The 144179-nt window shown below is 41.9% G+C and overlaps 3 protein-coding genes and 1 long non-coding RNA gene across 10 annotated transcripts in view; 2 read left to right on the top strand and 2 right to left on the bottom strand.

The window, feature by feature from the left end:
• Positions 1-22147, bottom strand: part of LOC149312398 (ataxin-7-like protein 1) — a 107468-nt gene extending 85321 nt beyond the window's left edge. For all 3 annotated transcript variants that reach the window (XM_089524540.1, XM_089524542.1, XM_089524541.1), the window contains exons 1-2: positions 21988-22147; positions 20623-20691 (exon numbers count right to left, since the gene is read on the bottom strand). In XM_089524540.1, the coding sequence (XP_089380666.1) occupies positions 20623-20691; positions 21988-22078 (160 nt within the window). In that variant the 5' untranslated portion in view covers positions 22079-22147. The remainder of the gene's footprint in view (positions 1-20622; positions 20692-21987) is intronic.
• Positions 22148-22305: 158 nt separating this feature from the next.
• Positions 22306-27169, top strand: LOC149312397 (uncharacterized). The gene is made up of 3 exons (XR_016281252.1): positions 22306-22646; positions 26125-26206; positions 26617-27169. It is a non-coding gene; the product is annotated as an uncharacterized LOC149312397 (long non-coding RNA).
• A 20488-nt stretch (positions 27170-47657) lies between these two features.
• LOC149312396 (cadherin-related family member 3-like) lies at positions 47658-110332 on the top strand. The gene is made up of 19 exons (XM_089527202.1): positions 47658-47745; positions 79161-79372; positions 81636-81804; positions 84479-84573; positions 86150-86244; positions 86813-86917; positions 88130-88431; positions 89688-89940; positions 91224-91392; positions 92650-92830; positions 93958-94056; positions 94918-95129; positions 97172-97343; positions 99601-99845; positions 102683-102864; positions 104186-104199; positions 105819-105859; positions 108423-108471; positions 108856-110332. Exons 1-19 carry the CDS (start codon positions 47703-47705, stop codon positions 109215-109217), a joined length of 3000 nt encoding a protein of 999 aa, XP_089383328.1. The 5' UTR covers positions 47658-47702; the 3' UTR covers positions 109218-110332.
• Positions 110333-117463: 7131 nt separating this feature from the next.
• LOC149312395 (synaptophysin-like protein 1) lies at positions 117464-126390 on the bottom strand. 5 transcript variants are annotated; one of them, XM_089524537.1, is made up of 6 exons: positions 126336-126390; positions 123592-123663; positions 122269-122387; positions 121702-121906; positions 119488-119676; positions 117464-118278 (listed from the first exon to the last, which is right to left on the bottom strand). In XM_089524537.1, exons 2-6 carry the CDS (start codon positions 123658-123660, stop codon positions 118150-118152), a joined length of 711 nt encoding a protein of 236 aa, XP_089380663.1. In that variant the 5' UTR covers positions 123661-123663; positions 126336-126390; the 3' UTR covers positions 117464-118149. The 5 variants fall into 5 exon arrangements, with proteins under 5 accessions (XP_089380663.1, XP_089380660.1, XP_089380664.1 ...); XM_089524534.1 differs by lacking the exon at positions 126336-126390 and adding an exon at positions 125660-125771; XM_089524538.1 differs by lacking the exon at positions 126336-126390 and adding an exon at positions 125064-125168.
• Positions 126391-144179: the final 17789 nt, after the last annotated feature.

Genomic DNA, 144179 nt, shown 5'->3' with positions numbered 1-144179 from the left:
ACAAGTGGTTGCCACATTCACTGGTTTATGCTGAAGTGTGTACCTGAAATGTGTGAAGTGGTCCTAGCACTTACAAAAATTCTCCCTGCACTTCAAAAAGCTCTCTAAGCCTTCATTTGCAGCGCAGAGGAGCCCCAGCGTCCAAACCGCGAGGTTCCTCCACACTGCAAATAAGAAGCGCCAAAATGGCGCTTCTCTTTGCGGCACGGATATGACGCCGCGAGGCGCCAATGGCACACTTGCGCTGTGCGACGTGCGGACGCAGCGCATCCGCTGCGTAAAGATGGCGGCCCCCATGTAGAACGGGCGCCGCCATTTTGTATGGACTCGGTCCGTATTAGGGTTAGGGGCGTCTGGAAGTGATGCCCCTTTCCAATCCTAATACGGACCCAGTCCATACTTTATGCCCATTTGTAACAGGCCTAACTTTCACAAACTGAGTGTTTTATCTATAGGACAAATGTATCTGATGAAGCAAAGTTGTGGGGATGTGGAAGGACAGATAAGGAGTGCAGCTAGCTTGCTGACTTGCTATTAAATGTCACAATCATGGTACATACGAGATGGTGCTGAGCGTTTCTGCTTCTTGACAGTCTAACAAAAGCTTTGATTTCTGAGGTTAAAAGAGCTACAAAAGATCAAACCTGGCTACTTCTGACAAAGCCCTTAGCTGTAAGCATAGATAGTCAGAAATACATCCCACTGAAATCAACAGGACTTCAGAGTTTACACACTTAGGATAGCACTATAAGTAAGCTGTGTTGTCTTTTTTTTTTACTTAAATTCACGTGCTGATAGTGTATAGGAACCCACAATGTGTTTTTGTTGTTGTTGTGCCTTCAAGTCATTTCTGACTTATGGCAACCCCAAAGGCCACATCACAGGGTATATTGTTGGTAGAATTTGTTCAGAGGTGGTTTGCTCTTGTCTTTCTCTGAGATTAAGAGAGTATAACCTTCTGAAGGTCACCCAGTGGGTTTCCATGGCTGAGCATGGATTTGAATTGTAGTCCAATGCTCAAACCACCATGAAATGCTGGTTCTCCATTATGTGTTTATCCCAAGTAAATTCCGAACACAAACATACTGCCTCCTGCACAAGATTTTAAGTCTTTCCTTTTCACAATTAAAATCAATCCCAAGGGGAAAAAAATATCATAAACTGAAGGATAATCTATCTAGCAGCAGCATAATGAAAAGTGACAGAAGCCACATCTTTCCTATCCAAGTCTACCACAAAAAACAAAACCCACAGCTCACAACAGATGAAAACCACAGGTCCCACACCAGAAATGAAAAAGTTTGTTTCTCACTGCAGAAAAGGCTAAGACATTGCGAAAGCATGCTAAAGTTTGTGGCACTGTACATCACCAGAGAGATCAGCTTTTCAAACTACAATCGACTTAGCCAGACTGTGTTCAGACTGGAGAAGGGTGGTCTTAATGATAGATGCCAACTAAGTCTTTCTGTTTGTGTGAGAAACACATTGACAGATAAGGTGAAAAGGCTGATCAGAGATGCTACATATGGGAGAGTGTTCCTGGATCCCACACTACTCCTGGACATAGCCATGTACAGTATGTCTTTGCTCACTTTCAGCTATGAGCCAGCTCTATTTCCTGCATGGAGCTGCCCTTGAAAAAGTATTTGAAAACTGCAGTTGTGCAGAATGTGGGTTTTGAAGTTATAATGCATCAATTGCAATGGCTTCTAATTCAATTCCAGGGACAGTTTGAGGAGTTGGTATTTACCCTTAAAGCCACAGTTTAGGAATATATTTGCCTAAGTAACTTCCTAATATGCATACTCATGGGCTGAGATTTAAGGGCTCTGATCTGTGCCCTACTACCTAAAGGATGTTTGGGAGGTGAGTTGATACTGGAGCTTGGAAGAGCTATCTGTGGACTACAGCTACCAGAATCCCCTAGCTAGCATTGCCTGTGGCCATGGAGGCTCAATTCTCAGAGATGTATTCCAAAAAGTAAGTGATCAAGTAACTATTCAAAGATCCAAAACACACTGCAGAAATAATCCAGTTTGAGACTGCTTTAATTGCGTTGGCTCACTGTGAGGGAATCCTGGGAACTGTACTTTATTGTGGCACCAAAGCTCTCAGACAGAGAAGGCTAAATGTCTTACAAAACTACAGTTCCCAGAATTCCCTAGCATTGAGCCAGGACAATTAAAGTGGTCTCAAACTGGATTATTTCTGCAGTGTGTTTTGGATCAAAGACAACTATTCAAACTATTCAAAGACATGGCCTTTTTTGGTATGTGTTCCAATTATGAAATGCCTCCCCAGAGGAGGCGACTCCAACCTCATCTTGGATGGTATTTAGATGGGCAGTGAAAACTCTCATATTCCAATTGGCCTTTAATATATATAGGAAGGATTTAGCTCCGCTTTTTTTTTTTACTTCAAGGTAAGATCTTTAATTTTGTGATTTGATGATGTTTTCTTATTTTACTAACTTTGTAAGTATCAGCTTTGTAGGGAAATAAATAAGCAAACAACCAATTTTTCACAAGCAATTAAAGACACATGGTGAGCTGTGATGTTTGTTTGTTGTATTTCCATCTTACTAATGCCTTGCAGCTTTTTAGGCCATGGCTTCACAGTGATTCTCTCTCCCCACCACCCCAGCCTGGCCAATGCTGTCTCTTAAACTATGCCAGCATAAGGAATCTGTAAATTACTACATGTGGCCCTTTTCGAATGTCACTTGTGACAAAATCTTTGGTTCTTTGTAAAAGATAAATTTTCTCAGCAAGTTCCTGGCCAAATGTGAACACAACACACATCCAAGAATATAGCCATGGGGTGAAGAAAAAAACTGTATCATCTTCCACCACCCCCAGAGTCTCAGAAGTTTTTGCGTATTATGATTTATATGATCATTTGCTCTATATACATATAATGTGATTTAACATTTGGAATAAATGTTGTGGAATTTCCTTTTTAAATCAAACTTTAACTAGAATTGTATGGGTATTTTTTTTCTTCTAGCAGCTGCATTTTGTCCAGGTCATGCAGTGGCGGCAAAGCTTTGCGAATTTCTCCAACACTATGTCATTTTGTATTCACTGTGCCTGTGGCCTTTTCCTTTCTGTTGCCACCCTTTATGCTAGCATAGAGGTCAAGAGGACAGGACAAAATGAGCAGCCAGAGGCCACTCCCGCCCTGATCACTGTGGGACTGCAGCAACTACATGTGGCCAGTTGCAATCTGGGCCGCGGATTTTTCCCCCAATCCTTTTTGGCCTGGTTAGTCCGGGTTAGGGTAAACTCAGCATGGCTGCTGGCTATGTTCAAGGCTTGCATCATGTAAATGCCACACCCCCAGTGCAGCCTGATGGTGGCCCTTTTGGCCCTCTGTTTCAGGACACAGTTACACCAACATAGTGCATTAACAGCATTCTGGCCTTAGAAAGGTAACTCACAAACAAGGACCCTCTAATTCTTTGTGAGAGACAATCCAATGTCCACAGCAAAACGCACAGAAGAAAAACTCGTTTAGCTTCCACTACCCTCATCAGCCCCCCCCCCCCCATTCACACACACCGGGTGACACAAAGGGTGGGATACTACTGACTACAAAATGTGCCTCAATATGTGTTTCACAGATCATGCAATAAAATAAGTTTTATTGTGTGTACCACTGCTTCTTCACTTCTATCCAGCCCTAGGCACTCCTGAATTGTATGGAAAGCACTGACTGTTTTCTGCTGAATCTTCTACATGTCCACACCAGGTCCTTTCATTCCTGCCTCTTGTGACATCAGTCTTAGATCCCTAACAGTATTAGGTGATGCTGTATTTTCTGCCTTCCCACCTTTGAGGGTGCAGGGATTGCTTCTCATTCAGACTCTTTCTCTAGCTTCTCTGCAATTACATTTCAACCACAAAATGGCACTTTTTTGTCACAACATGTAACATTGTGTTAGGGAAAAAATAATTCCATTGGGAAAATGCCATAACTTGGTTGAGAAAAGCTGCTTGGTTTTTCTTTCTGTTAAAAGAAAATCACACATAGCAGGTGACCGAAACTCTTGGATGTTGTTTAAAAACTTCAAACCTTCAGCCATCAAAGGTCAGAAACAATACTTACGGTAGGTTGCACATCTCTATCCACTATCTCCTCAGGACTCCCAGAGCGACAGCAAAGACACCAGCTTCTTTTGGTGGGGCAGAGGAGAGGACAACTGGCAAATTCATCTGAATTGGGGATTAGCACAGGTCTACTGTACTACTGTGCCTTGAATAGCTGTTGTAGTTATAATTTAATAGAAAAGCAGGACACAAATGTTATAGAATAAATTTCTAAATGGGATTAAAATCTCATTCCTTCCACCAAAATAAAACAAAAAAGATTAAATCTTTCTTAACCAAAACTAACCAAGAGACAACTCAGTTGCCTAGTTTATCGCTATGATGTGTTTTATGTGGACCAATCTTTGAAGATGGTTTGATAGACACAGTTAACATAGAATTTGGCAATTTAGCTGGCTGCAGGGAATACAGCAGATGCAAACTCGCCAATCAGATCCGGATATTACAGGTCTATATTCAAGCTGCTTGTTAGTAATGTTAAAGCCCTAAACCAAAGGTACACACATTTTTCAGACTTTAGGCCTGCATGTAATACTGAATAGCCGGATGCATACTTGGTGCATGTGGACACACAACAACAACAAAGACCTGTTAAACTCAGTTACTTCTGAGTGGACATACATAGGACTGCACTGTAAACTCAAAACAAGCATAGTTGCCATTCTTAACTCAGTGGTTGGCTTATGGTATATCTACAAACTTTGTTATTTTGTAACTTAGAGGGGATAAGGGAAGAGAGATAGTAAAGTCAGAGTCTCACCTTAACAACAACATACATCATATTTGTTGACAAATAAAGTGACTACTAACTTCCCCTACAGTAGAGCTTTGGAGCAATAGAAAAAGTAGGCCTGTTCATCAGGGTACAGTATTAGTAATATCTAAAACTGAAATTGTTTAGTCTGTGCTTGCCTAAGCACTAGCGCATAATGATCTTTAGTGTCTTCTCCTTAATTTGTGGCTTGCCATCTGAGAGAACTGGTGATACTATCCAGTGTTGCTGAAACCTCTTAATCACTCAATGCTGAAGCTCTTACTGAAATATGCCCAAGTGCTTCACAATACATAACCTCCATAATATGAACTGATACGGTGTCCACCAGCATATTTCTTGCTTGCTTATTAGAATTTCAGTAAGCATACAAATAAAACTTGAAAGAGCAATGCAGTCTTTATGACACTGCCTTTTCACTTTGGCTGAGGATTGTGTTGCCTTATATCTTCACAGAAACTAAAAAGATGTCAGACATCAGATGGTGTAGTGATCTGTTTCCTATTGTCATGGATTTGTAGTCCAAAGAACTGCAATATTTGTTTCTCCGGGGGGGGGGGGGGTATGTGCACGTGCGTGCATGTGTGCATTTAAATTTTTGCTACAGAATTAATTAACATCAAATAAATCAAGGGTACATTATATGAGAGTCAATGTGGTGTGGTGGTTTGAATGCTCAAACCCACTGGGTGACCTTAGACAAGTCATACACTCTCAGCCTCAGAGGAAAGCAGAAGCTCTGAACAAATTCTGCCAAGAAAATCCTGTGATAGGTTCGTCTTCAGGTTGCCATAATTCAGAAAATTATTTGAAAGCACACCATAACAAGAACTACAACAACTCACTTGCCCCATTTATTCTTTATGAACCTAGGAGATGAATTATCTGTGAACGTTACCTTTCCTCTACTATCCCCCATTCTCATGTGGATTGTGTGGACTGAAATTTATGGATTGTAACAGTTGTGTGGATTGAAATTTGGAGTGAATAACATACAATGGGCTCTTGCTATCCGTGGGTTTACAATCTCCAGATTTGAGGTTCTGCAGACAGCAAGCCCCGTTCTTAATGGAGGTGTGTGCACTGCCATAGGGGACAATGAGACTTGAGGTCAGGGGGCGGGGGGGTCTGGACTCTGGCAGTACAAAAGATGAGTACCACAGGGAAAGTATTGTTTCTTGCCACTGCTGTGAAGGAATAATTGACCGTGTGTAGAAAGAAAATTTTGTTTTCCTCAATTTTTGTCTTTTGCATCTCTTTAAGGGCCTGTTCTAAGGGACAGACTTCTTCTCTACTCCTAATTTCTGAACTTGGGAGGGAGGAAGGGTTACTGAGGGACAGTAGCCACTGATTTATAATGCACAAGCTTACAGATAAGACTGAATTGTTTAAAGTAGCAGTTCTTAACCTGTGGTCCACAGACCCAAGAGGGCTTGGCCATCCTCCCAGCCTCTTTATCCAACTGACCGCCCTCCCTGCCTCTTTCTTCTGCAGCTGGAACACATGTGGAGATGCTGGGTGCAGCAGAAGGAAGGAGCCTGGTAGGGTGGCCTAGGTGAGCAGCAGGGAGTAGAGCCTCCTCCTTCCCTCCTCTCCTGGGCACCACTAGCACCGTGTTCCCCAAGGTTCTCTCACGCCCTTCCCTGCCTCTTCCTCCACCTGTCCATCTTCCTTGCCTCTTTTCTCCACCTGCCTGTCCTCCCTGCTTCTTTTTCCTGTAGTTGGGCTGCATGTGGAGGCACCAGGCACACAGAGGGAAAGAGGGTGGCCTAGGAGAGCTGTGAGGAGCTGAATTCTTTCCCTCCCTTCTTCTGCTAGGCAACACCGTCATGCTCCCTAGGAGGGCTCACTCATTGTCCCTGCTTTCTCCTGCACTTGGAGCACATGTAGCTCAAGAGGCAACCTCAGCCATTGTTGTTGTTGTGTGTCTTCAAGTAATTTCTAACTTATGGTGATCCTATCATGGGGTTTTCTTGACAATATTTGTACAGAGGAGTTTTTCCCTTGCCTTCCTTTGAGACTGAGAAAATATGACTTGTTCAAGGCCACCCAGGGGGTTTCCATGGCTGAGTAGGGATTTGAAACCCTGGTCTCCCAGTTTCCTAGTCCAACATTGAAACCAATACATCATGCTGGCTCTTGTTAATGGGATTCATTCTTGTGGTGTAATGGTCTGAACATTGGACTATGTCTCTGGAGAGCAGATTTCGAATCCTGCTAGGTGATCTTGGGCAAGTCACAGTCTCTCAGCCCTAGAAGATGGCAATAGCAAACTCTCTCTGAAGAAACTTTCCAAGAAAACCCTGTAACAGGATCGCCTTAGGGTCGTCATAAGTTGGAAACGAAGGCACACAACAACAAATATGAAATAGCCTTTCTGCCTTAATTGTGTTTTGCTGCTGTTGTATTGGCATATATTGTTCCCAACTTATTGGCAAGATATGTTCAGGGGAGGTTTGCCATTGCTTTTTTCCTGAGGCTGAGAGCATATGACTTGTCCAGAGTCACCCAGTGGGGAACTGAACCCTGATCTCCAGAGTCATAGTCTATCTCTCAAACCACTACGCCACATGGCTGTGGACCAAATTAAATGTTTACCTATTAATTAAGCAGATGCTTCCTAGTTTGGCAGGAAGACAGGAACAGGAAGCAATGACCTCTTTTAGGAGTCTGCAGAGGATGGAATGAAACCTTTCCCTCAGCCCTGTTAGTAACATATCCCCCCGCCCCAACACATTTTATCTCCACATAACAACTATCTGGAGATGTGTCTTCCCAGTCCAGCTCCAGTACTGAAAAAAACATCTTGAAGTAGTGGAAAATGAGGAGATAAGCCAGGGGGACTTCACTCCCATCACCCACATGCACCTTTTAGTATTAGAAGTACACCATAACCAGACAACCAAACTTGTGAACATGCATGTATTTAATAAATACACACAGGCATCCAGCTTGGCCTTATTTCTACTTCTTAGAAATACAGTCCGTCCTCACCTTACGCGGGGGATCCGTTCTGGATCCCTCCGTGTAAGGCGAATTCCGCCTATGCTCGAGCCCCATTGGAAACAATAGGGCTTGTGCGTGGCGGCGCGCGCGCGTGTGTGCGGGGCACAACAGGCGTGCGCGCCCATTCAATTGAATGGGACGTGCCACCCCTTCCGCCCCCTGCGCACCCCGCGGCTTGAGTGCATATGCTCAAGGTTGCGTATGGCGCGGGCGCGCTGTACAGAAACAACTAAAGCCTCCAAACTCTAAGCCTACCAATCTAATCGCTATTTAATGAAACACTCTCTCATATCAGCATTATGCAATTAGCATACCTTGCTATTTAACAAATATATTGCTGAATCTTCTGCCTTAAACAAGGACAACATGAACATGTAATTAAAACTTAGCACTGTCTCTCCCATTTAGCGATGAGTGTAATAACCGGAGATAACTGTGCTTAAATGTAAGACTCATTATAGCCACTTTTCAAGATAGAGCTGCCACGTGAGGACTACATGAAGACAACTCTGTGTCATTGGTTCAAGGCAGCACACTTGCCACCCGGGCAGTCTTCTATAGTATGTTGTGCTTCCATCCTGCTGCCAGGAATGTTCAGTGATAACATTTTTAAAAAAGCATGCTGGTAGGAGTTTGTTTACATGACAACCTTACTGTGGACTGCAAGCCTTCAGCTGGTATTTCCTCCATGGGAAAAGTCATTTTTGCTGGCATAGAGAAAGCTCACCAAAATACCTCTTGCCTTCTTGGTAAGGTATCATCTACCACCACACTGAAGAGGTGGAAACAACCCAATCCATTTGAACTCCTACCACTACAGGAATCCACAGCCAAAGCTACTCCAGGGGACTGGTATGTAACTTCTGCATAAAAGCCTCCAGCAAAGCAGAGCCTAGCCTGGGGATTTGATGGGAGTCATATATTAACGTATTGGAATTTTCTGAGAGATCCATATGACATACGCCCTGTTCTGGTCTATTTCTGGTGAATTTCCAAAGCGAGCCATGACTTTTGAAACCCAGGGCAGGAGCTGGGTTTTTCTGGAGATTCAGATACAGGTAGGGGTTAATTCACATGTCTGGGTTCATCATCCCAGTTCCTCCTGGTCAGTCCTACTGAGAGTTCTAGTGACTCACCAAACTACAATGCCAGGATTCCACAAGATGCAATATGTGGCACTTATAGTGGAATCAGAGCTGTAACTATGTAGTGCAAAGGGCCATGTGTGTTGTGTGTGTTCAGTATCAGCTGATTCATCACCTCAAATCTGTCTGCTACTCCAGAGAAAGAACTGATGGCCAAAATTCCCACCAGACACCAAACACTTTTGCAGGTGCAACCCCTAGGTTTAACTCTTCTCGCTTCTCTCATGAAAGCAGGAGAAGTAACACTAGGCAACCAAATGTTAACAGTACAGGAAACCTTTGGTGTTCTAGATGCAGTTGTCATTGCTGCTGACCACTGGTCATGTTGGTTGGGGTTGATGGGATCTGGAGGGCCAGAAGTTCTCCACCTCTGCATTACAATGTCATGATGTGATTTCACGAGAAGGGGACAAGAGAACTTTACTGGCATTCTCTGCTTTTGCTGTCTCTCCAATTGTTATTTTGTTCTCTTCTGCTATTTTACAAGGTTTCCATTTTCACTTCCCTATCATTACTGATACAATTTTTTAAAATATCTAAAGACCCTTCTTGTTTACACGCTGGGGCTATCATTCAAGTTTTTTGGCTACTCCTTTCATGCATATATTAATTAGGGAGCCTCTCTTCCTAGATCTAGTGGTTCCCAGTTAAGAACTAAATATTTTAAATGTTCAAGAACTATTTGTTTATGCAGTTGCTTGTTTCTATTTTGCCTTTTTCCCAGTTTGGGACTCAAGGGCTTACAATAGGTAAAACAAACATAGTTAAACATTAATGACATACAAAAGTTAAAAAGCAATTGGGCTATCATAAAATTACAACCAGTTAAAATAAACTAAAAATGACTACAACAAGTGAAAGTCCAGCACATTATATAAGGCCCGTTTCCCGTGAAAAATCAATTCTCAAAGGCTTGCCTGAATAAAAAGCTACTTATCTGCTTGTGGAAAAGTAGTAAGGGGGATGCCAATCTCAACTCCCTGGGAGACCCAGAGTCAGGGTGCAGCCACCAAAAAGGCTGTCTTGTGTGTTTCCAGCAAATGTACACTGGGCCCTTGGTATCTCCTGGGGTTTGATTGCAGGACCCCACATGGATATCAAAACCCACAGATGCTCAGGTCCCATTATGCAAAATGGCAGAGTAGAACAGTGTCACTTATATAAAATGGCAAAACCAAAGTTTAATTTTTTGATTATTTTTTTTTCTAAAATCCCATCCACGGGTGGTTGAATCTGTGGGTGCAGAATCTGTGGATGTGGTTGGCCAACTATACCTCTGAGGGTAGTGGGATAGAGAGCAGGGCCTTCCCAGAAGATCTCAAAACACGAGAAGGTTTCTATGGGAGTGTTATTGTGGCTGAGTGCCTTCAAGTTACTTCCAATTTATGACGGAGAGTATGGTCCTTGGGCTTGAACCATGCAGGGTCCTACGGAACATTATCAGAACTTTGAATTCATCCCAGAAATGGACAAGCAGCAGCTACTAAAGCTGCTGCAACAAAAGAGTTGTGTGCTCCCTGCAGCCAGCCTCAGCAAACAAATAAACAAAGTTGCTCAGAGCTTGTGTTTTTTATCATCACTTACTAAGTTGTAGTTCATCTGTTTTTTACAATTATAAGTAATCTGTACAACATAAATAGTAAACTCTATTGACTTTGGGTGACACAAAAGCAACTAATCCAACCAAATAATTCTTTAATTCATATGGGATACAATAGAGGTTTTTCCTCACATCAAATAAATAAATAAATAAATAAATAAATAAATAAATAAATAAAGCTTTTGCAGACATAAGTATATACAGTACTATTAAAACTATTAAAACAACTGTGGTGATCCTTTTGACTTTCCAAACATATAAATATATGTAAGTATTGATGTACTGCTTTTGAAACTAGAGGTATAGCAGCTTACATGCCAAATGGCAGATGCTCCAGTGAGTTCAAGAACTGAGATAAAAGTTGATAGTCAATTAAGGTTGTGGAACTAATGTGCCACTTGTACCACACAAATTTATATTGAGATTCATTTGTGAATCAACAGAGTAGTCCCCAGCCTTTTTCTACAATACACAGAAGTAGGTAATTAAAAAAAAAAGCTGCTGACTATCTCAGTGCAATCCAAAGGTATAGATGCTGCAGTCTGGTAAACTAAAAGCAATCAGAAATAACAGATCCTACTAATACCCCCAGTTCAGTCCAAAATAGAACATACATATAAATGGTAACATTTTCTAATAAAGAAGAGAATAAAAATCTTTCTTATGACTTATTGTTTTGCTGTTGCAGTTATTTTCGACGTATGGCGACCCTAAGGCAAATCTATCACAGGGGTTTTTCTTGGCAAGGTTTGTTCAGAGGAACTTTGCCTTTGGCTTCCTCTCAGGCGGAGTGCACGCACTCGCCCAACGCCACCTGTGGGTTTCCATGGCCAGAGTCCTAATCCACATTGATCTACCCTATGAAGGTTTAGGGAGAGTTGAATACAACTCATAAAAATCATCACACAGAATCTCACTACTAGCTTATTTAAAAATACTTTAGGGCTACTATCTCTAGACATACAGAAAAGTACACTGGGAAGTGATAATTGCTTCAGGAATGAGCTGAGTGTCATGTAAAAATTGCCAAAACATTTAAAACCTAACCCACACTACCAGTTCTCAGAAATAGGAAATAACTCCACATCCAGGCAGTGGAATTTCAACATATAGGCTGGGCTGGGTCATGCTTCTTACTGGCTTATACACTGCCCACCTGATATATTTTTTTAATCCCGCTATCAAACAGAGTACGACCTCTGGCTCAAATTGTTTAATCAGAAGCTCCCAAAGATTCCTTATAAAATCTGGTCTCTTACACTATATTTTGAAAATTCAGTAACTTCCTAGTTTATTTAAAATGATCCAAAAAGCTTTCTCTTTTTTCTTTTACTTAAAAAAAGAATCTTATAAATTTGTGTTGAATACAATACTAGCCTCAAAGCAGCACTCTTAGAAGTCCTTAAGGTACTTAACTGTCATAAGATCATCAGGTAAATTTTCCTGCTTTCTTATCAGATAAGTAAACAGGCTTTTCTAGCATATAAATGTTCACACTTCCTTTTTTTTCCATTATAAAGGTACAATCCCAAAGCTAGTGAAGATAAATGGAAAAACTGACTGATTTTAAATGTGGGGCCATAAGCATACATACAAAATCTATCAAAGCTGAACAAACAGCGACAAATAAGCTGTTTTCAATATTTAATTACTGAAGTGGCAGATGCCAGCTCCTCTTTTAACCTTACATACCAAAGTTGTTGGGTTTTTTAATTAGAGTAATCAAAGGAAACCCTTAATTCCAAGAAGGGTTACTGCTATACCATTAATACATACAGGAACAAGCCATGCTTCAAATTTAAGAAATATCATGAACTTAACAACAATTCACAAGAACCCTAGTTAGATTCTCCCATTCCCACTCCTTCTGACATTTCCCTGCAAAGCATTTGGTGAGCAGAGAATCTTTAAAATCTTCTTCACCATCTGCCACTATATTCCAATAGCCATGTATGCTTACATGACAACAGAAGTGTGTTCAGAGACAGGAAGGCAGGATGCTGATTTCAGCCCCCATACACAAGGGGTGGGCAACTTCATGAGGGCTGGAGGCCAATTTTGCACCCCTGACTCCCTCCATGCACACCAAAACATGTGCCTTTACCTCCCTTTCCACTCTAAAGGTATCACTTCCTGTCATCATTTTAGGGTCTGGTGGAGTTGGGGTAGGTTTTGTGTTTTGTGCATGTTGCACATGCATGTTTCCATACATTGGCATGGGACAAAAACTGGGATATTTGCAGGGTGCTGAGGGTCACAAAAGTGGGATGCTGGGACTGCACACGGACCACAGACCACACTGTCTTCACCCCAGCCATATAACAATATCCACTGTGGTTCAACTTTCTTATAAAAAAAGAAACTGGTGGTTTAATTTGTTTTGATGGAATTCACCCATTTATTGCTATACAACACAATTGCTCTATTTCATGCACTCATTTCAAGTCTGCCAGACATCCTGCACATGCTTTGGGGGGTGAGGGAACATGGATTACCCAATAGAAATGGCCACAGGAGAGTTTAGTTAAGCCTATCTATTTATCTGAGAGGCTAATTTGTTTTGCTCAAAGTTAACCATCTAAGACAGAAACACCTTTAAGAATCAACATGTCCTGGATATTTCTCTGTTCTTTGGGAAGTTGTAGCGCTACCATTTTACCCCACTGCTGAATGGAAATTTCATTCATTCAAAGAAGTCTTGTCTTCTACTGCCCCTCATCTCATCCAATGCCCCATTGTGCAACACCCACCTTCAATGGATCCATACATAATACAAATAGCAGCAGGCAGGTCTGGGATTTTATACACATTTTTTTAAATAAGTAGCAGCACAGCAGTTTTACATTTGGTATTTCTGTATCTAATATCTGAATTCTATTCTTTGATATAATGTCAATATATATATATACCATATCAACCACACACACACCACCCCCCGAGCAAGTCACCTGTCTGCCCCACAAATATAGACTATCCCACTTTGTCTTTTATTATATTTGTTCTTATTCACTGTAGTTGCTTGACTGTTATTTTTTAATTGGGTTGGGGGGAACTTGTTTTAATGGTAACTGATATTTTACTCTATTGCATTGTATGGTTTTTAAGATGTTGTAACCCACCTTGATTCCTTGAGAAATCATATTATTATTATTATTATTATTATCATCATCATCATTTGCTCCATCTTAAAGGAGCAAATGAAATAGTATTGCTCGAGAAAAGGGAAATGTAGATCATTAACATTAATGCCAAGTCCATGCCACAACAACCCAGTTACATACTATGAACCAGACGTTTAAAGTTTCCCCATGTTGAATAAATTTTACTCCAAAAAGACAAACTAGATCAAATCATCAAGAAGGACTTCAGTTACTGGTTCAAGATCAAGTCCCCCTAACCATGTACAACATGCCCATCATGCGAATTTTATGGACTTGATCACAAGGGAGAAAATGGGGGAGGGGGGAGAACGGGGGTTTAAATGGACATTATCCCATGAAAATAGTGCAATTGTGTTGAAGATTTTCACACACATCACGATTAAACAGGACTTACCCCAGCAATAACCAATCCATCACGAGGATTTCTCCATGAATTATTTGTTTCTGGCTATTACCTGGTTATTGCTGGGATAAGTCCTGTTTAATTGCAACATAGTGTGAAAATCTTCAACATGATTGTGCAATTTTCAGGGATAATGTCTGTTTAAACCCCCACTTTTCCCTGTGTGATAAAGTCATATTAAAGTACTGCTGATGACAAAACAATATAAAACCTGGCTCAAACAAGTTAAGTGTAGCATAACAATTATGGTCCAAACCAGATGGGCCAAAAAGTGCAGCTTCCAGCTGCTTTAGCGTGCAGATGATGCATGTTCCTGCCACAGCTGGAAGCAGTCCGAGGCCACCTAAGGTGGCCCAAAACCACCAGCGAAAGGAACAGTAAAAGTCCACTTCTTGCCAGTGGCCCGTTTGGGATCGCGGCAGCGACCCACTTCCAGAGCAGGCCGTCCAGTCACCATGGTCCCCGGCCAATTGCAGACTGATTGCAGCTGGACAGGCCAGAGGATGCTCCATGCCACCCATCTGTGCTGCCCCTAAGCTACTAAGCCAGAATACTCTACTCAGCAACTAACCAAGTAGCAGCGAATCAACCTTCATTTTTCCCATCTACAATCAAATGGGAATCATCCAGCCCTCCTGATGCAACTCCCAGTATCCCTCACCATTGGCTATGCTGGCTCCAGTCACTGGCAATTGCAAGCCATCTGGAGGGCCACATGACTCTTACCTCTCACCTACAATACAGGAATGAGACTAACCATGGTGGAAACAATTGCAAATGTAACACATGTGAAGCACACTGAAAATTTGGAAATGCTAAATAAAGCCTACAAATCATAATTTTTTGCACAGATTATGAGTAATCTTTGCACATTTTAAAAAGTTTATTTGTGCAAAAGTTTAGCTTATTTGAAAAATTATTTGGGGAAAAACAGTGTTCTGTGCAAAACATTTTCTATGCTAACATTTGTTTCTGCACATTTGTTTTGTGCAAAGTTTTTTTTGAGCGAACAATTTGTTTTTTGCAAAGAAGTTCAAAAATGTGCAAAGACACACAAAAACCTACATGGTATTTAACCTTTTTCCCCTCATCAGTGACAAGAAAATTTCCAAGTATTCTTTACATCACTAAATTAGAGACAAAAGTTCAGTTTCCACTGGAAGCAAAGTACGTGAGGATGGGGGCAGTGAGCCACACCTTGTTTACAAGGCTATTAAAGCTTTCAGGAGTAATCTTACAATTTTAGGGAAGGCAAACATTGTGTATAGCTTGTTTTTAACTGAACATAGAAATACTTAGTTTTTATCACCATAGTAAATCTATGGGGAGGCAGCAGTGCCCAATTACAGGGAGAGAATGTGGCCCCTGGACCTGAATCAGTTGTCCACTAGTTGTATACCATACTAGATGGGCCCTATGCATCTTTTACTAAGCCAGACCCCTGAGCTCTAAGACTGGCAAACACAGGAGTACAACAATATTGGCACACATAGGGAAAAGGCTTGCAAAGACTTCTTTTGATATGAGCACTTGTTCCCCCATTTTGAAAAACAGCAGTGTAATCCTATACTTATAGTGTAAGTCCCACTCTGCTCATTGAGAATCTACTTACTCAAATAATGTGTACTGGATTATTATTTAAGAATGTAACCTTGGTTAGCATTCTATCAGACCAGTATTTCTCAGCTGCTTACCACCAGCAATATGAGGATCTCAATAAGCAAAGCCAACATCACAGTCGACAAGAATGGATGTGAAGTGTTGTGTGTATATATGTGCTTTTCCTGGCCTGTCAACTTATGAAGGCCTCATGAAAATTCATAGGTTATTATTAGACAAGGAATACTCAGAAGTGGTTTTGCCAGTTCCTTCCCTTGAAATATAGCCTAGAGCACCTGGTATTCACTGGCAGTCTCCCATTCAAGTACTAACCAGAGTTGACCCTGCTTAAACTTCCAAGATCAGATAGGATCTAGTGCCTTTAGGGTATTTAGGCCAACCTATCCCTGCAAAATGCACCTGTATAAATGATAAGCAATGATTTTGAGTGCAGACATCAAAAGGAGGTTTCTGCTACCATTCTGCAATCTGGAGGTCTGACCCCACAAACTGATTTTACTATAAACTGCTAGACAAGCTGCAGCACTGCTAAGCAAAGCTTCCCTCCCTAACCCATAGGACAGTGTGTACACATTCTTCTGCTACCATTATGCTACTGTCAGAGACTTAATGCTACATAACTACAGAATGTTACAAGTATGAACAGCAGCCCCGGTTTGAAAACCTCAAATATCAAACAAAACATTCCTAATCTGGCCCAATCAAATGAGAATAATCAGTATCGTCAAGTGGTCTGAATGTTGACTGGGATTCTAGGACACCAGGATTCAAATCCTCGCTCAACCAAGGAAAGCCACTGGGTGACCTTTGGAAAGTCACACTCTCTCAGCCTCAGCAAAAGGTTATGGCAAACCTCCTCTAAACAAATTTTGCCAAGAAACCGCTACAACAATGTCACCATAGGTCAGACTCCACTTTGAGGCACATAACAAACTACAAAGTAACAATGAAGTCACTGTACTGTTGTACAAATCATTCAAGAGCTCCATCTCAAAGTGTGCTACATTAGCAGGTAAAAGCTTACCATGGGCAACAATGCAGTAACGCCAAAAAACATTATTCTGCTGTCTCATAAGAATAAGTGTTTTATGATTGTGCCAACAACAACAACTTTGTCAGTCAAACACATTTCACCAGCTTTGTTCATTTTTTACACTAAGACAAGGTTTATGTTTGGCATAATATGTTGTTATGGCTGAGAATTGTCCAACAGAGGACCAGTTTGTTTCCCTGCTTCTCATATGTTTCTTTCTCACCACTTTTGTCAGCTCTAGTTTCAGAGTGAGGAGCTAGGGAATCAAGCAACAGTTCTTGTATTAGATGTAACCACAGGCCAAGCCAGAGTTTATAAACCAACAACAAACCACGACCTCTCATCAAAGTTTGCAACTCACTACCAAACCATGATTTGTTTGCAGGGAGAGATTTGGACACACAGCCTGGTTTACTGTTATGTGCAAAGCTGGTTACTGTCTTCTGAAACTAGAAAAGTTTCCTCCTTCCTTAGAAACAGCTACACAGGGGTGGACCGACTGCACAAGCAGCAACATTTTTAGGGGAGCCACTACAGCAGGCAGTGATCTAAGGCCCTTTCCCATAGAAAATGAAACCCCTGGAGCATGCCTCCCAGATCACTAGGGCTGCAACCGCACTGTATAAATAATCCAGGTGGACACTACTTTAACTGCCATGGCTCAATGCTATGGATTTCTGGGAATTATAGTTTTGTGAGACATTTAGCCTTCTCTGCCAGAGAGCTCCGGTGCCACAACAAATTACAAATCCCAGAAACCCATAGCACTGAACTATGACAGTTAAAGTGGTGTCAACCTGAATGAACCTGTTGGAGCACTTTAGGAAGCAAAGCGTTTTCAGACAGCCCTTCAGTTAGTGGGCAAAACAACTATTCTAAAATATTTAAGAATTCTCCATGTCATACAAAAGAATCAGTGCTACAGTTTTGTCAAGTTAATGTACAAGCTGACGAAGAATCTCTTCATTCAGCAAGTTATCAGAATGCCTTCCTATTTTTTAAACTCACAATTATGAAAACATTAGACTGATCATGAGGTTTAGTGCTGTCAACAATTCAAGGCTGCACATATTCTTCCTCGAAGAATGTGCTGGGTCCACATAAAGATATTTATAATGAGATTCACCACTACTTTTTAAGTTTGGGCAACATTTTCTGTATGCATATCTCTACATTTAGTACAATCCAAACTCATCTAGTTATTTGATACAAGACATGAAGATTTTTGCAAATTATCGTATATACTTGACTATAAGTCGACCTCTTGTATACGCTGAGGGCAGGTTTTGAAGCCAAAAGTATGGATTGTGATATGACCCATGGATAAGTCGACGTTAAAACTTAAGGGGCATGTAATGAAGAATGTAAAAGATGAAGCAAAGGAAAACAATGCCAAAGACCTTACAAAATTCCAGCAAGCTTAACTGTTCATGCTCACACTAAAGCTGGATGGAGAGGGGAGGTCAGTGCTTCCAGGACAGATTACATTCTTACCTGTTTCTTTTTAAATAAGAGTTAAAGTACAGTGGATATAAAGTACACTGACCTGTGGATAAGTCGACTCAGGTTTTTTCAGTCAATTTTTTGACTAAAATTTCTAGACTTACATATGAGTATATACAGTATTACCAATTTCTCCTGGTAAAGTGCTATTGTAAACATTACATGTATAGCTCAAATACATATCTGGTAAAAACAAATATAAATATATTGGTCTTACAACCAAATGAATATTTACTAGAAGCCAGTTTTTCTTTTATGACCCATCTCTACAACCTAACCTGACCATGGGCCAAAGACAACCTTTCCTCTATATCATTAGTTTCTCTAAGTCTCTTACTGCTGAACAAACACAAAACAGCATCGTTCATATTTGTTATTTCTAACACTATTTGTCTCATTTCTATTTTCTTTTGCACTTTTAAAAAACATAAGCTACAATGAGATACATTATCTACAATGTTATGAGGTATTTAAAGGACCGCTTTTAAACTTTTCTAGGCTTTTTTAAAAAAGACCACACAAATTTAAGAGACAACCCAAAAGGCCAGAAAGCCCTGCGGCTAGCCACAGCCAAACCCCAACAGGCTAGTATGCGGCCCTGGGAGGGACAGTATATTATCATGTACTGAAGTGTTTTAGTCATTTTGAACACATTCGTGAAGGTCACAGTGGCAGATACGTAGAGTGGCTATTACCTGTTCTTGTTTTGTTTTTTAAAGGTAATCTGCATATTGACTTATAATATTGACTCATAATATTGTTACCCATTCAAAGACTACGCTCAAAAAGGAAAAAGTAAAGGACTTGATTACATTACCACATTCCCAGGCCAGTTCAATTTAGAATATGAAGGAAATGAATTCCTTGAACATATACAGTGTAATTCTGTTTTGGTTGATTCAGAAGTAATTCTTACTACATTCGATGGGACTTGAGGCCATTTAAGCGCACAAAGAAGCACAATTCTAGCCAGTGTCTAGAGTGCAACATCCTATAAATTTACTTCTAAGTATAGGTTCTCAGGATTATGCTGACAGGTGCCATTTAAAGAGCTGTCACCTTCCCATATTCCATTCCTACACATCCGCTGCTACGAAAGAACTGTAGAACAGTAAAAGCAAAACCCATAGTGGATTCTGCTACAACTCTTGGTTGCAGGGTGATGCCTGAACCTATTAGAGGAAGCCATGCTGCCACTTCCTATCTCACCCCCAATAATGGCCCTGGCACCTATATTCCTCATCTTAGTGAACTACTGCTTCAACTCATTGGCTGAGAAGAACAAGCCATTAGCCTGAAACTGTGAAGCTCCACTGCCATGGTATATCCCCACCCCCTAATAACAAAAAGCATTTAAGTTCATTAACACTAAGTGTGCACGAAAATCATGCTTGTACTATCATAAACCCACACAGCGCAAAATCTGACAGATACTAGCTGATTAGTCTACAAATCATATTACAAAACAAATCTGTCAATGTGAACTGCCTGCAGTTGTAAAGTTCCTCCTTTTATCGAGAGTATGGAATTGTTTGCCAACACCAGCCATTTGTAGTCTGTACACACACTCATAAATATGGCGGCATACTAATAATTCCTCACATTCCAGTTGAAATATGGTTCTACAGGCTAAGCTCCTCATGTCTATTTGAGCCATTACACATGGTTTAACCTACAAATATAGACTACACAACTCCCTGCAACACGTTAAAAAACCCAAGGCTTTTAAAAAAAACCAATTTGTGCCAACATCTGGTTATTATGGGAAATTCTATTTCCAGCACCATTAAAACTAAACTGAAGAGTGACCCTGGACTCAAATGTGGCATTTCCAACTACAGAAGCCTTGAATGTTCAGTTTTTAAAAAACAAAACAAAACATGACTAGCGTGGAAACAGGTGAACAGACACATCTGTCCATTTACTTTCACACTTTAATACAGGATTGTACCAAATTAGTAACAGAACAATGAGAAATTAGGAAGAAAACTCTGTTATTGATGGTTACAGGCGCTTTTGGGTTAGGATTAATTTTGATCCTCACAGCGCATGCAAATATATATGCACACAGAACCATATCAACACAGCAGCATTTAGTGACGGGCCTTTAGGCCCAGTGAGCCTTATGCATAGTTATACCCAGCACAAAAGTCAACACGGCTGTTATCGTCTCGCCTACAAAACACTTTAAACTAGAACCACAAAGGGGAAGGGAAGAAAAAGCGATACAGAAATGCCCAAGTCCACAGTGTGAGCCCCCAGCTTCTTACCTTCTTTATTAAGCCTCATTACCTCCCTGCTTTTTCCGCCCTCCTTTCCAGTGTCTTCTAGCTCTATACCTGTGGAAAAGAAGCAAAGTCACAAGGGGCAAAAAATACAATTTAAAAAACCCCAAGATTTTGTATGTCACTATATTGACAAACTGCACGGAGGGGAGTTAAGGGATGTCCTGTAATAGCAGCAAGAGGTGGGATGGGAGAGAGGGATAAATCCAAGGACAAAAATACCACCCTCACTGCAATTTGTCATAAAGGAGCATCCTCAGGCAGACTTCCTCCAAGCAACAGCATCCTTCATCCCACACCTCAAACCCGCATGCAACAGCATCTTTCTCATGGCCCTGGTCCAATTTATCAAATACAGACTCTCTTCTCCCACATGTCCTCCCCATCCCAGAGCATCTTCCCCCTGACAGCCAGCCAGTCAAGCAGCCTCTTCCTCCCCACATGCAGCTGGCCCAGACAGAGTCCAGGACTGTTGCAAAGCAAGCAGCACCAGCCGGACACATTGTGAACACCTTCAGAGACGCACATGGGAAGGCTGGTGGCGTATGCATCTCTCTCTCTCTCTCTCTCTCTATATATATATATATATATATATAGAACCATAGAGTAGGAAGAGACCCCAAGTGCCATCCAGTCCATTCTGCCATGCAGGAACTCTCTCAATCAAAGCAACCCCATAGACAGATAGCCATCCAGCCTCTCTGTATATGCAAGTGGATGTGAAGCCCCAGGTGAGCTGTTTGGGGAGGGGGGTAAGAGTGTATGGAGAAGAGGGTGAGTAGGGGGAATGGGGGAAGGAGGGAGAGGGGGTAGTGGGTAAGGGGAAAAAGGGGTAGGGGATGAGATGGGGAAGAGGTGATGGGAAGAGAGGGTTAGGGGAGGAAGGAGAGAGGGGGAAGGGGTAGGAGGAGAAGAGGGGTAGGAGGAGAGGAGGTAGTGGTGAAGAGGTAGGGGGGAGGAGGAGGGGAAGAGATGGGGAAGAGGGGAGAGGTGAAAAGGGAAAGTGAGGAAAGAACAGGGGGAGGAAGCGGGAGAGGCAGGTGGGGGAGAGAGGGGTAGTGGGTAGGGGGGAAAGAGTAGGTGAGGAGGGGAGGAAGGAGCAGGGGAGGAGGAGGAGGAGGAGGAGAGGAGGCAGGGCATGCAAGATGCCTCACTCTCTCTGTCTCAGATACTCAGAGGCGTCAGGGCATGCAAGCTGTCTCTCTCTCTCTGTCTCTGGGAGAGACACATGGCGCCCTGTGTTTGGGTCCCCCCCCCCTCTCTCTCTCTCACCCTCCCTTGCCCTCCCTCCCTCCCTCCCTGAGGCCCGTCGGAGGCGGAGACGGGGGCGTCTGCGTCGGGTGCCCTTACTGTGCGGAAGGGCGGCCTCCCGGACCCAGGCGGCCCAGGGCTGCCCCAGGAACGCCTCGGGACTGGGCACGGGCCGCTCCAGGGCCGCCATGGCGCCGCCGCCGCCGCCGCCGCTCCTCCTCCTCCTCCTCCCTCCTCTTCCTGCCCCCTCCTCCTCCTCCTCCTCCTCCTTCCTCCCGGCGGCGGCTGCTCCGCTTCCCTTCGCCACCAACGAGTGAGGAGCCAGCCAAGCAGCCAGACACGGGATTCGAGGACGCCGCACGTCATCCTCGGGACGTTCCACCGCCCACGCGCGCCGAGGGGGGAGGGGGAGGGCTGGTGTCACTCAGGCAGGCAGCCGACCCGCCTCCTCCTCCTCCTCCTCCTCCCACGCCTCCTTCCTTCCCTCCCTCCCTCCCTATCTATCACATAGGGCTTCCCGGCTCCTCGGGCGCATGCGCACTAAGGACAGACGAAGCCAGTGTGGTGCCCTCAATAGGGACTGTAGGGAAACAGCGCTCGCTCGCTGTCTGTTTCAGGTTGAGCCTCGCCTCGCCTCGCCTCGCCTCGCGCCCCCTTGGGCACGTGACGTCGCCGGCGGCCAGGTGAGAAGAGGAGGAATGAAGGGAGGAGGCCGCGCGCATGCGCGTGCGCGAGGCAGTTGGAACTCTCTCTCCTCAGTAAGTGGCTCTCTGTCTCTCTCCGCGCGCAGAGACCGAGGTCGTTTTGAGTGACAGGAGGAGGAGCAAAGCAGCGCCTCAGAAACGCCCTCCGACTTTGAGCATGGAGATAGATAGATAGATAGATAGATATGAATCCATGCTTCCTTTGTCATTTATGGATATCTAAATGTAATATAATATAAATATAATAATAATAATAATAATAATATAAATGTTATAATATAATATTATAACATAAAATATCATAAAATAATACTATAATATTATATCATAATAGAATAGAATAATATTCTGTCACATTCAGTTATAATAGAATATTGTAATATCATAATGGAATATTATAATGTTATTTTCTGTTATAACGTAAACAATATTCTATTATATCATAGAATAGTAGAATAGAAAATTCTATTATAAAAGAATATAATAGAATATTATTTTATAATAGAATATTATATTATAATACAATAATAATATCATAATTCAATATTAAAATACGATAGACTATTATAATCATGTAATATACTAGAATATTATATTATAATACAATATTATATCACAATAGAATATTATATTATATTAGAATATTATAATACCATAATAGAATATTATTATAATACAATTATAATATCATAATATCATAATTGAATATTATAATATAATAGAATATTATAATCACGTAATATATTAGAATATTATATTATAATACAATATTATAATATCATAATAGAATATCATAATATAACATTATAATATTATATTATAATATATTATATAAGAATATTAGAATATTGTATTATATTATATTATAATATTATAATGCCATAAAAGAATATTATAATATAATATTATATTAAACTACATAATAATGTTATAATATTCTAATATATATATATATATATATAGTATTCAGCTTTCGCTTTGTCATGTCCTACATTTCCCCCTGGGGTGTCCTACATTTTGTGGTGCCTTTCCCTCGCCATCCTTTGTGGTTAAGGACGCCGTGCCCCAAAACACAATGCCCTGCAGAAATAGCGCAGTTTTTGCACTCCTTTAACAGGCATGGTTCAATGCTGTGGAATCCTGGGATTTGTAGTTCGTTGTGGGAGCAGAGCACTCTGACAGAGAAGGCTAAATACCTCACAAAGCCACTAATCCCAGAATTCCATAGCATTGAGCCAGGGCTGTTAAAGTATTGCCAAACTGCATTAATTCTGCAGTGCAGATTAGACCTTAGAGGTGTATTGAAGGAAAACCTATATTTCTAGGATGGTTTTTTGAGGGGGGGAAATAGCTTACAAAAATAAGCAAAAATAAAAACTCTACGCATTTGGCAAAAATTGGAACAGCAATGAGCATCGACATTTAAAACACTAATAGAAAAGGGGTGAACTATATATGCTGGAATAGGGAGGTGGTTACATTAGCAAGATATCCCGTCCCTTTTGCTTGCCAATCTAATAGTTGCTAATTGCAGGTAAATGAGCGGACTCTCCTCAACAGACGGACGTGTTTATATAGTTGCATGCAATATTTCAAGGAACGTGATCCCTAATCAATTGTGGTTTCAAAGACCAAAATGAGCACTTTGAATTAAGCCTAGGTATGAATAGGTAAGTGTTGCAGTTGGCATAAAATAGGTGTGTCATGCTCTGGGCATTTTCTCATTTGGTGATTATACTGAGCATAATGCAATTTAAAGGGTATCCGTTATACCCTTAGCAGGGCATTTTTGTAGGTCAGAAATGACTGCTGTCTCAGAGGAGTTTATCAGACGGGAGGAATTTCTCTTAAATTCGAATGAAAAGAAAGTGGGGCCAGAACGCAGATCACAGAATCTTTTTGGAGTACCTACAAATGCCTATAGAAGTGTTTTCTCTAGGAACGTCTACATTCACCAGCATAACTCTATGGTCAACTTCTGGGAAAGTTGTGCTGGAGGACCAAGAGATGTCTAGGGAGAAGATATGAATCAAAACTGCAAATAATCAAATCCGCAAAAGTCAAAGCCACAAATGTGGAGGGCCAACTGTATAGTCCACACCACTGTGGACTATACAGTTGCCTGCTTGTTCTGGACCACTCTCATTAAGAATCTATTATAAATCAATGTTACTGTTACATCTTCCCTGGGTCATCTAAAGTAGATTTCTAGAGTAGTTAATGTGACAGTTTATCAAACGGGAGGAATTTCTCTTAAATTCAAATGAAAAGAAAGTGGGGCCAGAACGCATTCACTTAAAGTCGCTAGTTTAGCGCAATTACGTGAATGCACATTGCATTCGAACTGGCTCTCCATTGCCCCAAAATAGCATGCCATTGCCCAAATTTGCGTGTGGCAGTCTATCACACAATAACGTGAAACCACATGATTGTGTTCGGACTGACTTCCCATTGCCCGAATTTGTGTGTAGTGGGTTGTCACGCAATAACATTAAACCCCATGATTGCATTCGGATTGCCATTGGATTATACTTCCAATTCCCCTTGTCTGATAAACTCCAGAGAGTGGCATCTGCAGCCCTAGATGAACCTTGGTGCTCCCTTCAAGATGTTTCTGTGAGTGCAGTGAAGCACATTGCTTTCTACCATCTCAAAATTAAGGGGCCGAAAACCAGTTGTGATTGGGACGGGACATTGCCTTGGCCCACCTCAAGTATCCTAAACATCTTCAGCCCAAAGACATATCTCACATGAGTTGCAAATGCTCATAGGCTGAACTCCATGGTTTTAGGGAAAACAGATGTGAGGCTATTACAGAGAGATGTCAGGGAAAGCCATGCATGTTGGGCTGGTATATTCAAGCATAAGGAGGATGAGGTAGGGGCACATCCAATCTGGACTCCTCGGGGTACCCTGTGAGGAAATACAGCACATCCATTCTCACCTGTGAACCACTTAATGGACCAACCAATCAGGAAACACACCTGCAAAATATACATGGAGGCACACCCAATAAATTCACTTCTCCTGGTTTGCAGTGTTGCAAACCAGGAGAAGTCAATAAAGTTGGGTGTTAGTAGTTAGGATGAAGCAATAACAGGTAGGCCCCTAGAAAATGCAGTGGAGATCCAGCCAGGACAGTGAGGATGCTGAACCACAGGAGGGTGATGCTCTCCAGGAAGGTAGCACTGAACCAATAGAGGCTGCTAACGTGTGCATGGGAAATATAATATGGCCCAGTTCAATTCCTGCACTATCAAACCAGACTCACTTCTTTAGGATGTCAGTCCTGGAGAGGAGGTGGATGCAGGCCAAAGGCTGGAAGCTCTGGGTCAAGAGTAGAGCCCACATAATTGCTGCCCAAAGGCAGGCATGCCTCATGCAAGCAACTGGTGAGACTGAAACCTATCCTTTATTATTATAATTATTATTATTATTATTATTAACCTTTATTTATAAAGCGCTGACCCCTCATGATCTTGCTATGAGCTCATGGAACTCCCTTGTTCAAAAAAGTGGTTTTGCATTGCAGAAGGTATGGACAGAAATGCCCAGGATGGAGGAGAGAGTGGCCATGAGGGTGACAGCAAAGCAGAAGCATGACTAAGTGACAGGTATGTATCTGATAACAAGGCGCATCTCTCACTGAGTGCTGTTTTGCAAATGAAGCCAACACAAAACAAACTGGCAAAGTGAAACCAAGATTAGAGAGAGCATGGGAGTGGACTCAGCACACACACACACACCAGGAAGAGAGGTCACTGGAACTATTAGATGTGACTAGTTGGCCACTTAACTTAAAGAATATGCATCCCACCTCACTCACTGACTGTCCTTCAGTCAGGATGTGCTCAGATTCTTTGGAGATAGTAGAGTGGTTGGTCTACATTCCTTTGTCAAGAGAAATTAGGGGCTATCTCTCAACAGTTTCCACACAGATGAGTCACAAATATCCTACTATGAAGTGGAAGGCATAGCCTATATAGCCTATAACTGGTGCATGCCTTGTTTTCCCATTTGCCAGGTCCTGATTCGTGCAGAATCTGCCAAAAGAAGTCATCTGACCTGCAGAGCCCATGGCTTGAACATCAGAAAACAGTTTAAAGGTTCACACTATCCCGTCCCTTTCTGTTGCCAATCTCATCTCCCCCGGCATTCAAGTTATTGATAACATGTCATCTTGTCATAGAAATGAATGTATAAGATGTTGCAGAAATGATTTGGATTTAAAATTGTAGGATTCCCCTGCTGCCACCTCCCACAAATAGCTTGGAAAGAGAGCTGTACAGAGTGAATCCTCTTAGGACTGAACACCTCAGCTTGCATACAAGAGTTGTGCATCAGCACCAATTGGCATTGAGACTGGACAACAACAGAAGATCTCAAGCACCTCTTACATATACAAAACCAAATCCAGAACCAAGACAACTGACCAGGCATTCAAATTACAATATGTGAAAACTGTGTTTTGCAAGATGACTAGTTACCTAATACACTACGTATATATTAATTAGATCTATGGCACAACATTATTTCAAAGGCCAAAAAGGGATTGTGAAAATATTAATATGTCCTGACTATGGTTCAAATAATAAATAAAAACAGTTTCAATAATGTCTTCATTTTCAGAGTGTCTGGTTTTACCAGTAAATTTCTCCATAAGGGCAACTAGCCACATTTTCTCTTGGGCCCGTTACAGACGGGCCTTTTAGTACGTAGTCAGTCCGTATTAGGGTTAGGAAGGTGCGGTGCTTCCGCACCCCCCTAACCCTAGTATGGACTTAGTCCGTACAAAATGGCGGCGCCCCATTTACATGGGGGCCGCCATGACGTCATGACCGCGCCGCCTCTATACGGGGCGGCACGGACGTGACGTCGTCGCTCTGCGTGAGGGCGCTTAGTGTGCCCTTTGCGTGGAGCAGGAAGGAGCTCCGTTTCGGAGCTCCTTCCTGGTTTGCGGCGTTGCTTTGTGTCACTGGGCGCAGCCTTCAGACGGCTGCCTTTCTCCTTCTGCCCCGCCGCCGCCTTTTGCCGCTTCCCCGCGGGCTGGAAAGCGGCGGATCGGGGCCTCAGCGGCTGCCGTTCTGACTGCTGAGGCCCTGATACCCCGGGGAAGGAGGCGGGTACAGGCCGCCGCTTTTTGGCGGTCTGTAACGCACCTTGGAGACCCAAAAGCAGGCATGGGAAATAGAATGGAAATCTGAATAAGCTTGACTCAAAGCATAGGTCTGGATCTAGGTATCAACCAAACCACCTGCCAGATGAAGGTAACCTATTCACCCAGCCCACCTCTTGGGTTGCATAGGTATGGCAAACAGGAATCAGCTGACAGCCAAGCAGTCTGCCTCTGCCTGGGCAGCCTTTCTGCTCCATATCTCTCTGTCTACTCACACCCTGCAGACTCAGGCCTGTATTCTCCCTGATTGAGTCTATTCATCTGTCATGCGGTCTTCCTCTCTTTCTGCTGCTCTTCACCTTCCTCAGCATCATTGTATTTTCTAATGAGTCTTAGAAAAGTGTCTTCCCATGATGTGGTTGAAGTATGACAGCCTGAGCTTAGTCATCTTGGCTTCCAGAGAGAGTTCAGGCTTGAAGATTGAATTTAGAAATGAATAATTCCTTAAAGAAAACTGCCAATTTCAAAACCAAGATCTTTCCCCCAAGATTATTTAACCCATAAACTGTTACCATACATAGTGTCTAACAGGGCAAAAATATAAATTAGAAGTTAACTATACTGGTTATACACTGCATCAAAATAGATTCAACTTGTGAGAGAGGATGGTTCATAGCCAGCTATTTTAAAGATGGTAAACAAAATGAATTACTTGGTGTTTTAGAACCATGAAGCAGCTCTGTCACTCAGTTGATGTTTCAGTTAAGTTCCAGATTTAGGATGCTGTCCAATAAACAAATCTTGTAAACTATATAGGTCATTAGCTTTCCAGTGTTTAAACCTCAGAAATTTCTCACCATCTAAGAATAAAATGTTGCATAAGAGTAGCAAAGGAGAAGAAATAAAATGTTTTTGCTGTCTCCTCCATTATTATTCATAGATAGATTTTGAAATTTTGAGAGACACTTGGGTATATTAAGTATAAAACGTAAGCCACTTATTCAGTTTGGGTGAGAGCCCTTTTTTCCGATAAAAAAGAAGCATCCACATTGAGATGTAACATAAATCTTAATGTGTGTCTGAACTGAAAAGCTGTACAATAAATTTTGCAGTGAGTTTAGTGTATTTTTTTGTAAATTCTACAACACGTTGATGTAGAATCACCACTTTGTGATGAAATCTCCATCATACTTTCTTTGAGGTTCCTTATGACTGCATTATTCTGTAACAGCAGAAAGGCTTAAAGGACTGCAGAAACGAGAAAACTCACTAGTTTTTATATGCTATAAACTACTTGAACTGATGGATAAAGAACACCTTTTTCATTCAGTGAATAGAATGAACTGTTGGCTATGGAGGCATCTGCTATCTGTTAAGTAGCAAGTCTTGTCTCTCTCTTTCCAAGGCTATATAATCTATGACAACAAATGACAATGAAAAGCCCACAGGTTAAATAGTATATCCCAATGCCACAACTATATAAATATGTTTTATATCTGAGGCCTTAACACCACTCAGTACTGCATCTGAAGGAGTGTGTTTATATCCACGAAAGCTCATGCAAAAAATAAAAACCAGTTAGTTTTAAAGGTGCTGCCACATTTCTTTCTCTCTCCCTGTTCCTTCCTCCTTTTTATGCTACAACAGACTAACAAGGCTACTTCTTTGAAAACTATGATAGGTTAAATATTGTTTCATTTTGCCCAAAATTCATTGGACTTCATCTTTCAGTCAGGGATCTATCCTGCCTTCTGCATGCACATAACCAAAACTTTGCAAGGACCCCTGTGACCTCAGATTAGTCTTAGTAAATGACTGACCAATGATCAGAGAAGCAAGAGGATCAATGAAGAGAAAATAAAGAAATTAAGAGAAAGCAAAGTGAACAGGGTGGTTGAACAACATTTGAAACCTTTTATATTATTTTTTGAGACTATAACTCCCACAATTTTCCAGCCGGTATGGCCTTTAGCCTAGGGCATTCTGGTAAATAACTTTTTCTTCTGTTTGTACTGCTTTCCACCTTTATCAAGCATTATCATTCCCAATCATTCTAATGAGTTATATGTCTCATGACAGTCTAAAGTACAATAGCCTCCGTTTAGTCATATTGGTTTCCGGAGAGAGTTAAAGCTTGATTTGCTCTCAAAACCATTTATTTCTCTTTTTTTATAGTCCATGGTATCCATATAATTCTCCTCTAGTATCCCATTTCAAATTTTTCTTCGTGTTCTCTTTTTTCATTTTCCACCTTTCACAATCATGCATTCAAACTAGAAACGCTAGGGACAGTCCTGACTTTGGTATTCAACAATATAACTTTACACTTGAAGTTCCTTTGTAGTTGCCCTTTTATGTCTTAAACTGCATCTACACTGCAGAAATAATCCAGTTTGATACCAGTTTAACTGCTATGGTTCAATGGTATGGAATTCTAAAATTATGTTGTTTGGTGAGACATTTAGCCTTCTCTGTCAGAGGATTCTGGTTTCACAACAAACTACAGTTCCTAGAATTCCATACATAAAGGCATGGCAGTTAAAGTAGTGTCAAACTGCATTATTTCTGCAATATGGATGCAGCCTGAGTCTTCTGATTTCTTGACCACAGTCTCCATTTTGATTTATGACTATTTCAATGTCTTCAGCATCCAATTCTAAGTTATGGAAATCATCTGTGGCTATTATTTTTGTTTTCTTAATATTTAGCCATAATCCTGCTTTTGTGCTTTCTTCCTTAATTTCCCTCGGTAGTCATTCCAAGTGTTTGCTATTTTCTGTTAGTAGTATGGTGTCATCTGCATATCTTAAATTGTTGATGTTCCTTTCTCCATTTTAAAATGTCTATTTCCTCCAGGTCTAATCCATATTTTTGTATGACCTGTGATGCATATATTAAACAGGTAATGTCATAAAGTGCAGACCACCTTTCTAATTCTGATTCTCCATATTCTGTTCTCACAGTGGCCTCTTGTCCTGAGTAGTAGAGGACATCAAATCTTGTGGCATACCCATTTCTTCTAGACTAGCGAGATTCACAGGTATGCATGATCCACACAGTCAAAGCTTTGCTATAAAGTACAGGCAGATTTTTGTCTGAATTTTTTTTTATATGCTACATTTCCCAATGTCTGTTTGAAATATGATCTTTATAACTTTTACTTTTCTGAACCCATCTTGGGAACTATGGCTTTTCTTACTCTGTATATAGTGAAAATCTTTGCTGTAACATTTTGAGCATCCCTTTCCGGGGATAGTAATGCAGTGGCCTTATGGTGACTACAATTCCTGTTGTCCTCTTTCTTGAGGATTGGAATATATAGTGAGCATTTTAATCTGTGGGTCATTCTTTTGTTTTCCATATTTGTTGGCAGATCTGAAGCTGCATCCACAAAGCAGAAATAATCCAGTTTGAGACTGCATTAACTGCCCTAGCTCAGTGTTACGAAATCCTGGGAACTGTAGTTTGTTGGGCCATCAGAGCTCTCTGACAGAGAAGGCTCAATGTCTTACAAAACTACAGTTCCCAGAATTCCATAGCATTGAGTCAGAGCAGTTAAAGTGGTGTCAGACTGGATTATTTCTGCTGTGTGGTTGCAGCCTTAGTTAAAGCATGAATGGATTCTGTTTCTGTAGCGTAAAACAACTTTGTGTCATCTATTCTTGCTGGGTTCATCAACAATAGGTTCTTCCTTGAATAAATCATATTTTTGTCTCTTTCATATAGTTCTTCATTGTGTTGCTTCCATTTTTAATATTTTCCTCAAGCATTATAGTATTTTGGTCATAGAGCATCGCCACTTGGTTTAAATTTCCCTTTGCTTTCTTTGATCCTATGGAAGAAGCCTCATTCTACTATTTTACTGTCTACTGTTTCTTTGCATTGATTATTATAATTCTTTTCTTTGACCATATGCACAAGCCACAAAACAACTGTATTCAGGATACTCAGCATCTCTGTCACCTTTTACCTTAGCTTTTCACTGGTCCTTAACTGAACAGTTTCATCTGCTATTGAGGCTTTTCTTTCTTTTTAGCTGCAGATGGTGTCTTTTTGCATTCCTTCTCTGACAGTGTCCCTGGCTTCATCCAAGAGTTCTTCTGGCTCCTAGTCAATTAGGCTTAATAGTTCAAATCTATTATTTACATTGTTTTCAAATTCTACAGGGATGTTCTTCATGTTGTATTTTGGCACAGTGGTTGGGTTAGTGTACTTCTATAGATTTTCAGCCATTTTTTTTATATTAGTAGTCCATGGTCTGTGCCAAAATTTATTATTTTTAATTTACTTAATTTACTTTATTTATATGCCACCTTTCTCCCAGGACAGGACGCAAGGCGGCTTCCCAAACAACAAATTAAAAACGTTTACAGAAAAGTTTTAAATCCAATTTAAAATCCTGACATTAAAAGTATAAAACCATTTAAAAATTATGCAAAAGTGAAAAAAGAGATAAAACATAATTCCCCTGAATCAGTAAAAAGCTTGCTTAAATAAAAATGCCTTTGCTTGTTGGCAAAAGGAAAACAAGAAGGGGGCCAACCTAGCCTCTTAAAGGAAGGGAATTCCAGAAGGATGAGAGCAAGCACTGAGAAGGCTCTCTCTTGTGTCCTAAGCAAATAAGCCTGTGATGGTGGTGTGACTGACAGAAAGCCTTCCCCTGATGATCTTAATTCTCTGACAGGTTCATATGAGGAGATACGGTCTTTCAAATCATCTGCTACAATCTGCTGCTGGTCTTGTTTTTGCAGAGAGAATGAAACTTCTTCACCTTCTGCTTTCCATCATGTAGTCTGTTTTTTTATATTGGCCATCAGGTGACATCTATGGATGCAGTTATCTCTTTGGTTGCCAAAGGTGCTGCTGGAAGGCTATTCTGACAGTGGTGCGGCTGCTGGTAGGATCTCCTGAGTCAGACAGGCTATTACTAAGGAGCCTGACTACATAAGTGTGCCAAAGAACTATTGAGTAGCAGCAGTAGTGGGGATTGATCCTGGTGGAGGATCTCTCAGAGATAATGCCAATGGCACTTTAAGTAACTCTTGTTAGTGCTACAGCATTAGAGGAACTTCCTGACAGTAACGACTGTTCAACAGTGGAGCACACTTCCTCAGAGTGTGGTAGAGTCTCCTCCTTGGAAGTCTTTAAGCAGAAGCTGGATGGCCATCTGTCAGGTATGCTTTGATTGAGAGTTCCTGCATGGCACGGGGATTGGACTGGATGGCCCTTGTGGTCTCTTCCAACTCTTTGATTCTATGATTCAAAACACCAGTAAACTACTTCCAAATATCTTTCACTATTGTTGTTGTGCGGCTTCAACTCATTTCTGACTTATGGCAACCTCAAAGTGACTGAATCACATGGTTTTCTTTACAAGATTTGTTCAGAAATGTTTTTACCTTTGTCCTTCTGTGAGGCTGAGAGTTTGTGACTTGCCTAAGGTCACCCTGTGGATTTCCATGGCCGAGCAGGGATTTGAACCCTGGTTTCCAGAGTTATAGTCCAATGCTCAAACCACTATACTACTCTGGCTCTCATCTTCTACCGTTACAAACGCATAAAAGTAATCCAAAATGAAGCAAATAAAAATTATTCTTCACTCTATATCTGAGAATTTCAGGACAGCTTCCAGTAAAACGAATCTGAACAGTTTACAACAATTTAAAACAGTAAAAATAATTTAGAGCTTAAAACATCTTACAGCATGTAATGTTTTAAACATGACAGTCTGAAAACTGTTAAAGCAATTTAAAATCACTCAGATACAAATCTGAATGAAATCAATACTCAAATCAAATATAGTTGCCATGACTACTACCAGAACTGCAAAGTTACTTTTAAAAAGTATTTAGTTATCAGGGACCCAGCAGTCAATTGTTATCATGGTTGCAGTTTATAGAAATCAACTTTATTTTCTCCTCTCTCTTTTAAAGCAATTAAAATAGTTGCGGCTATTAAGCACCCCATTACTGTAAAAGTAGAATCACAGAATCTTAAGAGTTGAAAGGACAATATCTTGTCCAAATCTGAAAGAGGTGTGTTTAAAGACCTCCTAAGAAAGAGAGTACCGTAATGAGAAAGATGTGCAACCAATAGGGGTAAAGTTATTTTTCATTAAGTTACAATTGTTATGTCACTGACGTATACCTTTGTTATTTGGAAGGAAGGACTTAATAACAATTAACAAGTTACTTCAAGCAATGCTATTGATAGCATTATGCTCTATGAATTTGTCTCATCCTCTTTTAAAGCCGTCCAAGCCGGTGGCCATCATTACATGATGTGGTAGTGAATTCCACAGACCAACTCTGTGCTATGTGAAGAATTCCTTCCTTTCTACTCTCAGCTCTGTGTGCCCTTCTCTATTGAATCTGGCCCATTTCTGTATTTGCCTTGTTAAAGAAGATAGTGATTTCAAAAGCGGCCATAAAACAAATCTTTTGTCAAAGATATGATGTTCCCAGAGTGCAGCTAGCTAAACATTTCAGTCACATACAAACATTTCAGCTTTAGTTGAAGCTGAGGTCAGCTGGAGCCCGACAGTTGCTCTGCCTCTTCTTTCCCTAGCAATGCAAAACTTAATCGCTGCCATATTAAAATGAGTTAACACACTGTGTGGAGTCCCTGCTCAGGCTGTGCACTACAGCTGTAGCATTCTAATAAGAACGCGCTGTTTAGTGATTTCACTTTTGCCTTCGGGCATGGCAGACTGGAATGGGTTTACCTTCTCAGAATTGGATGCTGTTTTCTGCCTGTAGCTTTTCAGAGGATTCGGTAAGAATTACAGCAAAGGAACAAAGTGCAAACACTCAACCATTCTTGACACCTGTCTCACTTTGCAAGGGATTCAAGGGATGTGGCTGGCTCCTCTTGCAGACTCAAGTCCTTACAGAATGAATGGATTGTTACAATATGCATATGAAAAGCATACATATAATTGTGCAGGAAGATTGCTGAACATCTCTTCAGAATTGGTGCCAGGCAGGCACAGCAGCTAGCATTATTAGTCTTAGGGGGAGGAGGAAAACCATAGCTGTGATATAACAGAAACCCATATTGCCTCCCAGGGAGGAATGGATTTGGTCATACAGTGCATAAGAAGAACCTGGAAGTCACAGTGGAAGGAGACATTTTGTATATGCAAAAAGGAAGTGAGTTTGAAGTGTAAGCATCTGAGTATATAATAACAGTAAAGAAGATGTCATGCTCAAGTCAGTGTGTGCCAGTGTCGAAGTTAAGAACATGGGCTTGAAGCTGGTTAAAATATCAGATCAGACATGAACTCACCACATTACAAGTCAGGGTTATGGAATATGTGGTTCTCCAGATGTTGCTGGATTGAAACTCCCATGATCCCTTACCTCTGCTGGTTAAAGCTGATGGGAGTTGCAGTCCAATAACAGTCTGGAGGGCCACATGTTCCCTATCTCTACGGTAGGCAGTGTTTCAGCTTCAAATTGCCATCTGTGATATGTGAAATAATGAGAGGATCTCAGTGCTTTATTAGAAGTAGTGAAAGACAGATAATTGCAAACCGAATACTCTTAAACTATAAAGAAAGATTTCCAAAGCCTAAAGGTATTTGTACATTTGAAAGACAGCCTGTTCCATGTGTGCTTGCCTGTAGTTTCATCAAGCAGAGGCATCTCCCCAGCTTCCCTCTCCATATCAAGAACAATGGGTGAATTATTAGGGAAAGCATCTTTCTAGCTGTAGTACCCCAGTCTCTGAAAGCTCTCCACACAGTTTGACTTCCACCCCTTGATCGACACTATACTTTTATTGATGCGGCCTATAATTGCAAAGGCCAATGCAATAAAAGTATAGTGTCTAGATCAAGGGAAGTAATAGTGCCCTTAGGGTGTCACCCGGTGTAATCCATACTCACACACACCCCGAGTGACCCCTGCATGGAGCTACTTTGTGGGTTTTTAGACTTCTGTAAGCAGCAATAGAAGCAGAATAGATATGTAACTCTAGATCCTGGAAATGTCAGCTTTTTGGAGTATAGGTCCCATGATATCCAAGCTACTGGCTGTGGTGGGTGGTCAATTCAGGGAACTGTGGCCCAAAAAGTTAACTTTTCCAAACTTTGCACAATATGGGATAAACTCTGAACGAAAGCGGATCTCAGCTGTGGAATCCCTTTCTAAAGGCCACAATTCAGAGAAATAATAATAAAAAAGAAGGAAGATGTAGTTTCCAATCTGGTCTGATGTGAGAGAGTCTTTATGACAGATTAAACATTGTGCATAATTCTATCACAGAAGGAATCCTGTTTAACATATTAGCAGAAAGTATAGTTATCCCATGTGAATTTTTCTTTCTCATGTGGTTTATTTATCAGGCTAACTTGTTACCTTCAGGTGTGAAAAGCTTCATGTTTCATTTCACAGCTTTTCAGATAAATCAAAGTGATACTTATAGGCAGCTTGTAGAGGAAATATGGGGAGTTCTTGCTCCTAACTTTTTAGGATGAAGTACGTCTCTGCTCAGTCCATGTACCTACACTAAGCAATACATCTTACTATCAAGTGACTATAGAAAAACTGGCTGTCAATCAATGGATTTAATACACATTTATACAAAGTGCTATGTAAATCTACAGCGCTATATAAATAAAGTAAAATAATAATGATAATGATAATAATAATAATAATAATAATAACAACAACAACATTTAAAGTTCATTTTCACAGTTCTTATACCCATTCCCATGGGAATCCCTCACACTGGACTAAATGCAGACTACTTCTGTGCAGACATAGAGAGGACTGAATTGTGATGTTGGCCACTATCTAGAAAACAGTGTGCAATTGCAGGGCATTTGTACAAAACATCCAAGCATCATTTGGATGCAATTGCATACATTTCACATTATTTTCTAGATGATATATGGTATGTCTGTGGGGTATTTCTAATAACAAGTACTGATATTTGCATTAAACATCCTGCCCAACATCAGTATATTGCTCTTTAGATATGCAACTGAATTTTTAATGTACAGCCCTATAGATCAGTGGTTCTTAACATTTTCTTTACCAGGGACCCCCTTCAAATATATTTTGTTGCTGTGGATCTTTTGTTGTTTAACATTTAAAACAACAACAGCAACAACAATAATACAAAACACTGAACTATTAACAATTATACCGTCTCTTAAGCCTTGGTCCCAATCCCACTGGGCAAAAAACGCGGCTTATTTTGCTGCGATTCTGACTCAGATTTTCCCCCGAGTTGTAATCGAATCTGACCCATCATTCCCATTAAAAACGGGTGCAAATGTCTTGGAGATACCTGAGAGGTAGGTAAGACCTTTCTTCTGATTCTTCCCATCAGTTTGTGGCTGGAGTTGATTGAACAGCAATATGTGGGCCAACCAGTCAGCTTTTGCTTTGCTCCTGCCTTGTGGCTGCTCCGCTTTGGGGAGGAAATAGGCTCAGAGGTGAGGGGGTTGCAGAATGCACCAAGTAACACCCCAAAGGGGTGAGGCAGTACACCTGGTGGTACTGGTGCGACTTCTGGTTGAGCAAAAAAAGGGTGTCACCTACCTTTCTCACTCACCCAGCAGCTGTGCCAGACCCTGAATGTACCCTCTGGAGGTTGCAGCATCCCTGTCCTCAACAGCGGCCACTGAGGGGAATGGTGCCTTCAGAGTTTGGTGTGTCTGCTGGGTGAGCAGCCATGCCAGATTCTGAATAAGCTCTCTGGAGGCCATAGCATCAGTGACCACCCCAGCTGTGGTCTAGCCACACAGCAACCAGCCAGCTGGTGGGGCAGACAAGTAAGTCACCCACACTGCATAACATCAAATACACTGATGCCACTTGCTGGGCTGAGTAGCGTTCAAGCCTTCATGGACCCCCCCATAACTACATTGCTACCCACAGGTTAAGAACTACTGCTATAGATGATTACTTGAAAGTAGATGCCATTGTATTCAGTGTACTCAGCACAGGATTACAGCCTTGTTACCCACTGATTTAAAATAAGTTGTGATCCTTAGCAGTGTTAGATGTGGAAAACAAGGGCTCATTTATAATATATAATAATAAATAATAAATTTTATTTAAATCCTGCCTCTCTGTCAGGAGCGAGGCAGTGTACAATAAAAGTAAAGTACAACAATGTAAAATAAAATCCATTATCCCTCCCACCAGCACAACAATTAAGATTCCCTTACAGCAATAAAATAACATCCAATTATTAAAACAATTAAAGCAATCAACAATAGAAAAAGAGATGGGTACAAAGGGTATTCCATATGGGGGGTCATGTTAATGGGTGACCGAGTGAGTTATTCCGGGAAGGTTTGTACCCTCTGTCTTCTTGCACAATTATTTCAATGAAATTGGTTGCCCAATGTTATTGTTTTCATAGTTTAGAATGTAATGCTCTGCCTTTACAATGAACTGGTGTTGTGACATTAGTGTGGATGTACATTGCACCATTTAATGCTGTTTTGTATTCCTTTAGTATGAAAAACCTATGAAATTTGTAAGTTAACATGTGACTTGAAGTCACATACATGCATACAATGAAATAAGAAGCACTTGTTGTATTGTGCTTCATAAAGGTGTGTGTGTAGGTATAAAATTCTCTTCTGTTCATTGTTCTGTTCCATAAAGCCTGTCCCTGGGAATACTCTCAGAGATGCCTTCCTAATGTGAAATGTAGTTGTATGGCCCGCCTCTTTTCAATTTTATCTGCACAAAAGAAGTGAGAATTCCTTCTAGCACTAGATGGCAATGTTCCCTAGCTCCAAAGATGACAGGGTTGTTGTGGATGAGAAATATTACCAGGCCTATATGCAGAAGTTGGTAAATGATGTGTTACAAAGAATGTTGTCACCTGGGGGAAATCTTATCTTTTTACTAATAATGCAACAACTGGTAATATGCCTACCTTTTTAAATCAAGTAATATTTACTTGTTCTTATTTTTAATTTTGAATGGTTTGTTTCAAATGTTGGGCCATTTCCTCACTTATTATCTCTTAAATACAGACAATTATTCAAGTTTCCATTCTGAGGGTCTTGCTAGCAACAGTGACAAATAAAGGCAAAAGTGAAGAAATACTACAGCTGGAAGCATGTTAACGCCAAAGTTAGTCCTAGTGAATCCGGGAAGAATTACTCGTTGCACTTGGAAACCCAAATTTACCCAAAGTATTGTTTCATTTATTTTTGAATAGGGATTTCTGTGTTCAGGTATGACAGTGTTCCTGTTCATTTTTTATTTAAATAAAGAAACTAATTTAAATTAGCTCATCTAATAATTATATGGCACTGTAAGATTTTGGTTTCTTAAGCAACAGACATGAGGCATGCTGCTTTAATATTCTGACATTAGATGGGTCAGTCTGAAAAAAGCATTGTTAACAAAATATTTTACATTGCTTTTTGGACAGTTGGGGTTTGGACTGGTTGTTATGCTAACAATTAAATTTGTGTGCCAGTTAGTAACTTGGTGAGTGGATTGAGTAGTCAAATGAAAAAACCAAAGTAAACCCTGGAATTATATATGAATTGCTGGACAAGACAGATGCTGGCTTCCCTTTCATGGGCTCTTTAGCAAATGCATAATGTCATTATTCATCAATGGTGGGGATCTTGGTTCTCCAGATATTTTGTACTGCAAGTCCCACAATCCCTTATAATTAGCGTGTCCATCTGTAGCTTCTGCAACTTAGTGCAAAACATTTGCAGAGCCAGGCCTCCAATGTAATAAAAATAATTTCCATCCAGAAAAGGGTATGAATTTGACATGCAGCTTGTTTTATATAACAATCTCACAAAGGTACATTCAATAGTCTGTTTTATAGCTAGAACATTGACAGCATGCAGATTTTTAAAAAAATTAACAACTAATTTGCCCTGTTCACTGAAAGTAGCAAAAACATAGTCGAGTCTTAAAGCAACTTAGGTCTTTTCTCACTCTCTTTTTTACAGTTAGGTGATCTCCGAATTTCCCTTCAGTGTAAACTGAAAACGGAGCTGCAATTAATCACGGGATTAATGGGGTTTGCTGTTGTTGTATGCCTTCAAGCTGTCTCTAGCTTATGGCAACCCTATCAGCAGTGTTTTCTTGGCAAGCTTTACTGAGAGGAGTTGTGCCATTTGCCTTCCTCTTAGGCTGGGAGGAGTGTGACTTGCCCAAGGTTTCCATGGCTTAACAGGGATTCAAACCCTGGTCTCCTAGAGAGCTGTAATCCAATACTTAGACTGCTATGGTGTGCTGGCTCTTCTGGATTACTTCAGATAAATTGGTAGGTAAATTGGTAAATAAATGGGTCTTATACTGGGTGATCTTGGGTGAGTCACACTTTCTCAGCCTCAGACCCTCTCTGAACAAATTCTGCCAAGAAAACCCTCTGATAGAGTTGCCACACGTCAGAAGTGACTTGAAAACACACAGCAACAAACAAAAACTCCAGGTAAATTGTTAAGATCCCCCCCTTAGTATATAAATAAATACATGTTATGCTTGAAGTCACTACTAGAACTCTAGAAATGGAGGCGAAGAATGCCATTCTACTGAGGCTATATTTCAGAGGAAGGAACTGGCAATACCACCTCTGAGCATTCCTTCCTAAGAACCCACTATGATATTAATCAGATCACAATCAATCAATGGGCAACATGAAGGCACATATACACATACACATTGAAACAAACAAGCACATCAGTTGTACCGCCAGACACCACAAGAACAGGAAACAACCCATGAGACTTATGGCTATTCCATCTGTGGTGCAATTCTTTTCCTCCATAAAGGATTCCTTCACTCCCCAAATATCTAACATTTCAGAGATTGAGATACTGAAAACCATTTATACCTAGAACTCTTGTATTTGTTGTGTTTCACCTACCTGTGGTAACTTTGCCTCCCCCCCCCCCCCCGCTGCCTTTTTGGATGCCTAAACGGTATTTTTAAATACTCATCTGAAGTATTCATTTACTGTAATACTAGAAATTTGATGACTGGAGGAAAATTTCATTTGGGGGATCAGAATTTTTATTTGAGGCGCCACCTTTCACCTATATTGCCCCCCCCCCTTTGTAGCTACATCACAGGGAAAAACATTTTCATGTTTACCATTACTATTGTCCAAATGAAGACAGAGGGTACATGTACACTGTAGAAGTAATGCAGTTTCATACCCCTTTAAGTGTTGCAGCTCCATCCTATGGAATCATGAGATTTGTAGTTTTACAAGATCTTTAGCCTTCTCTGCCAAAGAGTGCTGGTGTCTCACAAAGCTACAAATCCAAGGATTCTTTTGGATGAAGTCATGGCAGTTAAATTGGTGTGCAGCTGCATTATTTCTACAGTGTGGATGCACCCCGAGGCAGCAGTTTTCCTAGAGAGAGAGAGAGAGAGAGAGAGAAACATATGATACTGAAAGGCACACCTCAATTAAAATCGAGGTTGCTAGAAATGCAAGCTATCTTTCCATTGCCTGCGACCCTCTAGATATGTTACACTATAATTTGAATAATCATCAGACAGAATATCAATGGTCAAAGCTTCAAAAAGTTATTTTTGGATTATAATTCCCGGGATTCTCAGCTAGCATGGAGTCTGAGATCCGTAGTTCAAAACAGAACTTTTCCAAGCACCTCCTTGTGCCAAACTGAATTTACTCATAAACTGCAGTACTACTTGTAGGATTTATATCTCAGATTCTTTCCCCAAAATGTCAGATATACATGGATTTATTTATTTATTTTGTCCTTTTTACTAGGAAGTATTATTGCTTTTCTTATCTGGCTCAAGTGCATTTTTATTTGGTGCAGGTTTGCAGATGAGATGAAGAAAACTGATTCTCCAGTTTACTCAGTAATCATGAGTCATGTCACACTTGCAGCATCTCTAAAACAAATATTTAAGTTGCTTCAAGAAAGCAAGAGCAATGTACTAGAAGAAAGTACACCTATAAGACAGTCTTTTGTGCAAGTGGAAGAGGGCAGGCTGAAAGGTTACACACACTTTTGTATTGCCATGGATGCAGTTATTGCTAGAAGTGTTCAGTAAATATGATAAGAGCATGCTGTAAAACCAGAGTGATAGGTCTCCCAACATGACATAACTGTCTCTCAAAGGCTGCAGATGAAACTAGTCACCAATTGTAGTTGCTTCCAAATAAAATGGTAAGATATTTGGCAGTCCCACCCCCCAGTACTAGTTTTCTCAACTGGTGCTCCACTCTCAGTTTTCCTGTCTTCCACACCATAAGAAGAACAGAGGCATATCTATTCTCCCAGCCCTTACTCATGCAGCTTTCTAAAAGTGGCAGCTGGTGGCTTCCTTTAATGTGTGGACTAAAAAATTGAAGCTGTTTCAATATTCTATGGAAGCTGCCAGCAGCTTTCTGACATGTACTTTCTGACATGTACCTGAAATCAAGTGGGAATCCAGAACTGTATTTTTTACACAATGCCATCTTTATTGCTATGCCCAGACTTATCATTAGGCAGAGTGAGATGTTGCCTCAAGTGGAAGATGCTGGGAGGCAACAGCAAAGTGTTGATATTGTGCTTCCCACTGAGATATCAGCAAGCCAAGAGTGTTTGGGAAAAGTCTCAGCATACCTACAGCTCAGCTGGAACTGCCCTGATTGTGCCTACCGAAAACTCAGCCACTTTAGGTAAGGCAGGCAACAAATACTTATCACATGCTGCGAGCAATGTCTGTCACTCACTTTGTACTAAAGACACCCGAACTAGCCAAATAGGCTCACCATTTGTCCCGGAAGACCAGGAAAATCCCAGATAGAAGCATCTGAAAAATGTCCTGGCTGGCTGGGCTAGTTGTAGCAGCAGAGTCTGGATTCCTAAAGGCAGGAGTGAAACCTCGCAGGAAGACTCCTCATCCCACTCTTGAGTTTCTGGGTGCTACTGTGAAGGTGTGCGAGATCCAGAGCCCAAAAGGTGGGATGGGAAAAGAAAGGGTGTGCGCAGAAGATGACTTGTGTCCTGGTAAGTGTGTGACACTGCTTGAGGTAGTAGAAACTCCCTTCCAAGAGTCTGCAAGCCCTCTTATTCTAGTGGCTGCTTGGGAGCTTCTCTCCACCCCTTCCCCATAGGAGTGTGTGAAAAGAAAAAACCCTTTGCTAAGTTCCCTTCCAAGCAGCTAGAATCCAGAGACATAGATTAATTAGCAATGCAGAAATGATGCAGTTTCACACCACTTTGTCATGGCTCAGTGCTATGGAATTCTAGGATTTGTACGTTTGAGAGATATGTAGCCTCTGCCAGAGAGCTCTGATACCACAAGTTACAAATCTCACAATGTTTATTGATGGCAATATATAAATAACAACTGAAATATGCAATGAAATAATGCTAAATGTAAAAATGTGGGGTGTTTGTGTGCATTTTGTTTTTGGGAGGGATTGTCGTTAACCTGCCTAATCCAGTCCCTTATACTTTTGTCCCTGTTGTGTAGAAGAGAATTGTGGCAACCTTACTGCCCAAAGGCTCTGCCTTGTTTTCTCAAAACTGCCAACTGGATCTTGACTACTCTTTTGTGCTTTTTCTCAACTGCAGACTGATTCCTCAGCCTCTTGATCTCTGGACTGCTAATTACTCATGTGGCTTCTCTCTCTCCTTGTGGGCTGCATCCACACTGGCGAAATAATCCGGTTTGGCTCCACAACAAACTCCAACTCCTAGAATTCCATAGCCTTGAGCCAGACAAGTTAAAGCAGTGCCAAACCGGGATACTTCTCCAGTGATCCAGTCCAGCACATCTGAGTTGTTGCCAAACTGACTCCCAGTGTCTTTGAATAAGGTCTGACAGTGATGATAGATGACACTGTGGTCAGGAAAACATCTGAATTCTAACAGAATCGGAGGGGAAATGTCATTATTATAGTTTAGCTGCTTATTTGATTGGGAGTTGAGTATGCAGGGGAAAGGCTGCCTAACACCATGGTGTTTTGAGTACCACTGTGACAACCCTCCACATATGCAAACAAAAACAGCATGGCGGGTTGAATTTTGATCAACATTGTCTCCCTACTCTTCTGATCTTCTGTTGGCAAATGTTCCTGGAATACCTTTCCATCCGCCCTCATCTTGCAGTGGCTACATGTTTCACTTCTTCTCGGTCTCATTTCTCTGCTGTCAAGCTGACATAAGAATATAAAAAGACTGCTGCTGAGTCTGACCAAAGTCATCCTGTTTCACACTGTGCTTCTGAGAATTGCACAAGTCAGTCATAAGGACAATAACTACCAATATAAGCACTGATAGTTCCTAAATACCCTAAAGGCATCAGATTATGTCTGATCTTGGAAGGTAAGCAGTGTCTACCCTGGTTGGTACTTGGGTGGCAATAAAGATAAGTTGCTGTTGGCTACTTTTCAGAGGAAGAAACTGGCAAAAACACCTCTGTGTATTCCTTTCCTAATAAACCCTATAAAATTCATGGGGTTGCCATAAGTCGACAGGTGACTTGAAGGCAATTGCATCCCACAAAGTGTTATTCTGAATGAATTTATGTCATCACTTTAAAAAATCTTCTAAGGTAATAGGCCATTATAATATGCTGTGGCAGCAAATTCAGTAAGTCATTATCATGTTAATTAATTGGTTTATTGTTTATACAACAAGGGGAAACTGTGTCACATCTTGAGCTGAAGAGGCCTGTACTAATTAATTTTGGGACACAATTAATGGCAGGTTTAACTTATTTTGTGGTTCTTCAGCCCTTATCTCCAATGATTAGACATGAGGAGTTATTTAATAGTGGACTGGTTTAACAAATTAATTAACGGGAACAACAAATCAATTTTTAGAACTCATTAAGAATTAATGACTTAAAATGACTTAAAATTTAAAGCCCACTTTCCAGGCTGCACCAGCTTCTTTCGCTCAGTTAGTCTCAAAGGTGCTACAAGATCCCTTTACATACTTTCCAGGCTGTAGTTAATAGTGTACTTTTAGAAGCACTGTATATCCTTTCGCCTGTCCTGAATTTCATGCCCGACAGTTTAAGGGGATGACTCTGGGTGCTAGTGTTTTGAGAGAGGGAGGAAAGCTTATCTTGAGCTGCTGTCTCCCCACCATTAAGTTTTTTATAAACCGTATTCATGCCCCTACTTGCTGATGGTTCTAATAAAAAGCCCCAGTCCCTGGTCTTTGCTAGCATACTTCATTGTGTTGCAGTTACACCTACTTAATATTACCACAGAAACGCCAATAATACGTGTGGGTCATTCTTCTCATATTCTTCTGGAACAATCACCTCCTCCCTAGAACTGCCATTGCTCCATGTTTTTCTTAGCGTAATTGCTTTCAGGCATTTCCAAGTCATGCAATCACAGAGGGAGCATTTTGGGTTTGTTATTCTAAGCAACTGTCAGTTTATCCAAGCTCAGCTGGTTGCTTCTTTGAAGGAAGCGAAAAATTAAGTCTCACCACAGTCCTGAATGGAGGACTCCCACATATGAAAGCAGGACACTTGTTCTTTACCAAAGGCCATTGTTTATTTTACAGAGGGGAAAAAAAACTCCACATGTTTGCGCTAACTGCAAAGGCATGTTTTATTTGGTTGACAATATCCCAGCAGTGACACAGCGCTGTTTAACATTACTACTCTGCTGAGCATGTATTTCTATATTTATTTACAGTGCATTTCCCCTTATGGACCAAAACTTTGTTGAGAAGCGTGTGCCTCAATCTGTGTACATAGCAACCCCACAGTTTCTGTAACGATATTTAAGTGACTCTTTCTGTTTCCTTTGGGCTATTTGCTACTTCAAACAGACATTTGCGTATTTGCCAATGTTATCCGCTCAGAAGGCTGAGCAATTATACAGCAGTATGTAAACTCATCAGTAAATAAACTGTAAGTACTGCAGTCTGCCAAATGCGTTTAGTTCTCTTTATGTGTCAAGATAAATCCAAATCTAATTGCTCACAGGATAAATCTCTTCTCGGGCCACATATCAAGTCTAGCTGTCAGGAGGAATTCCACACAGAGCGTTTTGATGTCCAGTTTTGCACCTTTCCTTTTTCACTGTCTGCTGTGGAAAATGCACACAACTTATCAAAGAATAGCAAACATGGAGTGTGCATCAAGTTTTTGGCATCTAATATTTGTTGCTATGGTTTTGTTGACGTCCACCAAAAATATGGAAAAATAAACACTTCTGTGCATAGTGAAGAGAAGTCCTTTATCCAGTTTATTAGCCAATGAAGCAGCCCTTGTGCAGGTGACAATTTAAAAGCAACATGATTTTAAGGATACATTGAAGAATGAAAACTAGAAGTTAAAGAGCTGTTTATGGGGTGCTCAACAAACCATTTGACCTTTCTAGAGGGCAGGTCTAGATACACCCAGGGCCTCTGATGGAGTTGTTTGTATTTTGTTCTTGTATTTTGGTCCTTTTATCTATTCTGTCCATGCTTAGAATGGCGTTTCAACAAAGAATATGGGGGAGCATATTCTAGATATCTAAATCAATCTGGGAATTTTACATCATTTTAAGAACTAGAATTGCTACAATAAAATTAAGGCCACACATAGGACAAACATAGAATTGATACCCGTCTTAAGAACCATACAGAAAGGGGTGGTGGCTCAGGGATTCAGGTCACTAAGGTTGTATCCACACTATACAATTATTTTTATCTGCCATGACATCATCCTAATTAACCCTGGGATATATAGATTGCTGAGGGACTCTTAATTCTCTGCTAGTTGAGAAGAGTGGATTGAAGCTCTTTAACCAGGATTCTTTCCCCATACTACAAATCTCATGGTTCTGTTGTGTGAAGCCATGGGAGTTAAAGTGCTATAACTTTGCAGTGTAGATATCCCTAGGTTTCACCCCAACAGATTACTACCTTGGACAGATCCTTCAAAACTCAGGCTAAAACTCCAAGCAGATTCATCACTGAATGACATGGAAGCTACAAGCTGTCACTGGCAAAAAGAGTGGCAGAGCTTATATTTTGCATGGTGCCAGGTTCAGTCCCTAGCATGTTCAACCAGGACTGGGAAAAAAACTGTCACCTGAAACCCTAGGAAGGTGTTGCAGGTCAGTGTAGACAATACTGAGTTACTATAGATGGCCTGACCTGGTAGATGGCCTGACCTGGTACAAGGCTACCTCTTCAGGAGTGTTTTCTCATATCCTTCATTCTCATGAGACTGAACAAATTGTTATCCATTCTCCAGATGGAGAACAGGGGCAGGAAGGGAAGAATGAGGATGATTTTAATTCCTTAAACCTCACACGATTTCTTGTTTCCAATGTGAACTTGAGGCTTCCTGAATTTGAACCAAAATGTCTCTACACAAAACTAGCACAAGTAGCATCTTTCCCCTTTGCGTGCCACAGACTTATACACATACAACATGCACCAAAGAACTGGTTAGTTGATTGGAAGGATGCAGACAACCCGCCTGATGCTTCTGATTTTTAAAAACCCATACAACAAAGCAGCAGCTCTCTTTATTTAGTCTGTGGATTTTGCATAATTTATGCAAAAATAATTCTTGCAAAGGTAAGAACTATATTTGAATTGCAGGAAACATCTCACCATTTCAGGGACAAAGCAGAGGGGGGGAGGAGTGCATGGCATAGTGGGGTGAGTGTTGGACAATAACTCTAGAGACAAGACTTAGATTTCCAGCTTGGCCATGAAACCCACATGACTTGAAGACACACAACAAAAAAAAGGATTAATATCCCTAAAAGCCAGCAGCTTTTGGATAATCACCTCTGGATACCTGCTTACATAAAGAAACAAATCTTCATATTGTTGTAAGAGTGTCAATAACTCCATGAAGGGTTGTATCATGAGAGAGTAAACAGGCTGGTGTTTTAGAAACACCCCTAGCTACAGCAGGACATTTGTTTGATTTGTCATTTGTACTGCATGATAAGGAGAAAAGTGATCAATGGCGTTGGAGTTGGCTGAGGGAAAGATCAGAGCCTGTTTGATCTTGACTAGCCACATTCTAAGGAAAAGACAGAACATGCTGTGCTTTTGCCTCATAGTTTTGCTAGGAGAGCTATCGGGTAAGAATATGGCTTTATTAATATTTTAGATATGGAAGACGGTGTTATTGGCTTTCTTAGAAGAGCTTTAACTATCTTGATTCTTGTAGTCAGTAGGCTGAATTCAGTCTTGCATAGTTTTAATTTTGGAAGCAAGTTAGCATGGGGATCCCTGAACAATGAGTGCATAACCAATCATTGTTGACTGATCCTAAACAGACATAAACTAAGGGCACAAGACTTGTTAGAAAAGATTGAGGTAGTCTAGTTTTTCTCTGTAAGAATCCCTGCAAGTAGGCTCTGGAGTAGCTTGGGGTCTTGGCCTGGAAACATCAGTGACCAATCTGGCTGCCATGTTTTGTACTAACTGAAGCTTCCAGGCTTGGTACAAGGGCTGCCCCATGTAGAGCGCATTACAGAAATCTAAGCGAGAGGTTACCAGAGCATGCACCACAGTTTCAAGGTCCCTTTGGCCCAGGTAGGGTCGCAGCTGGCGTATCAACCGAAGTTGATAGCAAGCACTTCTGACCATCGCATCTACTTGAGATGTCAACTGCAGAGTCCAAAAGTACTCCTAGACTGCGAACTTCATCCTTCAGGGGAAGTGTGACCCCATTCAGGACAGGTGGATAAACTTCCTTCCTTGGGCCTGGGGAACCTATCACTAGTACTTCTGTTTTCTCTGGATTCAAACTGAGTTTGTTTTCCCTCATCCAGCCCATTACTGACTCCAGGCAGGTGTTCCGAGGAAAGACCCCATCCTTAGTCAATGAATCAGTCGGGGGCACAGAGAAATATATTTGGGTGTCATCAGCATACTGATAATACCGCGCCCGGTGTCTCCGGATTATCTCTCCCAGCGGTTTCATGTAAATGTTAAACAAAGTGGGGGACAAAATAGCTCCCTGAGGGGACACCAAATGAGAGTTCCCTCTTAGAGGAGCAAGTGTCCCCCAAATGCACCATGTGGTATCTGCCCGAGAGGTAGGATCAGAACGACTGGGGCACAGTGCCCTCGATGCACGGGGCAGTTTTGTGATTGCCCTTTTATACTTTAAGTCTCAGGAATCTATTACTGGAAATAAGCGTTCACCAAAATGATCAACATCCTTCTCGATGGGCAATTGGTTAATCCTTCCTGCCAAAGACTACAGGACACTGTGGCGTTTTAAAAATAGTCTGCCAGCCACAGGAGAAGTAAAACAAAGCTTGCAGCTGAGCCGCACCATCCTAATACTTCGATGCCAGTCGCAGCCAGTTGAAGGCAAGCACGCCTACAGAGTGGGAAGTCAGCCCTGATTTCTCTACATGCTTTTTGAATGCCATAGTGGTGTGATTGTTGGCCTATGACTCTGGAGACCAGGGTTCAGTTCCTCCCTTGGCCTTGGATTCAGTGGGTGACCTTGGACAAGTCACACTCTCTCAGCCTCGGGGGAGGGCCATGGCAAACCTATTATGAACAAATCTCATAGAAGCATAGAGCTGGAAGAGACCTCAAGGGCCATTATAGCATCTAGTCCAACCCCCTGCCATGCAGGAAGACGTGAACAAAGCACTCCCGACTGATGGCCATCCAACCTCTGGTAAACAAGGCTGTTAGAAAAAAAGATTATTCACACTACTGATGATGCGGATCTTTTTCAAAAAACATGGGGGTTAGTCACACTGTGAACATAATCCAGGAGGAATCTGAGTTGAATCTCCATTGTTCACTCAAATCCTGAACATATTAGATTAAGTTGGGCTGGGGCTACCAAAACCCCCTCTTTATCCAGATAATCAATATTGGGTTTACCTCTGAGTTTTTTCCCCCTAAAGCTCCACATCATCATTAGTGTGAATAACTGATGCAAACGGACCTGAACAGACCTGGGATGAAACTCTGCATCACTGTTTGATGGATTGTTTGAATTTACTACCCCTGTGAGTCATATAATAATATAATATGTTTTATTTATATACCGCTATTCCAAAGATCATAGCGGTGAACAGCAAGTAAGCTAATTAGCAAGTAAGCTAATTTGCCCCCATCAGTCTGGGTACTCATTTTAGCGACCTCGGAAGGATGCAAGCCTGAGTCAAGTATCCATGGATTGAAAAGAGTCCAAAAAATATAAATTCCAAATAGCAAATGCTCATTTTGCCATTTTATATAAGGGACACCATTTCAGTATGCCATTGTATTTAACGGGACTTGAGGATCCACAGATTTTGCTATCCATAGGGGATCCTGGAATCAAACCCCAGCAGGTAACAAGGACCCACAGTAATAATAACAATAATAATAATAATCATTCATACATACATACATGCCAACCCCATTGTATTTAATTGGACTTGAGCATCCATGGATTTTGCTATCCATAGGGGATCCTGGAATCAAACCCCAGCAGGTAACAAGGACCCACAGTAATAATAATAATAACAATAATAATAATAATCATTCATACATACATACATGCCAACCCCATTGTATTTAATTGGACTTGAGCATCCATGGATTTTGCATGGGGGATCCTGGAACTAAACCCCAGCAGATAATAAGGACCCACAGTAATAATAATAATAATAATAATAATAATAATATCAACCCCATTGTATTTAACTGGACTTGAGCATCCATGGATTTTGCTATCCACGGGGATCCTAGAACTAAACCCCAGCAGATAACAAGGACCCACAGTTATAATAATAATTATAATAATAAATACCAACCCCATTGTTTTTAGGGGGGTGATAGGGAGGAGTTCCTCGGGAAGATTGTTCCAGATTTGTGGGGCCGCCACTGAGAAGGCCCTCTGGGATGTAGTAGCACTTTTAGATGATGGAATTTCTAGCAAGTTCTTCCCGGTTGTCCTGAGTGTGTGGGGCGGATTATATGGGGAGATACAGTCCCTCAATTAACTCGGGCCCGAGCCATGTAGGGCTTTATGGGTAATAACCAACACCTTGTATGGTGCTCGGAAGCAAATAGGCAGCCAGTGCAGATCTTTCAGAATAGGTGTTACATGGTCAAACCTGGAAACACCAGTGACCAATCTGGCTGCCTTGTTTTGTACTAACTGAAGCTGAAAGTTACTACTAAGGGCGATATAGGACAACTCTCTTCAGCCATGCAGGAATACAGATAATTCAAGACAGTGGGAAGGGAAAGGATTAACTGGGATAATTGGAGAGTTTGCAATGGAAGGAAGCTGAGGATGAAGGGGAAAAGGGAAAGAGAAACTGGTACATTATTAAAAGCAGCTGAGAAACTGGGAGGTCAGAAGGTCTGAAGAAAAAAAACAGCAAAGTGAACGAACACACACATTACTATTTAACATAACCATTTTTTATTATAAAATAACCATACTAGAACTGTCTTTCGCCAGGCTTTTTGGACTCTCTGCTGCTGGTTTTGCCTCTTTGGTCTGCTGCTGGGCTGATCAACAGGGAGCTGGTTCATCATCACCCTCCCATTCTCTGCTGCAGATGGCAGGTGGGCGGGCGGGCGGGCGGAAGGAAGGAAGGAAGGAAGGAAGGGGAAAAGGAGATTTCCCCCTGAGACTGGAGCTGCCTCCTGGACAGAGAGGAGGATGGCATGCCAGTCTCAGGCACCAAGAGACCGATCATCATTCTCTACCTCTGGCTCCCAGAATCTAATTCTGGATTATTGGGAGCCCTCCTCTTTCATGGGAAGAGAGGGAGGGAGAGGGGAAGGGGGAAAAGGAAAGAAGGGAAGGAAGGAGGGGAAGGGGAAGAAGGGAAGGAAGGAGGTACGGGGGAAGGAGTGAAGGAAGGAGGTATGGGGGAAGGAGGGAGGGAAGGAAGGAAGGAAGGAAGGAAGGAAGGAAGGGGGATGTAATGAAGGAAGGAAAGAAAAAAGAGGGAAAGAAGGAATGAAATACATAAGTTAATACAAATTATATTAGAAGAAAAGACAGAAAAAAACCCAAAATGTATTTACTTAATATTATCTCAGATGATAAATTAGAACAAAAATATGGGAAACTACTATTTTATATGATTTCAGCTGGCAGAATGGTTTACACTCAGAAATGGAAAATGAAGACAATACCTAATGTAAAGGACTGGTTGATAAAATTGTATGATGTTATAGAAACTGATGAATTAAGACATTTATTAAAGAAGAATTCAATGACTACGTCTGAAAAGCAATGGGAGCCTTTGATAAAAATTTTAAAAACAGAATGAGGAAAAGACTTTACTTTTGGACTGGAGTGATAAAAATATTTGTAAAATAGCTACTATACTTTAAAGCAACCAGAAATAGATGGACTTTACAATCATGTACGTGATTGTAGATACTTCTTGAAAATGGAGTATGTTTACTTTTAGATTGTAAGTAATATATTTCACTGTTAATAATGTCTGGAGACCTCATTTAATACTAGAAGGCAGGAAATCTCAAGTAAAAAGAAGGAAGAGTTGATATGGTTTAGACCTATCATTAGATTTCTCTCTGGTTTGTTATGAAAGAAAATGAATTGTATGTGCGTGTTTAAATTTTATATATTATTACTTTTTAAAAATTTAATAACAAATATATTTTTAAAAAAGAAAGGAAGGAAGAAGATGATGAAGGAGAAGAGAAAAGAGGAGGAAGGAAAGCAAGAGGAGGAAGAAGAGGAAGGAAGAGAAAGGAGAGAAAAGAGGAGAAAGAAGTGGGAAGAGGAAGAAGGAGATGAAGGGAAGGAAAGAGGGAGAGGAAAGAGGAAAAGGAAAGAGGGAGAGGAAAGAGGAAAAGGAAAGAGGGAGAGGAAAGAGGGAGTGGAAAGAGGGAGAGGAAAGAGGAGGAAGGGGTGGAAGGAAGGAAGGAAGGAAAGAAGAGAGAACTATATCCCCCAGCAGCCCCTGCCCACCATGCCCTTCCATCCTGCCACTGCTGGTCAGTTGGCTGGGCTCCCCGAAGCGCCAGCCTACTGACCAGCAGTGGCAGGATGGAAGGGCATAGTGGGCAGGGGCTGCTGGGAGATATAGTTCTCTCTTCCTTCCTTCCTTCCACCCCTTCCTCCTCTTCGTTCCTTCCTTCTTTGGGTAAGCTGAGGTTTGAATCCAGCCAGAGCTCAAAGCACCCGGCTGGACTCTGACAGTTGAAGCCCCAGAGTTCAATCCAGACCCGGGTTTGGGTGCTAGTGCTCCCCTCGTCTTCCCTATTGGTGCAGAGCTACGTCCCGTCACTTGAACCTGGCAAAGGCAGCTCGACCTGGATGGGACAATTTAAGCCTGGGTGGAAACGGTGGGATTGTCCTGCCCCAAATGGGGAAATGTCCACACCCAATGTCTGAGTGGCACAGCTTGGAAAGGCATGATGGTATCCTTCTCCTGCCACGCCTTCCTCCTGCTGCCTGGCCTCTGCTGCCTTCTGTGTCCCTGGAGGAATTGGGGGAAGAGGAAAGGCTTGCTTCTGGCTTGGCTGCTGGTCTTCCTGAGGGCTGGAGGAATGGATTTGGAGCTTCCCACTCCTGCCACGGCCTCATGCTGCTGCCTGGCCTCTGCTGCCTTCTGTGCCCCTGGTGGAGTTGGGGGAAGAGGGAAGGCTTGCTTCTGGCTTGGCTGCTGGTCTTCCTGAGGGCTGGAGGAATGGATTTGGAGCTTCCCACTCCTGCCACGGCCTCATGCTGCTGCCTGGCCTCTGCTGCCTTCTGTGCCCCTGGTGAAGTTGGGGGAAGAGGGAAGGCTTGCTTCTGGCTTGGCTGCTGGTCTTCCTGAGGGCTGGAGGAATGGATTTGGAGCTTCCCACTCCTGCCACGGCCTCATGCTGCTGCCTGGCCTCTGCTGCCTTCTGTGCCCCTGGTGGAGTTGGGGGAAGAGGGAAGGCTTGCTTCTGGCTTGGCTGCTGGTCTTCCTGAGGGCTGGAGGAATGGATTTGGAGCTTCCCACTCCTGCCACGGCCTCATGCTGCTGCCTGGCCTCTGCTGCCTTCTGTGCCCCTGGTGAAGTTGGGGGAAGAGGGAAGGCTTGCTTCTGGCTTGGCTGCTGGTCTTCCTGAGGGCTGGAGGAATGGATTTGGAGCTTCTCACTCCTGCCACGGCCTCATGCTGCTGCCTGGCCTCTGCTGCCTTCTGTGCCCCTGGTGGAGTTGGGGGAAGAGGGAAGGCTTGCTTCTGGCTTGGTTGCTGGTCTTCCTGAGGGCTGGAGGAATGGATTTGGAGCTTCTCACTCCTGCCACGGCCTCATGCTGCTGCCTGGCCTCTGCTGCCTTCTGTGCCCCTGGTGGAGTTGGGGGAAGAGGGAAGGCTTGCTTCTGGCTTGGTTGCTGGTCTTCCTGAGGGCTGGAGGAATGGATTTGGAGCTTCCCACTCCTGCCACGGCCTCATGCTGCTGCCTGGCCTCTGCTGCCTTCTGTGCCCCTGGTGGAGTTGGGGGAAGAGGGAAGGCTTGCTTCTGGCTTGGCTGCTGGTCTTCCTGAGGGCTGGAGGAATGGATTTGGAGCTTCCCACTCCTGCCACGGCCTCATGCTGCTGCCTGGCCTCTGCTGCCTTCTGTGCCCCTGGTGGAGTTGGGGGAAGAGGGAAGGCTTGCTTCTGGCTTGGTTGCTGGTCTTCCTGAGGGCTGGAGGAATGGATTTGGAGCTTCCCACTCCTGCCACGGCCTCATGCTGCTGCCTGGCCTCTGCTGCCTTCTGTGCCCCTGGTGGAATTGGGGGAAGAGGGAAGGCTTGCTTCTGGCTTGGCTGCTGGTCTTCCCGAGGGCTGGAGGAGTGGCTTTTGAAGCTTCCCACTCCTGCCATGGCCCCATGCTGCTGCCTGTCCTCTGCTGCCTTCTGTGCCCCTGGTGGAGTTGAGGGAAGAGGGAAGGCTTGCTTCTGTCTTGGCTGCTGGTCTCCTTGAGGGCTGGTGGAACGGCTTTTGAAGCTTCCTACCCCTGCCACGGCCTCATGCTGCTGCCTGGCCTCTGCTGCCTTCTGGATTATTGGGAGCCCTCTTTTAAGGGAAGGGAGGGAGAGAGAGGGGAAGGGGAAGGGGAAGAAGGGAAGGAATGAGGGAAGGGGAAGAAAGGAAGGAAAGAGTGGAAGGGGGAAGGAGTGAAGGAAGGAGGGGAAGTGGGAAGGAGGGAAGGAAGGAAGGAAAATGGATGTAGGAAAGGAAAGAAAAAAGAGGGAAAGAAGGAAGGAAGGAAGGACAGAGGGAATGAAAGAAAGAAAGAAAAACGGAAGGAGGGGATGAAAAGGAAGGAAGGAAGGACAAAGGAAATAAAGAAAGAAGGAAGGAAGGCATGAAAGAAAGAAAGGAAACAGAGAAGGGAGGAAGTGATGAAAGGAAAGAAGAACGAAAGGGAAGGGACAGAGGAAGGGAGGAAATTAAGGAAGGAAGGGAAAAAGAAAGATGGAATGAATGAATGAATGAACGAACGAACGAACGAAAGAAAGAAAGAAAGAAAGAAAGAAAGAAAGGAAAGAGGGAAGGGGGGGAGGAATAAAGGAAAGAAGGAGTGAAGGAAGCAAAGAAGGAAAAGAAGGGAAGGGAGGGAAGGAAGGAGGGAGGGAGGTAGAAAGGAAGGCAGGAAGGAAAGGACTAGAACTTCTTTTTGGATGGTATAGATATTTATTTTATACTAAATTAAATTCTAAGAAGTAATTAAGAGTATTGGTTGAATATTAACCCTAAATGTTGTTCAGTCCTTCTGAAATGGGCATCCATAAAGGAAGCGTTTTTTAACTGGGTCCAGCTAAGCCCAGAAAAATGGGTTAGATAGGAAGATCTGATTTATCAAAAAGGCAAAAGGCATACAAATAAAGCCACAAAGCAATTGATATCAGAAGGTCTTAGCTGTACCTGGTTTACTTATAGACTGAGTAGGGAAAGGTTTATAATGGTTGTTAAGACTTTAGCAATTGGCGAAGCGGATATGGAATAAGAAAAAAAATTGTTCAATCGGAAGATAATCATAGAATCAACATTTTTTATAAAACGTTATTAAAAATTGAATTAGAGAATGAACAACTCAAAACCCAGATGGTGAAATGGGCGCAAAATTTGGGTCAAAATATAGAGTTTGTATTTACTTAATATTATCTCAGATGATAAATTAGAAAATATGAGAAACTACTATTTTATATGATTTCAGCTGGCAGAATGGTTTACACTCAGAAATGGAAAATGAAGACAATACCTAATGTAATGGACTGGTTGATAAAATTGTATGATGTTATAGAAACTGATGAATTAAGACATTTATTAAAGAAGAATTCAATGAATACGTCTGAAAAGCAATGGGAGCCTTTGATAAAAATTTTAAAAACAGAATGAGGAAAAGACTTTACTTTTGGACTGGAGTGATAAAAATATTTGTAAAATAGTTACTATACGTTAAAGCAACCACAAATAGATGGACTTTACAATCAGGTATGCGATTGTAGATACTTCTTGAAAATGGAGTATGTTTACTTTTAGATTGTAAGTAATATATTTCACTGTTAATAATGTTTGGAAACCTCATTTAATATTAGAAGGCAGGAGATCTCAAGTAAAAAGAAGGAAGAGTTGATATGGTTTAGACCTATCATTAGATTTCTCTCTGGTTTGTTATGAAAGAAAATGAATTGTATGTGCGTGTTTAAATTTTATATATTATTTCTTTTTAAAAATTTAATAACGAATATATTTTTTAAAAAGAAAGGGAGGAAGAAGATGATGAAGGAGAAGAGGAAAGAGGAGGAAGGAAAGCAAGAGGAGGAGGAAGAGGAAGGAAGAGGAAGGAGAGAAAAGAGGAGAAAGAAGAGGAAAGAGGAGGAAGGAGATGAAGGGAAGGAAAGAGGGAGAGGAAAGAGGAAAAGGAAAGAGGGAGAGGAAAGAGGGAAAGGAAAGAGGGAGAGGAAAGAGGGAGAGGAAAGAGGGAGAGGAAAGAGGGAGAGGAAAGAGGAGGAAGGGGTGGAAGGAAGGAAGGAAAGAAGAGAGAACTATATCCCCCGGCAGCCCCTGCCCACCATGCCCTTCCATCCTGCCACTGCTGGTCAGTTGGTGGGCTCCCCGAAGCGCCAGCCTACTGACCAGCAGTGGCAGGATGGAAGGGCATAGTGGGCAGGGGCTGCTGGGAGATATAGTTCTCCCTTCCTTCCTTCCACCCCTTCCTCCTCTTCATTACTTCCTTCTTTGGTTAAGCCGAGGTTTGAATCCAGCCAGAACTCAAAGCACCCGGCTGGACTCTGACAGTTGAAACCCCAGAGTTCAATCTAGACCCGGGTTTGGGTGCTACTGCTCCCCTTGTCTTCCCCATTGGCGCAGAGCTGCGTCCCGTCACTTGAACCCGGCAAAGGCAGCCCGACCTGGATGGGACAATTTAAGCCTGGGTGGAACCAGTGGGATTGTCCTGCCCCAAATGGGGAAATGTACACACCCAACGTCTGAGTGGCACAGCTTGGAAAGGCATGATGGCATCTTTCTCCTGCCATGCCCTCCTGCTGCTGCCTGGCCTCTGTTGCCTTTCTTGCCCCTGGTGGAGTTGGGGGAAGAGGGAAGGTTTGCTTCTGGCTTGGCTGCTGGTCTTCCTGAGGGTTGGAAGAGTGGCTTTTGAAGCTAACTACTGCTGCCATGCCCTCCTGCTGCCGCCTGTCCTCTGCTGTCTTCAGTGCCCCTGGTGGAGTTGGGGGAAGAGGGAAGGCTTGCTTCTGGCTTGGCTGCTGGTCTTCCTGAGGGCTGGAGGAGTGTTTTTTAAAGCTTCCCACTCCTGCCATGCCCTCCTGCTGCTGCCTGTCCTCTGTTGCCTTCTGTCTCCCTGGTGGAGTTGAGGGAAGAGGGAAGGCTTGCTTCTGGCTTGGCTGCTGGTCTTCCTGAGGGATGGAGGAGTGTCTTTTAATGCTTCCCACTCCTGTCACACCTTCCTGCTGCTGCTTGTCCTCTGCTGTCTTCTGTGCCCCTGGTGGAGTTGGGGGAAGAGGGAAGGCTTGCTTCTGGCTTGGCTGCTGGTCTTCCTGAGGGCTGGAGGAGTGTTTTTTAAAGCTTCCCACTCCTGCCATGCCCTCCTGCTGCTGCCTGGCCTCTGCTGCCTTCTGTGCCCCTGGTGGAGTTGGGGGAAGAGGGAAGGCATGCTACTTGCTTGTTTGCTGGTCTTCCTGAGGGCTGGAGGTGTGGCTTCTAAACTTACCATTCCTGGCATTCCCTCTTACACATTCCTGTCCTCGGCTGCTTTCTTTGCCCTAGGTGGATACGGGGGAAGAGGGAAGGCTTGCTTCTGGCTTGGCTGCTCATCTTCCTGAGGGCTGGAAGAGTGGCTTTTGAAGCTTTCCACTCCTTCCATGCTCTCCTGCTGCTGCCTGGCCTCTGCTGCCTTCTATGCCCCTGGTGGAGTTGGGGGAAGAGGGAAGACTTGCTTCTGGCTTGGCTGCTGGTCTTCCTGAGGGCTGGAGGAGTGGCTTTTGAAGCTTTCCACTCATGCCACACCCTCGTGCTGCTGCCTGGCCTCTGCTGCCTTCTGTACCCCTGGTGGAGATGGGAGAAGAGGGAAGGCTTGTTTCCGGCTTGGCTGCTGGTCTTCCTGAGGGCTGGAGGATTGGCTTTTGAAGCTTAGCACTCCTGCCACGCCCTCCTTCTTATGCCTGGCCTCTGCTGCCTTCTTTGAACCTGGTGGAGTTGAGGGAAGGCTTGCTTCGGGCTGGCTGCTCATCTTCCTGAGGGCTGGAAGAGTGGCCTTTGAAGCTTCCCACTCCTGCCACGCCCTCCTGCTGTTGCCTGGCCTCTGCTGCCTTCTTTGCCCCTGGCGGACTTGGGGGAAGAGGGAAGGCTTGCTTCTGGCTTGGATGCTGGTCTTCCAGAAGGCTGGAGGAGCTGCTTTTGAAGCGTACCGCTCCTGCCATGCCTTCCTGCTTCTGGTGGCCTCTGCTGCCTTCTTTGACCCTGGTGGAATTGGAGGAAGAGGGAAGGCTTGCTTCTGGCTTGGCTCCTGGTCTTCCTGAAGGCTGGAGGAGTGGCTTTTGAACCTTACCACTCCTGCCATGCCTTCCTTCTTCTGTCTGGACTCTGCTGCCTTCTTTGAACCTGGTGGAGTTGGGGGAAGAGGAAAGGCTTGTTCCTGGCTTGGCTGCTGGTGTTCCTAAGGGCTGGAGGAGTGACTTTTGAAGTTTACCACTCCTGCCATGCCCTCCTGCTGTTGCTTGGCCTCTGCTGCCTTCTTTTCCCCTGGTGGAGTTGGGGGAATAAGGAAGGCTTGCTTCTGGCTTGGCTGCTGGTCTTCCTGAAGGCTGGAGGACTGGCTTTTGAAGCTTCCCACTCCTGCCACGCCCTCTTGCTGCTGCCTGGCCTTTGCTGCCTTCTGTGCCCCTGGGGGAGTTGAGGGAAGGCTTGCTTCTGGCTTCGCTGCTGGTCTTCCTGAAGGCTCGAGGAGTGGCTTTTGAAGCTTGCTACTCCTGCCATACCCTCCTTCTTCTGCCTGGCCTCTGCTGCCTTCTTTGAACCTGGTGGAGTTGGGGGAAGAGGGAAGGCTTGCTTCTGGCTTCGCTGCTGGTCTTCCTGAAGGCTGGAGGAGTGACTTTTGACGCTTACCACTCCTGCCCTGCCCTCCTGCTGCTGCTTGGCCTCAGCTGCCTTCTTTGCCCCTGGTGGAGTTGGGGGAAGAGGGAAGGCTTGCTTCTGGCTTGGCTGCTAGTCTTCCTGAGGGCGGGAGGACTGGCTTTTGAAGCTTCCCACTCCTGCCATGCTTTCCTGCTGCTGCCCGGCGTCTGCTGCCTTCGGTGCCCCTGGTGGAGTTGGGGGAAGAGGGAAGGCTTGCTTCTGGCTTTGCTACTGGACTTCCAGAAGGTTGTAGGAGCAGCTTTTGAAGCGTTCCACTCCTGCCATGCCCTCCCGTTTCTTCTGGCCTCTGCTGCCTTCTTTGACCCTGGTGGAGTTGAAGGAAGAGGGAAGGCTTGCTTCTGGCTTGGCTGCTGTTCTTCCTGAGGGGTGGACGAGTGGCTTTTGAAGCTTCCCACTCCTGCCACACCCTCCTGCTTCTGCCTGGCCTCTCTTTTCTTCTGTGCCCCTGTTGGAGTTGGGGGAAGAGGGAAGGCTTGCTTCTGGCTTGGCTGCTGTTCTTCCTGAGGGGTGGACGAGTGGCTTTTGAAGCTTCCCACTCCTGCCACACCCTCCTGCTTCTGCCTGGCCTCTCTTTTCTTCTGTGCCCCTGTTGGAGTTGGGGGAAGAGGGAAGGCTTGCTTCTGGCTTGGCTGCTGTTCTTCCTGAGGGCTGGACGAGTGGCTTTTGAAGCTTCCCACTCCTTCCATGCTCTCCTGCTTTTGCTGGCTTCTGCTGCCTTCTTTGCCCCTGGTGGAGTTGGGGGAAGAGGGAAGGCTTGCTTCTGGCTTGGCTGCTGGTCTTCCTGAGGGCTGGAGGAGTGGCTTTTGAAGCTTCCCACTCCTGCCACGCCCTTCTGCTGCTGCCTGGCCTCTGCTGTCTTCTACTCCCCCATTGCTTAGCCACCTACATCCACGAACACCGAAATCCACATCCACAAAAAGACTCGAGGGCCCCATGGCAGATCTGTAGACAGAAAGATTCTTCTTCTACAGTGTTGGCTTCTTGACCTCTCACGCTGAAGACCAACAACGGCAGAACCAGGAGAGGAAGCAGACTGGATCCAGCCATGTTGAGTTCTCAAAGCCAAATGCCCAAGTGGATGCATTCTGGAACCTTTTGAGCCATGTAGCTGATTGTGAGTTCATATGACCTCATGGTTCTGTTGAGCTGTCATGGTTGACTCAAATACATATGCCCTTGTTACTCTGTCAAATCAGAGTCTCGCAGCACCTTTGAGACTGAAAGAGAGAATTTGGCAGGAGGAGCTTTCCTAAAGTCCAATTGCATGAGGCCACTATGACCACGATGTGGATATCTGGTCTTGCAGCATAAGACCGTAACATCTATTTTATTGTGTTGATAAAATCAGTTCCCCCTCCTTCTCCATGGATTTTCCAAAACAAACCAACTTATTTTTATTTGTATGTGTTTACGGTATTTCTAGCCTGCCTTTCTCCTGGGTCAGGCGATTGGTTAGGAGGGGCTGATCTGAGGCAGAGAACATGGGAAACTCTCTTTCTCTGTGTCCATCAGGGTCACAAGATGGGAGCCCCTTGCCATTTATCGGGATTTGCGGGATTAGCAAAAGCATCCTTCCTCCAGACTTTGAAGCAGAGCACTCCATAACGCTGTGTCTACATCACACAACATCCCATTATTAGATCAGTTTCATACCAGCTGAGCCTCCATCCTATGGAATCCTGGGAGTTGCAGTTTTCTATGATATTTTAGCCTTCTCTCTCAGAGAGTTCTGGTGCCACAGCAAACTACTGCACATCCCAGGATTTCTATCAGATGGAGCCACGGCACTGTCAAGCTGCATTATTTCTACAGTGCAGACGCACCCAAAGTTAAACCTACACTGGAAACGCGGGCTGTATCTACACTGTGGAAATGAATGCAGTTTGACGCTGCTTCAAGTACCGTGGCTCAACGCTACAGAAAGCCTGAGATGTGTAGTTTTTGTGAGATGGCTTTGGTGCCACAGCAAACTGGGCATCCCAGGATTTCCATAGGAGGGAGCCGTGGCAGTTAAAGCGGTGTCAGGCTGCGTTGATTCTGCAGTGTGGCAGCAGCCTGTACTTGAAATGGAATTGCTGTTGTGAGGGCATTTCCCATTGTCAGCTCAGTTCCCAAAGAGGGATTCCGCCCGGACAGAGCCGCTGGGGCTCTTAAACGGCTGGTCTGATCTGGAAGCTGAAATGGATGAAGGCACTTCAGATGTCAGGCAGAGGTTGTTCACCCCTCCCTCGCATTCGGCACATGGCCAGGGGCCTCTTTGCGCCTCTATTGTGGTTCCATCCAATTTTAGACCAAGTGCTTTGAAGTTGTTTCCAACTTATAAGGGGGCATCCTTGGCATCTTTCTTGGGGGGGGGGGGTGTCTTTGCCATGGCTATTCTCTGAGACTTAGAGAGTGTGCCTTGCCCAGGGTCACCCACTGGGTTTTCATGGCCGAGGCAGGATTTGAACCCTTGCCTCCCAGGAGTCTTAGTAGACCGTCAGTGTGATGCTTCAGCTAAGAAAGCCAATGCAATTCTTGGCTGCATCAAAAGAAATGTAGTATCTAGACTGAGGCAAATGATAGTACAGTGGGCCCTTATTATCCACTGGGGGTTGGTTCCAGGATCCCCTGCGGATAACAAAGTCCGTGGATGCTCAAGCCCCACTGAACAAAATGGCATAGCAAAATTGTGTCCCTTATATAAAATGGAAAATCAAGGTTTGCTGTTTAAATCTGTGGATAAAAATCCATGGATAAGGAGGGCCGACTGTATTCCAGCCTATTCTGCTTTGGTCAGGCTTCACCTGGAATAATCCTGTGTCCAGGTCTGGGCCCCACAATTCAAAAAGCATGTTGAGAAGCTGGAACGGTGTCCAAAGGACAGCGACTAAAATGGTGAAGGGTCTTGAAACCATGAAGCCCTATGACGAAAGACTTAGGGAGCTGGGGGTTTAGCCTAGAGAAGAGACAATGAAGAGGTGATATGATAGCCCTGTTTAAATATTTGAAGGGATGTCATATTGAGGAGGGAGCAAGCTTGCAAGTTACAGGAAAAGAGGTTCTAGCTCAACATTAGGAGGCAGTTCCTGACAGTAAGAGCTGTTTGACAGTGGAATATGCTGCTGCCTTGGAGAGTGGTGTAGTCTCCTTCTTTGGAGGTCTTGAGACAGAGGCTGGATTGCCATCTGTCTCAGGGAGGGCTTGGATAGTGTTTTCCTGCATGGCAGAACGCGGTTAGATTGGATGGTCCTTGATGTTTCCTCCAACTCCATGATTTTAGGATTACAATAAGGCAATAATTAAATAGCAGCAAGACTGAGAATCCACATTAGGCATTCCTTTTGCATTCTGGCACCTCCTAGCCGGCGTCTGGATGACCATCAGGATTGCCTCAATGCCCATCAGTGCCTGTTGCACATTGGGTCCATGGTGCATGAGTCACTCCACCGTCAACTATTGCACAGCGGTTGTCTCCATGTTGTAATGTCACAGTAGCCCCTGAGGTGAAGACGGATATTGCAAAAGTACTTAATTATGTTCTCCACACATGTAAGTACCATTACAAAGACCCAAGTCCCATGCCAGATTGCAGCCATATTCTTAGAAACTGGGAGCAGCCATAGAGAAGGCCCTGTCCCTCATTCTGATTAAGTGTGAAGGTGGTGGGATCCAGAGTAGTTCCTCCCGAGGATCACAGCGGCATTGGATGTTTTATGAGATCAAAATCCTAACATCTGATCACCAGTGCTTAATATATGAGAAGAAATCTGTTAGGAAGGCCATGGTACCCAAGTCACCAGATATTGTAAACAGAAAGGAGGACAGGCACCGTGAAATGTAGGGCCTTCAAAATGCAAAATGCAAGCTAAAAACACTAATACGGTCAGCCCTCAATATCCACGGATTTTTTTTTATCCACGGATTCAAGTATCCATGGATTGAAAAGAGTCCAAAAAATATAAATTCCAAATAGCAAATGCTCATTTTGCCATTTTATATAAGGGACACCATTTCAGTATGCCATTGTATTTAACGGGACTTGAGGATCCACAGATTTTGCTATCCATAGGGGATCCTGGAATCAAACCCCAGCAGGTAACAAGGACCCACAGTAATAATAATAATAATAATAATAATAATAATCATTCATACATACATACATGCCAACCCCATTGTATTTAATTGGACTTGAGCATCCATGGATTTTGCATGGGGGATCCTGGAACTAAACCCCAGCAGATAATAAGGACCCACAGTAATAATAATAATAATAATAATAATAATAATAATAATAATAATAATATCAACCCCATTGTATTTAACTGGACTTGAGCATCCATGGATTTTGCTATCCACGGGGATCCTAGAACTAAACCCCAGCAGATAACAAGGACCCACAGTTATAATAATAATTATAATAATAAATACCAACCCCATTGTTTTTAGGGGGGTGATAGGGAGGAGTTCCTCGGGAAGATTGTTCCAGATTTGTGGGGCCGCCACTGAGAAGGCCCTCTGGGATGTAGTAGCACTTTTAGATGATGGAATTTCTAGCAAGTTCTTCCCGGTTGTCCTGAGTGTGTGGGGCGGATTATATGGGGAGATACAGTCCCTCAATTAACTCGGGCCCGAGCCATGTAGGGCTTTATGGGTAATAACCAACACCTTGTATGGTGCTCGGAAGCAAATAGGCAGCCAGTGCAGATCTTTCAGAATAGGTGTTACATGGTCAAACCTGGAAACACCAGTGACCAATCTGGCTGCCTTGTTTTGTACTAACTGAAGCTGAAAGTTACTACTAAGGGCGATATAGGACAACTCTCTTCAGCCATGCAGGAATACAGATAATTCAAGACAGTGGGAAGGGAAAGGATTAACTGGGATAATTGGAGAGTTTGCAATGGAAGGAAGCTGAGGATGAAGGGGAAAAGGGAAAGAGAAACTGGTACATTATTAAAAGCAGCTGAGAAACTGGGAGGTCAGAAGGTCTGAAGAAAAAAAACAGCAAAGTGAACGAACACACACATTACTATTTAACATAACCATTTTTTATTATAAAATAACCATACTAGAACTGTCTTTCGCCAGGCTTTTTGGACTCTCTGCTGCTGGTTTTGCCTCTTTGGTCTGCTGCTGGGCTGATCAACAGGGAGCTGGTTCATCATCACCCTCCCATTCTCTGCTGCAGATGGCAGGTGGGCGGGCGGGCGGGCGGAAGGAAGGAAGGAAGGAAGGAAGGGGAAAAGGAGATTTCCCCCTGAGACTGGAGCTGCCTCCTGGACAGAGAGGAGGATGGCATGCCAGTCTCAGGCACCAAGAGACCGATCATCATTCTCTACCTCTGGCTCCCAGAATCTAATTCTGGATTATTGGGAGCCCTCCTCTTTCATGGGAAGAGAGGGAGGGAGAGGGGAAGGGGGAAAAGGAAAGAAGGGAAGGAAGGAGGGGAAGGGGAAGAAGGGAAGGAAGGAGGTATGGGGGAAGGAGTGAAGGAAGGAGGTATGGGGGAAGGAGGGAGGGAAGGAAGGAAGGAAGGAAGGAAGGAAGGAAGGGGGATGTAATGAAGGAAGGAAAGAAAAAAGAGGGAAAGAAGGAATGAAATACATAAGTTAATACAAATTATATTAGAAGAAAAGACAGAAAAAAACCCAAAATGTATTTACTTAATATTATCTCAGATGATAAATTAGAACAAAAATATGGGAAACTACTATTTTATATGATTTCAGCTGGCAGAATGGTTTACACTCAGAAATGGAAAATGAAGACAATACCTAATGTAAAGGACTGGTTGATAAAATTGTATGATGTTATAGAAACTGATGAATTAAGACATTTATTAAAGAAGAATTCAATGACTACGTCTGAAAAGCAATGGGAGCCTTTGATAAAAATTTTAAAAACAGAATGAGGAAAAGACTTTACTTTTGGACTGGAGTGATAAAAATATTTGTAAAATAGCTACTATACTTTAAAGCAACCAGAAATAGATGGACTTTACAATCATGTACGTGATTGTAGATACTTCTTGAAAATGGAGTATGTTTACTTTTAGATTGTAAGTAATATATTTCACTGTTAATAATGTCTGGAGACCTCATTTAATACTAGAAGGCAGGAAATCTCAAGTAAAAAGAAGGAAGAGTTGATATGGTTTAGACCTATCATTAGATTTCTCTCTGGTTTGTTATGAAAGAAAATGAATTGTATGTGCGTGTTTAAATTTTATATATTATTACTTTTTAAAAATTTAATAACAAATATATTTTTAAAAAAGAAAGGAAGGAAGAAGATGATGAAGGAGAAGAGAAAAGAGGAGGAAGGAAAGCAAGAGGAGGAAGAAGAGGAAGGAAGAGAAAGGAGAGAAAAGAGGAGAAAGAAGTGGGAAGAGGAAGAAGGAGATGAAGGGAAGGAAAGAGGGAGAGGAAAGAGGAAAAGGAAAGAGGGAGAGGAAAGAGGAAAAGGAAAGAGGGAGAGGAAAGAGGGAGTGGAAAGAGGGAGAGGAAAGAGGAGGAAGGGGTGGAAGGAAGGAAGGAAAGAAGAGAGAACTATATCCCCCAGCAGCCCCTGCCCACCATGCCCTTCCATCCTGCCACTGCTGGTCAGTTGGCTGGGCTCCCCGAAGCGCCAGCCTACTGACCAGCAGTGGCAGGATGGAAGGGCATAGTGGGCAGGGGCTGCTGGGAGATATAGTTCTCTCTTCCTTCCTTCCTTCCACCCCTTCCTCCTCTTCGTTCCTTCCTTCTTTGGGTAAGCTGAGGTTTGAATCCAGCCAGAGCTCAAAGCACCCGGCTGGACTCTGACAGTTGAAGCCCCAGAGTTCAATCCAGACCCGGGTTTGGGTGCTAGTGCTCCCCTCGTCTTCCCTATTGGTGCAGAGCTACGTCCCGTCACTTGAACCTGGCAAAGGCAGCTCGACCTGGATGGGACAATTTAAGCCTGGGTGGAAACGGTGGGATTGTCCTGCCCCAAATGGGGAAATGTCCACACCCAATGTCTGAGTGGCACAGCTTGGAAAGGCATGATGGTATCCTTCTCCTGCCACGCCTTCCTCCTGCTGCCTGGCCTCTGCTGCCTTCTGTGTCCCTGGAGGAATTGGGGGAAGAGGAAAGGCTTGCTTCTGGCTTGGCTGCTGGTCTTCCTGAGGGCTGGAGGAATGGATTTGGAGCTTCCCACTCCTGCCACGGCCTCATGCTGCTGCCTGGCCTCTGCTGCCTTCTGTGCCCCTGGTGGAGTTGGGGGAAGAGGGAAGGCTTGCTTCTGGCTTGGCTGCTGGTCTTCCTGAGGGCTGGAGGAATGGATTTGGAGCTTCCCACTCCTGCCACGGCCTCATGCTGCTGCCTGGCCTCTGCTGCCTTCTGTGCCCCTGGTGAAGTTGGGGGAAGAGGGAAGGCTTGCTTCTGGCTTGGCTGCTGGTCTTCCTGAGGGCTGGAGGAATGGATTTGGAGCTTCCCACTCCTGCCACGGCCTCATGCTGCTGCCTGGCCTCTGCTGCCTTCTGTGCCCCTGGTGGAGTTGGGGGAAGAGGGAAGGCTTGCTTCTGGCTTGGCTGCTGGTCTTCCTGAGGGCTGGAGGAATGGATTTGGAGCTTCCCACTCCTGCCACGGCCTCATGCTGCTGCCTGGCCTCTGCTGCCTTCTGTGCCCCTGGTGAAGTTGGGGGAAGAGGGAAGGCTTGCTTCTGGCTTGGCTGCTGGTCTTCCTGAGGGCTGGAGGAATGGATTTGGAGCTTCTCACTCCTGCCACGGCCTCATGCTGCTGCCTGGCCTCTGCTGCCTTCTGTGCCCCTGGTGGAATTGGGGGAAGAGGGAAGGCTTGCTTCTGGCTTGGCTGCTGGTCTTCCCGAGGGCTGGAGGAGTGGCTTTTGAAGCTTCCCACTCCTGCCATGGCCCCATGCTGCTGCCTGTCCTCTGCTGCCTTCTGTGCCCCTGGTGGAGTTGAGGGAAAAGGGAAGGCTTGCTTCTGTCTTGGCTGCTGGTCTCCTTGAGGGCTGGTGGAACGGCTTTTGAAGCTTCCTACCCCTGCCACGGCCTCATGCTGCTGCCTGGCCTCTGCTGCCTTCTGGATTATTGGGAGCCCTCCTCTTTTAAGGGAAGGGAGGGAGAGAGAGGGGAAGGGGAAGGGGAAGAAGGGAAGGAATGAGGGAAGGGGAAGAAAGGAAGGAAAGAGTGGAAGGGGGAAGGAGTGAAGGAAGGAGGGGAAGTGGGAAGGAGGGAAGGAAGGAAGGAAAATGGATGTAGGAAAGGAAAGAAAAAAGAGGGAAAGAAGGAAGGAAGGAAGGACAGAGGGAATGAAAGAAAGAAAGAAAAACGGAAGGAGGGGATGAAAAGGAAGGAAGGAAGGACAAAGGAAATAAAGAAAGAAGGAAGGAAGGCATGAAAGAAAGAAAGGAAACAGAGAAGGGAGGAAGTGATGAAAGGAAAGAAGAACGAAAGGGAAGGGACAGAGGAAGGGAGGAAATTAAGGAAGGAAGGGAAAAAGAAAGATGGAATGAATGAATGAATGAACGAACGAACGAACGAAAGAAAGAAAGAAAGAAAGAAAGAAAGAAAGGAAAGAGGGAAGGGGGGGAGGAATAAAGGAAAGAAGGAGTGAAGGAAGCAAAGAAGGAAAAGAAGGGAAGGGAGGGAAGGAAGGAGGGAGGGAGGTAGAAAGGAAGGCAGGAAGGAAAGGACTAGAACTTCTTTTTGGATGGTATAGATATTTATTTTATACTAAATTAAATTCTAAGAAGTAATTAAGAGTATTGGTTGAATATTAACCCTAAATGTTGTTCAGTCCTTCTGAAATGGGCATCCATAAAGGAAGCGTTTTTTAACTGGGTCCAGCTAAGCCCAGAAAAATGGGTTAGATAGGACGATCTGATTTATCAAAAAGGCAAAAGGCATACAAATAAAGCCACAAAGCAATTGATATCAGAAGGTCTTAGCTGTACCTGGTTTACTTATAGACTGAGTAGGGAAAGGTTTATAATGGTTGTTAAGACTTTAGCAATTGGCGAAGCGGATATGGAATAAGAAAAAAAATTGTTCAATCGGAAGATAATCATAGAATCAACATTTTTTATAAAACGTTATTAAAAATTGAATTAGAGAATGAACAACTCAAAACCCAGATGGTGAAATGGGCGCAAAATTTGGGTCAAAATATAGAGTTTGTATTTACTTAATATTATCTCAGATGATAAATTAGAAAATATGAGAAACTACTATTTTATATGATTTCAGCTGGCAGAATGGTTTACACTCAGAAATGGAAAATGAAGACAATACCTAATGTAATGGACTGGTTGATAAAATTGTATGATGTTATAGAAACTGATGAATTAAGACATTTATTAAAGAAGAATTCAATGAATACGTCTGAAAAGCAATGGGAGCCTTTGATAAAAATTTTAAAAACAGAATGAGGAAAAGACTTTACTTTTGGACTGGAGTGATAAAAATATTTGTAAAATAGTTACTATACGTTAAAGCAACCACAAATAGATGGACTTTACAATCAGGTATGCGATTGTAGATACTTCTTGAAAATGGAGTATGTTTACTTTTAGATTGTAAGTAATATATTTCACTGTTAATAATGTTTGGAAACCTCATTTAATATTAGAAGGCAGGAGATCTCAAGTAAAAAGAAGGAAGAGTTGATATGGTTTAGACCTATCATTAGATTTCTCTCTGGTTTGTTATGAAAGAAAATGAATTGTATGTGCGTGTTTAAATTTTATATATTATTTCTTTTTAAAAATTTAATAACGAATATATTTTTTAAAAAGAAAGGGAGGAAGAAGATGATGAAGGAGAAGAGGAAAGAGGAGGAAGGAAAGCAAGAGGAGGAAGAAGAGGAAGGAAGAGGAAGGAGAGAAAAGAGGAGAAAGAAGAGGAAAGAGGAGGAAGGAGATGAAGGGAAGGAAAGAGGGAGAGGAAAGAGGAAAAGGAAAGAGGGAGAGGAAAGAGGGAAAGGAAAGAGGGAGAGGAAAGAGGGAGAGGAAAGAGGGAGAGGAAAGAGGAGGAAGGGGTGGAAGGAAGGAAGGAAAGAAGAGAGAACTATATCCCCCGGCAGCCCCTGCCCACCATGCCCTTCCATCCTGCCACTGCTGGTCAGTTGGTGGGCTCCCCGAAGCGCCAGCCTACTGACCAGCAGTGGCAGGATGGAAGGGCATAGTGGGCAGGGGCTGCTGGGAGATATAGTTCTCCCTTCCTTCCTTCCACCCCTTCCTCCTCTTCATTACTTCCTTCTTTGGTTAAGCCGAGGTTTGAATCCAGCCAGAACTCAAAGCACCCGGCTGGACTCTGACAGTTGAAACCCCAGAGTTCAATCTAGACCCGGGTTTGGGTGCTACTGCTCCCCTTGTCTTCCCCATTGGCGCAGAGCTGCGTCCCGTCACTTGAACCCGGCAAAGGCAGCCCGACCTGGATGGGACAATTTAAGCCTGGGTGGAACCAGTGGGATTGTCCTGCCCCAAATGGGGAAATGTACACACCCAACGTCTGAGTGGCACAGCTTGGAAAGGCATGATGGCATCTTTCTCCTGCCATGCCCTCCTGCTGCTGCCTGGCCTCTGTTGCCTTTCTTGCCCCTGGTGGAGTTGGGGGAAGAGGGAAGGCTTGCTTCTGGCTTGGCTGCTGGTCTTCCCGAGGGCTGGAGGAGTGGCTTTTGAAGCTTCCCACTCCTGCCATGGCCCCATGCTGCTGCCTGTCCTCTGCTGCCTTCTGTGCCCCTGGTGGAGTTGAGGGAAGAGGGAAGGCTTGCTTCTGTCTTGGCTGCTGGTCTCCTTGAGGGCTGGTGGAACGGCTTTTGAAGCTTCCTACCCCTGCCACGGCCTCATGCTGCTGCCTGGCCTCTGCTGCCTTCTGGATTATTGGGAGCCCTCCTCTTTTAAGGGACGGGAGGGAGAGAGAGGGGAAGGGGAAGGGGAAGAAGGGAAGGAATGAGGGAAGGGGAAGAAAGGAAGGAAAGAGTGGAAGGGGGAAGGAGTGAAGGAAGGAGGGGAAGTGGGAAGGAGGGAAGGAAGGAAGGAAAATGGATGTAGGAAAGGAAAGAAAAAAGAGGGAAAGAAGGAAGGAAGGAAGGACAGAGGGAATGAAAGAAAGAAAGAAAAACGGAAGGAGGGGATGAAAAGGAAGGAAGGAAGGACAAAGGAAATAAAGAAAGAAGGAAGGAAGGCATGAAAGAAAGAAAGGAAACAGAGAAGGGAGGAAGTGATGAAAGGAAAGAAGAACGAAAGGGAAGGGACAGAGGAAGGGAGGAAATTAAGGAAGGAAGGGAAAAAGAAAGATGGAATGAATGAATGAATGAACGAACGAACGAACGAAAGAAAGAAAGAAAGAAAGAAAGAAAGGAAAGAGGGAAGGGGGGGAGGAATAAAGGAAAGAAGGAGTGAAGGAAGCAAAGAAGGAAAAGAAGGGAAGGGAGGGAAGGAAGGAGGGAGGGAGGTAGAAAGGAAGGCAGGAAGGAAAGGACTAGAACTTCTTTTTGGATGGTATAGATATTTATTTTATACTAAATTAAATTCTAAGAAGTAATTAAGAGTATTGGTTGAATATTAACCCTAAATGTTGTTCAGTCCTTCTGAAATGGGCATCCATAAAGGAAGCGTTTTTTAACTGGGTCCAGCTAAGCCCAGAAAAATGGGTTAGATAGGAAGATCTGATTTATCAAAAAGGCAAAAGGCATACAAATAAAGCCACAAAGCAATTGATATCAGAAGGTCTTAGCTGTACCTGGTTTACTTATAGACTGAGTAGGGAAAGGTTTATAATGGTTGTTAAGACTTTAGCAATTGGCGAAGCGGATATGGAATAAGAAAAAAAATTGTTCAATCGGAAGATAATCATAGAATCAACATTTTTTATAAAACGTTATTAAAAATTGAATTAGAGAATGAACAACTCAAAACCCAGATGGTGAAATGGGCGCAAAATTTGGGTCAAAATATAGAGTTTGTATTTACTTAATATTATCTCAGATGATAAATTAGAAAATATGAGAAACTACTATTTTATATGATTTCAGCTGGCAGAATGGTTTACACTCAGAAATGGAAAATGAAGACAATACCTAATGTAATGGACTGGTTGATAAAATTGTATGATGTTATAGAAACTGATGAATTAAGACATTTATTAAAGAAGAATTCAATGAATACGTCTGAAAAGCAATGGGAGCCTTTGATAAAAATTTTAAAAACAGAATGAGGAAAAGACTTTACTTTTGGACTGGAGTGATAAAAATATTTGTAAAATAGTTACTATACGTTAAAGCAACCACAAATAGATGGACTTTACAATCAGGTATGCGATTGTAGATACTTCTTGAAAATGGAGTATGTTTACTTTTAGATTGTAAGTAATATATTTCACTGTTAATAATGTTTGGAAACCTCATTTAATATTAGAAGGCAGGAGATCTCAAGTAAAAAGAAGGAAGAGTTGATATGGTTTAGACCTATCATTAGATTTCTCTCTGGTTTGTTATGAAAGAAAATGAATTGTATGTGCGTGTTTAAATTTTATATATTATTTCTTTTTAAAAATTTAATAACGAATATATTTTTTAAAAAGAAAGGGAGGAAGAAGATGATGAAGGAGAAGAGGAAAGAGGAGGAAGGAAAGCAAGAGGAGGAAGAAGAGGAAGGAAGAGGAAGGAGAGAAAAGAGGAGAAAGAAGAGGAAAGAGGAGGAAGGAGATGAAGGGAAGGAAAGAGGGAGAGGAAAGAGGAAAAGGAAAGAGGGAGAGGAAAGAGGGAAAGGAAAGAGGGAGAGGAAAGAGGGAGAGGAAAGAGGGAGAGGAAAGAGGAGGAAGGGGTGGAAGGAAGGAAGGAAAGAAGAGAGAACTATATCCCCCGGCAGCCCCTGCCCACCATGCCCTTCCATCCTGCCACTGCTGGTCAGTTGGTGGGCTCCCCTAAGCGCCAGCCTACTGACCAGCAGTGGCAGGATGGAAGGGCATAGTGGGCAGGGGCTGCTGGGAGATATAGTTCTCCCTTCCTTCCTTCCACCCCTTCCTCCTCTTCATTACTTCCTTCTTTGGTTAAGCCGAGGTTTGAATCCAGCCAGAACTCAAAGCACCCGGCTGGACTCTGACAGTTGAAACCCCAGAGTTCAATCTAGACCCGGGTTTGGGTGCTACTGCTCCCCTTGTCTTCCCCATTGGTGCAGAGCTGCGTCCCGTCACTTGAACCTGGCAAAGGCAGCCCGACCTGGATGGGACAATTTAAGCCTGGGTGGAACCAGTGGGATTGTCCTGCCCCAAATGGGGAAATGTACACACCCAACGTCTGAGTGGCACAGCTTGGAAAGGCATGATGGCATCTTTCTCCTGCCATGCCCTCCTGCTGCTGCCTGGCCTCTGTTGCCTTTCTTGCCCCTGGTGGAGTTGGGGGAAGAGGGAAGGTTTGCTTCTGGCTTGGCTGCTGGTCTTACTGAGGGTTGGAAGAGTGGCTTTTGAAGCTAACTACTGCTGCCATGCCCTCCTGCTGCCGCCTGTCCTCTGCTGTCTTCAGTGCCCCTGGTGGAGTTGGGGGAAGAGGGAAGGCTTGCTTCTGGCTTGGCTGCTGGTCTTCCTGAGGGACGGAGGAGTGTCTTTTACTGCTTCCCACTCCTTTCACACCTTCCTGCTGCTGCCTGTCCTCTGCTGCCTTCTGTGCCCCTGGTGGAGTTGGGGGAAGAGGGAAAGCTTGCTTCTGGCTTGGCTGCTGGTCTTCCTGAGGGATGGAGGAGTGTCTTTTAAAGCTTCCCACTCCTGCCATGCCCTCCTGCTGCTGCCTGTCCTCTGTTGCCTTCTGTCTCCCTGGTGGAGTTGAGGGAAGAGGGAAGGCTTGCTTCTGGCTTGGCTGCTGGTCTTCCTGAGGGATGGAGGAGTGTCTTTTAATGCTTCCCACTCCTGTCACACCCTCCTGCTGCTGCTTGTCCTCTGCTGTCTTCTGTGCCCCTGGTGGAGTTGGGGGAAGAGGGAAGGCATGCTACTTGCTTGTTTGCTGGTCTTCCTGAGGGCTGGAGGTGTGGCTTCTAAACTTACCATTCCTGGCATTCCCTCTTACACATTCCTGTCCTCGGCTGCTTTCTTTGCCCTAGGTGGATACGGGGGAAGAGGGAAGGCTTGCTTCTGGCTTGGTTGCTCATCTTCCTGAGGGCTGGAAGAGTGGCTTTTGAAGCTTTCCACTCCTTCCATGCTCTCCTGCTGCTGCCTGGCCTCTGCTGCCTTCTATGCCCCTGGTGGAGTTGGGGGAAGAGGGAAGACTTGCTTCTGGCTTGGCTGCTGGTCTTCCTGAGGGCTGGAGGAGTGGCTTTTGAAGCTTTCCACTCATGCCACACCCTCGTGCTGCTGCCTGGCCTCTGCTGCCTTCTGTACCCCTGGTGGAGATGGGAGAAGAGGGAAGGCTTGTTTCCGGCTTGGCTGCTGGTCTTCCTGAGGGCTGGAGGATTGGCTTTTGAAGCTTAGCACTCCTGCCACGCCCTCCTTCTTATGCCTGGCCTCTGCTGCCTTCTTTGAACCTGGTGGAGTTGAGGGAAGGCTTGCTTCGGGCTGGCTGCTCATCTTCCTGAGGGCTGGAAGAGTGGCCTTTGAAGCTTCCCACTCCTGCCATGCCCTCCTGCTGTTGCCTGGCCTCTGCTGCCTTCTTTGCCCCTGGCGGACTTGGGGGAAGAGGGAAGGCTTGCTTCTGGCTTGGATGCTGGTCTTCCAGAAGGCTGGAGGAGCTGCTTTTGAAGCGTACCGCTCCTGCCATGCCTTCCTGCTTCTGGTGGCCTCTGCTGCCTTCTTTGACCCTGGTGGAATTGGAGGAAGAGGGAAGGCTTGCTTCTGGCTTGGCTCCTGGTCTTCCTGAAGGCTGGAGGAGTGGCTTTTGAACCTTACCACTCCTGCCATGCCTTCCTTCTGTCTGGACTCTGCTGCCTTCTTTGAACCTGGTGGAGTTGGGGGAAGAGGAAAGGCTTGTTCCTGGCTTGGCTGCTGGTGTTCCTAAGGGCTGGAGGAGTGACTTTTGAAGTTTACCACTCCTGCCATGCCCTCCTGCTGTTGCTTGGCCTCTGCTGCCTTCTTTTCCCCTGGTGGAGTTGGGGGAATAAGGAAGGCTTGCTTCTGGCTTGGCTGCTGGTCTTCCTGAAGGCTGGAGGACTGGCTTTTGAAGCTTCCCACTCCTGCCACGCCCTCTTGCTGCTGCCTGGCCTTTGCTGCCTTCTGTGCCCCTGGGGGAGTTGAGGGAAGGCTTGCTTCTGGCTTCGCTGCTGGTCTTCCTGAAGGCTCGAGGAGTGGCTTTTGAAGCTTGCTACTCCTGTCATACCCTCCTTCTTCTGCCTGGCCTCTGCTGCCTTCTTTGAACCTGGTGGAGTTGGGGGAAGAGGGAAGGCTTGCTTCTGGCTTCGCTGCTGGTCTTCCTGAAGGCTGGAGGAGTGACTTTTGACGCTTACCACTCCTGCCCTGCCCTCCTGCTGCTGCTTGGCCTCAGCTGCCTTCTTTGCCCCTGGTGGAGTTGGGGGAAGAGGGAAGGCTTGCTTCTGGCTTGGCTGCTAGTCTTCCTGAGGGCTGGAGGACTGGCTTTTGAAGCTTCCCACTCCTGCCATGCTTTCCTGCTGCTGCCCGGCGTCTGCTGCCTTCGGTGCCCCTGGTGGAGTTGGGGGAAGAGGGGAGGCTTGCTTCTGGCTTTGCTACTGGACTTCCAGAAGGTTGTAGGAGCAGCTTTTGAAGCTTCCCACTCCTGCCACACCCTCCTGCTTCTGCCTGGCCTCTCTTTTCTTCTGTGCCCCTGTTGGAGTTGGGGGAAGAGGGAAGGCTTGCTTCTGGCTTGGCTGCTGTTCTTCCTGAGGGGTGGACGAGTGGCTTTTGAAGCTTCCCACTCCTGCCACACCCTCCTGCTTCTGCCTGGCCTCTCTTTTCTTCTGTGCCCCTGTTGGAGTTGGGGGAAGAGGGAAGGCTTGCTTCTGGCTTGGCTGCTGTTCTTCCTGAGGGCTGGACGAGTGGCTTTTGAAGCTTCCCACTCCTTCCATGCTCTCCTGCTTTTGCTGGCTTCTGCTGTCTTCTTTGCCCCTGGTGGAGTTGGGGGAAGAGGGAAGGCTTGCTTCTGGCTTGGCTGCTGGTCTTCCTGAGGGCTGGAGGAGTGGCTTTTGAAGCTTCCCACTCCTGCCACGCCCTTCTGCTGCTGCCTGGCCTCTGCTGTCTTCTACTCCCCCATTGCTTAGCCACCTACATCCACGAACACCGAAATCCACATCCACAAAAAGACTCGAGGGCCCCATGGCAGATCTGTAGACAGAAAGATTCTTCTTCTACAGTGTTGGCTTCTTGACCTCTCACGCTGAAGACCAACAACGGCAGAACCAGGAGAGGAAGCAGACTGGATCCAGCCATGTTGAGTTCTCAAAGCCAAATGCCCAAGTGGATGCATTCTGGAACCTTTTGAGCCATGTAGCTGATTGTGAGTTCATATGACCTCATGGTTCTGTTGAGCTGTCATGGTTGACTCAAATACATATGCCCTTGTTACTCTGTCAAATCAGAGTCTCGCAGCACCTTTGAGACTGAAAGAGAGAATTTGGCAGGAGGAGCTTTCCTAAAGTCCAATTGCATGAGGCCACTATGACCACGATGTGGATATCTGGTCTTGCAGCATAAGACCGTAACATCTATTTTATTGTGTTGATAAAATCAGTTCCCCCTCCTTCTCCATGGATTTTCCAAAACACACCAACTTATTTTTATTTGTATGTGTTTACGGTATTTCTAGCCTGCCTTTCTCCTGGGTCAGGCGATTGGTTAGGAGGGGCTGATCTGAGGCAGAGAACATGGGAAACTCTCTTTCTCTGTGTCCATCAGGGTCACAAGATGGGAGCCCCTTGCCATTTATCGGGATTTGCGGGATTAGCAAAAGCATCCTTCCTCCAGACTTTGAAGCGGAGCACTCCATAACGCTGTGTCTACATCACACAACATCCCATTATTAGATCAGTTTCATACCAGCTGAGCCTCCATCCTATGGAATCCTGGGAGTTGCAGTTTTCTATGATATTTTAGCCTTCTCTCTCAGAGAGTTCTGGTGCCACAGCAAACTACTGCACATCCCAGGATTTCTATCAGATGGAGCCACGGCACTGTCAAGCTGCATTATTTCTACAGTGCAGACGCACCCAAAGTTAAACCTACACTGGAAACGCGGGCTGTATCTACACTGTGGAAATGAATGCAGTTTGACGCTGCTTCAAGTACCGTGGCTCAACGCTACAGAAAGCCTGAGATGTGTAGTTTTTGTGAGATGGCTTTGGTGCCACAGCAAACTGGGCATCCCAGGATTTCCATAGGATGGAGCTGTGGCAGTTAAAGCGGTGTCAGGCTGCACTGATTCTGCAGTGTTGCATCAGCGTGGGCTTGACATGGAATTGCTGCTGTGAGGGCATTTCCCATTGTCAGCTCAGTTTCAAAAGAGGGATTCCGGCCGGCCAGAGCCACTGGGGCTCTTAAACGGCTGGTCTGATCTGGAAGCTGAAATGGATGAAGTACTTCAGATGTCAGGCAGTGCTTGTTCACTCCTCCTTCGCATTCGGCACATGGCCAGGGGCCTCTTTGCGCCTCTATTGTGGTTCCATCCAATTTTAGACCAAGTGCTTTGAAGTCGTTTCCAATTTATAAGGGGGCTTCCTTGGCATCTTTCTTTGGGAGGGGGGGGGTCTTTGCCATGGCTATTCTCTGAGACTGAGAGAGTGTGCCTTGCCCAGGGTCACCCACTGGGTTTTCATGGCCAAGGCAGGATTTGAACCCTTGCCTCCCAGGAGTTTTGTAGACCGTCAGTGTGATGCTTCAGCTAAGAAAGCCAATGCAATTCTTGGTTGCATCAACAGAAGTGTAGTATCTAGATTGAGGCAAATGATAGTACAGTGGGCCCTTATTATCCGTTGGGGTTTGGTTCCAGGATCCCCTGCGGATAATAAAGTCCGTGGATGCTCAAGCCCCACTGAATAAAATGGTATAGCAAAATTGTGTCTCTTATATAAAATGGAAAATCAAGGTTTGCTGTTTAAATCTGTGGATAAAAAAATCCATGGATAAGGAGGGCCGACTGTATTCCAGTCTAATCTGCTTTGGTCAAGCTTCACCTGGAATAATCCTGTGTCCAGGTCTGGCCCCCACAATTCAAAAAGCATGTTGAGAAGCTGGAACGGTGTCCAAAGGACAGCGACTAAAATGGTGAAGGGTCTTGAAACCATGAAGCCCTATGAGGAAAGACTTAGGGAGCTGGGGATGTTTAGCTTGGAGAAGAGACGATTAAAAGGTGGTATGATAGCCCTGTTTAAATATTTTAAGTGATGTTACATTGAGGAGGGAGCAAGCTTGTTTTCTGCTGCTCCAGAGAACAGGATACAGAACAATGGATGCAAGTTACAGGAAAAGAGGTTCTAGCTCAACATTAGGAGGCAGTTCCTGACAGTAAGAGCTGTTTGACAGCGGAATATGCTGCTGCCTTGGAGAGTGGTGTAGTCTCCTTCTTTGGAGGTCTTGAGACTAAGGCACATAGAAACAAGTTTAAGTGTGTGCTTCCTCAATGTAGAATGAAACATACAACCTTCATCAACCCAGTGTCATCAGTAGGGGGCATGAGGTAGAGACCACATAGGGGAGTGACACTACTGCTTGCCAAACATCTGTCTCTTTGGTAGGCTGTGGTGTTCACTTGCATCCCTTTACAATGCTGAAAAGATGGTGTGACTGGAGCGAGGTTCAATAGGAGGAGGAAGGCGAGGCTGCAGATTTTTTAAAAAACCATTAAAAAAATTAATTTAAAATTCTTTCAAATTTTCATTAAAAAAATCAGATCTTACCAAATTTTCACTTTAACCACATGAAACTATATACATATAAATACACTTAGGGTCTGTGTATCACATTGTAATTTAAAAGTATAATTAATGTAATTTAATTCTGCTAGTTGTTTATGTCATGAATGTTATTCAGTGATACATGGGGATTACAATTTATGAGTAACATTAGTATAAAAAACATTACTAAGGATTCTGTATGGTTTGGTATGGGAGGAGGTCAATGGTGTGTGTGTGACACCATGAAATGCTGTATCTACTTGCCTGTAAGTTGAGAAATCTATGCCCAAAATTTGACCCTAAAATCCCAGGTCGACTTATATATGGGTCAATACAGTAAAACTGCTTAGAAAGGTCCTGATAAAAGCTGTGCCCTGATGCCCCACTCTCCAGGAGTGGACCTCTCTCAGGAGAGGTCCAGAGAAGGAGAAGGAAAGAAGGAAGTGGTGTTTCCTCCTTTGGATCCTTTGTCACATGCCCCTAGGTTTTACCCTTGATTTATCCACGGGTCAAATCAAAATCCATGATTTTGTCCCCCAAACCTTCCCTCGACTTATACATGAAGTTGATTTGTACACAAGTATATACGGTATCACACCGGGTGACACAAGTCTTAGTGACGCCACTGTACCTACCCATTACCCCCTTAGAAGTGCCCCTTTCTAGGTGTAGTCTATATATTTATAAAAGAAAAACTTATCAAATAACACTAAGAAACATTTGAAACTCTTTTTATGAAACTCCTACACTTGACACCTGCATCTTTGGAATTGGAGGAACAGTTTGGAGTGGGCAAGTTCAAGATTCTTCTATCCAGGCACACAAATAAGAGATGTGTGCACTTAGAATAAATAAAAATACAATAAGGATTTGCACACTACATGGTTAACATAGCATGTATTTTGAATGTACATCTACTTGTTTATGAAGCAAAATGACTTGTATCAATTAACCTTTTGCTCATACCTTGACAGTATTGAAGAGCAAGAAAATCATAGCAGCAGCAGAAGTAGAAGCAGCAAAGTTTTTTTCTGCTTAATGAGAATACACTGTGAACACAAAGTATATGTTGTTGACCTACTTGCATCTTGCAAATGACACTTCTTAAGAGAGTATATTTTCATCTTCTGTAATCTGCAGGAGGAAGAACACTCAGTTTTTCTGGCCTGCCTGGAACTGGCAATGTTACAGAAAATTCTCCAGCTGGCACTGTGGTGTATACCTTTAGTGTCGATTTAACACCAAATTTACTACCAAATATATCAGTGGAAGTGGGATATCCTGTCATAATAAATTCCAACCCCCTTACAAAAGCTTTCGAAATCCACCCTGCATCTTCTCTTTTGTACAAGGTAAGTCTTTACCTAGCAGCTTGCTCATCGAGATAGCCAGTAGTTGATGGATATTGTTATAGTACAAATAAACTTTTTTTCTTTAATAACAAAACAGAGAAGTTGATAATGCCCACTTTGGTTCTTAAAAGGGGGAAAAGATTTACTTTCATCTGTGATTAAAAACAAACTGAAAAGTTAGGATTGTGTGGGGTTGTTTCATTTCAATTTAACCTATAAAGATGAAACATTATTTAAATATACAAGTTAAAGAAACAAAGGATCTAACTTGCTATGCTGCCAGAAGTGCTCCTGGGAACATCTATGAGAAGGAAAATAGAGAGTCACATCACTGTTCATAATAGCATTTTACATTATTTCCCCAACATGGGTAGGAATGCCTCTGATGGTAAAAGTAATGCAAGACACATATGCCAGCTGTTTTCCTATTGCAAGGGTAGGACTCAGTAGCTGTGATCAGTATAGCCAATAATAAGGAATGCTGTGAGTGGGCAGCACAACATCTGCAAGGCTGCATGAGCCCCACAGCTGGTTTATTGCATTGTCACTGGACTGAAATGACAGGAAAGTACATTTGGAGTTGAGTTGGAATTACACATCCAATTAACCAGTGGGTTAAGAGGAGAGCATCAGCCAGGGATCAATTGGATAGCCTCAATTTTCAGCTTTCATACAAAAAGGCCTAGAGTGCATCTACACTGCGGAAATAATACCGTTTGGCATCACAGCCTTACTGCATGAGAAAAATAAGCCAAAACAGATTGGGAGAGTAGCAGACTTAGCTCGCCAGCCTGAGTTCCCTTTTCAAGGACATAGGATATAATCTTTGTTTGTTTGTTTTTAAAAAATAACATACTTATGTCTTATTGAAATTGTGAAAAGCTAGCCATGACTCAACAGAGTTTATCACACTAGCGAGATACCACGGGAAAACGAGAGTTAAAAGAGAGTTAAGTTAAATTTGAATTTAAACAGAACTTGCAAATTCGGAAGGTTTATCACAGTAATTGCTGCTAAAACAAAATAAAGCAAAGTTAATCTGCAGTTAAAGTGGAGGAAACGAGCATTTTTTAAAATTCGTTTTGTTCCGAATTTAAAAAGCTGATGCTTCCTCCACTTTAACTGTGGAATAACTTCACATTATTTCACATCAACTGCGATGTTGTGTGATAAACTTTGGGTATTTCCTGGTTATCTTCGCATTATATTGTGTCTAACTCCTATTTTCTCACGGAATCTCGCTAGTGTGATAAACTCCAACATAGGAACCATGTTGTTGCTTACAGTAGTATACTTTGGCAGACTTAAATTCACATCTCCCACCAGACTTCATGCTAACTGGGTGGTCTTGGACCAGGCATATTCTGTCAGCTAATTTTACCTCAGAGAGTTGTTATGAAGATACACTGTGAGGAAAGGGGTTGAGTACATGACCTTCAGCTTCTTGGAAGAAACGTGCAATATAACATGTTAAAGAGCATTAATTAAGTCCCATTGATTTTGATGGAAACAGGGGCTAAGTAGATGGGCAGGAAAAACCAGGCTGATACTGGTTTTTACAAAAGTGAGTGAAAGCTCCACTGTTTGCACAACCAGCTCTGAAGGCAGGCTGAACATCCACCGGTTGTCCATACCACACAGCGTCAAGCCACACCACTCAGCTATTTATTTTTACCTCCCCACCATGCATGTGCACCATTGCAGAAACCCATCCACTGTGACTGCCAATTAGCTCCTTCCTCCCACCCAACTACCATCCCATTGGATACTCCAGGTGACCAAGCACACAGTCACATGTGCAATACATTGCCTGTTCAATGCATCGGTGCGCCAAGTGACACACTGGCAAAGCACACTCATGGAGACCCCCGGTACATGCCCCCTTTCCCTTATGTCCCTGTTGGACTGTGTGGTTTGCGTATGTTGTAATTATATCCATTGCATTATTGGTGATCTGTCCTGTTTGTCCTACGTTCACGTTTTTGCTTTCCTGTTTTCCCACGCTTGTGCCATGTTGTTTATATGCATGTGCAATGATGCATATTTTCTGTGCTGAGGAGGAGTATCAGGGTTTCTTTTTGCTCCAGTGCATGGCTTCATGTTGATTTCGACCTGCTTTTGCCTCATACACCAACTAAACTGCATGGCTTCAAGTTGCTTTGAAGCCGCTTTATTTGCCAGTACAGACAACCTCTTAGTGAAAATAACTAAATAAGTCTAACACAACATTTGCTGATATTTTATCTTTCCTTTTTAATGTCAGGTTGTTACAACTGGAGATCTGATTCTAGATTATGAAACAATGCCCCACCAATTTGAATTGCAAATTCTTATTTATGACACAGCCGGAGCAAAAGACCTACAAATCCTGACTGTTCAAGTGCTTGATGTAGATGAACCTCCAGTCTTTCAAGGCAATATAGCAACTCAAAGTAAGAGAATGGCTTGGAATAAAATCCATCCTTACAAAACTCATGACAACTGAGGCCCCACTACTTTATGATTAAATCTGGAGGCACATTTCATTGACAGCTGAAAATGTTTACTTTGAACAGAGCTTGTGTGAAAATTGTGTTTGGACTGCAAGTTTCCAGGCTACAGCGCGTTGGCAGGTTTTTGATTTTTTTAAATTACCTTTTCTAATCTGCTAACATTATAGTGTTGGGCAGTTTTTGGGGAAAAAAATTATCCCACCCCTGATATTTCCACTGATCTGTGCATAATTTTTACTGGAATTCCTGCAACTGTGCATGCAGAAACGTGGTAATCATTCTTCTTTCAAAGTATGTACTATCCAGTAACCAAGACAGCAGCTCTCTTACAACAATTTGGTCAATATAAAGCCCTAAATGGCTTGGGCCCAGGGTACTTGGAGGACCGCCTCTCCCCATATAATCCGCCCCGCACTCTCAGGTCGGCCGGGAAGCAACTGTTGAGGGTTCCAGATACAAAATATTCTGCGACTGCACAAAGGGCATTTTCCAGCTCGGCTCCGCAGCTCTGGAACTCTCTTCCCGGTGAGCTCCACTCGGTTACCTCCCTTGACTTATTTAGGAAGAGGTTAAAAACCTTCCTCTTCCAACAGGCTTTCCCCCAGACAATGTAATACCTGCTCTCCCCCCGTTGCATCGTTGCACCTGCACTTTATGCTAGCTATTGTTGTGATTTTAATCTGTAAGCTTTTAATCTTGTTTTTAATCTGTATTATTGTATTGTTCGGGTTTTTTATGGATACTGTTTGCAAAATTGTACATTTGTTGTACTTCTGTGTAACCTGCTTTGATCTGCAAAGGAAAAGCAGGCTATAAATAAACAGTTGTTTATTATTATTATTATTATTATTATTATTATTAGCAGCATTGCCCCTGCTTGTAGCTGCATAGGCTTCCTAAGCAAGAAGGTCAGGTTTCTAAATCAAACAGGGAGCAAGAGCCATGACAGATATAAAGGCTTACCACTGCAAATAGGGCAGGCTCTGCTATTAGGCAAAGTGACACTATAACCTCAGGTGGCAAATGTCATAATATCATGTCTCCTGAGGCTGTTCTTCCTGACCTTTTGTCCTTTTACTGGAGTAGCATATGCTACCTGGTCTGTCCTAAACTAACTTGCAGAGTCAAATCACACAGATGATGCTATCCCATTGCCACTGTTGAATTAGTCAGTAGGAAGGGGATACCATCTTATCTTTTGAGTTTGGCAGTAAAATGTGCCAACCAATTACCTAGAGAGGTGGTGAGGTCTCTTTCTCTGGGTGTCTTCAGAAAGAGGCTAGTCAGCTATACCTGCTGAGGATGCTCTATCTGGAGTTTTTGTGTAAAGAAGGGGGTTGGATTTGATGGCCAATGAGACCCAATTTTATGTTATTTTTCAAAAGAGGGCTAGAATAGGTCTGCAATCACATATACACCCTTATTTAGGGGCAAGTCCCATTAAACTTAATGCAACAACTTATAGCTGAGTAAATATGCATACAATTAATCCTGTAAATAATCCTACACACTGAGGCAGGGATTTGATAAGGAGATGCTGTTTTCAGGGTAGCTCATATCCAGCTATACATAATTCCATCTATCACTTACATACTTAGGCTGCATCCACACTGGAGAAATAACCCAGCTCTGCTCCGGGCCCACAACAAACTCCAACTCCCAGAATTCCATAGCCTTGAGCCAGAAAGAGTTAAAGTGGGTTATTTCTCCAGTGTGGATGCAGCCTCAGAAGAATTATATTCTTAATTTAATTGCAGTCATCGAGTTGGAGCACAGTGTCCAGTTTCCTAAGTGTGAAATTACATAGAAAGTTGCTCAAATGCCACTGTTAGTGATAAGATGTGGTGCAGAGAAGGAAGTAATATACTGACTGAGCCCTGCTCTCTGCTCTCTCTGAAGTGAAAAGTTGATAGCAAAGAAGCTCCTGTCTGTTTCGCACCTTTACATCTATTTAACTGTGAAAGCCGCATGCCTTCATCTTGACACACAGGAGGAAATTCACAGACTTAAAGAGGTGAAGAAGCCCTCGCTTCGAGCTATATAAGAAATTATTATTCTCTGATAGGAAGAGTGTCAAACTGAATGATAGGTTTATCATATTTTTCAAAAAATTGTCCCCCTGCTCCCCTGTGGTGACAGAAATCTATTTGTTGTAATACATGATCTTCGTACCTGCATATCTTACATTTGGGTTAGATGAAAGTTAAACAATAATGATGTCCTTAATTTTCAAGTCTGAATACTGAGGTACACAGCTCTGAGGAAACCCTGTTAAGAGACAGAAAATGGGTTAATCATATGGAATATCATATATCTTATATTTATTTGTATCCGACTGTTTTCCCCAAACTGGGACTCAGAGCAGCTCACAATATTAAAAGAATAGGAATACACATTCCCTTTAACATCTAGTTTGACCCTAAGAGTGATTGCATAATAATAATAATTTTATTTTTATCTGGCCTCTTTAATAAGATCGAATTATGTTTCAACAGACTGATAGCCAGGATAACATACAGGCATCAAACATTTAGCTATGTTTATTCCTATCTGCTTGCACAAGCTTCTTCCTCACCTCTTTAAATTAATGTACATTGTACTTTTATCTGTACAGCTGTCACAGTATATGTTTTGGAAAACACACCGAGTGGAGCTATTTACACCGTTACTGCAGCTGATTCTGAAAAAGCAACATCTACAGAAATCAACGTAAGTTTAAATCAACAAATACTTCAGCAGTTATCATAGGAGTGAGAACATCTGGCCCTCCAGATGTTGTTCAGCGACAACGCCCGCCAACTCTTGCCAATGTTTAAGGATAATGGGAGCTAAGCAGGTTCAGCTCTGGTTAGTATTTGATTAGCATTTTGATGGGAGACTGCCAGAAATACTAAGTGTTGTATAGACTATATTTCAGAGAAGGAAACTAGCAAAACCACTTCTGAATATTCATCACCTAAGAAAAGCCTATGAAATGCATGGGGTTGCCTTAAGCTGACAGGCAACTTGAAGGCAACACACACACACAACAGGAGCAGCAGTCATATGATATCTGGTGGGCTACAGATTCCCATCATTGAGATATAAAATTGGTCAACACTTCTCTGTATGGGATTCAGTAATCAGGTTTTAAAAACCAACAATACTCTCAGCTTATCCATATTGTTCATCTAACCCTGTTTTGCTCAGCTGGTATGACAACAAAATGTTTGGTGAACTAAATGGCCAGTATCATCCTGTTCAGATGCCAGCTTTTGAGGGAAAATACAATTTTTTAGCTTGGCTGGGATTCAAAGCCCACACAGGACCCAATGAAAAGATGGAAGATTGCACTGAATAAATTTAAAGCATTTTAACTTATTCTCAGAAATCTTGGTACCTTGAGATAACACATTACGGGTCTTATATTTATTAAATACATGTGATGCATTCCTCTTAAAAATAAAAATCAGGGCTCATGACACCAAGAACAGAAGGAGAACTGTTCTGGATCAGACCAACGTTACATCTCAGCTAATAACTTATTTCCAGCAGAATCCAGCCAGGTGCAATAAGGGAGTGTGCAAAGGAGCATGAAAGCCAGAGAAGTCCCCTGTTTGCTTGCTTCTTAAAAATGTGGTATTTAGATATATTCTAAACATGTCTGAACATGGAGTTCCTTTGTGAGATTTCATAGCTAACATCCAGAGCCTGGAAAAGTTAGTTTTGGACCACAAGTCCCAGAACTCCCAGCCAACATGACCCCTGACATATTTACTGGAGATTCTGGGAGCTGATCAGTGAAATGGCAAATCTTTTTGGGTCTTAGGCTACTGCCACACTGCAGAATTAACGAAATTTGAAACCACTTTAGCTGTCATGGAATCCTAGGATTTATAGTTTGCTCGCTAACAAAGAAGGTTAAATATCTCACAAAAATATAAATCCCGTAATTTTCATAGAAAATTAAAACTGGAGAGATTCAGAGAAAGGAACCTGAATGCCAAGATGTGGCAGTTAAAGCAATGTCAAACTGAATTAATTTTGCAGTGCAGATTCCTGAGTCTCAATTTTAAGTCCTTGGTTCAGAAGCTCTTTTGGGAAGTCTTTGAAAGTTTGGACTAAAACTCAGAGAAGACTTGGTGCACTATTGGCATGGAAGCCACCAGTGCTACCAAAGGAGCCTGAGACATAACTGTCAACGGCTGGAAATGAAACACAGAGCATACTATTTCTGTTATTTCTATTCATACCATGCACCAAACAATACCATTGTCCTTACCTCCAGACATTTCATTTATTCCAGTATTTGTTGACTCCTGACTCATTGCCGTTCAATATTTCTGCAACTGGAACCATTTTTTCTCTGAAGATATTTGATTATGAGAAAGATCCAGATAGGTAAGTACTGTACTCAATTATGATACGTTCCACGTTTCAGAAAGTGTATACAGTTGGCCCTCCACATTTGCGGCTTTGACTTTTGCAGATTTGATTATTTGCGGTTTTGATTAATATGTTCATTCCAGGAATCTCTAGGTCCTCCAGTGCAACTGTGCCAGAGGTTGACCTTAGAGTTGTGCTGGAGAACATAGAACTTCCTAGAGAAAACATTTTTGTAGGTCCTCCAGCATGATTCTATGATCAACTTCTGGCAGATGTTGAACATAGAGTTGCACTGGAGGACCTGGAGATTCCTAAAGAGGTGTTCTCGCAGGTAAAAAAATTAGTGGTTTTTTATTTGCATTTTCCCCACATTCACAGGGATCCTTCACCCCGAACCCCAGTGAATGTGGAGAGACCACTGTATTTGATATTGGTTATTTGCTATGAACAGAGATATACGACGGTTAGGAAAGTGACCTTTTGGCAGTACAATTTCCCCATCCCGCCAGAAAAGTAACCTTCTCAAGTTCTGGGGAAATAGTGCATCACAAATATTGTACAAATCTTCATTTTGTTTTTACAGCTATGTATTAAACATCACAGCAAGTGACCATCTTGGCCAGAGTGCCAGTAGGACTGTGATAGTCAGTGTCATAAATATCAACGATGAGCCACCTTATTTTACCAGGTAAGTGAAAAATTACAGTTTCATTCAACATTTAAATTTAGACTTTTTAAACTGAACACTAGGATTCTGTGAGTTCAGAGGAAAAGGAGAAGAAAATTCCCCTTCATTTTTTTTGATAAAAGAGTTTAATGGATACTTTTAAAATAAACAGACAGACATGTTGGCTCACACACATATGGACACACAGACCCAAAGATTAGGAAATATGATCACAGATAACTGATGTGTAGTTTTGCCTGCAGACTCTCACCTTTAAGATTTTGCGCCGTGATTACAGTATTTCTATCAAGCTGGCACTCTCTCTTAGTTTCTTTACTCCTTTAGGCTCTTACCTCATGGTTTCCCTTTATCTTCCCAGCAGGAGACCCTCTAAGTTTGCTTTCATGGGGTTCCAGTGCTGCTATTCCTGTTATGCAATTTTTTTGAGTTTGTCTAGAATTAGAACTGAGGTCCATTTATACTATACATTTATAGCACTATGATTCCACTTCAACTGTCATAACAACATATGGAATCTTGGGATTTGCAGTTTAGCTTAGCAAATCAAAGTCAGAGACCTTTCCAATTATGCAGGAGCCTGTGACAAGTCAGGAAGAATATCTGACCATTAGTAGAAGCTCTTTGGATTAGCCAGTTTTTCTGGGATAGACATGCAGCAAAACCAGTTATTAGGTTCAGAGGCTTTATAACCTCATCACCACAAGTTCTTCAACTGCCTTGCAATTGGAATAATTCCTTGGTGAGAGGAGCATACAAACCATAAATTATAGCAGAAGCATTTATTTTGCCATCATGTGAGGAAATAAGTGCATGTACTGCTGCTGATTTTAACTCACCACCCGTATGTGAGTAAAGTCTTAGCGAGACTATTTGAATAGAGTGGCAACGAAAGGACAGAAGGACAAAGTAAAAGAGACAACAACCACAATACCAGTTATAACCGCTGCCACCACTGTCATCATCATATTATTTCAAAAGCTACAAATATTATTAAACTATAATTCTCGCCTATAATTATTACTGCATATGTACTGTCCTTCCTTTCAGGCCGTGTGATTATTTCCTGTTGGAAAGGCATTGGGCTATAAACTTTTTAAAAAATATATCCTAAGATTCAGTTTATCATTTACATCCGATTCATTGGCTGTTTCCAGTTCCTTCTGCTTTCATTTTAAATGGTGTTCAAACTTATACATTTCTGGCTTTATTTAGTATACAAAGAGCTTTCAGCATTCTAGAAGAAAGCACACCCGGATCTTTTGTTGCCAACATAACAGCTAAGGATCCAGATGGGGAAGGCTATGAACAGGGTCTTCGCTTCAGCATCAATAATCCGCAGGCACTTCCTAATTTCTCTATAGATCCAGGCAAGCAATTCTTCCTACAAAATTACTTCCTTAGGGGTACAAGTATTGCAAGGTATGGAAAACCAGTCCTATGGAGAAAAGTCAAAGCAACTAATTATATTTATCCTGGTGAAGAGCAGACTGAGGCTGAATCTCCACTGCAGAAATAATCCAGGTTGACACCACTTAAACTGCCATAGCTCAATGCTATACAATTCTGGAAACTATAGTTTGTTGTGGCACCAGAGCTCTCTGACAGAGAAGGCTATATGTCTCACAAAATTACAGTTCGCAGAATATATAACATTGAGCCATGGCGGTTAAAGTGGTGTCGAACCGCTTTATTTGTGCAGTGTGGCAGCAGCCTAAATTGTCCTATTGATCTCCACAGATCTACTCTAAGCATGCGTGATCCAACCCACAGAGAGTGAGCTGTGAACTCAGAGGATATCTTGGCATTCAGGTTCCTTTCTCTGAATCTCTCCAGAAATCTGATATGGGACAGTAGCTCTACTGCCCTTCTGGGAGTATTATGTTGTTTACCACTGTATACATTCTGCTGGAATATTGATAAATAAACTAAATAAAAATATTGCAAATATGCTTAACATCTTCAGATGTATCTCCAAAGGAAGCTAAACCCAGGCAACATGTTGCCCAGAATTCCTCACAGCTCAGGGAAATGAAAAGTGCAGAAATACTCAAGAAAAAAGAATGTGGAATGTGGATCCAGCTAAATAATTTTATTTTTATAAAACTTAAGCCATAGTGGTAGGAGACGTTGTGGCTCAGCAGTTAAGACGTTGATGCTGATGATCGCAAGGTCAGCAAGTCGGCGGTTCAAGATCCAAGTGCTGTGTGACAGAGTGATCTTCCATCGCCAACCTAACAGTTTGAAAGCATTTAAAAGTGCAAGTAGATAAATAGGCACTAATCCAATGGGAAGGTAACAGTGTTCTGTTCAGTAATGCTGGTCACATGATCACAGAGTCGTCTTTGACAATGCTGGCTCCCTTGGCTTAGTAATGGAGATGAGCACTGACCCCTACCATTGGATACAACTAGATAATCATGTCAAAGGGGAAACCCTTAAATGTAAAATTTAAGGTAGTCCCTTGACATTAATGTCTAGATGTAACCGACTGTAGTTCTCATCTCCATTACTAAGCCAAAGAACCAGCGTTGTCCAAGGACTGCTCTGGTGGTCATGTGTACCAAACGCCGTTACCTTCCCACCGAAGTGGTACCTATTTACAGTATTTACTTGTATTTGCATGGTTTTGAACTGCTAGGTTGGCAGAAGCTAGGATTAGTGATGGGAGCTCACCCCATCATGCAGCACTCAAGCCTCGAACTGCCAACCTTCTGATCTTCCAGTTGTCAGAATTGGTGTCTTACCCACTAAATCACTATACCTCTTTAAGTCATAGTGACAGAAGTTGTTTATTTATGTAATGAGAAATCTTTTAAATGTCTTTTTGTCTTAGTATATGGTACAGTTTTAGTGGCTAAATGGTTAGATCGTGACACCTATCCATTGAAAGAACATCCTAACATTTCTTTGGTCCTTCGGGTTGTGGATAGCCCTAGTGATGGAAGGAGTGATATAATGGAAATTGTTATAACCATTGAAGATCAGAATGACAACCCACCAGAATGTGATCTCTATAATTATAGGTATTAATATTTTGCATTGTATTAAAATCCTCAGATTTTGGCCAATTATGTTAGCATTAAATTCATGATTATTATTTATTATTAAAAAATGCTGCTGAAGTAGGAATAATTTGTTACTTGTTAGTTTAATATCTGTTGGGAACGTTGCTAGGATTTCTACTAATTAAATTATTTAATGCTTAAGTAGTACTGACACTATTAAAGGAAAGTTGCAGCTCATATGTTTTAAGTGTTTTTAGTGTTTTAGCTGTTTTAATCATGTTTTAATCATGTTTTAGTCATGTTGACATTTAATTATTTTTTTAACTTTTGTAAATTAATGTTTTAGTGGATCTTTTCATATTATTGTAAGCCACCTTGGATCCCATTTTTGGAAAAAAAAGGTGGTATATCAGTCCAACAAACAAACAAACAAACAAACAAATGTCACAGCTGCTCTGATAGTCTTTAGGGCAGAAGGGTGGAATAAATAAATAAATAAATAAATAAATAAATAAATTGTACAAAGCTTGCAGGAATAGTGGGCAAAGTAATACTTTATCCAGCTCACCTGTTAGGGCTGTAAAGCTGTGACACCTAAAAAAACCTGTGCATTCTTGAGGTGTAAGACAGAACTGGCAAATGTTTATTTTTGGACAACAGTTCCCTGCATCCTTTGCCATCAGGGACACTAAATGGGGATTTTAGGATTTTTAGTAAACAAATACAGACCCTAATTGTTACAAGCTTTAGGCTGTGTTCCTATTAATTTTCTCATCCCGCAATATGCCTATCGCTCCTCCCTAATGGCAACATCTCACATCTTGTCTCAGGGTCCCATCACAGATTTCTCATAGTCTGCTGATTTTTCTGCTTCTCTGAGAAAAACTTCACTATTAATCAACATTTTATGGCAAATTATGGCATTTTATGGCATTCTTAACTTTCAGGTGCCAGTTGAAAACATAACTATTTATAAAGCTTTCTAAAAATAATCAGGTCCTTGACATGTCTTAAACTGCTACTGGCTTGTATTTCTTTTATTATATTTTTGCAGATAAATTCATTATTTATTTATAATTTTGTGGCTTTATATATTTGTAGTATGTGGTTTAAACTGTGGGTTTCATGTAAATTCTTAGCTGTCTTGAACTCCCACAATAAAGGTTGGATATAAATGGAAGGATGATGATGTTGATGTTGTTGATGATAATCATAGTAATAAACATAGTAATAATATCAGTATTAATATTATAAAATATTATGTCACCATATTTGGGGGGGTGTTTCCTCTTTTTAAATAGGGTGGTGATTTCTGAAACAGAACTTCCTGGAGTAATAATTCTTGATTTAAAGAATTCCTGCAAAGACATTGATGCTGAACCACCAAACAATCTGTTTAACTTCACTGGGCTGTCAGGAATTGGAAGTAATAAATTCACACAGGACCCACCTGGCTCTGGAAGACTGGAGGTAAGCTGACTACTGTTTCACTGCCATAAAACTTGACATGAAGGAAGCAACCTATCAAATACAGAACAGCATTGGTTTAGATTATGGCTAATCGGGAAGAATATTTCATGACGTTACTCTTAAAAGCTGGTGTAACTGGTCACTAAATGTGGAGAAGACAGCCCTAAACTGGATCATTTCAGCAGATAAGTCAAGACTAGTGTAATTAGTGGCCAAAATCCTGTTGGGCTGTTATGAATGTGTGGCTTACAGGTATGCACTCATCACTGTTTCATATTCATGATCCCTATGTAGTCTGTAGTTTAGGGGACACATAGGAACCATGAAAGTTTTCCAATCCTCACTTGGCAGATAGTAGCCACTGTGATCAATACGGGTCTGTTCTCCTGTTGTTTAGGAAGTAGCTGGCTGGCTGACCACCTCCCTCCCATGAATGCTCTCTGGCACAGGGAGAATTGCAACAAGGGTGCTGCTTCTGTCTGTCACATTAGAGGTTGCTCACTGAAGGGGGTAGAAACTTCAGTTAGCTTCTTCCCAAATGCCAGGGGAATGGACTCCCATCAGTTGCAGTGGCTGCTACCTGATAGGCAGGGATTGGGAGATCAAGACAGGAGTAACTACAAAATTTACAGATTTGTAACTTTCCTAAACACTCTAAAGGCACCAGATCCTGTCTGATCTTGCAGGCTAAGTAGGGTCACCCCTAGTTAGTACTTGGACTGGACACTGCCAATGAATACCAGGTGCTGTTGGGTATATTTCAGAGGAAGGAACTGGCAAAACCACTTCTGAGTTTTCCTTGCCCAATAAAACCTAATGAAATTCATGAGATCGCCATAAGCCTGCAGGCAGCTTGAAAGTATACACACACACACACACACACACACACACACACACACACATCTTATTTGTCTAATTAGATTATCAAAACACCCATATAAAACAATTATCACTGCAATTAAAACTAGACTACAGTACAGATATTTCTAAAACCATCTCAAGGGCCAGGATAAACAGTTTTTTGCTCTGTTCCAGGGCATGTAGAACAGGAGGGCTTGGGATTTTCTCAGTCCACAGCCATTTTCAGCATGTCTTCCTCATGTCAATTTTATCCTGTCTGATGTTAATAGTCCAACTTGACATTAGCAACCTTTCTTTAGATGTATGTAGATCTCTCTCCCCTAGAAGTGAAAGAGCTGAAAAACTGCTGGCCCCCAAGACAATATAGCAAACAAAATCATGTTTATTTTGATCTAGTTGACGGGAACTGTGGATCTTGAAAATGAAACTGCAGAAGAATATACGCTGAATACTGTGGTCCAGGATATTGCTCCGCCTTACTTTGCTAGCAAGTATTTCCTTTTTATACAATTTCCCTACATTTTCTTCTACTCTGTTAAAAACCATAATATTCCAACTAGCTCAGAAGAACTAGGAAGTTAACAACCTACCACCCTTCTTGAATATGTTGAATATAACTTTTTTTGTTCTCCAATATGCACCCAAAACTTCATTATAATGCCCCAGTTAGAAAATGGTTGACTCATTTGAGATCTTGAAGATGTAAATTTAGGATTGTTATAAGAGTGAATCCAGCCACAAAGCCATAACCGATTTCTTGACAATGCTCTTTAGGGCAAGAGACATCTGTGCTAACAGGCCAACATTGATTCAGATGTGCCTAAAAGTGAAAGTTTGCTCATCTTCATCCTAACAAAATCTATTGGAGGCCAAAGTATCGGTTCTCCGTGTGTAATTGTTGCATTTTTTTCTTTTCCTCCTCTTTCTCCCCCTCAAATGAGCTCTGGCATCATTGTCAAGGGAAATTTCTCTCTAAAACATTTCTCATGTGAAGGACTGTGTGGTTACCGAACTAGTATTTGTGTTCACAGGGGTTTCACCAAGTTTTTGTTAGGTTCTGTGTTTTCTAGGCTTTGGGGAAAGAAAGTCCAAACATCTTTCTAAAAATTTTATTGCTCTCTCCAGAGTCGGGCTCATAGGGCCCTTGGCAAAAATGTTTAAATTAGACAGCTAAGAATGTGTCATGAAGCTGATCCAGATTATTGGCAGCCTATCAGTAATTCTTGGGGTGGGAAGACCCTTGAAAAGAAATTTGTACAGGTTGAGTTTCCCTTATCCCAAATTCTGAAATCTAAAATACCTCTAAAACCAAAGCATTTTTCATGAGTGGCTGAAATAGTGGCACCTTTGCTTTCTGAAGATTTGGTGTGCACAAACTTTGTTTCATGCACACAATTATTTAAAATATTGTAAAAAAATTACCTCCAGGCTATGAGGTATATATGAAATATAAAAGATTTTTGTGTTTAGACTTGGCTCCCATCACCAAGATATTCCATTATGTACATATATGCAAATATAGGTATAACAAAATAAAATTTAAAAAATACTAAATGCAAAACACTACTAATACCAAGCATTTTGAATAAGGAATATTCAACCGACTCTTCCAAACCCATAGTATTTTGGAAGGATAAGCCTTGTTAAAAGAGTATCTGTGCATTTATTTCATCTTCATTGTTTCCTTTCTTGCCATATTTACAGAGGACATCTACATTTATGTCAGAATAGAACCAGTCAATGAGTTTGCACCAGTGTTTAGCAGGTCCTCGTATGTTTTTGATGTGTCTGAAATAACACCTGGTAAGTAATGGTCACTCTTTGTACTTGAAGCAGAATAGCAAATGGCATTTCCATCTCTTCAAATTAAAGTGCATAGCTGCTAAGCCTGGCAAGGTTATTTTGTCAACTGACACAAACAATCCCATGGATCTCTCAGAAATATAGCAATAACAAATATAGCTCTAAATCCAATTGCAAGTCTCAACTAGCGCAAACCTGTTGCTGAGTGTTACGTCAGAGCTTATGTAAAGCTAATTGATTTAAGGGGTATTTGCAAGCTGAGACTAGCAATCAATTGGATCTAGGCCTAAATAAATAACAATTTGCTATTTCATGACACCAAATCAGCTGCTTGGGGCAGCTACCTTACTCTGCCTAATGGTAGTAGAACCAGCCCTGAACATAGCTAAAGTAACATCCTGAACCCTGCTTCATACGTTCAGCTAAGTAAAATATTGAAATGGGAGGGTGAAGGAGAGGATTGCAACTAGAGTAAATTGATCCTTTGATAGGAATAATTTAGCAATCTTGACACTGCAGTTTCTTTCCTGTATATGAACAGTGTTTCTGTGGTTGGATGCTTGTGAAGACGCGGTACAGAGTAGGAACAATATGCATGAGAGAGCCCCACCATGATTGCTGTACAACACCTATCTATTTAGATTCTAAATGCACAGCCTGGAAACACCCAAGGATTTGTAGCTCGAAAAAGCACATTTTCCAAATTCTGTTTCCCCCCCAAAAAACATATGAACAGAGTTTAGGCTCGAAAGGGGTTATATGAAGATCTGCTATTGATTCTAATTCAAGCATTCTTGATAGTCTTTAAAAAAATGCTTACCTCCTAAATGTGTAGCTTTTCCAAACCCTGCTTCATTTCAGCTGGATCCACAATTGGACAAGTGAATGCTACAGATCAAGATTTACCATTCACTGGAATATCATACTCAATTCTGGACCTCTCAGACGTATTTTGGATTGATCCTGCAAAAGGCAGCGTGAGAATTGTGGCTAAATTAGATTATGAAACAGTCCAGAATTACACTTTCACAGTACAGGCTTCTGACAATGAGGGCAGGGTTGCTACAGCATCAGTGAGTAAAATGTTATCATTTACGTGGATATGCTCATTTCTAAAATACATAATATTCTTACCTGTTTCTGATTTTTAAAAAATGGAACTCACAAGACATTACAAGCACACAGGGAGAATGTGCATGGAGCTTTTGGGGCTTATGAGATTCCGTTTCCAAACTCTTGCCATCTACTCCTGCCACCTGACTGTCATCCTTTTGAACTTTAAGGGGCAGATGGCCCTTAGAAGAGCCTTCCCTGCCAACAAACCTACTATAATTCATGATGTATGATATCTGCCATCGGTTTCTAAACCTGGAAAGGAGTGCCAGAGTGCTTCCCTAATAGCATAAATTCCTTCTTTATGAAGCTGTGCTCCTAAGAAAGAGATCGCAGCTTAAGTACTTCCAAGATAAGGTTCTCCACTGATATAGCATGAAGTGCAGGACTTCTACAGAGATGGACAACTTTGACCTTCAAGACACTGTACTTCACCTCCCCTAATCCCTCATCATTGACTAAAGCTGGGAATTACAGTCAAATAACAGCTGGAGGAGTATAGTTCTCAATCCTAGCCTGTTGAACTGTATCGCTTACTTTGTTGCTGAATGGCTGGTAGTTTTTTTACATAGAAAATAAAAATGTTGTACAATGTTCATCAATCTTCCACAAAAAGTAGGCAATCTTGTTGTGCAACATTGCTGTTTTCTATATTAAAAAAAAACCAGCAATCATGCACAAAGCACACACGTAGCTACCTAGAAACAGGTGTGTGTGTGTATGTATGTATGCGTGTGTTTTGGCAGACCCAGTTTGAATGTTGTACCATTTCCTTTCTATGTCAAAGGTTTCAGTTTTCAGGGAAGGTTGCACAGTTCTCAGGAGAAGCTGCATGGTTTCTGGACAACTGTACAGTTTTCTGGGCAAGCTGCACAACTTTTGTGGAAAAGTTGAAAAATTCATGTCATTGTAGCATTGAAAATCCTTTTAGGAGATTATCTCGCTGCCTTTTCCTATCTTTTTCCTGAGGCATCCCGTACCCAGTCATGACATCCCATACTCAATCTGGACTTCTCCTGCACATTTTGAAAGAACGGGATTTTCCTGTTCTTTGCAAAGTGTGGGAGAGGTCCAGATTGGGTACGAAATGCTATGATTGGGTATGGGATGCTTCCTGCCTGGGCACGGAGGTGTGTGATAAAATTAGTGTACTAACATTTATGTCCCATGCCTAGCTCGGGAGGAAAGGATGGGAAAGGTCGGTGCGATAATCTCCATAGTGTCCCAAATCTACAGCATGAAAACTGATTCACTGTTCTCAACACCTGTCATGACTCAGAAAAAATGAGATTTACCATCCTTAGGCTACAGTGGCAGAGAAGGGATTATAGATTATGATAAATAATCTATAGAATTCATTTTAAATGACTCATCCTACTGGGCATCCCATACAGAAATACTGGTTCATCTTACTTCTTCTCGTGAACTCCTCACAACTCAAAATATGACTAGATCTGGGATGTGGATCTCTGTGTGTTGTTTGTAATGCTTTTATTGTCTGAAATCCTATTGTTAGTCCCAATTAGAGAAGAGACATTGTATCAATGGCATTTACCTATGTGTTGACTTATCATTCACCAAATGATTGCACAGTTGAAGCTACCTAGCAATAGGTGTGTGTGTGTGTGTGTATGTGTATGTGTTTTGGCAGACCCAGTTTGTATGTTGTACCAATGAACAAATGTTTTAGTGCCCATAGTCTACCCTGCGATCTCTGAACTTAGGGGAAAATATAAACACTGTGAAAATAATAAATAATTGTGCGGGTTGTTTTTGTTTTTGTGGGGTTTTTATTTTGCTTAAAAGTAGTTACTCATTTTTTAAAAAAATTAATCACAATATCTGAGACATTTTTTCCTAAATATACAGTCAAGAGTGGTAAAACAAGCCAAAATTTGTGTTCATTTACTATTCTTAGAAATTATGGGTTCAGTTGCATAGAAAAGGTTAACTGGTTTGATTAATAGAGAGATTGTTGAAAAATATTTTCTTTTTTCCCCAGGTGACTGTGAATGTTCTAGAAGCAAATGATGAAGCACCCATTTGTTCACCCAATTCATATCTGCTGGAGGTTCCAGTGGACCTAGCATTTGGAACCAACATCAATGATTTCAGTATTACATGTGTGGATCGGGACTCAAGTCCCAGATCATTCCGTTATTCTATTAATTCAGGTAGTTTGCTTTTGGACCTTTGATTTTTATTGTGTCATTGGTTGCTCTTTACTAAAGCTGAATATATACTGGAATGAAGTAATCCTCAGTTCATCTAGTGAATCATGTGGTTTACGACTTCATTTTTGAACAATAATTGGTCTGACACTTTGTTTATGTTACTCTGAAGGAGTAATTTGAAAAACATGTTATTAGCTTTTAGAGCTCTTTTACTCAATGATCAATAACTGCTGCCGAGCGTCCTGAAAAGACAAGATTTTGCATTATTATCAACCTTGCCCTAAAACACAATTGGGGAAAAATTTGGCCCACCATCTGTTTTGGACTTTGTTGTTGTGTGCCTTCAAGTTGTTTCTGACTTATGGAGACCCCAAGGTAACACTTTCACAGGGTTTTTAAAGCAAGATTTGTTCCAAGGGGGTTTGTCATTGTCTTCCTCAGCAAGGAAAAGGCACTAGGGACCACACTGCAATCATATGATGGCAAATGGCATGTACCAAAGAATTTCCCCAAAAAAATTAAAAATCAGTATGTGCTTTATAGACTATAGAAAAGCCTTTGACTGCATAGATCATGAAAGGATATGGAACACTCTTAAAGACATGGCTGTGCCAACACATGAATCCGTACTTGGGACAAGAGGCTACTATAAGAATAGAATACAGAGAAACAGACCAGTTTCTAATTGGCAAAGGGGTCAGACAAGGCTGCATCTTATCACCCTACCTGTTCAATTTGTATGCAGAACATATTGTAAGAAAAGCAGGCTTAGACATAGAAGAAAGAGGAGTGAAAATAGGATGAAGGAATATCAACAATCTGAGATATGCTGATGATACCATAATACTGGTAGAAAACCTTCCAGACATGGAACAACAACTAAGGAAGATCCAAGAAGAAAGTGCAAAGTCAGAACATAAAGAAAACAAAAATAATAAACCTGGAGAACTTACACAAATTCAAACTAGGCAATGAGGAAATAGAAGTAGTAAGAGTGTTCTCATACCTGGAATCAACCATTGATAGGAAAGGGGACTGCAGCCAGGAAATCAGAAGAAGACGAAGAATGGGAGGGCAGCTATGAAAACATTAGAAAAGATCCTAAAATGCAGAGATATTCAACTCAGCAAAAAGTTAGAATCATACAAGCCATTGTATTTCCTATTACTATGAATGGATGTGAGAGCTGGACAATTAAGAAAGAAGATAGGAAGAAAATCAATTCACTTGACATGGGGTGCTGGAGAAGAGTACTCTAAGGATCCCGTGGACAGCCCAAAAAGACAAACAAATGGGTCCTAGAGAAGATAAAGCCAGAAATCTCTATAGAAGCCAAGATGACAAAACTGAGGCTGTCATACTTCAGACCCATCACAAGAAGACATGAATCATTGAAAAAAAATCATAATGCTAGGAAAGGTGGAGGAAAGCAGAAAGAGAGGAAGGCCACATGCTAGATGGATGGTCTCTATTAAAGAGATCATGAGTATGAATTTGCAGGAACTAAGCAGAGCAGTGGAGGACAGGGAGGCTTGGAGATGTCTCATCCAGGGGGTCGCCATGGGTTGAGACTGATGCAAAGGCAGTTAAACAAACTATTTTAGAAACTTATATAGTGGCCCTATCCATGTGTAGCAATGTGCGAGTCAGTTAGTCGGTCTCAACCCCAAAAGCTCATTAGTATGCTCACTCCCAGACTTTGTTGCATATATTTCAAAAGTGCCTAATTTCATCAGAAACCCTTTGCAAAAATATTGTACATTTCCTCAAAGGACACAAAGGCTTACTTGAAACTATTTCTGGTTCAATAATTTAAAATCCTTTTATGTTCCCTTTTTAGTATTGCTATGGTAGTCAATTCAGCCCTGTAAGAAAATGCTGAAGGGGAGGGGGAGGGGGAGATGGACCATGATATAAAATGGTTGTTTCATGAATATGCCCAGATCAGTTCATCACATTGGTAGATATGTCTGTATGAGCCTTCAAGCCACCTATCAACATATGGCAAATCCATGAATCTCATAGGATTTTCTTAGGTAAGGAATCCTCAGAGGTGGTTTTGCCAGTTACTTCTTCTGAAATAATAGCCTACAGCACCTGGTACTTGTTGGTGGTCTTCCATCCAAGCACTATCCAGGGCTGATCCTGCTTAGCTTCTAAGATCAGATGGGATCTGGTATTTTAGGGTATTTAGGGTATTTCCCTTGAATTTCATACATATTCTTATATGCTATATTTTCTTTGGCTTTGCTCTTAGGTAACGTGAATAACCACTTCACCTTCTCACCAAGTGCTGGCTCCAACGTCTCACGACTGATGCTTGCATTGCCATTTGATTATGAGGGAGGCCTGGATAGAGTTTGGGACTACAGGCTGTTAGTATTCATAACAGATGATAATTTACTATCAGCTGCTAACAGAGCTACAACTATCATTGAAACCGGCACAGTAACCTTAACCATCAAAGTAATTCCAAACCCGACTACCATAATCCCAACCACAGTAAGTTTGCTAAAATGCTAAACATTAAAGTGCAGACTGAAGTTTGTGTACTAACAGTCAGTCTAGACATGATGGCTAGATTATATGTGCATTCCAACTACTGTAATCACTCATTACTAAATATTTCTTGGTAAGATTTATTCAGAAGAGATGAGTTATTGTCTTCCTCTTAGCCTGACAGAGTGTGTCTTGGCCAAGGTTTTTCATGGCAGACAGGGATTTGTACCCTGATCTCTCAGAGTATTAATCCATTACTCGAACCACTACACCACACAGGATCTTGTTTTTCACACTTTGTACTGCCTTTATACTGCCGCATAGGAAGCAACATAATTGCCTAGCACACAACACGTATACCCCATGTGTATGTAGTGAAATTTGTTGTTATTGTGTGTCTTTGTTTCCAAAGGGGCCTCTCCTTTCTCCTCCTACTAAAACTCACCCTACTCACACCATCTCTTCATAATTTTAAAGTGAACAAGTTACTGCCATAGTCTGTTTCTGCCCAAAGGCAGATGATGATGATGATGATGATAATAATAATTTCCATTCTGCCTTTTCCCAATAGGGAATCAAGGCGGATTACAACAGGTATTAAAACGTCAAACAGTTAAAATTACAATCAAGATTAAAAAGAAATAGCATATCACGACCCTCCTCCCAATCATAAAACCCCCAAATAAAAACCAATTAAAAAGAGAATTAATAATAATAAGATTTATTATGTTTGGGGAACAGTGGTGTCACCCTACCTTAGGGTGTCCCCTGGTACAATCTGCAGGCCCCGCAACGCCTTAGTGACACCACTGGATGACTCAGGCAAATTTATCATAGGGGGTTCCTGGCAAGATGTGTTCAGAGAGCAGGGGGTGCCATTGCCTTCCTTTTATGTTGAGAGAGTGTGACTTGTCCAAGATCACCTAGCAGGTTGCCATGACTAACTGAGAATTCAAACCCTGCTCATCCAGAGGTTCTGCAATCAAAGCACTACACCACACTGGCTCTTTACAGCCCTCTGGTGTGCCTTTTTAAATTGATCATGCAGTGAATGAAACTACCTCTTCAGCACTGCAGTTTCCTCACTGGCTGCATGTCCTCAAAAGCAATGTCTGACTGGCAGCAGAAGAAGCCAGAGCCACCGCTCCTGCCCTTACCACCACCATTGCCGCCTCTCACAGCTACATGAGTAGGTTAATAAGCAAGGACCAAGGGGGATTCAACTCAGAGGTGCTAGGAAGCTGTAGCATTATGTCAGGAACTTCTAAACAGCAAAAGTAAAAGATTATATACTCTCTTTATACAGTTATAGTCGTATTGCAGCAAGGAGAAGGAGATGGGTTTTTGAGGTATATGGGTCATGATGCAGGAAAACAATAGCCAAGAAGATTGTATGCAAAATACATTAATTAATAGAGAGAGAAAGGTTTGAACACTTGCTGCAATAAGAACCAAACAGACATTTGTTTTTCCTCCAATATTATTTTGCATACTTGGAATGGCTTTGTTGTTTATTTATTTGATAGCTTACATTTTAGGTGGGCCTGTTTCAAGAGTATGACTGATTCATATTATATGAGCATTTTTAGACAACATTTCTCATTCCATGCTTTGAGTTGGTACAGTGTTCAGTAAGACCAGTCTCTTCCAGCAGGTTTATCCAGATGATTTTTAAATTGTGAATTTTAAATGAATTTTAAATGTAGATTGTTTTGATTGTTTTAATATGTATACATCTTATTTGTCCTTTTAAATTGATGTGTATTTTAACTGATGTCTTTTAACTGATGTTGTCTGTCTGTTAATTGTTGCTGTTCCCCACCTCGATCCATGAGGAGAGATGGGTAAGGAATACTAATACTAATAATAATCGGAAGGATCTGGATCAAATCCAACTACCAGCATACCCCCCTACACAAAATAGCCAAGAGGCAAGCAAAGTTAATAAAAGGAGTGGTGCAGCTCTGTTGGCATGATTTACTGACATTCCACTGGGAAAGGTGCAGAAGCCCTGAATCATCACATTAAAATGGGCCTGGCCTCCCTAAATACTAGGATTGGGCAGCTAGTTACTGCTACGTTTAGCGGGACACACAACAGGAGAACCCTGTTGTGTCTTATGCATGTGTAAGTTTCCCTGTGGAAGCAGATAGACCTTTTAGTCAAGTGTGCAATGTCTGCATTCAGTTCAAGCTTGTGGAAACAGAGTTGCACATATGATGCCACTGTATATGCAGATGTGCATTAGGCTGTTCATTCTGTTGTTCATATGGTTGCACATTCCATTGTGCATTTTTTGTGTATGTAGCTGTGCATTTGTTTGTGCAACATTGCCATTAAACACAATCAATGTGTGACTCCACATGTGGAGATGTGCTATACAACTCAGATGTCGGATTTTGGTAATTTCTTCACAGTTGTTCAGCTGAGATGAAGCTGGTTCCTTTCTTTTTTTAAAAAAATTATTAACAGCAGAGTAAACATACAGACAAGACAAAAGATAGGCTATAAACAACAGCCAATCTGTACAAAAAGTAGAGCAGCTGAGGAAGACATTTCCATGTCAAACTGTGTTGGAGGGATACTGTTCCATAAGTTAACATGAGACTCAAATAGGCAGATAATTCCTATATTTTTGTTACCATATTCAATAAATGACAGCCAAATATCATAAAAACTATCAGTCATGTCAAGATAAAGCCAGATTTGTAAATACATCCTTTATCAGAATAAAAGTTACTTACAACTGAGATACTAACCTTCCATTGTTTTTGCAGGCATAGTAATTAAAGAACATTCAATTACTTTTTGAAAGAACTTTTCAAATTTTATCTTATTAGCCTGGTGTTACTATTGTGACCAGAAGAGCCAATGTATATTCTGCATCAGCGTGGTATGTGCCATTTATAATTGCCCTTGGCAGCTTGCTTCTCCTTGGACTTCTTGGGTATCTAACCTTTTTGCTGGCAAGATACATCCAGAGCCACTGTCCACCCAAGCCCAAAGCTGATAAAAAACCATTGTAAGTAACTAAAAAACCACAACACACTCTGTAGCATTTCTTTGTACTGTGAGATGTTTAAAAATGTCTTAACATATACAGTGGCCCCTCCACATTCACAGGGGTTAGGGGTGAAGGACCCCTATAAATGCTGAAAAGCTGCAAATAAAACAAATTCTTATTATTTTCACCTGAGAGAACACTGCTCTAGGAATCTCCACGTCCTCCAGTGGAACTTTATGGTCACCATCTGCTAGAAGTTGATCACAGAATCTTTTTGGAGTACCAACAAATGCCTATAGAAGTGTTTTCTCTAGGAACGTCTACATTCACCAGCATAACTCTATGGTCAACTTCTGGGAAAGTTGTGCTGGAGGACCAAGAGATGTCTAGGGAGAAGATATGAATCAAAACTGCAAATAATCAAATCCGCAAAAGTCAAAGCCACAAATGTGGAGGGCCAACTGTATAGTCCACACCACTGTGGACTATACAGTTGCCTGCTTGTTCTGGACCACTCTCATTAAGAATCTATTATAAATCAATGTTACTGTTACATCTTCCCTGGGTCATCTAAAGTAGATTTCTAGAGTAGTTAATGTGACAGTTTATCAAACGGGAGGAATTTCTCTTAAATTCAAATGAAAAGAAAGTGGGGCCAGAACGCATTCACTTAAAGTTGCTAGTTTAGTGCAATTACGTGAATGCGTATTGCGTTCGAACTGGCTTCCCATTGCCTGAAAATAGCGTGCCATTGCCCGAATTTGCGTGTGGCAGTCTATCACGCAATAACATGAAACCACATGATTGCGTTCGGACTGACTTCCCATTGCCCGAATTTGCGTGTAGTGGGTTATCACGCAATAAAGTTAAACCCCATGATTGCATTCAGATTGCCATTGGATTATACTTCCAGTTTCCCTTGTCTGATAAACTCCGTGGTGTCAAACTGTAGTTAAAGTGGTTCCAATCTGTAATATTTCTGCAGTACAGATGCAGCTTCTGATCTCACATGGGTAATGGAATCTATTTGTTTCATGTGTTAAATAAATTGCTTGGCTTTCTCCCAAAATGGGATTCAAGGCAGCTTTACCATATGTGCCAGGTGGCTATGCTGTGGTTTCCATTAGCTGAGCATAAGCAAATGCCCACTTTGAAAAACCTGGATTAACTATTTCCATTTGACAATCTTCAGTATTGGATTCAAACCTTATTTATGTTTTACACTATCAAAGGACAGCTCAAATATAGTAATAACATTCATGTTTTCTTATTTATTTATAACAGACTGCAAGTGCTCAAATATATTAATAACATTAATATTTTTCATTATTGAAAACAGGATACAAATTCCAGGTATGTATTTTCCCTTAGTTTCAATATTAATCATAAACAGTGTCAGAGATTTAAATGAAAGTGTGTGTATGTCTTTTAGATGCCATTCAGCTAATCCATGTTTCTTTGAGATAAAGGGGGGGGGGGGGGACTACATGGCACTCGGATTACAATCTATGCCCAGATAGAATGTTGTAATTTTAACAAAGTTAGACAAGATTAGATAGGTGATAAAAATATTTCTGGTGCTTCTTCCTGCTTCATTTTGTGCTCTAATTCATGCTTCCACATATTAGAGGAGGAAATGAATAGCAGCAAGAACAAAATGCATCCACATATGTGTTCCCCTTCACATTTTGATGTGGATGCAGTCATGGACACTACATTATCTTTCAAATACAGTATTTACATTCCTAAAATGATGTAATCCTTCTTTCTTTCTTTCTTTCTTTCTTTCTTTCTTTCTCTCTCTCTCTCTCTCTCTCTGCTGATGTCCAAACTTCCTAGGGTGATTCATAAACTTTAAAATAATAAAAATACATGAACATAATAAAACAACATAAATTCTAAAACAAACTTGAACACTCACAGAAAATTTAACAGCACAGAACAACAGCAGGGCAAAGATCTTTAAAGCACTTAAACCTGAATGTCAAAGAGGCCCGATAGAATAAAGTGTCTCTGTGTGATGCCCCCAAAGACCAAAATGTAGGCACCAAGTGAAGGTCTCTGTGAAGTTACAATGCTTAAAAGCATCTCCCTTTAGTAGTTACCCCCCTCACCTCATGGGGGGGGGGTGAGCATGGAAAAGGGAGTTAAAATATGTCTTAAGAGCGGGAAGGGAAAACCTTTGGACCTCCAGATGTTTGGGGCTACCCTTCTCAATCTCTTACATTCACAGCCATGCAAGGTGAGGTGATAGAATACAAATGTAGCATCTAGATAAGTATATTTAGGAGGAAACTCTTCTTTCAATAATACCCAGAGTGCATCCTCTGTATAACCATACAAGTTACAAAAGTTGCTTCTGCATTCTCCATTGCCTCAAGTTTCTAAGTACTCTCCAAAGACTTTAATTAGAATGACACTTTAGAACACATGTCAGAGCGCCCTCCAGAACCAGTTTTGGGGTGCAAATGGGTAGTTTACAGTCAGGAGAAATACCCTATCCTGCTGCAGGAAGAATCTCACCCACTACTGATCATTGCTTTATAGAAGATAGCAACAATAAACATAATTCCAATTATCAGAGCCATGCTCAGGAAGCTGGACTGTTTCTGCTAATTATAAAAGCATAGAAACTACAAAAATAGTTGGGATGTTTCTTGATCTCTAGAACCAAGAGAGATCAGCCTAAGTAGAATAAATTGTATGGGCAGTCCTTGTATACTTGTTTTTCAGTCGTTTTAGTTATTTGGTGTCCTTCTGAGCATCAAGTGATTTCAAACACTCTGGCTGTGTTATACTGGGCACATTTCAGCCACAGTTAAACAAGTCTCAATTATTTCATCTAGACTAGAGTTGAGTACTTCCAGTTCCTTAGAATTGGTTAACTTTTGTTTGCACGATGACCATAGTTACAGGTCTGTGTTAAATCAAGTTAGAAATTAGGAAAAGAAAGCTGTAATGTTGTATTTTTCTCTTTACAGAAAAGAAGAAAGCTAAGAAAGAAGTAGTATGGGTAAGGAAAACAAAAATATACAAATTAAAAAGAAGCATTGCTTACAATGGGATAGTTTTATGCCAGGCATTTACTCTGGGTATGCTCTGTTACCCAGTTGTTATCTGGTGAGCTTCTTGCCATTTTTCTTGTTCTTCTGTCTTTCCTTTCCTCTTAATCTCAGAGTGGAACTTTTCCTGATTTTAGAGAAGCTTTTTATTCTACTTGTTTTTATCCAGTTTCAAAATATAAACCCATCAGAACAGTAAGAGAGTGTAGAAGCATTTGAATCACAGCTTTCTTCCCTTTCCTCAGCAAGGGCACAGCCACTTGCCTCACTGTGGTAATGCTTTCGGCTACAAACTTTATTCACAAATGAAACTTGTGGGAAAGTTAATTAAAACATAGTGATGATCTTAAGGCAATACAAAGGATCATAATGAATCACGCCAAATACCTAGTCAAAACTGCATCCTTTTTTCATCAGATATGGAGGCAGCCTCCTTCAACTGTACTGTTTCTTACTTTCTAGGCCCTAAATCTAGGGTAAAGAATGCGTTGTGTGGCATAGGATCCCCTCCTTAAAACTCAAAAATAAGTGTGCATGACACTGACATAGATCAGGAACAGTGTGCATCATGGAGGAAGTGTAAAGCTTCCCTTTATCTGTTTTATATTTTCTATTTATTTATTTAAAATGTGTCAGTCCTCCTTGTGGCAGTTTTTTTAAAAAAATCATTGGTGCCTACGGAGTTTTCCCCCTTTTATAACCCTTGTAAACAATCCCTGAATGTTTATATTAAAAACAGACGTTTAAACTTCCTCCACCAATAGGCTTGCCATATCCCGCCTGGGGGCGGGACTTTCCTGGTTTGGGACAGGTCCACACGGTCCCGCCCTGGTTTGGCCCCGCCCCCGGGACACCCCCCCCAGCGAGGCCCTGGAGGCGGCTCCACAATCGCGGAGCCCTCCTAGGCCTCTCTGGGGCTTGGGAGATGCTGTCTCCCAGGCCCCAGGGAGGCCCTGGAAGCGGCTCCGCGATTGCGGAGTCCTCCAAGGCCTCTCTGGGGCTTGGGAGACGCTGTCTCCCAGGCCCCAGCGAGGCCCTGGAAGCGGCTCCGCGGTCGGAGCTCCGGCCGCGGGGTCCTCCAAGGCCTCCGCGAGGCAGGGGAGGAGGAGGAGGCTGCCTGCCATCGCGGTGATCGTCGCGATGACAGGCGGCCCTCGCGCTCCTTCCCGGCCTGGGAGCAGGCCGAGGCTTCCTCCCAAGCCGGGAAGGAGGAGGAGGCCGCTTCCCACCGCGGCGATCGCCACGATGAGGAGCAGCCCCTGCTTCCTTCCCGGCCTGGGAGCAAGCCGAGGCTTCCTCCCAAGCCGGGGAGGAGGAGGAGGCTGCTTCCCACCGCAGCGATTGCCGCGATGAGGAGCGGCCCCCGCCTCCTTCCCGGCCTGGGAGCAGGCCAAGGCTTTCTCCCAAGCCGAGGAGGAGGAGGAGGCCGCTTCCCACCACGGCGATCGCCATGATGAAGAGCGGCCCCCGCCTCCTTCCCAGCCTGGGAGCAGGCCAAGGCTTCCTCCCAAGCCGGGAAGGAGGAGGAGGACAAGGTTTAAAAAGGTAGGACTTTTTTTTTTTAATTTCCTGGCCAGGAAATTTTTTTAAAAAGGTCCCACATTTTTAAACCTTGTCCTACATTTGTCCCGGTTTGGAGGTCTTCAGCTATGGCAACCCTATCCACCAATGCACTAGTCCTGGGGTTGCACATGCTTATTCTAGAGCTAAGATTTTCCACATTTTTAGGGTTAAAAATAGAGATTATTCCCTATGAAAATTTGACATTGGTGAATATCCCAATTGAACTTTGTTTCATGCAAATAAGGGTAAGAGTCCTCTTTAAGTAGGTAATTGAGAAAGTAAATTGTGTGTGTGTGTGTGTGTGTGTGCACTAGCTAGCTTATTTTCTCCTCTATATACCCATATCTAATCTTAATAATTTTTTAAAAAAACAGAACATGGAGGTTTGCCTGCATATTTTCAACAGTTCAAGGATCATTGTCAGACAACACTTTCCTCTTACTCCCTTTAACCAAGCAGAGATGGGGGGGAAACAGCTGAAGGAACTCATTCAGCCAGTGGCTGAAAATTAGCTGGTAGTTGCTCCTCTCCCAAGTGGAAAACTGACCTGCAACACTTGTTGTTCCTCTCAAGAGTAAGGGCAGATTAAGAGGAAGTGTAAAGTGTTTGCTTTCAGATGGGAAAATCCTGAAAGTGCTTATTATAACAATGCACAGACTCAATGCACAATACCAGCACGTTTGTCAAGAAACTCCCAAAACTTCCTTCTGTTATAGATAATTTATCCTGATTACATATTTGATGTGACTCGGAATACCAGACGTGTGAGATGTTTAATCCTCTCTTGAGTATTGAGCTACAGCACTCAAAGCAGGTCTCAGTACTAATTAAATATACCTTACTAGATGCAGCATGCTCTAGAGATCCATTCTTTCATAAAGGTCAGCCGTTTTGCTCCTAAGCACTTCTCCAGCTCATGGGGTTGATTTAATGTTTCATTTTTCTTCTCAGGAGATGACCAACATAAACCCCGTATTTGATGGGGAAGCAAAAGACCCAGGTACTATTTATACCAATTGGGTGGGGAGAATAAGTTTAAAAAAGAGTCTGGTTTGAAACTGAGTTTTGCCAATATTCTGCACCAGTTACTTTCTTAGGTCTGCATAACTAAGGGCCTGGACAGGCCAAAATAAAGCTATTTTGGGTCACTTTGGGAGTGTGCTGTTTAAATGACGCATGCCTCCTAAGAGGCCCGAAGCCATGCTAAAGCCATGCTCCAAATACAGTACACCAGAGTATAAAGATTATTAACAACTCTGGCTATTTTCCTTAAATTATCTAGAGATTTCTGATTGGCTTCACTGCTAGATGAACTAACAATAATGTTATCCCTTCATCTATGAAAAGGACCAACTGAATTATTTGTTTTTTGTTTTTGTCACAGTCACTGGCAAATGGTATGAATATAATTCAAAGTCTGGGGCTCGAAAGTGGAAAGATCCCAGTGTGCCTTCCAAGCCGGAAGCAAAAGAACCAGTTCCACAGAAAACAGTACCTACCGAACCTGCAAATAGTGGTCAACGGAACTTAAACAGAAAGGAAGCTAGTCATGAGAAGTTGGGAGAACAAAATCATGCAGAACCAAAGCCCTTAGAGAAAAAGACTGAGACTTTAAAACAAAAGAATAACTCAAAATTACAGACGCCCAAAGAAGAACGTACAGGCAAGGGATCTTCCTCACCCATCACAAGCAAGTCACTCAGTCCCTCTCCTAAAGTATATCCCAAATATGAAAATCAGTCATAAAATATATGTTTGAAAAGACACTTCTTCTACATCAAATAGTAAACAAATAATGCAGACGCTACTAACAGCCTTTCCTGCATAACAGTCCTAATTAGAATATTTAGAACACAGCCATTCCCTGGTGGCTTCAGAAGTACACTGGGGTTATGAATGTTGCTTATGTTTTCCTAACAGTTTTTGGCATTCACAACTCTGTAAATCAAGTCCCGAGCTGCAGAAAGAAAACTGGACATGACTTTGTTGTGGGTGAACAAGTGATATGTCTGGGGTGGTTTGCCTAGCATCTTTAAAGTAAGGGTGGATCCATAGGGATACCCAGCATCCCAATTTACCATTCGCGTTTTGGAATTTATATATTTTAAAAATATTTTCAAACCATGGTTGGTTGAATCCATGGATAAAGAAGCCGGGGCAATTTGTGATTGTGTACAGTTTTAAAAAGTGATATATAGGGTGTTAATAAAGTTCAGAAACAATGGTCCAACTCCAAAGGAGTACACCTGTTAGATTTTTATTTATTTTTATTTATAGTATTTACCCTGTTCTTTAGCCACAAAGGTTCTCAGAGCGATTTACAGATTGCTAATTTGACAGTTCCCAGTTATCAGGCTTGCAATCTAAAAATATATGACACTAGAGGAAAAGGGAATGGCAGTGCAGAAGTGGATCAAGTCCAGCAGATACTGCCTGTCTTTCTCTCCCTCCAAAGCCAGGACAGTAGCAATTAAGATGGATGGAGGACCAGTTTCTGGAAGGATTGTCGATCCCCTTATCTCCTGCACTTCCATTAATTCTATGAATTTATTCTGTGTGTCCAGGAAACCCTAGGCTTTTGACACTGCAGTGGGAATGGAAGAAAAGCTCAAGTTTGCAATGGCTGGATTCCAAGGTGCACAGTTGCATCTTAACCATTATGTTATCAGTGGGTTTTTTTTTCCAAATCAGCAAATTGCCAGTTCGATATTTTATATTAAAATAACCTATTGTGAATTAACAATGAAACACCTACAATAAGGTTTATTTGCATCTTTAGCATCTCAGATTGCTCTTTTGTTGTGAATTGTAAAATAAAGTCTGTAGCAACTAAATGAAATGCTTATGACAGCACTGTACAATTAAGATGATGTACTGCACTTCATATACATGTTGTATTTTTATATGAACATACCTTTGCCCTTAAATACATTCTGCATTTGTTGTTTCTTGTTTGACTTAGTTCAGTTAAATTTGTTTAGGCTGTAATGATGTATGGTCTTATTTGGAATAATTTCCAAGGAATTCAGTGGAACTGACTGTTGAAGTGACCTGTATAGATTTGCACTGGTCTTTTTGTTTGATTAATTAAATGGCCACACCAACATCGCATGAGATCCATGGACAAAATTCCTCTGTATCAGATCATGATGGGTGAGATTACATTTTACCTTGTTATCTCATCTTTTAAAATAGATCTCCTTGTAGGTCATATTTTCTAATTGTGGCAATTAACATTCATGGAACTACCTTGTTATGAAATAATATACAGTCGGCCTTTCTTATACACGGATTCTTTATACACAGATTCAAGCATACACGGTTTGAAAATGTCAAAAAAAAAGTATAAATTTCAAACATCAAACCTTGATTTTCCATTTTTTATAAGGGACACCATTTTACTATGTCATTATATTTAATGGGACTTGAGCATACACGGATTTTGTTATACACGGGGGATCTTGGAACCCAAACCCTAGCGTATAACAAGGGTCCACTGTATAGCTACAATTGGTCTAGTATCACAAATGCGTGGGGAATTTTCCTAACAGAGATTACCACAGGAACAATAAGCATTTTCCAGCTTCCTCTCCTTTGCTGAGCTTGAAAATCATAAATTGCAGGGAATGGCTTTTCCCTCGTCTCCGGTGGGCAGAAAATAAATCCAAAAGATTCCTCAGACCTGGAAACCATGTTATTGCAAATACTTTGTTTATATCAATGACAGGGAACTAGGAGCCCTTTAAATGTTTTGGACTCCAGTTCTCAGAGGGCTGCCAGTATGAGATTAGTGGAACTGTGGGCCAAAGGTTCACCAGCTCTGATTTATAAAGGATAGGCACTACATTGCAGTTGCTCATTGCCCAGGAATGGAACATGAGCTTGAGGAACAAAGTTCAGTCTGCAAGATGTGTAAATGTCATACAATCCTGTGTGAAAAGAAGCATGCTTTTGGAACCTTACTTGTAAGCTCACTGGTTTGGGACACAGATTTTTCTTAACAGCCATTGCATAGGAGTTAATGTATGACTTAATTAAGTCAGTTACATCAACACATCATTGAACTAACAATTTTTATTTCCCACTTACAAGAAAATCACATAGTAACAGAGATAAGAAAAAGTTATTCATAACCAGGTGTCAGCCCTGACATGTCTAGAGTTTACAGTAACTCGGCAGTTGTTATAGCGGTGAAAGGCTGGGAAACATGAATGATGCAAGCTTGCCTTTTAGAATCCCACAGTGTCATTGTTTCCATTGGTTTAGAGTAAATAAAATACATCTAGTTTCTGCATGGGTGGCTTTTTAAACAAGAAGTACCGTTGCCACTGGAACTCATATTGTCACTTCAGTCTTTTTTTATGAGTTTTGAAATGCCCATAGCTACACCAGATCCATAAAACACAGCTGCATATCTTAGTCACAAAATGTTATCTTTCTGCCTGTATTTAAACTGACACCTCTGTAACAATGCTTGTGAGCTACTTGGGAAAACATTGCCCTGCCTTTCCACAAATGTCCATAAAACATTTCTAAGGTGAGAGAAAATGTCCCTAATGAAGCAAGAGTCATAAAATCAATAAATCAACCAATTCATTTTTAAAAATGCAAAGAACAATGGCACACATTTTTAACTCTAGCTATCATATACAAGAGTATTAAAAATAGCCATATGTCATCAGCATTCTGAAGGAAAACCTTGGACAAATTCTCCCAGGGTAGCACATAGAAATTCAAAGGCATAGGGTTCAAATATATATACCCATGTAGACCCCATAAATCAATCCCATTTGGAAGAACAATGTTATTCAGGCCTCACCAAGTTCTCAATGACATAAAAATAGTGCCACAGCAAAGGAGTGCATTGAAATATTGTTGAATATGATACATGTTTGATTTGTCCATGTACATGTCATAGGAAGCATCATTTTAGAAGACACATTCTTCTGTAAGAAAATACTAGGGGTACCTCTTTTAAGATTGTACCTGCCAACAGTGGACTCTTATTTTTTAAGCACTTACAGTGGTACCCCGGGATACGAATTGACCGCGTTACGAAATTTCCGGGGTACGAAAAAGTTAGATTTAAAAAAACTGTTCCGGGTAACGAAAGATTTTTCGGGTTACGAAATTAATTTCGGCGCGTTTCGGCGCGAAATTCAAATTGGAAGCGCGGCTAGCGGCTTTCCAGCGGCTTTCCAGCGCCTTTTCGGGTTGCGAAATGTATCGGGTTACGAACGGCGCCGCGGAACGAATTAAATTCGTAACCCGAGGTAGCACTGTATATCTAAAATAATGTGCATTTAGATGTTTGACTTACTTGGCCAAGGTAAGATTGCAGCCTTGTTTCAAAAAAAAGACCAATGCCTCTTTGCTTTGGAGGGCTATATGTCCTTGCATAAAAAGTCAGCAATAATACCTTTAAAGAATACTACGCTTTAACCAGTAGTAAATCCAATTACATCAAAAATCCAGCAAACAGCGATGGGACCAACCAAAATGCACAACATACATGTTGCAAGCTTTCAAAACTGCACTGACTTCTTCATCAGGCAAAGTGTTAAAAACCATGCATGAGAAAAAGATTGAGGATGATAGAGGCCTGTATTTTGCTGTTTTTGTTCTCAGTTCAGCTGGTATGGAGGGATATCTCTTTGCAGGCTAATACCTTCTCCTTCTTGCCTTGTGGCTATTGGAAGATTCTCAAAGTCCAGGAAATTTAACATCCATTTACAACACAAAAAGATGCCTCCTTTCCAATCCAGTATGCATCCATCTTTTGTGAGGCCACAAGCCCCTTTGTTAGGCAGAAGACACTGAATTTCTCAATACGTTATCGTGCTTCTGCATCAGAAAAACTTTAGACGGTGTGGAAGTAAAACATGCCAGTGCAGTCCCAATTACAGAACTGTTTTCAGACCAGTTTCAAATATAGCATTCTTGACTGAAAAAGTTGCAGTGCTGTAGCTCAGACACATTTGATGGTGTTGATTATCTGGCCTCATTTTAATCAGATTTTCATCCAGGATATGGGACTACTGATGGTGCTTTACTCACTGCTGTAAAAATTACTCCAGGGAGTGGTGAGAGGAGCATGGTCCTATTAGTTCTAGATAACTTGCTGGTTTCAGTGCCACCAACCATGGATCTGCAGGGTAGGGTACTAGGGACAGTAACTCTGGCCAAGTCACATCTAGACACTGGCGCTAGGGACCACTGTTCATCATTGTGGCCTTTGTCCTACAGTGCCCCCCCCCATATCTTTTCCAGAATGCTTCAGGTTTCTATTTTATACGAACCATACATTGCTTCAACAATTCTGACAAAAAATGGCTGGGTAAACTGAGAAAGCTGAACATGGATGAACTGACTAATATTTTATGCCCCTCCAACTCAGTTTCTTCCAAATATGTGGGATCATAACTTCTACGACATCCAACCCATGCTGCCAATTAGCACAGTCATTGGATAATGTAATCCAATATATCTGCTCGGGTAAAATTGGGGGAAACTGTCATATTCCCTTATCTTTAAACCACAAAGATCTGCTTAGTGTTTCAGACAGCATATCCTGTAAATACTTACTGTATTTCTGCAAGCACATAAGCCTTTTTATTCTGTATGGCCTTTGAGAATTGATTTTTAATGGGGGGGGGGGGGAGCCATGTATAAGGTGTTGGACATTTCTTGATTGCTGTTTTAATTTGTTCATACTAATTTCACATTTAATGACAGAGTAGCTTCATTACATTTAAACTTTCACATGCTGCAAATTTTTAACTGTGGGCCAAATGCTCCATTGAGAACTGGATTGGGGGCATGGCAACCGCACACCATGACCCCAATCTGTCTATTTGCCAGCTCAAAAAGAGCCGGCAAAAGGGTGCCCTTTCAGCTGCTGCTGCAGCTTTATGACACACCTGCAGCATGTGGTTTATAAACGCCATGCCACCAGAGTGCCACAACACTGCTCGCCATCCAGTTTGGTGGGTCCTGCGACACCAGCTTGGGGCATCGTCAGGGCATGCATCATCTAAATGCCATGCTCCCACGAGGTCCCCAAGCCGGTGCTGAATGCTGGTCTGTTCTGGCCCTTTGTTAGTTTTCACTTGTTAAGTCACCTCGAGTCCCAAACAGTGGAGGGGGGGGGGAGGTAATCAAGATATAAATAAATGTAACAACTTTCAAGGTCTATATTACATAAAAGTAATCTACAGCTTGGACACATCTCCTTTGCTTTGGAATATGTTTTAACCTGAACACTTTGAAACTGAATTCACAAGTAGTTTTGGTCATGAAAAAGGCACTGACCAAAGGGCATCACTTTAATAATTCCTGGAAGAAATGCCTGCAGGAAGACATGACTGTGTTTCTTTCACCCAAACTGCACTACAGAATGAATGCAGTTTGACACTGCATTAACTGCCATGGCTCCATCCTAGGGGATCCTGGGACTTATAGGGGGGTTGAGGCACCAGAACTCTGACAGAGAAGGCTAAATATCTCACAAAATTACAAAAGCTAGAATTCCATAGCATGAGCCATGACAATTAAAATGGTGTCAAACTGCATTATTTCTGCATTGTAGATGTAGCCATAGTAAGCCTGCTTTATGACTGAGTGGGCATCAAGCCAGCACACATGCAAGTATCACATTAACACAGGTAGAATTTTATTTGCTGAGGAACATCTGGTATTTTAAAATAAAATTTTAAAGGATGTGAAAGGGTAAAATTAGTGATAAAACATACAACTTGTATTGCAAACATACATAACAATTAACATTACTTAACACAAGTGTATACTAGAGATATGAAAAGTATATCTATCCGACTGACTGAAATCAGTAGGATACTCCGCACCTGACATTTATTTTAAAAATGCAGCAACAGCAACTCCTAGTGGTACAATGTGGCTATTTTTCAGAATTAATTGGCAAAATTATTTAATTTCTCTGCTTTTGTGAATGGTGCCATGCAGCTAGAAGCGATAACACTACTATAGACATAAAATGGGCACGAGGATATGAAGAAAATGTATGATTATACAGCAAAGGTACTCAGGTCCTTGTAATTTTATTCTGATAATACCCATCACCAAGTAAAGCTGGTGAACAAAAGGCAATTGTCTATTGCAGTAGACTTTATCCATCTGTGGGGGTTTGGTTCTGGAGGTCTCCCATGCTCTACATTATTCAATAAGCAGTGATGTGCATGCACTCTGTTTGAATAACATGAGCCATGGCGAGCCATGGATATTCGTATCCATGGATCACTCGCCCATTGATGCAGCAGCCCCATTGTAAATTTAATCTTGGGTACCAGGTTTTTTGTTGAAAAAAATGCCAGCATCTGCTAGATATGTAGCAGAGTGTATGCTTTCTAAAACACAGTATATAGAATGGGTGAGATCTTTTAAAAATAAGGCTACAGCTACCTTAACAGGTAATTGTGAATTCCTACTTGGCATTAATGACACCACAGATAGTAAGGAACTTGTAAGTGACACCTGCAATCCAAGCCAGCAGAGACTTTAAAAAGTCATATTTAGAAATATTGTCACTTATTCGACCATTGTATATATTTTTATTTTTTTATTCACATATGGTATTATCCTGCCCTTCTCCTGATAACGGACTCAAGGTGGCTAACATTAAAAAAATACAGATTAATACTGTATAAAGACATTAATAAAAGTGTAAATATAAGTTATTTTAAAAGCAGTCAAGCAGCTTGAGATATAATCATTAAATCATTCTTATGAACTGCCTTGTGCATTTGTATGCAAAGGTTACTGTTTGTTCTATTTTAAATGAACCATCCATAGCTTGAAAATATTTTAACAAATTAAAAAAAACACACCTTGATTTGGCCATTTTATATAAGGGACATCATTGTATATAATGGCCTGTTACAGACTGCCAAAATAAAGCTGCTTCGGGTCTCTTTGGAGGTATGCTGTTTAAATGATGCATGGGTCCTAAGAATCCGGAAGCTGCACCAAAGCTACACTCCAGTGCTTAGGAATGGAGTGTGGCTTTGGTGCGACCTCTGGACTATTAGGACCCATGCATCATTTAAATAGCATACCTCCAAAGAGACCCGAAGCAGCTTTATTTTGGCAGTCTGTAACAGGCCAATGGGACTTTAGCGTCCACGGATTTAGGTATCCCTGGGTTTTCCTCAACCAAATCCCAGCAGATACCGAGGACCCACTGTATTGTATTTTCAGTTTTGTAGGGCACTGAGAGAATATATTGCTGGCCACCAATATACATGCATTCTTAAATAAAAATGGGCTCTAGGCTTTTATTAACCTGACTGTACAGTTTTAAGAGGCTATGATGGAAGGGCTGACAATTCAGAGAATTTGTGCTAATAACCAATATAGATAGCTTATCTATACATTGTTTAATCCTTACACAGTAAAGCTTTGCTGCATTTTCGACTTCCACTCATTATAGTTTGGTTCCAGAATGCTACTCAGTATCAGATTCATTATATCATGGACCGGTACTTAATTCATTTATGAAAACCTGCGACAGTAGCCAAAAGATGTTAGTTTAATGCTGTGTGGACAGAAGATAGTCTTTGGAAATTGTGTGCACCATTAACAGCTATGTGTCTACACCAGTTCCACAGGCAGCCATCACAATCTGTGTTTGGAAGGATTGGACATAGAGGTGACTGTGCATAATGGAGCTGGGAAAAGCAGCCTGCCACCTTTTCAATCCTCCTTAAAATGATCCACTGTCAGGGGACACTGGTAAATGAGAGATCTGAGGAGGAAGATACACTCATGCACTTATACCGAATTGACAGATTTACTGGATGAATTTCTGACTATTACATAATAGACAAGATGAAGTGGCATGCCAAAAGAATAAACTGATAACCTTTGGGTAAAAGTTAATGACAATGTAAAGTGGCTTAAGGCAGTTGCACTTATTATAGTAGATTGGACACAACAGGCAAGATTCTTAGAAACCTCCATTTATTAATTTAACTGAAGCAGTCACTTCTTCAAAAGTACAATCAATTCCTCAAAAGCGTTGCCATGTTTTTACATCTAGACTTAATATTGTTCAGCTTTTACTCTGTTCAAACAAGTGCTTACAGATCTTAGCTTTAAACATGTTGTCAGTGGTGATCATTTGGTTTAAAATGGGCATTGATAACCACCACAAACATTCAAAGGAGTTGCCCCAGTCCTTATGTAAATTTCAAGTTGTGTCCAAGATTTATTTTCTTCTCTAGAACATTAAGCAATTACGCTGAAATCAGAAACTCAACCTTTTTTAGCTAAGCATTATATTAGCACCAGAATTTACAACAGTGTTATTTTGAATGTCGCAGATTACAAGTTGAATGGATATTTAGAAGAGGACTAGTTACCATTACAAGATTTCGTACACAGGTATTTACTATCAATACAAAATGCTCTTCCCTGAATTCTAGTCTAGATTTTAACAAGGCACACATAAATTTGATTGAATTAGACTATCTAACAAAGTATTAGCCACCCCTTCCAAAGTTGCCTAGTTTTTCTTATCGAGGGGATGGGCTTTGAAGTTTTATATCCTTAAAAATTAGTTACAACTGAAGTACTTGAAATGCAGGGCTTTCAAAATCTTGGAAACAGGATACAACAAAACTGTTCTGGTATGATTTTGATTCCTTTAGATTCCCGACGCAGGTGGGTAGAGCCCAGTGTTTGGGGAATTACCACTTGGTTTATGAAAATATGTTTCTTTGTACACAAACCAAGTATTTCCTCCCCATAGAATAACATTTAGTAGGCCAAAAACCTGCAAGTTAAAAATACAGTGTGTGCATTAATATGTTGCTATCTCACAACGAAAAACAATCAGTATGTTCTAAGGCTCTTCCCTACCAGCACACTTTTCTTATATAGTTCACATTATTTGTCACTTTAAGAGGTGATAAACAGAAAACATGCAAATCTACAACGCTCTCTCTCTCTCTATATATATATAAATATATAAATAATAATAATAATAATAATTTATTTTTCTGGGCACAAACTCAAGTAGATATTAAAAACAAGGAGTCTTATGGCACATTATCAACATTTAATACACCACAGGCCTTTATAGACCCATTTCTAATTAACAGTAAGGCCTAAATCCAATTTAATGCTAGCAGAGTAAAAATTACTACTAGTACAACTGGGTTGTATTATATCTTTGTGCAAGTGGCTCATACCCTTCAACATTGTTGTTGTGTTCCTTCAAGTTGTTTCTGACTTATGGCAACCCTAAGGCATGCTGTTTTCTTGGCAAGGTTTATTCAGAGGTGGTTTGCCATTGTCTTCTTCTGAGACTGAGAAGGAACGTCACCCAGTGGGTTTCATGAAACTTGCACAAGGTCACCCAATGGGTTTCATTTGAGTCTAACACTCAAACCACTATGCCACACTTGCTCTCTTTCAACATTACACAGATGAAAATGGGACACATGGTGACCAAACATCAGAGTGGAGTCAAGATTACAAAAGTTATTAATGAGAAATAACAAGCCTGGAGAGGCTGCAGCAGTTTGCTTTTGTCTGAGTCTACAGGGAAGGGAAAGATTATGCCCCCTCCTTTGCTCTCCCTCCACTGAGTTAACTGAGTGCAAACTACTTTTGCACTTTGAATTCAGTTTGCAGCAAGTAAGCAAGCTGAGGACAAACTTGGGAAAGTGGAAGGTGGAAAAAGAAACTGGTAATTTTTTAAACCAGCTGAAAAAGCAGAGTGGTGGATGATTAATCAGGACCTTCCCTGTCAAACTGGGGTAGTTGGATGGTATGGTTTGTCCTGATGAAACTCTTTGTGTTGTTTGTCCTATGGGGCAATGTGTCTAAAGAAAGCATTTCAGAGCACATTCAAAAACACACTGAGGAGGTTCTACTCTCAAATCTCCCAAATCATGCCTAGAATGGCCCCATGTTACTACTTCTTGATTATCAACTCAGCTCATAATACATCTCAGCACTCAAGTTCTAATATACATACCACAGAAACATTCAGACTTCCCATGGAGCTAACAGAGCCAAATACACAGGAGGATCCAGATACTTTGCAAGCAGCAATTTCTTCCATAATGTGGGGGCCAGTTGAAATTTTGATGTCAACAAGAGCCTTTGCCCAGGCAGCAGTACTAGCCAGCCATAGAAAGACAGCGGTAAGACTGAAGGCATAGTCCTGTAGAGAGTCAAGTTACTAATTCATCAGCACAAAATAAGGCTTTCAGAATGAAAGAACAGTTAACAATTTACTATCATTTGACACATAAAGCTACTAAAATGAAGACTACTTCAATATTTCTCTGTATTGTCATTGAATGTTTTACTACAGCTTTATTTAATATAAAACTTTATTCATCTCTAAGACAGAAATAAAGTGAACAGCTTTGATAATCTTGGTGAATAATACTTTTACAAAATAGTTATCCTGGTAGAATCGTTAGTAATCATCATCAAATTGATCTGTACTCTCCCTTTCCTCATTAAAAGCTCATGGTAATTAATCTTGCTGTTGTTGTTAATTGCCTTCAAGTTGACCTGAAATAACGGCAACCCTGTGGATGAAACATCTCCAAGTTTCCCTTCCTCAGCTGCTCTGCTCAGAGCCTGAAAGTTCAGGCCCATAATCTCCCTGATTTGAGTCTTAACAGTCTGGCATGTGGTCTTCCTCTCTATTGCCTCTACTTTTCCTAGCATTATTGTCTTCTAATGAGTCATGCTGTCTCATGATATGAGCAAAGTACGACAGCCTCAATTTAGTCATCTTGCCTTCTAGAAGGAATACAGGCTTGATCTGTTCTAAGACCCATTTCTTTTGTCTCTTTGGCCATCCAAGTATCCTCAGCAGTCTTCTCCAGCACCACCCTCAAATGAGTTGATTTTCTTTTTATCCGCCTTCTTCACTGTCTAGCTCTCACATCCATACATGGCGATTGGGAATACCATGGTTTCAACAATCCTAATTTTAGTGCTAAGTGTTACAGCTTTGTACTTTAGGACTCGGTCTAGCTCTTTCATAAGCTGCCCTTCCTATTCCTAGTCTTCTTCTGATTCACTGATTGCAGTCTTCATTCTGATTGTTTGATCCAAGCTATGGGAAATCTTTTACTATTTCATTGTCCTCGTCATCTATGATGAACTCATGTAGATCTTCTGTAGTCACTTTAATATTCAGCATTAAGCCTACATTAGCACTTTCTTCTTTAACTTTCTTTAGTAATTGTTTCAAGTTTTTTTGTCTTCTGCTAGTAACATGGTGTCATCTGCATCTCTTACGTTGACGTTCCTTCCTCCAGTCTTCACTCCTGCTTTCTATGAGTCTAAGCCTGCTCTGTGTACAATATTTTCTGCATACGAGTTGGATAGGGTGATAGAATGCAGCGTTGTCTGACTCCTTGACAATCAGATGTAGTGATACTCCCATTCGTTTAAGAGCATCCCACAGCTTTCTGTAACCTCAAGCACACAGGCAGCTTGGAGCAGTCTCTGGCCTCTCCACCTGTGAGAACGCTCAGAGCAGCACGGGACCACCGTGACCAAATACCATGATCCACAACATACCTCCAGCTAGGTGCACTTCTTTGCACTCTTTTCGCAGCCAGGTTTGGGCTGCCTGAGGCTGCCACGGTGCGGCTTCGGCCTCATCTGGGGTCCACATCCCTGGATCAGCCCAAAGGTAGCGCTTTTGGCTGTCTGTTTTGGGCCTTCGATCTACACGGTCAAAGACTTTTGCTGTAGTCAATGAAGCACATGCAGATCTTCTTCTGGAATTCCCTGATGCATTACATTATTCACTGCATGCTTGCAATATGATCCCGTGCTTCTTCCTTTCCTAAAACCAGATTGATTCTATAGCTAGGGAGTTGTTTTCCTTCTGGCAGTTGGACTATTATTATCTATGCTGCTAACATTCTACTCTCTCCTAGAAACTCTCTCTCATATGAAGTGACTCCTTTACTAGAATACAGAATCAATTGGGGATGTGAAAGTTTCTGAACACATTCACTTTGATTAGATCTTGTAAAATTAGTGAAATCCCTATATACATTTAACAAAGTCAATATAATCTGCACATAGAAGCTAAATAACATTTGATTTATGAAGTTTACTACTAAAGCTCTAAGAATCTGTTGACTGAACCTTAAGACTGGTCCAAGGGCACCATTCTTCTCTTTTAGATTTGATGTTAATTGAAGAAACTTACTATAACTGGTAAAATGCCACCACTCTGATATATGTGCATATAACCAAGGTACAGCAGAAGGGCAGCCATGCAGTACAAGAATATCACTACCCCCCATGTCACAAAGAACTGTGCAGAGGTAGAGAAATTGCCCACAAGGTGGAAGTCAGTCCAAGTGCCATTGCATCGGGTAGGATCTGGAGAACTAAATATAACTTTGTTCAGCCTAAAAAAGAAAATTCAAGAATTACAACAAACATATCATTTAGTTATAATTAAAAAAAAAAGGGGGGGGATAGCCTCCTCCAAAGTTAAAATTTTAGAATGATTCTGCAAGGCCTTTGAAGAAAACGAACTTACATTAAAAGCAGGAGTTCTATATTTTAAAATGAATCTTTGCATATTTTGTGCTTATTAATTGGCAATATATTTACTGCTCTAGGAAAACCTATCCAGCTAACTGAGGAATATGGAATAACTTTCAGTGTTATGGAAAACTGCTTGATCAAGCCACTGCTAGTGGGATATTAGTTAATACTGATGGCATACTACTAGGAAGATTTATGTAGAAATGTACTGAAAGCTCACCTGAAAGGGTAGGCAAAAGTAGCTGTTACTGTTCTGTTCACAAGTCCTATGCAGGAAACTAGAATTGTGGTCGTACCTTTATAGCTTCCACATGCAGCAAATCCAAACAGAGAAAAGAACTATATAGAAAGATACCAATTAATACATAGATTTAAATTCTGCCTGGAAAATTGAAGAGCATGCAAGGAAAGGGTGTGTTGCCAACTCATGCTCATATCGGGCACTCGGCTGTAGATTTTTGTTTAAAAATAAAGGTAAAAATGCTAGCTAACTGCACCATTTACTTAAAGAAACTTAACAGATAGTAAATATGTTCATGCCTTGGGACACATAGCTCTTTCAAGCTTTTCTCTAGTTTTTAAGCATGGGATACATCAATCAAGTAACATTCAACTTTGACAGTATCCTAAAGCTAACTGACCATTTAGACTGGAGTCCTGTTGGTGACTTATGTCAATTCCTACATTTTAAAGAAGTTTAACTGGAGATTTTCTGCAAAGTCTGTGCCGGATGTTACGTGTTGAAGTTAATACTACAGAACTAAAATTAATGTTTTCTATAATTGAGCATTGTTGGGGTTTTTTTTTAATTATGAGGTATACCATTAGGATATATTTTTTTTTAAATACAATGATTCACTTAAAACAAACATTTTGAGAAAACCCAGCTTTACACTGAGAAAGTATTGAAATCACACCAGGTCTAGCAAAAGCACCTTGGTTGCAGAAAAACAGCCAAAACATAGTCCATTTCTCTAGCAGAGGACAGGGGCCTAGTACTATCCTTGGCCTAAAGAGGTTGCCCTTGTCCCAAACTTTGGACCTCTGGGGCTGCATCTGCACTGCAAAAATAATCTAGTTTATTATGCCTAGACATTCATGTCTAGGGACTACCTTTACCTTTACCTTTTACACCTCTTTAACTACCCTGGCTCAATGCTAGGGAACTCTAGGAATTGTAGTTTTGTGAGTTATTTAGCCTTCTCTGTTAGGGAGCTCTGATGCCACAACAAACTAAAATTCACAGGATTCCCTAGCACTGACCCACAGCAATTAAAGCGGTGCCAAACCGGATTATTTCTGAAGTGTGGATGCAACCTAGATTATTTTGGATGCCTAGAAGTCCCAGCCAGCTTGGCCAACAGTCAAATACTTTTGGGTGTCCAAAATGCCTGGAGGAGCAAAGTTTTGGAAACACCAAAGAAGGCCCCTTTTTGGGGATGCCCAACGCAACCACCAGGCTCTTTAGCACGGCTTTGCCTTCCCTCTCTTGCAAAATAACCCCATGATGGAGAGAGCAATCCCCATCCTAAGAGACACTCACCCACTCAATAACCTTGAGGAAAGCCAGGGGCTCCTTGAGTGGGCTAAGGTCAAGGTGGAAGTCACTCATTTTCTGTTGGAGGGAAAACAAAAGTTAGCAAGGGAAGGGAAGAGCACACACTAGGGCTCCAGAGGCACTTTGGTGGGGATCACAGGAGGAAGGGATAATGGCTGCCCTCCCTGGTCCCCAAGTAATGTCTCTCTGGGCTCCTGGCTTGGCCTGCTTCTCCGTATAAGCCTCTAGATGCTCTCAGGCTCCGCCCACATAGCTCTGGCAATGGAACCACCTTTATTTCATTCCCCAACTGCCATCTCACAACAGGCCTCAGCTGTGGCTGCTCTAGACCAGTGATGTCCAAACTCTGGCCCTCCAGTATTTTTTGGACTTCAGCTCCCAGAAACCTTGGTCAATGGTTTGGGATTCTGGGAGCTGAAGTCCAAAACACCTTTAGGGCCAGAGATTGGACTTCCCTGCTCTAGACCTTATAAGGGCCTCATGGAATCACTCTTAAGTGCTTATGGTCACACTGCAGGGCTAATCCACTCTAACACCACTTTAACTGTCGTGGTGTCATCCTATGGGATCCTGGGATTTGTAGTTCGTTGTGGCCCCAGAGCTCAAGGGAACCACTTTTATTTCATTCCCAAATAGGTCTCAGCTGTTGGTTGCCATAATTGTCCACTATTACCAGGAACAAAATGTAGGACAAATTCAAAACCAAACTGTAGGACAAAACTCAGCCCAAAATGTAGGACATTTAAGGCCCTCCATTTTTCTTAAATGTCCTACATTTTGGGCTGAGTTTTGTCCTGCAGTTGTCCTACAGTTTGGTCTAGAATTTGTTCCACATTTTGTCCCTGGTAATAGTGCACAATCATGGCATCTAATTTGTAAACCGCCTTGATCCTTGGAAATAAATATATAAATAATAATAATAATAATAATAATAATTAGGGCCTCATGGTATCACTGCTAAGTGCTGATGGCTGCCTGCAGGTTTAAACCAGTTCAGCACTGCTTTAGCTGTCATGGTGCTGTCCTTTGGGTTCCTGGGATTTGTAGTTCACCTTTATTTCATTCCTTCCTCTCATTCCCCAATTGGCATCTCACAATAGGCCTCAGCTGTGGTTGTTCTAGACCATATAAGGGCCTCAAGGAATTACTCCTAAGTGCTGATGGCCACACTGCAGGTTTAATCCACTCTGACACCGCTTTAACTGTCATGGTGTCGCCCTATGGGATTCTGGGATTTGTAGTTTGTTGTGGCCCCAGATTCCAAGGGAATTTTCATTCCCCAACTGCCATCTCACAATAGGCCTCAGCTGTGGCTGGTCTAGCTTCCTCAAAGACCCTATAAGGGCTTCATGGAATCACTATTAAGTGCTCATGGCTGCACTGCAGAGTTAAACCAGTTTGACACCACATTAACTGTCATGGCGCTGTCCTATGGGATCCTGGGATTTGTAGTTCACCTTTATTTAATTCATTTCTCTCATTCCCCAACTGCTATCTCACAATAGGCCTAAGCTGTGGTTGCTCTAGTCTAGATCCTATAAGGACCTCATGGAACCACTCTTAAGTGCTGATGGCCACACTGCAGGGTTAATTCAGTTTGACATCACTTTAACTGTCAAGGTGCCACCGTATAGAATCCTGGGATATGTAATTAATTGTGGCCCCAGAGCTCAAGGGAACCAACTTTGCTTCATTTCCCAACTGCCACCTTACAATAGGTCTCAGCTGTGGCTGCTCTACCTCCCCCAAAGACCCTACAAGGGCCTCATGGAATCACCCCTATGTACTGATGGCCACGCTGCAGGATTAATCCAGTTTGACACCACTTTAACTGTCATGGCGTCATCCTATGGGATTTTGGAATTTGTAGTTTGCTGTGGCCCTCTCTGATTTTTTAGGCTGCCTCCAGGATGACCAGCTGTCCTCTTTTTCCTGAACATGCTCTACATTTCAACCTTCTGTCCAGGAGAAATTCCAGCATGAATTTAATATTTATATGAGTGTTTTTAGCTTTTCTGTTGTAAGGTCCCACTTTTTTTCATGAATGTCTTACATTTTGCAGTGCCTTGCCATCCTTTGCAGTTAGGACATCTGGTAGCCTTGGTTGCACCTGCACTGCGGAAATAATCCAGCTCAACACCATTTTTAAACTGTCATGGCTCAAAGGCTATGGAACTCTGGCAATTGTAGTTTGTTGTGGCATCAGGGCTCTCTGACAGAGAAGGCAAAATGTCTCTCAAAACTACAACTCCCGGAATTCCATAGCATTGAGTTAAAGAGGTGTCAAACTGGATTATTTCTGCAGTGCAGACAAGGTGACCAGACACCCTCCTTTCCCAGGACACATCCTACACTTCAAACCTCTGTCCAGGAGGAATTTGAAAATGTCTTCCATTTTGAGCATGACTAAGGAAGAGGAATTTGTATTTATAGTAGTGTTTTAAGCTTTTCTTTTGGTGATGTTCTACATTTTTCTCAAATGTCCTACACTTTGGGGTGCCTTGTCCTCCTTTGTGGTTATGACATCTGAGTGGGGATGTGGCCAGATAAAACTCAATATCTCACAAAACTACATATCCCAAAATCTCATAGCGTGGAGCCAGGGCAGTTAAAGCAGTGTCAAACTGCATTAATTCTGCAGTGAGGATGCAGCCTAGCTCCACACTGTTTTGACCAATATACTCAGCAAACTCAGCCCTGGTAAGTTCCCTGCTACAGGGCATGCATACTTTGAAATGGTGGGATGCTGAGAGGACTTATAGACCCCCAGATGATGCTGGACAGCATCCCCCCTTCCCCATTGACTATGCTGGTGAGAGCCAGAAGCCAACAACATCAGAAAACATAGCTCAGAAAGAAACTTTTCAGTCTAGACTACAACTCCCCGAATGCCCCAGCCAGCATGAGAGCTGTAGCTCCCAAACCAAAGCTCTGGCCTGCAAGAACACAAGTTGCCCACCTGAGTTTTAAATCTGGGATGGGATCTTGTGGAACTGAAACTTCAGATGTTGAACTGAAAATCCCAGCATCCCTCTTCATTGCAGTACAACCACATTTAATGGATTGCAGGACTCCAAAAGTTGGAGTCCTCCAAGTGTTGAACTGAAACTCCCACCATCCCATTTGTTTCAATTTGTTTCCACTCTAAGGATAGAAAAAGTTGGAATAACCCACATTTTACTGTGATGTAAAATCTACTCTGGAGAGGCAGCAACTGTCATATTTTGAGAGAAGTAGCCAGATTGTTGGGGGCAATTAGCTTACAGTTGTAAACCGCTTAGACACTGTTAGTTCAGTATGAAGTGGTATATAAATGAACCTGTTTTTGTTTTGTTTATGGGCAGTTTTAAATGTTAAGACTAGTAAATGCCCACATAAAAGTGAACAAGAACCACCATCTCTCACCTTCATTGAAAGAGCTGATGAGCCAAGAAAGTGGCCCTCCTGCTGTAAAATGGAAGGATATATTTCTTTCTTTTATTAAAGGATGTAGTTTCTGACTTACCTGCATGATTTAAGACTATTATGCTACAAGGGGGTGAGAAATGATTTCCAGTCCCTGGAATCCTGTCCATAGGAGATGAGGCTGACCCTCTCTCTGCATTCCTTTCATCAGCAAAGTCCTTTTCATTCAGACAGTTTTGTAATGATCAGTTAGTGACAGCAAGCCTTTTATGCAGTATATGTGCTGGATTGTTAATTTTACTGTGTTTTTAAAAAAAATGATTTTACATTTTAAAAAATTAATGGTATTTTAATGAGGTGGTTCTGTAATTGCGTTTTAACTTTTTTATCCTTTTTTAAAAAGCTAATTTGTTTCTAGCATTGTAAGATGCCTTGGGCCGCACCTTGGGAGAAAAGTGGCATGTTCATTCAATCAATCAGCCTATCCATTATTTTGGTAAGTCACTTGAACACTTAAAATGATGGACAGCAGAGATACTACTTTCACGAGCTGCATCTGCACTGCCGAAGTAATGCAATTCCACACCACTTTAACTGCTGGGACCCAGTGCTATGGCATTCTAGGATTTGTAGCTTGTTGTGGCACCTGAGCTCTCTGACAGAGAAGGCTAAATGTCTCACAAAATTACAGATCCCAAAATTCCATAGCATTGAGCTATGGGAGTTAAAGTGGTGTCAAACTGCATTACGTCTGCAGTGCAGATGCAGTCACAGAGACAGGACATCCCAGCAGATCAGGATAGGCAATTTGGTTACCAGGTATCTGCTGCTGGTACCAGGAGCCCAACAAGTGCCAAGAATGCAAAAAAGCAAAACAAAACTTCAAAACAAAAACACACACTAGCAAAATAAAAACATTAAAAATAAATAAATCTGAAGGAGATCAGAAATCCACCTCTGTTTTGACAAATGGTTATTTTTGACAGCAGTGAGGAGGCCTTGTCCAGAGTGACCAGATGTCCTAACCACAAAGGAGACCATGGCACTGCAAAATGTAGAACATTCATGGGAAATGTAGGATATTACAACAGAAAAGCTAAGAACACTAATATGTCAATTCATACTTCTTCACCATGCTCAAAATGGAAGACATTTTGGAATTACTCCAAGGTTGAAATGTAGGACATGCCATGGAAAGGGAGGACATCTGATCACCCTGGCCTTGTTACTTACTGAAAAAATGAATGGTTGCTTCTGGAAACTTCTAGGAGAAGCAGCTAACCTTCCTCCTTACCCATCCCAGAAAAATGGCAGCAGTCAGTGATGTTCAGGAGACATATAATAGCATTTTGCCTCTAGGCTGCAAATTGCCCACCTTTGAACTATATGAAATATGAAAGGACTCACACAAGAGCAAATAGTGGTTTTGTCCCTGAAAAAAATAAAGAAAAATGCTGGTTCTAATGTGCTGGATGTTGTTTCTGATCTGTGCATCTATAATTATTTTGCTGGAATCAAGAGAGTGGCAGGACTCTGACAAATTTTTAAGTGTCGCTTCAGGCAAATCTAAAATAGGATTGCCAGCCTTTCATGTCGGGGGCTCCTGTAACTTTAAGATGTATGCCGAGATAGTATTTCTGCAGATAAAGCTTTTCAAATGTCTGCAGCACTGTGAACCATCAAGTTGCACCTGCTAAAATTCCTAAGATAACTGTTAAAGGTAAAGCGGAAAGGTTAGTGTCGTTTCCACCAGTCAACTTGCAGAGGCAGACCTTTTATAAGATGGGAAACTCCTGGCAGCTGTAAACGCAAGCAAAACCTTATACAGTCTTCCAACATTGCTCTGGTATCTGAACCAACTGGCAGAGACAGAATACTAGTTCTGGCTCCAAGATGCTGGGAATTAATTATACAGTATATGTATGTGGTGTATATTCCTTGGAAAGAGATCCTCCTGAAATCATACAGATGCCATCTTGACATTCGTGGTGGAAGTAAGGTATAGTATCAATATAAGAAAATTATATCAGCCAGCCTAAATTAATTTATTGGGTCCAACAAAGAGACCCATGAACTCAAAGGAATGTACATAATTGTTGGTTTGTTGTTGTGTGCATAAAGTGATCCTATCATGGGGTTTTCTTGACAAGTTTCTTCAGAGGGGGTTTGCCAATGCCATCCTCTGAGGCTGAGAGAGTGTGATTTGTCCAAAGTCATCCAGAGGGTTTACATGGTTGAGCTGGGATTTGATAGTCTCCAGATTCATACTCCAACACTCGAAACACTACACCAAGCTGACTTTCAAGTGCTGATTTAGGCTAAAGACTAACAACTGTATTTAGGCTGTGGTGCATGTGTGTATTACCCTGGCAGGTAAATCAACTATATTGTCATAGATTTCCAAGGTTGTCTCACATTAATGAACATGGGGGACACCTGGCTGAAGGAGACTATGTGTGAAAGGGATCTGGGAGTCCAAGTAGACCACAAATTGAACATGAGTCAACAGTGCGATGCGGCAGCTAACAAGGCCAATGCAATTTTTGGCTGCATCAATAGAAGTATAGTGTCTAGATCAAGGGAAGTAATAGTGCCACTCTATTCTGCTCTGGTCAGGCCCCATCTGGAATAGTGTGTCCAGTTCTGGGCACCACAATTCAAAAAGGATGTTGAGAAACTGGAGCATGTTCAAAGGAGGGCGACTAAAATGGTGAAGGATCTGGAAACCATGCCCTAGGAGCGACTGAGGGAGCTGGGGATGTTTAGCCTGGAGAAGAGAAGGTTAAGTGGTGATATGATAGCCCTGTTTAAATACTTGAAGCGATGTCACATTGAGGAGGGAGCTAGCTTGTTTTCTGCTGCTCCAGAGAACAGGACCCGGAGCAATGGATGCAAGCTCCAGGAAAAGAGATTCCACCTCAACATTAGGAGGAACTTCCTGATAGTAAGGGCTGTTCGACAGTGGAACAAACTCCCTCAGAGTGTAGTGGAGTCTCCTTCCTTAGAGGTCTTTAAACAGAGGCTGGATGGCCATCTGTCGGGGATGCTTTCATTGAGATTTCCTGCATGGCAGGGGGTTGGACTGAATGGCCCTTGCTGTCTCTTCCAACTCTATGGTTCTGTGATTCTATGATTCTATGTTGTAGTATCATGTTTTTCCCCCCTCCTCACATTGTTGTCCTGGATGCTCTTACTGTCTAGGCCAGATGGTACCAAGAGACTATAGTGAAGAAGAACAGTTGCCCCTCCCAAGAATGCCACTCCCTCAATTGAGTTGTCCTTCATTCCCAAATTTCTAGCATTGTAGTAACTTAAAATTGCAAGTGAAAATGTCAAAATATACTTTAGGTATCCAAAGAAAAGAGGCTGGCAAGGTTACCAAGGAACTGCAAACATAGCAAGCTTAATTCTAGACATAAATGATTTTCTATGTCTTATTCTCTGGAATGTTAGAAATTTTGGGACTGAAGGAAAATATCATTTGTTTTGGACAGGCCAGTGGCCCCACATTTTAACCCTTTGTAGCTACACTGTTGTTAGGCACCTTTAGTGGCCTCCAGTTGTTTTCATCTACCACTGTCATACTTCCAGACCACTGGCCGTCTGGAAGGCACCAGATGATCTATTCTTGGCAAAAGTATAGGTTTTGTGTGATCTTAGGGCAGTTCATTGAATACAAGACAGTAATGGGTAATGTTTTCTGCTTACAATTACAGTCGCCCCTCCATTTTTGCGGACTTCGAATCTGCATCCCGTGCCTGACAAATTGAGAGGGACAAAATGGGGCGCACACCACCATTCAATCCAATGGGGCTTGAATACCAACAGTTTTCCATTTTCATGGGGAGGGGGATCCAGAACGAATCCCCGCAAAAACAGAGGGGCTACTAGTAGAATTCAAAGTTGGGACAGTTAGTTCATATCTGTACCTGAATTTGCACTGCAGAAACAATCCAGTTTGACACCACTTTAACTGCTGTGGCTCAATGCTGTGGGATGCTGGGATTTGTAATTTGTTGTGGCCCACACAGAAGACTATATACTGTATATCACAAAACTACAGATCCCAGAATTTGATAGCATGGAGCCATGACAGTTAAGATGGTGTCAAATTGCATTATTTCTCCCATGAGGATGCAGCCTGTGTTGCAATGAAATCTTTGGTTCGTGTTTGTGGAGATACCATTTATCATTTTGCAAAAAATTACCTGATCAGTCATGTTCTGGCCTTCGAAGAGTATAAATATTCATGTTGATGTAATGGAAAGCCTACCCCCCACTTTTTTCCCCCTTTACAATTGCAGTTGGCCCTCTGTATTGATGGGGTTCAGTTCTGGACTGCCTGTGGATACTAAAAGTCTTGAGACCTCAAGAAACATTATCATCAATGGACACTGATGTGCATGTGGCTGCGTTGGTGCAGCTGAATGCATGCACCACCATTGACAAAAATGGGGTGGGGCCATCTGCGGATGTTCCAATCCACTAATGGCTAGCCTGCAAATATGGAGGGCCAACTGTATTTGTTATCATTGAAAAAACGTGATAATTGGCTATAATTTGACAGGTCGTGCTAATTGGCTTACTTTGAGTTGGTGCCTTTATTTTCAGTCAGTCAATCTATATTGTTGTTGTGTGCCTTCAAGTCTTTTCTGACTTATGGTGCTCCCAAGGCAAACCTATCACAGGGGTTTCTTGGCTAGAGAGTATTTGCCCTTGTCTTCCTCTGAGGCTGAGAGAGTGTGACTTCCCAAGATCAACCTGTAGTTTTCCGTGGCTGAGCAAGGATTTGAACCCTTGTCCTCAGAGTCATAAACCAAACCTCTATGCCACACTGGTTCCCTTTATCTATACAGCTCTAGGCAGAACAACAAACTTTCAGGTTTGAAGTGTGAGTGTGCCTATACTTATAGCAATCCCATGAATTCCATAGGGTTTTCTTAGGCAAGGGATGGTTTTGCCAGTTCCATCCTATGAACTATAGCCTACAACACAGTGGCAATAATTCCCAGAGAAGAACACATGTGCCCTCTAGTGGATTAATAACACAAGAAAATAAAATGATACATGTGGAAGCTGAAAAATAATTTCTGCAGGGTTGTGTGTAAGGGCGGATATAGAGGAAAAGGCAACTCTCTGGTTCCTCTGCACCCTATATTTTCTTAATCTACTAGTGAGGAGACCCTAGGGAGACTGGCAAATGCCCCTCGACTTCTAGGCATGCAGCACTTGACCCCTTTCCCTAGATGCCAAAGGGAGAAATGGAAAGTACAGAAGAAGAAACAGAAATGGAGTTATGGGGGGCAAAAGGAGGGCTTTGCCCCCCAAATGAGAATTCTGTCCATTCCCTGTAAATTTTTGGTTCAGTTCCTAGATTTCTAGCATTTCAGAAAGCAAGACACTGAAAATCGCTCATACTTAGAAATCTTACACTTGCTATCTTTGCATTTCCTTGGTCACTTTGCCTGCACCCCTTTGCTTTGGCTACATTTCCTTGTTCACTTCGCTTGCCTCTTTTCTTTGGATGCCAAAATCTATTTCTAAATGCTCAAATGAAATTTTAAATTACTGCAATGCTAGATATTTTAATTTAATTGTGAGAGACAGAATTCTTGTAGCTACACCCAAGAGAATACATTAGGCCCAAAGGGCAAGTGTCTTAAATACAGGAGTGTCTAATACACACTGTAACAGCTGTAAAAGACACTCCTTGATGATATAAACAAAATATGACAGGATAAGACAAATAACTGGGGATACAGTGAATGCACTCTTTTAACCAGAAGTAAACTGATTCCTAGCACACCGACACTTGCTTTTGATCAAAATATCTTCATGGCCAATAAACGGTGGTGCAATTTATGCACAGTACAGTAGATTTTGATTGCTTTAGAAAGCCTGTGGAGCTATTTGTGAAGATTAACTTTTAAATGGTCATGTTCAAAAGGATCTTCTGTAGTATTTAGCTTGTACATTAGAAGTGTCTTCTATTCATTGTGTGCTTTGGCGTGTGGGGTTGAGGGGTGTCAGTTCTTATAAAATCTTACCATTCTGAGCTGTGTCATATGGACATAATGAGGACACAAATCACCTTTTTACCCATGCATGAGACAGAAAAATTAATCCTCCACCTCCAGGGTACCTTTTTCAGAATGGAGGAGGGAGAATCAAGCCTGTCACCAAGATTTAATATATAGTTCTTGGATATATTAAAGGTTAAGGTTGCAGTCCTGTTTACACTTACTTGGGAATGTGCAATGCTGAAAACAGTGGGACTCACTTCACTGTGCAGACATGTAGAGAAGTGCATAGCCAATGTCACTAAAGCAATTGTAAGAATGTTTGATGAGCTTAATTTTATACCTTGCTATAAATACAGCAATGTTATCAACACAACATTACTTATAAAACTTTCTTTTTTAAAAAAATGGAATGTTGCCTTTGGCATGCAGCTCTAGCATATAGGCCTGTCCAAATGCTTACAGCAACCGTCATTTGTGTGTGGAACAAATTAACAGGCTAGAAATAGAGCTGCTCCTGAAGAAAAAGCTAAAACAAAGGGAGGTGTCCACCCTGGCTTCCTGATCTGTCTGTAGCCGAAGTTCAGCAGAGGTCTTTCCCTTTTCCTCCCTCATCTATCATCATCACTGACAACCACACCAACAGGCTCCTGCAAGAGAGGAGGATGATTTGGGAAGCAGGGGCATTCTACCAAACACACCAACAAACTATTTTCTCCTATATTTCATCCACTTTCCTTTTTTTCCTTTTTCTTTTTTACAGCATGTTATTTACTTTCAGATTGCAGAAACTGTCTGTTACTGACTGCATATAAGCCACTTGGTGGTGCATTTTTGACTGAGGAGTGGCATAGCAACGCTGTAAACCAAAAGTGGACACTTTTTTGTGACCCCCGGATGTTGTTGGGCTGCAGCTGCCGTCAGTCTGAAGCATCATAGCCAAAAGTGGGAGATGAAACAACATCAGAAAGACCATTGGTTCCTGTCAAGTAAACTGTAATATTAAAGAGAGTGTTTATAGTTTAATGAACAAGACATGCCAAGTCATAGGATGAAAAGCTGAGTTAGCATGTTTTCTTTCATCTCCTGTTACAGCAAATAGAGTTGTACTACAGCCCTGTAGGAATGCATAATGGTTTCATTTAAATGCCACTTGTTTTGTTGTTCCTGTAAGCCTTCAAGTCGTTTTCCAGCTTATGGCAACCCTAAAGCCAGCCTCTTTTGGGGTTTTCATGACAAGATTTGTTCAGAGGAGATTTGCCATTGCCTTCCCCTGGGGCTGAGAGCATGTGACTTGCTCAAGGTCACCCAGTGGGTTTTATGGGTAAGCTGGGAATTTATGGTAAACCCTGGTCTCCAGAGTAATAGTCCAGCACTCAAACCACTTTGCCATGCTGAGTCTTATTATCCAACTTATTATCCAAGTGCTTATCATTATGTAGCCAAAATGATACCCTCCCACACCACATAAATAGGAGCAAGGTCTCAACAGGCTTGAGGAAACCGCATGGCTTGCAGAACTTAAAAACAATAAGGAAAAGTGCTAAAGGCAAAGGACTCAGAAGTAGCTCAGTGCAGACTGAGCATACTCAGTATCCACAGAGTGCTGGCTGACTGTTGGAAGGGGGGAAATAATAGTGAACAGAGAGGGAAAGGAATGAAATATCTCAAAAGAGCACATAGATGGGCACCCCAGGTGGCAATATTTTGTTACAAATCCTATTAATACTGCTTTAAATGTTGAATCACAATTCTACAGCCTCTTCACATCTGTTTTTCCTTTCTGCCAGCAACTTTAATCTCCTGGATGTGTGACTGAGGTCTTGCGTAGAGGTCTGTCTTGTCAACTGGAACATAGCTGATGTCCTTTCTCATTTGCTTTTCTTTCTTGGCAGGCATCCCACCTGTGATTTTCCAGGGCTGGACTGTTGCTGTTAGTTTGGGCACTTGCAAGGAAAAACATTACGTATGTAACACCGAAAAGTCTCTGGTGCTACATGCCCTTCTGTAGAGACATCTGGAAAGGCATCCATAGGAGTCTTAAAAAGCCACAATAGAAAACAAAATTTTTCCCTTAGGAAAGACAGAATAGGGAGCATAATGAAAGTAAAACTAGCCTTTTAGCATTTCTTGCAAAATGGAAATAAGATGGGATAACAACACTTTTAACCTCAACTATTTCATAACTTTTTTAAGCTCATTTTTAAGCACATTTTTAAGCAGCAGCAAACTGGCCTATCAGCTTCATGCATTTAAAAAAGTGTAACATTTTCCATTATCAGGTGATTAATTATAAACCGTACTTTTGGTCAATAGTTTACACTGGCTACTTAGTTAAGTATACTTAAGTAACATCTCCTGGTCCAACCCACTCAAACCTGACGGAAAAGTCATTCATTCATGCTCCAGTTTGCTAGTAGAATGGGGTCCTCTCTTTGGAGATCCAGTCAAATTTTCAAGATGGAGAGCCTAACTCTGGGATAAAGGAAAGTACTATAAAGCATGGGGATGCAACCACTTAAGTCTTTTACGAAATGTAGTGGTGTGAGCATTGGACCACGACTCTGGAGACCAGCGCTCAAATCCATGAAAACTCACTGGGTGACCTTGAGGAAGTCAAACTCTCTCAGAGGAAAGCAAAGGCAAAGCTGCTCTGCACCAATCTTGCCAAGAAAACCTTGTAATAGGGTTGCCTTTGGGTCACCATAGCTTGAAGCAAACATTAATGACATTTAGCTACTGCTACCACAAGCCAAAACTGCATAACTTGTGATTCACCAATTGCAGCCCTCTGAGGCATGTATGGCCATTCACAGCTTGATAAACCTCCTGATTTTGATGCTTTCCTGGAACTGTAAAATCAAGCACTTGGAAGGTCACAATAGATGAGTGGCGAATTGTATCCAATATTATGGGTCACCAGTTTTCCTGGATTGCATGGGTTACTTAATTTTCAATGTCACCGAGACTAAATGCACTGTTGACAGCATCTGTTTAGATTGTTAATTCCCCACCATTTTAAAAGCTTTAGCGTAATGTCTTTCTTACAAAAACAAAGACGCTCTCCAGTCTTTGAAAAATGAAAGCAGGTTTTCTTAGTACATAGGAACTTTTTATTTGAAGTCATGCGAAGCTGTCAAAAGTATTATTGTCCTTATGACAGAAAATAACTACTATGACATTAACAAGAACCATATCAAGGTAAAGTTACATGAAAACAAATTTGTCTGGCAGTGAAATCCCAGCACAGCAGGGAGTCTCGCCTCTAATGAAAAAAAGCCTTCTTGATGCTATTTAAAGATTTCCCTAAATACAACAATGTCGTGTTCAAAGGGAAAACTATCACACTTTAAGTAAAATTCTTTTGGTTAGTTTTTTGTGGGTTTTTCAGGCCATGTGGCCATATTTAGAAGAGTTTATTCCTGACGTTTCCCCAGCATCTGTGGCTGGCATCTTCGGAGATTCTCTGATGCATCTAATCCTTCTCTCCTAAATTAATCTTTTCTTCACATGGGGAAAAAAAGTCTGAGCAGAATTGCCTAATCCTGTGGCGACTCTGATCAGAAACAAGAACAGAGTTCAAATTTTTACCTTCTATGTAAGGAAAGTGATGACTGAGAAGGGTGGGTTAGGCATTGTCCTATCTACATGTTGACTCAACCAAGTAATGCCTCAACAGGGCTATACAGACTGTCACATTCTCAAAGGAGAGGATTTAAAACAACTCTCTTTGATGATGATAATAATAATAATAACAACAATTTATTTATAGCCCGCCCAATCACTAAGAATCCGGGCGGTTACAACAGTAAAGAAAATACATAGCAAATAATATTAACAATAAAAATAACATAACAAATCACAATAACAATAAATGGCAAAAAATACATAACATTTCACAACAACAATAAAAATAACTATGAAAAGTGCATAGAAATTAACATAGCAAAACAGGTAAAATAAAAAATTAGTCCTCATTCTCAACCCCCCCCCATCCCAATCCTGAAAAACAATATTAAATAAAAACACAATCTTAGAGCATTACTTACATATCTTTGGACTTCCAGATGTTTTGAAATGTGACTTTAAACAATAAATGTCATGGACACACATTTGGAAAACACATAGGTGTGTTGTAGAAATGTATGCTACATGCCTAAATTGTAATCACCAGCATTCACTTCCAAATTTTCCATTTTTTAAAAAAGCTTGACATCCTTGTGGAAGGAGAGAATGGGATCAGGCATGTTTTATCAGTGACAGGAGCAAACACTAAGGATTCTTCCCAACCTGTGCTCCTAGGAGCCCTTCAGGCTCCGCTTGCAATTACCAGGTGTTTCGCAGCTGCTCCCAGAAAACCAAAGAAATAAAAATTGAATGGAATTAAATAAGAAACAAAAAGTAGAATCAAAACATGAAAACTAGAAATTACATTCTGAACGGAAATTTGCCAAGTTGAATTTGCCACGTAGAAAAGGGCTCTGTGAGTCAAAAAGGTTGGGAACCCCTGCTCTGGAGCATAGACTGAAGTTTGATATTTGGGACATTATTATAAAAACTGACAGCCCGTACATTGCTAAACAATATACCACATACAACGGTTGAAATTAGATTCTACACAGCTAACGCACACCTGTTTCCTCTTGCTAGTAAAGCATATCACAAACTTTTGATGTGGTATCTTTGTGTTCCAAGTTCCTCAGTGCTTTAACTGTGATGCTACCCTTAGTTTTTAGAAAAGGTGTTCACTCGAATGGCACAATTTATGCATCTATCACAGCATGTGATTTTCCTCAACTATATGTTGAATTTAGTATCCTTTGATTTGTGATTGGTCACTGAAACAGCCTTACTTTGCAAGTTGCATTTCTGAGGCATGCATTTATAAGGAAATCCTTTTGTAAGAAGTGTGTGGATATGTGTGTGTGTACATATATATATGAAAGAGAGAGCACCTTCCCGTTTCCCATTAACTTATGGTGACCCCAGGAATTTCATAGTGTTTTCTTAGGCAAGGAGTACCCAGAGATGGTTTTGCCAATCCCTCCCTCTGAAATACATCCTACAGCACTTGGTTTTCATTGGTGGTCTCCCATTCAAGTTCTAACCAGGGCTGACTCTGCTTAACTTCCAAGATCAGATGGGATGGGATGCCTTTAGGCCAGTTTGCAATACATAACAGTGCGGGGGGGGGGGGGAATAGAAGGAGATTTGAAGTTGCTGCTTTTTAATATCAGATACATATTGGTCACATTATGTAGTTCTTACTTCAAAAGCTCCAGTTTATACTGCTTCCTCCAGTGTTCAAGAGATGGAGCTCATGTATCACAAGTACCTAATGTACAGGACGGCTCCTTTGTTTTCAGTGACATATTCATTTTGTTTCTATAAGGCGTTCCTTACCTGCTGTTAAGCCAAATAATTTTAAAATAATATTATTCTTAATATCTGGTAAAGCAATGTCCATTGATTTCCTAAGCCACCAGTTGATTGGAGATCAGCCTAACACCTTGAAGGCAACAGATCCTATCCTATCCTGGAAGCCTAGCCTTATTAAACCTGGTTAGGACTTGGAAGGTAGACCACCTGAGAATAACAGTGCTGTATTCAGAGGAAGGCCATGGTAAACTTCCTCTGACAAATACTGTCAAGAAAACCCTACAGTAGGATTGCAGTAAGTTGGAGACGACTTGGAGGCACATAAAAACAACAACAAAATTGACTGGAGTAAATCCTGATTCTATACTGAAGCTTACTTGCTAATTAGCTTACTTGCTGTTCACCGCTATGATCTTGGAATAGTGGTATATAAATAAAACAAATTATTATTATTATTATTATTATTATTATTATTATTATGCCTGGGTGTGAAGGTAAAGAAGTGAAAGGTGGTTGACAGACAGAGAAGAGAAGTACCTCAGGAATAGCGGGATATCATACTAGCGTGAAAAAGTAAGTACATAAAGAGGACTAAAAGAAGTTACACCTGTAGAATTGTGGTTGTACAAATATGAACCAAACACAACCGTTGCACAACATCCAAACATTTACTATCAATAGCATGAGGGAAGTAATAAATGCATGCTATTGACAAGATTTTGGTCACTATCTTCCTGTTTTGTTTCATTTATATGGGTAAATCTTATATTCTGATCAGGTTTTATCTCCATGTATGTTTATGTATGTGTGTGAGAGAGAAACAGAGAGTATATGTCAGCCTGTATTATTTTCACTTCGATGTATCAAATGTTTTAAGCTCTCTGAATTCTCTGTTTTATATTATTATTTTGACATTCCGATCTGCAAAAGCCTGGAAGGATTTTCCTCTTCCTAGCTGTGCCACCTTCCCAGTGTATGTCACTGGCATAGTTCTGTTTCCAGAATTAGAACTGGTTTCTTATGCTGTGATTTGGCCCAGGATGCAGAGTAATATGAGGAAAATCTAAGATAAGCCACGGAGTTGAGGCAAAGGTGCTAAACAGATCTGTACTATAAAGATAATGTTAAAGCAGTTTGGTCATTTTTATATTTTTATTTTTGGCTCGAAGCCTCTTGATTTAGCCAGGGACATGATCAAGGTTAAGCTCCAGGCAATTATGCCATAGCTAGTTTTACAATGTCATTTCAACCCGAGGGGGACAAACCTTCAACATCAGCACCTCTCAGAAATAATCTCAGCATGAGGCCTCATCAAGCAGCCTGGAAAGGGAAAAGATGGGCGACTTAGGTTTTGTTTAACAGCTGAGAAACAACACATTAATTTGCAGCTTATGAACAGAAATTGAAGAGTTCAGCTGAGCCATGCTTGCACTGCCATAGCCATTGATAAAGGAAGAAAAGAGCCGTATGATACTAAGTCATTAGCATTGTCTTTATGACAACCCCCCTCCCTGATCCACAGTCAGGAGCATTTTAATGAGCCAGAGTCATGTTTGCAAAGCTTTTCCAACAAATCTTGTTAAATCTTCAGCCAACACCCACTTAAAAATCTATTATTTATTTTAATTTTTTTAAAGGCAGGCATGGCTGCTTCCTAAACCTAGAGACTGAATCAGAGTAGATTCTGGACATGAGAACAAGCTACTGAATCACAGTAGCTTAAAGATGAGATTGTAATTATGTTGTGAGCTTTTGTGTAATAGAGGTTGCTTCATTGGATATTTGGATTGGCTTTTCTTATACATGAACTTGATTGCCTTTTCCTATATATGAAATCTGGTATCCCGGTGATATGATGGGAGGAAGACATGAGAGAGTGGCTTCTCAGTAGCAGCGCCTATGGAATGCCATTCCCTTGGAGGCCCAATGACATCAATATTGGATTCTTTTCAACACAAAATAAAGAAATGGCTAGTAAAGCCTTTTGGGCCTAATGTACTTTTTAAAAATGTATATGCATTTTTTAAAAATCCCTGTGCAAATCTATTGTGCGAATCTGATTTATTTATATTGCTTTATCTGTAGATCGTCCTGAGATCTTATGTGAAAGGGTTGGGTAAAATATTTAAATACATACATAAATAAATGTACACATGCACCACTGTTGTCAGTTTGCTGTCCTTCTTCACATGCGTAAAGATATAGAGAAAATAAGGATTGTAAACATTGGGTTGCACCTAGTTTTAAGTGCATGGTGTGGTTTGAGCATTGAACTATGTCTCTGGAGACTAGGGTTTGACTCCTGGTTCGGCCATGGAAACCTACTGGGTGGCAATGAGAAGGTTACATTCTCTTAGCTTCAGGATGGCAATGGTAAACTCCCTCTGAAGAAACCTGCCAAGAAAGCCCTGTGATAGGTTCTCCCTAGGGTTGCCACAGGACAAAAAATAGTTGGAGGCATAGAACAACAACAACCTACCATTTCCTCCTTCCTATAGTTGCTCAAATGGGAGCTTTTTTCACAATCCGTTAAATATTTAGAGGCAGAGTCTGATGGAAAACAACACCTATATTTTTCCTAATCTGAAGCCCCACATGAGGCTTACCTATCTGAGGCTGCTTGGATCTCTTTCCCTCCAGGTTTTTTAAAAGTTAAGGGATGGTTTCTGCTATGAAGACGATTTAATTTTTCCCCACTCTTAGGTAAGGGAGACTGTTTCATGTCTTTTCTCTGCCAGAGAGTAAAAGCTAACACCTTGGCAGGCATCTGAACTTTTGGCAAGAGCCAAATGGTTATTTTTCTTTGTCTCTTTTCCTGTGGCTCAAAACCCAACGGGAACACAGTGAACATGGAAAACAGACATCTCCGGCAGTTTGCATCATTGAAAGAAAAAAGCTCAGAACAGAGAATTTCAAAAAAGAAAAGAAAAACATCCAAACTAAAAATTAGGACTAAAAGAGGATGAGTCACAATGTAAAAGAGTGCGAGACTTTTCTGTCCAGATAAGGATATAGAGAAAATTCTCTTTATCATCCAAATTAGCTACTAATATGAATTGCATAAGGGCAAAATCAGAACATCTGACCATTTTGCTACCTCCTCCATGTGGTTATAAAGACAATAATTATGTGCATGCTACCTTTATGGCCGATGTACTTTTGCCACTCTTGTAAGACTTCAGTCTCTTGACGGGGACATTAATTTGGTTTCTGTTGGTATGATGGATTGATAAGGCTCACTATTTTAAAAAGGTAGTAAGGTGCAGTGTTGTTTGAGGAGTTTGGGACACTAAGGTGCAAATCCTTGCTCAGCTATGGAAACCCACTGGCTGACTTTGGGCAAGTTCCACCTTCTCAGTGGAGTTTATCACACAGGAGGAATTTCTCTTAATTTCGAATGAAAAGAAAGTGGGGCCAGAACGCATTCATGTGAATTTGGTAGTTCAGCAAATTTACGTGAATTCAAATTGCATTCGGACTGACTTCCCATTGCCTGAAAATAGCTTGCCATTGCCTGAAATTGCATGTGATCATATCTCACACAATAACGTGAAAACCCATGATTGTATTCGGACTTACTTCCCATTGCCCAAAATTGTGTGTGGTAATCTATCACGCAATAAGGTCAAACCCCATGATTGTGTTCGGATTGCCATTGGATTATACTTCCAACTTCCCTTGTCTGATAACGTCCAGTGCTAGAAGAAGTCAATGGCAAATCTCTTCTGAACAAATCTTACTAAGAAATCCCAATGACAGTGTCATCATAAAGTTGGAGTCGGCTGGTAGGTACACAGCAACTAGGGTCTGATTTGCACTGCAGAAATAATGCAATTTGCTACCACTTTAACTGCCATGGCTCAAGGCTATGGAATTCTGGAATTTGTCGTTTTGTGAGACAGGAACTATAAGAAAGAGAAAATGGTAGGTTTTTGTTGTTATTGTGCACCTTCCAGTCTTTTCCGACTTATGGTGAGCATAAGGTGAACTTATCACAGGGGTTTCTTGGCAAGTTTCTTCAGAGGGGATTTACCATTGCCATCCTCTGAGGCTGAGAGTGTGTGACTTGCCTTCTCTGTCAGAGAGTTCAAGTGCCACAACAAACTACAAATCCCTGAATTCCATAGGATGGTGGCATGGCACTTAAAGTGGTGTCGATCTACATTATTTCTGCAGCGCAGATTAGACCAATAATAGGTTAAATGATTAAACTCTAACCTGCTGCCTTGGAATTACAATAGAACTACTACTACTACTACTTAAGTTAAGAAAAGGAAAACCCATTATGGAATTGATAGATGAGGTTAAACAACAATGGATTCAGAATGTTTTCCCCAAACCCCACTTGCAATGTGGATGCTTGCAAGCTTGGCAAAATAAAGCACATGTGGTATGCTGTTTGTCAAACAGTGGCCTGTTACAGACAGCCAAAATAAAGCTGCTTCGAGTCACAGTGGAGGTATGGTGTTTCAATGATGCAAGAGTCCAGAAGCCACACCAAAGCCATGCTCCAGTCCTTAGGGCTGCAGCGTGGCTTTGGTGCGACTTCTGGACTCTTAGGACGCATGCATCATTGAAACACCATACCTCCACTGTGACTCGAAGCAGCTTTATTTTGGCTGTCTGTAACAGGCCATTGACTCAGATGCTATGTCAGAATTAGTATCCAAGTGGCCAAGCTGGAGGATTCTGGGGATTGTAGTCCCCAAAATACCTTTATAAAGCTTTGGAGAAGTATAACTATATTTTCTAGAGAAAGTGAGGCACAAAAGAATGATGTTTTTTTGTTTTGTTTTGTAATAAGAGAAGATTTAGGGCAACATCAGCATATTTGGTTGTAATACTTGCTGTGGCATGGTTTTTAGGGAAAATGTTCGAACATTGTTTCCAAAACATGGAAAGGGAGAATCTGGATACACTGGGTTATAATGACCTGGCTGCCTCCTTGAAAGCTTAGGAGGTGGAAATCAAATCAGCTCCATTTACTCCGTTTGGGTAAAAGCCCTGTTCTTCCACCTGTTTCATTGGAAGATAGTGTTGTTCTGAAACTATCCAAAACCAGACTGCAAAAACAGGAAATGTTCATTTCTACTGAACAACAGCCGTTTCCGGATGGGGTTGGGGAAGGAATGCTCAATTCCTTTAAAATGTTTCCAGATATAATAATGAATTACTTCATAAATAGACTGAGCATGCTGCAAAATAAATTAGTTGAAATGTTGAAGCAGAAAACTCTAGGATGGAATTATTGTACATACTTGACTATAAGTCGACCTCGTCTATAAGTTGAAGGCAGATTTTGGAGCCAAAATTATGCATTTTGATATGACCCGTTGATAAGTCAAGGGTAAAAGTTAGGGGCAGGTAACCTTTCACGTTTTTTGTACAGTTCTTCTGTGTATCATTTCTAGCATTTTTAAAAATTTCATCATGGTTATGTATTATGTTCCTTACCCTTGGTTTAAATTTCTCTTTGATTTCTTGGATCTTGTAGAAGAGGATTCTTGTCTTTCCTTTTTTGTTGTCACCTTCTATTTCTCTACACTGATTGTTTTAATAAATCTCTTTATCCTTATGTGATATTCATTGTATGTTAGCATTCATGGTTCTAATTGTGTTTCTGTCTTACTATCATTTTGTTTTCGCCTTTAACTGCTTGAAACATTTCATCTGTCATCCATTGTTTCTTCTCCTTTTTGGCTACAGGTATCATTTTTTTGCATTTCATCTTTTACTACGTCCTTGACTTCTGCCCATAGTTTTTCTCGT

Source organism: Sceloporus occidentalis, unplaced genomic scaffold (assembly GCF_023333645.1).
Source record: "Sceloporus occidentalis isolate IW3139 unplaced genomic scaffold, rSceOcc1.0.p SCAF_5, whole genome shotgun sequence".
NCBI classification, from domain to species: Eukaryota; Metazoa; Chordata; class Lepidosauria; order Squamata; family Phrynosomatidae; genus Sceloporus; species Sceloporus occidentalis.
This window is presented reverse-complemented; position numbering and strand designations above follow the sequence as displayed.

What these genes read in the sequence shown, in the direction of transcription:
- LOC149312396 (XM_089527202.1), top strand. Translation starts at nt 47,703, where the DNA reads ATGCTGTGCTTTTGCCTCATAGTTTTGCTAGGAGAGCTATCGG. An exon ending in TGAATCTCCACTGCAGAAAT is followed by an intron (nt 88,432 to 89,687) that starts AATCCAGGTTGA and finishes TACCTCTTTAAG; the next exon opens with TCATAGTGACAGAAGTTGTT. An exon ending in CCGTTATTCTATTAATTCAG is followed by an intron (nt 97,344 to 99,600) that starts GTAGTTTGCTTT and finishes CTTTGCTCTTAG; the next exon opens with GTAACGTGAATAACCACTTC.
- LOC149312395 (XM_089524534.1), bottom strand. Translation starts at nt 125,749, where the DNA reads ATGGTGTTGAGCTGGATTATTTCCGCAGTGCAGGTGCAACCAAGGCTA. An exon ending in TCCTCAAGGTTATTGAGTGG is followed by an intron (nt 122,388 to 123,591) that starts GTGAGTGTCTCT and finishes CTTTCTATATAG; the next exon opens with TTCTTTTCTCTGTTTGGATT. An exon ending in ACTTTTGCCTACCCTTTCAG is followed by an intron (nt 121,907 to 122,268) that starts GTGAGCTTTCAG and finishes TTTCTTTTTTAG; the next exon opens with GCTGAACAAAGTTATATTTA.